This window comes from Lepidochelys kempii, chromosome 1 (genome assembly GCF_965140285.1).
Source record: "Lepidochelys kempii isolate rLepKem1 chromosome 1, rLepKem1.hap1, whole genome shotgun sequence".
In the NCBI taxonomy this organism is placed as follows: domain Eukaryota; kingdom Metazoa; phylum Chordata; order Testudines; family Cheloniidae; genus Lepidochelys; species Lepidochelys kempii.
The window spans coordinates 83,491,841-83,636,019 of NC_136380.1; the positions used below are offsets into that span (position 1 = coordinate 83,491,841).

Sequence of the window (144,179 nt, forward strand, 5' to 3'; positions counted from 1 at the left end):
CCGACCACCACCACCCGCCTTCTCCTCTTGGGAGTGGTGGTCGTGGAACTCCCAACCTCAGGACATCGCATCTCATGCCTTCCAACCAGCGGAGTCTCCTTCTGCTTTCTCGCCCCAGACATATCATCTGGTCCACTCTCCGCAACGATACCTGTGGAGAGAACATGAAAGCGGTTAGTTACCTGTGTCTGTGTTACTGGAACCTGGACATTCTGCTTACCTCTTCTGGAGGTCACATGTTGCCAAGCTTCTTCACTGGCCTCTTGGCTTCTCTGAGCAACCTGCTCTATATCTGTAGAGCTTTGTGCCCCTAGAAGCCTATCCTGAGTTTTGTCCAGGAAATCCTCAGTTTCCTGTATTGCACGCAGGGTTGTTATCTGTTGCTTCAGACCTTCAATCTTCTCTTCCAATATGGAGACCAGCTTGCACTTTGTACAGACAAAGTCGCTTCTGTCCTGTGGAAGAAAGACAAACATGGCACATCCAGTGCAGGTCACAACAGCTGAACCCCGACCCCTTCCATATCACCTTCCTACTACGAGCTTCCTCAGAGCAGTTTGCAAGACATAAGCGTCACTGGGCTCACTCCAGGCGAACTCCCAGGCAAACTCCTGCTGTGAGCTGCTCTGCTGTCCCCGCTGCTCAGCTGGTTCGCAAAGCTCTGGCTATTTTTAAACAGCCAGGCTTCCCTGTTGCAAACAGACACCCTACTGCCCGCCCCCTGCAGGCTAGCAGCCAATCAGACACTCACTCAGGCTCTCACACTGCCCCCCAGGATACTTCCTCAGCAAGCAAACAAACACAGACTCGGATACTTACCAGTCCCAGGCAAACTCCTGCTGTGAGCTGCTCTGCTGTCCCCGCTGCTCAGCTGGTTCTCCGCCGCTCAGCTGGTTCGCGAAGCTCTGGCTATTTTTAAAACATCTGTGATCTCAGTGGTGGTGGGATAATGACACATCTCCCCAACAACAACAATCAGATTGGATCGATCACTCCATCTTCCTGGACATGTACGTAACAAGGTTGGGTGAGACCGGAGAGATTTGTCGATTTTTTTTTTTCCATGCATCACCAGGTCCATAACTTGGGACAATACTGGGTCAAAGAGAGTTGCTTTCTTTATACATCCATCACTGCTACTCCAGTACTCTACTTGTTCAAATTAAAAAAAAAAATCCTTCTGGGCAATATCTTGATGTTTGACTGGCAAATGCAACCTTGAGAGACCATCTGCATTACCATGCAGAGTGGATTTCCGATATTTGATTTCATATGTGTGCATGGAAAGCAACAATGCCTAACGTTGCATACGATTAGCCACTAATGGAAGAATACCTGTGTGGGGTCCAAAAATTGAAGTCAGCGGTCGATGGTCTGTGAGAAGAGTAAACTTCCGTCTGAACAGGTACTGATGAAACTTAAGAAAACCATTCCCAATACCTCACATTCGATTTGGGCATAGTTAGTTTCTGCTTTGCTTGGAGTGCGTGAAGAAAAAGCAATAGGTCTCTCTTCTTGCGATGTGTGACACAACCGCTTCCATTACATAAGGGGAGGCATCGCAGGCCAACTGTAGGTAAGGATGGATCAAAGTGCATCAGAACTTCAGAATTTAGCAATGCACCTTAGCTTTGTTAAATGCAACATCACAGGCTTCAGTCCACTTCCAGGCCTTGTTCTGCCCAAGGAGTTCATGAAGTGATTTTAGCAGTGTGGCTAACTGTGAGATGAACTTTCCATAATAGTTCAATAGTCCTAGCAATGAGCGAAGCTGGCTAACATTTTGAGGAGGGGGAGCCTCCACAATAGCCTTAACTTTTGCAGGGGTCTTACGAAGACCTGTAGCATCAATGATGTATCCCAAATGTTCAACAGAGGGCTGAAAGAATTCACACTTGTCTTTACGGACTCGTAGGCCATACTCTTCCAGTCTTTGTAGGGTAGCCTCTAAATTCTTTAGGTGATCTTCCTGATTCCTTCCAGTGACCAGGATGTTGTCCAGATAGCACTGGACTCCTGGCAAGTCACACAAGATCTAGTCCATAGCCCTCTGGAACAAGGCAGGTGCAGACATTATTCCAAAGGGTAGGTGACAGTATCGATAAAGACCTTTATGCGTCACAATAGTCAACAGCTCTTGGGACTTTTCATCGACGTGCATCTGTAAATACGCTTGACTCAGATCAACCTTACTGAACTTTTGTCCCCCAGCCAGGCCCACAAAGAAGTCATGGATGCGGGGAAGTGAGTATTGCTCTGCACACAACACCAGGTTGACGGTAACTTTAAAATCACCGCAAATCCATAGGGAGCCATCTTTCTTCACTATTGGAATGATGGGAATTGCCCATGGGCTATGGGTAACTGGTATTAGGACTCCATTTGTGACCAGGCAGTCCAGGTCCACTTCAACTTTTGGCCTGATGGCATATGGCACAGTTCTGGATTTCAGATATTTTGGTTGACTGTCAGGTTTAATGTTCAATGTGACAGTGATTACCTTCATACTTCCCAGATCCTCTCCAAAAACAGCAGCATGTTTCCTTTGTATAGCGGTCAGGCTGGTTTCTTCTTCAGTCATTAGGTGCACTTCTGCCCAGTTTAGCTGGATCTTCCTAAGCCAAGACCTACCCATTAAGGCTGAATAATTACCTCTCACCACAAACAGTGGCAATTTAGGAGCCTTTCCATTGAGCTCCTTAACATCAATAGTGCCCAATATGGGCACAGCTTCTCCCATATATGTCTTCAGAACAGTTTTTGTTGCCTGAAGCAGAAGATGCTGTAGCTTTTCTTTATGCACAATCCTGGAGACCAGCGAGACGGCTGCACCAGTGTCCAGTTCCATGCATATAGGTTTGCCATCCAACAACAGGGTTACCCAGTATTCATTGCCAAAGACAAAATGTGGAGTGGCTCTTCCTCTTGTTCATCCTGGGTCTGCTCTAGGGTATGCAGATTTCCCTTTTTGGTCAGCCAGACAACAGGCCTCTTTTTCCTTTGTTTACAGGCACACTCAATGTGTCCCTTTTTGCCACAGGGTCGACACACCAGGTCCTTACACCAGCATTCTGATGAATGGTGACCTGGCTTACCACAGCGGTAACATTCCTGACTCCACACAGTTTTGTGGGTAGGTTCTTCTGACACCTTATGCACTCTAGGGGATGCACTGATGGATTGTGCCTCCTTTGTTGCCAGTTCCATGGAGACTGCAATATCAACAGCCTTCTGTAAGGTAAGCTGTGCCTCTGTCAATAGGTGCTTCTGTATAGCTTCACTGTGCAGGCCACACCCTAACCTGTTACGTAGGGCATAATTTAATATCTCCTTAAATTTACAGTGTTCCACAAGCCTTTTCAAAGTTGCTACAAATTGTACAACTGTTTCGTCGTCTTTTTGGTCTCTTTTGTGGAACCTATATCTTTCAGCATTTACCAATGGTTTTGGAGAAAAATGGGACCCCATGATTTCCACAATGTCACTGTAAAATTTGGTCTCGGGCTTAACAGGGTGTAGTAAGCTGCATAGCAGGGAGTAGGTCTTAGCCCCTACAACACTTAAGAATATTGGCACCTTCTTCTCTTCTGTAATGTCACTTGCAACAACAAAACGTTCAGTGTATATACGTGCCGTTGCACTACAGTCTCCTCAAAAGGTTCCAGTAGCCCTGTAAGTGTAGCCATGGTTTTAGTTTCAGTTTGCACAGTCAATGCAAACAAGCCAGTTCTCACCCCCTTCCAACAGCAAAAAGTTTGGTTTTTTGTACCTTGACTTCTTCTACCTTCTGTTGCTGGGGCAGCACAGGAATCCCACCCTTGTCGCCACTTTGTTGTATCCTTGGGGGCAGCAGTTTTAGAAAGAAATCACTTGAGACAGAGCTATGAACCTTAAAAGCAGCCATTTATTGCCACACATTGAACTGATCAAACCAGCCAAAACTGGCTGGGCTATCCCCTAATAATCGAACTCAGTTGCCAGAGCAACAAGATTCTATTACCATGACAACCAAATACACAACAAAATTTGGTTGTCTGAGCAATTGGCTGAACAAGAAGTAGGACTGAGTGTAGGCTCTAAAATTTTACATTGTTTTATTTTTGAATGCAGTTTTTTGGTACATAAGTCTACATTTGTAAGTTCAACTTTCATGATAAAGAGATTGTACTCAGTAGTTGTATTGGGTGAATTGAAAAATACTTTTTTTTACAGTGCTAATACTTATAATCAAAAATAAATATAAAGTGAGCACTGTACACTTTGTATTCTGTGTTGTAATTGAAATAATTATATTTGAAAATGTAGAAAACGTCCACAAATATTTTAAATAAATGGTATTCTATTAAAAAAATCATGATTAATCGCACTGTTACTCACTTGACAGGCTTACAAAAGAGTTAGAAAAAATGTCAAAAGCCAAGTTCAGATGCAATTTTCAAAACATCAGTTTAAAACTCCTCTTCTGTTTTTTATTTTTAAAATCAAACATCCCAGAAGAATCCTATGCTGGGGTAAGATGTAAAAGTTATAAATGTCTGGAACAGTGCTTTCTTTTAGAGAAGTTAAGGGAAACAAATCAACCCTATAATGGGAAGCTCGCTCTGATCTTCTCCATGGAGTGGCTATTGACATTCCATAATAAATTTAAACTACATATAAAATTAACCACAATATTTTAAAATATAAATACCCACCAAGTTAGTCTGATATCTTCCAGCCCAGATAAGAATTAAAGTTAGTTTAAGTTTGGTTGAAAAAATGTGTTGTAAAGAAAGGCCCTGATCAGCAAGTAGAAAGAAGGCCTTGAAAATAAGTGATGAGGCCAGAAGAAATGAATTGGGGATGATGTCTGGTTCAAAGAATAACTAATGAAATAAGGGGAAGTTTCTAAAAAAAAAAAAAAGGCCTTTGACTAATAGGGGTGACTGCAGATTTTCAATAAGACAAAAATTTTTATCTTTCTTAAAAGGAACCAACATGGATCTTCCCACCCCACAGACCAGTGTTATCTCCTATATGAAGCCAGGTGCAATAAAAAAGATGTTGGCCAGAAACAGGGAGGGGAAGAAATAAGGAGGAAAGGCATTGGGAAGAAAGGAGGTTGTAAATCTTATCTGGATTAAGACTAGAAATAAGGGTGAACCGTTTCAAATTGGTTTTTAGTTGAAGACAGTAATGGCAATTATATCTCTTTTTTTTTTTTTAAAGAGTATAAAAATTAAACTCTTAAAGAGCTCATTGTTAATACCTGCTTGAGTATGTTGGAGCTGACCAATATGGGTCTAAGTACCACTGCGTTTAGCCGTTTGTAAGTATCTTGATCAAATGTTTATAGATGTTTTTTGTTACTGTTTGGATGTAGTAAATTGCTTATTAGTTAAGGCACGTTTACAGCAATTGCATAAAATACCATTTGGATTTAATAAATAAATTTATGGTTAAATTGGTGTTTGATTTCTTGTATTAATAATTTCAAACATTAATAATTCCAACCATGTTAAATTTCCCATTAGAACACGTAAAACTCCTTTCCATAAAGCATGCTTCTAATGGCACAGAGGCAGGAGATATTGAACCTTAAACCTAAACTGAATAGCCCTTCCCTGTGACATTTGGTAGTGTAGTTCAGTGATTTGACAGTCAAATCACTAAACTCAAAACACTAGTCTGTATACACTATTCATAAAGCCAATAACATGACCTTTAGTACTAAATCTTTCTCTTAGGCTAGAGTAGTTAAACACAGAAATCCTCGTTACGCATGGAAGTCAAGAGGAAGGAGAAGAACATCCTGATAGGAAAATAAGCTCATTAGCCAATTTCTAAACTATACTCTAGTCTCAACTTCATTTTCATGCTGTTAAGGCCCCTGATGAATGACAAAGTTCCTGAATGAGGACTACCACAAACAATAGAATAGGTGGTAATAACTTGATGTGACAATGTAAGAGGAATTTATTTATGCACAGGTTCTTGGCCTGGAGATCACGATCACCCTCCATTTTCATTATGGCTGGATGGGAAAATTGTTTCAAAATATCTTCTGTTCTAACGTGCAGTCGTCATAGTATGGAAAAAGTTGAGAACTACTGCTTTATGGTGAGATTTTTTTTTTTTAAAGGCATGAAGGGCAGATATGGCCTTGATTAAGACTCAATGGTAGTTGGGTATCTGTCCTTTTGTGTCTTTGCCCATGTCTACACTACCACTTATGTTGGCAAAATTTGTTGCTCGGGTGGGCAGGGGGTGTTTGGAAAAAAAACACCCCCCCTGAGCAACATAAGTTTCGTCGGCATAAGTGGTAGTGTGCACAGTGCTATATCAGCAGGAGAGCTTCTCCTGCTGGCATAGCTATCGCCGCTCATTGCAGGGTGGCTTATTATGTTGACAGGAGAGCTCGTCAGCATAGAATGGCTACATGAGAGATCTTACAGCGGTGCAGCTGCATTGATACAGCTGTGCTGCTGTAAGATCTCTAGTGTAGACATAGCCTGTGAAAATCTCCCACTTAAAATATTAACATGGGCACCAAGTATTCGTGAGAGACAGTCCCTATTATTTTTCAACTCTGTCCCTCTATAGAGTCTTTAGACCAGTGCATAATACTAGAATTAAAAGGGAAGTCCCTATTTTTCTCCACTAATGTCCCAATATCTAACTTTCCAATTTGGTAGTTACGAATTTAGCTTTCCATAATTCAAGTTTAATGATTAAGGTCAGCAAGTGGCTGTAATTAAAAACAATGATTTTATGCAACTGGGCCTACACCATAAAAATTAATCATATTTGCCCAGGTCAGTCCAACATGTTTTCTCCACAACTGATATTAGAAATGGTTCTCGGTTGACATGGTCAAGGTGAATGCATGCGGGTATGTGCAAGAGAAATCTTTTCTCTACAAGAGGGAAAAGGCTTAATTTTCCATTGTTTCACACTTTGTGTAGTCATTTACCCCTGTGGGAAAAGGTGTTTGAATGTGGTAGGTAGCATCTGTGAATGGAAAATTCTGTTAGGATGGTGTTGTACAGGTGTGAATGACTACACAAGATCCAGGAGCCCATCTGCATGAGATATAGGGGTGTGAAAAAATGGTGAGTGCTGAGCACCCACTGTCAGCCCCCCTATTAGCTTTCCCTGACCCCCTCCCAATGCCTCCCACCTGCACGATCAGCTGTTTTGTGGCATGCAGGAGGCTCTAGGGCGGAGGAGCGAGGATGCAGCCATGCTTGGGAGAGGGGGCGGAACTGGGAGTGAAGAGGCTGGGCGGGGGTGGGAAGAGGGGTGGGGTCTTGGGGGGAGGGGAGTGAGGGGCAGGACCTGGGGCAGAGCTGTGGCTCAAGTACTCCTCAGCACTTTAGAAAGTCAGCACCCGTGAAAAGTAGGGTTGCCACCTCTGAGGTTCCAAAAAATAGGACATCCATGCTGCTCCTGAGCCCATAAAACTGGACAGCTGGCAGTATGTACTGAGTACCTTTACAGATTTTACAGGACATCTCTTCCCCCTCCTCCCCAAAGCCTTGGAAAAGGTAGCAACCCTAGTTAAGAAGGGGGTGCCACATGGGTGTGACTGTTATGAAAAGGACTGGGGATGGCTGGGCTATAGGATGAGTCTCGGCATGCCATGCCGCATGACTCACAGTGCAGCACACGTATTTGCAACCTTGCCAACTCTAGCCATGACCGTCACAATAACTGGTGTCTTTCTTAAAGCCCCAGCACCCGTACGTGAACATCTCAGCTTTCATTTTTCTAAAAAAGGTATGCCCTCATGATTGCAGGAAATAAAAATTCAAGCAATCCCAGTATAAACCAAAGGCTCAGAAACCACAAAGCAAGTGTGTGTGTGACAGAGGGCTGGGTTTGTGTGTATATAGGCCACTGATGTATGTGAATAGGGTGACCAGATGTCCTGATTTTATAGGGACAGTCCCATTTTGGGAGCTTTTTCTTATATAGGCTCCTATTACCCCCTGCTGTCCTGATTTTTCACACTTGCTGTCTGGTCACCCTGTATGTGAAGGGTACAGATGTGTACATGTAGGGAGCTGGGCTGAGAAGCACAGTAAGGAGCTGGTCTGTGTGCCTGTGACACAGGTGTGTGTGTGTAAAGGGCTGGGCTGTGAGGGGCACTGATGTATGCATCTGTGTGGAGGGGGCTGGCCTCTGCAAGGGGCAGAGGGCTGTGTGTGCTTGAACAGGCGTGTGTAGGGAGCTGGCCTAAGGCCCAGCATTGTGTGTGTGACAGGGGGGAACAGGGGTGTGTAGGGGACGGGGAGGGACACAGGGTGGGTGTGAGGGGCAGAGGTGTGTTGCTTTCAGAGTAGGTGGTGTGTAACACAGGAGGCCGGGGCCGACGTGCGTCCTTCCCCGCCCCCCTTTATTGTGTGCGTCACGGAGGGGGGTGGCGGCGCTCTCACCGCCGTGCTCCTCCGCAGGGAAGTGGCTGTCGCGCCCCGCCCCCGGAAGGCGGGTGGGGCGGTGGTGACGGAGCGAGGGGGCCGGCTCCGCTTGAGAGGCAGCCGCAGCCGGAGGGGGAAGGCAGGGCCCGGCCGCAGGGAACCAGGGCGGTAGCCGCGAGGCGAGAGCGGGCGAGGAGGAGCCGGGTTGGGCCGCGCCGCCGCTCTGTCCCCGCGGGCGGCCGGGATGGATCACCACCAGCCCGCCAGCCGCTACCAAGTGGTGAGTGAGCGGCCCGGCTCCTTCCGCCGCGGCCCAGGCGGCTCTGCGGGGCCGGCGCGGGGGGCGGGGGGAGCTCGCAGCGGCCACTTCCCCGGCTGCGGGGCCTGTGGCCGGAGCCGGGGAACTCGGCCCCTGCCCGAGCCTCTCTCTGCCCCGGGTGTGGAGGGACGTGGAGCTCCCGCCCCATGCTGGGAGCCGGCCGGGCGGGGTGGGGGAGCCGGCCCCGTGGGGGTGCCTGTCGCGGCGGAGCCGGCCTGGGTCAGTGTCGTTGATGTGCTGTCTGGCGGCCGGGGCGCTGCCGCGGGACGCGGCGAGGGGCGCCGGGGAGCCCGGCTTGTTGGGGGCGCTGTATGGGGCTCCGGGGGTGGGTAATCCGCAGCTTCCGCGAGGGTGGGGCCGCTCGGAGACCTCAGCGGAGCGGCTCCGCAGCGCTTAACCTTGATCCCCTCTCGTGCCCCGGCGGCCGAGTGCTTGGCACGTAGGTCGTCCTCGCCCAACTGAGCTGGGCCACCCTCCCCCTGGCTCCTGAACGGCCTCGATTTTGGAGACTTGGGAGGGTGGCTCCAGTGCTTCTGAAAGTTAAACTGCAGGCCGATGTCTCCAACCGTTGCTCGACAAAAGTTTATCCAAAGGGGGAGTGAATGTCAGATTAGTGATTTATTTTTACATCTGCCTGGCGTTGAAAACATGGAAGGGGAATGAAGAGGGATGGGGGAATTTCAACAGAGGCCTTGCATTTTGATCAACCTCGTTTATGAAAAGGAGAGAGGGTTGCTGGTAGAGCATTCTTCATATGGGCCTTTTCCTTTTGAAATGCCCCATTGCTCCAGGGTCTGAAATAGGCTTAATCTTCTCAGCATACTGTAATCTGAACAGAATTGGCAGAGGGCGGAAGTTGTTGAAAGTGTAATTCGTGTGGTAGGAGTTTGAAGTTGTACTATTCATTTGATAGATCTGCGTATGAATAAGGTGCCCCGATTTTTGGATGAGTCTCCTTTTGGGTGGAGTTTCTATGAGAGAAATTGAACTATGTCTTGTTTATTTCCAATAGCTCACGGCATAAATTATCTGAAAATGACTACATGAAGGTTAAGTAAATGAATTTTGTAATTATAGCAATATTTGCTATTAACTTCATTAAACTTTTTTACATTAAAAGAGTGTGCACTGAACTTGGATTAGGTCACAGTGAGAATAGCATGCTTAATTTGTAGTATATACTAACGAGATTATTTTGATAGTGCTATTGTAGTGTCCTAGGAAGAACCATGACTGTTTCAGTCATATTTTATCCTGTTCATCAGCACGCAGACCTGACACTATCAACTGGATTCTCATACAATTGTGTATATACTGTAATGGCTCCAAAGGGTGGAAGAACCAAAACTGTTTTAGATTCACTGTACAATATTCGCACCTTGCCATGAAAGCACATTATCTTATTTTTAAGATGGTAATAGGCTTTTCTAATACTTGGTTTTGTGAGCCTCCCACTCCTATTGGTAAGCTCATTAAATCCAACCAGTACCATAACTGCCTTTGTGTGTATTTTTTTTTTCCTGGTATGTGAATAGTAAACATGGATTTCTTTTCTTTTCTCCCTCTCTAACTCTGAGCTGTTTTCTCCCCCACCTTTCCTCTTGCTGTGACTCCAGGATACCTTTTCTGATAAATACATTGGGATGATGAATTAATTCTGCTACTATTGTTGATTGAATAATTAATACTTATGTGGCTTTCGAGGACGTAGATCATCAACTCCCTGTAAAAAGTTTTTCAAAAAGATCATTTTTGTTCAGTCTAATGAACATTACGTTAAATTTTTAAGTCAACACACACTGTTCTGTGTAAGAACTTTGACTCCAACCATTTCCTTGCTTTATTTCTTTGACAGAAGAATTGATTGAAGATTCAAAATATTAAAAGAACAAAACTTTCTCCACCGTTTTTGGATAAAAATACAAATATATTTAAAAATGTTAAAAAATGCAGCTTTTTAATGGTTGTATTTGCAAATGTATCGGGAGGGTGAGATTTGCAAACCAAGTCCCATAAGTAGATCAGAGTGTTATGTAACTTTCTCTCCTATGTTTGGGAGTAGCAGTCGTGTTAGTCTGTATCCGCAAAAAGAACAGGGGTACTTGTGACATCTTAGAGACTACACATTTATTAGACCATAAGCTTTCGTGGACTACAGCTCACTTCGTTGGATGCATAGAATGGAAAATATAGTAAGAAGATAGGTGTGGGTGTGGGTGTAATTATATATAATATACACACACATATACAGATAAGTTGCCAGACAAACTGTGAGAGGCTAGTTAGTTAAGATGAGCTATTATCAGCAGGAGAAAGAAACTTTTGTAGTGATAATCAAGATGGCCCATTTAGACAGTTCACAAGAAGGTGTGAGGATACTTAACTTAGGGAAATAGATTCAATATGTGTAATGACCCAGCCACTCCAAGTCTCTATTCAGATCCCCAACCTGAAGCAAATACTCTCCAGCAACCACAGAACAAAAACACTAACCCAGGAACCTGTCCTTGCAACAAAGCCCGATGCCAACTCTGTCCACATATTTATTCAAGTGACACCATCATAGGACCTAATCACATTAGCCACGCCATCAGGGGCTCGTTCACCCGCACATCTACCAATGTGATATATGCCGTCATGTGCCAGCAATGCCCCTCTGCCATGTACATTGGCCAAACCAGACAGACTAAGCAAAAGAATAAATGGACACAAATCTGACATCAGGAATCATAACATTCTAAAACCGGTCGGAGAACACTACAACCTCTCTGGCCACTCAGTAAAAGATTTAAGGGTGGCAATTTTGCAACAGAAAAGCTTCAAAAACAGACTCCAAGGAGAAACTGCTGAGCTTGAATTAATATGCAAACTAGATACCATTAACTTGGGTTTGAATAGAGACTGTGAGTGGCTGGGTCATTACACATATTGAATCTATTTCTATAAGTTAAGTATCCTCACACCTTCTTGTCAACTGTCTAAATGGGCCATCTTGATAATCGCTACAAAAGTGTTTTTTCTCCTGCTGATAATAGCTCATCTTAACTAACTAGCCTCTCACAGTTTGTATGGAAACTTCCAATTTATCTGTGTGTGTGTGTGTGTGTGTGTTCTTACTATATGTTCCATTCTATGCATCCGATGAAGTGGGCTGTAGCCCACAAAAGCTTATGCTCTAATAAGTTTGTAAGTCTCTAAGGTGCCACAAAAAGAAAAGGAGTATTTGTGGCACCTTAGAGACTAACCAATTTATTTGAGCATAAGCTTACGTGAGCTACAGCTCACTTCATCGGATGCAAACTGTGGAAAATACAGAAGATGTTTTTATACACACAGACCATGAAAAAGTGTTTCTCTCCCCGCACCCCACTCTCCTGCTGATAATAGCTTATCTAAAGTGATCACTCTTCTTACAATGTGTATGATAATCAAGGTGGGCCATTTCCAGCACAAATCCAGGGTTTAATAAGAATGTCTGAGGAACAGTGGGGGGGAAAGGAATAAGCAAGGGGAAATAGGTTACTTTTTATAATGAATCAACCATTCCCAGTCTCTATTCAAACCTAAGTTAATTGTATCCAATTTGCAAATTAATTCCAATTCAGCAGTCTCTCGTTGGAGTCTGTTTTCAAAGGTTTTTTTTTTTTTTTGAAGGGTAGTTACTTTAAGATCAGAAATCGAGTGACCAGAGAGATTGAAGTGTTCTCCAACTGGTTTATGAATGTTATAATTCTTGACATCTGATTTGTGTCCATTTATTCTTTTACGTAGAGACTGTCCAGTTTGCCCAATGTACATGGCAGAGGGGCGTTTCTGGCACATGATGGCATATATCACATTGGTAGATGTGCAGGTGAACGAGCCTCTGATAGTGTGGCTGATGTTTTTAGGCCCTGTGATGGTGTCGCCTGAATGATATGTGGGCACAGTTGGCAACGGGCTTTGTTGCAAGGATAGGTTCCTGGGTTAGTGGTTCTGTTGTGTGGTGTGTGGTTGCTGGTGAGTATTCGCTTCAGGTTGCGGGGCTGTCCGTAGGCAAGGACTGGCCTGTGTCCCAGGATTTGAGAGAGTGATGGGTCATCCTTCAGGATAGGTTGTAGATCCTTGATAATGCGTTGGAGGGGTTTTAGTTGGGGGCTAAAGGTGACGGCTAGTGGCGTTCTGTTATTTTCTTTGTTAGGCCTGTCCTGTAGTAGGTGACTTCTGGGAAGTCTTCTGGTTCTATCAATCTGTTTCTTCACTTCTGCAGGTGGGTATTGTAGTTGTAAGAATGCTTGATAGAAATCTTGTAGGTGTTTGTCTCTGTCTGAGGAGTTGGAGCAAATGCGGTTGTATCGCAGAGCTTGGCTGTAGACAATGGATCGTGTGATGTGGTCAGGCTGAAAGCTGGAGGCATGTAGGTAGGAATAGCGGTCAGTAGGTTTCCGGTATAGGGTGGTGTTTATATGGCCATCGTTTATTAGCACTGTAGTGTTCAGGAAGTGGATCTCTTGTGTGGACTGGTCCAGGCTGAGGTTGATGGTGGGATGGAAATTGTTGAAATCATGGTGGAATTCCTCAAGGGCTTCTTTTCCATGGGTCCAGATGATGAAGATGTCATCAATATAGTGCAAGTAGAGTAGGGGTGTTGGGGACGAGAGCTGAGGAAGCGTTGTTCTAAGTCAGCCATAAAAATGTTGGCATACTGTGGGGCCATGCGGGTACCCATAGCAGTGCCGCTGATCTGAAGGTATACATTGTCCCCAAATGTAAAATAGTTATGGGTAAGGACAAAGTCACAAAGTTCAGCCACCAGGTTAGCCGTGACATTATCGGGGATAGTGTTCTTGACGGCTTGTAGTCCATCTTTGTGTGGAATGTTGGTGTAGAGGGCTTCTACATCCATAGTGGCCAGGATGGTGTTATCAGGAAGATCACCGATGGATTGTAGTTTCCTCAGGAAGTCAGTGGTGTCTCGAAGGTAGTTGGGAGTGCTGGTAGCGCAGGGCCTGAGGAGGGAATCTACATACCAACAGGAGAGTGGGTTTTTGGTGGGGGGGGAAGAAAACCTGGATTTGTGCTGGAAATGGCCCACTTTGATTATCATACACATTGTAAGGAGAGTGATCACTTTAGATAAGCTATTACCAGCAGGAGAGTGGGGTGGGGGGAGAGAACCATTTTTTCATGGTCTGTGTGTATAAGAACATCTTCTGTATTTTCCACAGTATGCATCCGATGAAGTGAGCTGTAGCTCACAAAAGCTTATGCTCAAATAAATTGGTTAGTCTCTAAGGTGCCACAAGTACTCCTTTTCTTTTTGCGAATACAGACTAACACGGCTGCTACTCTGAAACCTAGTGGAATTGTAACAGCAGAGAGACATTTCTTCAGTTTTCCCCCAACTTCTCATTTGTATGATCGTTTCCTTCTTTAATTTGGATACTATTATCCAGGTGTCTCATTGTTTGAAGTTTTTTTATTCAAGTATGTCTGCAGAAAAATGTTTTTTGTTTTTGTTTTTATTTTTTTAATGACATTTTGGTCCCTATTGCAGAAGAACAGTAGAAATAGAGTAGTTAACTGCAAATATATAGAAACTAGAGCTGTCAAGCAGTTAAAAAAATTAATTGCACGATTTAAAAAATTAATGGCATGATTAAACCATAATAGAATATCATTTAAATATTTCTGGATGTTTTCTACATTTTTTAAATATATTGATTTCAGTTACAACACAGAATACGAAATGTACAGGGCTCACTTTTTATATTTTTGATTGCAAGTATTTGCACTGTAAAAAATCTAAAGAAATAGTATTTTTTCAATTCACATAATACAAGTATTGTAGTGCAATCTCTTTATCATGAAAGTTGAACTTACAAATGTAGAATTATATAAAAAAAACCGCCTTCAAAAATAAAACAATGTGAAACATTAGACTCTGCAAGTCCACTCAGTGGGACATAAGTGCTTAAGTCTCTTGAGGAATCTTTAAAAATTTTACCCATAGTACTTGACTAAGTAAGGTCTTTGATTATCTTTGGGCAAGCAATGTTTTTTCACTACTGAAGAGTTGCCATCAGATCCAGAACAAGGTTATTGTGGGACCCAAGGCAAAGTAACGTGGTTCATTCTGTCTTCCTCTTCAGCTATAAGTAAATTGACCATGTTCATGTACAGTTACACCCCCCTACCTGCCCATGAGCACCCCTTAGTTATTATGAGGTTCAGTGGTCCCTGATGAGCATGCCTTCCCACTTGCAACACAGAGTGGGAAGCCAGGAGATTTAACCAAAGCAGAACCCTCTATTAGGAAAGTTCCATTTAGCTTATAAAACCTGTTGCAATCTGCCATCTCGGAGTCACATAAAACCATGTGTGGGAATTAGGGATGATGCTCTGCCTGCTAGGTCATGTGTGTGGGATGTCAGGCTCTAAGTACGGGATGCTATGCAGGGTGTAGGCTACTGATGATGGCTGTGTTTTACCCTAGTGGTAGACACATTCATTACTCTCTACATTTTCTAAATAACTTACCTATATTGATGAAAGTCATTGAATAAATGTAAGATCACTGTTCTGCAAGGTACATGCATCTGAACCTCTTAATGTTACAGTAGAGAGAGGTGTGATTTAGAAAACCTAACACCGTCCATAGTGCATTAAAAGATTAAAAAATGTCATTCTTTCGCTTTGCATGCAGTTGATATCGATCTAAACAAACTTTTTTTCCAACTTCTTCACATGCTAAATTTTCTCGGTCATCTTTTCCATTCCGTGAAATTGTGCATCTTTCTGTATCATTACAGTATGTTAAGTGCTTGTAGGGTTTTTGGTTTCTAAAACATGCTTCCAGTGCAAACTCTGGCTATATTTGCAACTAATTAAAATACCACATGTTAGAAATAATAAAATACATCAACGTTAGTTCAGCTTCTTCAGTTGTCAGCGTGCAGACACTGAAATGAAAGTGAACCTACTCAAGAAACTCGGGAGAAGGCTTAGTCAAGTCTCCTCTTCTTTGCCTCCCTCACCCCAGCACCTCATGGCACTGAGCCTAAAATTTGAGTGCCAGAGAAAGATATTGGCTTTCCATTTTTATTGCTTTATTTTAGAGAGACAGACAGACACACTGAGGTTGTTTTTACATTAGCAATTTTGATCCTGTCAGTCTTGGAGACCCTTCTGATGGCTGGTATAACTGAATAGATCAAACTAATTATATAATGATATTCCACTGGTTTTTTTTTTCCATTGACGCAGTTGTGATACAGTAGATACAAGGTGTTGCTGCAAACAAGCCAGAGCAACCACTGCTTACAAGCAACATTTCTCCTGGAAAGCTTTTCCCTACTGTTTCTTTGTGAGTTCTTGACATCCCCTCTCCTCCCTAGGAGCAACAGCCACTTAAGAGCAACATAATGAAAGGACACTGATATGTTGCTACTCTTGAGTGTCTGCTGTACCGTAAATTGAAGATAGTGGTTTGCTTTTAAACGCGTGTTTAAAAACAATGAAACATTGTCACATCCCAGTGACAACCTTTACTGTCTTCATTGTAATGCCTAAGATAGTCAGTCATACTGACATTTTTAATGAGTGTAAATCCACTGTCCATTGAAGGTGAAATTTTCTTCAGTGCAGTGGACTTGTGCAAGACTGTTGTCCCCCTTAAGTTTCATGTTGTATAGCACTGAAGAACTAATGCAGTGAGATGAGTTGTACCCTCAAAGAACAGGCCTCTTTCATACTAGCTCAGTCTGGAATTTAGTACTGTACTAAAAACTGAAATACCTAGAGTACCTTTTTAAAAATGAGAAAATTAGTTGGTGTAACCATGAATGGACAATACTTTCAGCTGCAAGTAAAAGCGTCTTTTTTGTTTAATGGCCTGAGTAGGTACATTTTTTGTTTTGAGAAACTTTAATCAGTTTTTTACCCCACAATTGAAAAAGACCCTCTCATTAGTGCATGGAGGAAGATAGCTATCAAATTTCCTCTTGATATAACCTCAGATGGGGCAGAGGGTGCTGTTTTAAATCTTTTTTAAAATATAAACAGCAGATTCTGTTTGACCTGCTGTTTAACTTTTGGATAATTTCATCTGTAAGCTAAAATTTAAAGTACGTTTTTATATGCATGGTAAACTTATTAGTTTATATTCTTGACGTAATGCATGTCTTAGCTTGACCATGTACACCTGACAGATCAGGCAAATGGAGTGGTACACTTCTACTTTGACTAATCCAGTAAATTGAGCAATATAAACCAAGAAGCAAAATAATTCTGAGTTCCTCCACTGTTCTGGGTTTCTCACCTTCATGTTCCCCAAAATTTTTATTATGAAATGCAAGTGCTCATTGACCTCCAGTTCCTTTTTGAATCACCAGTCTGTTCAATAACGAGCCAATGTATGCCTTGGGTCATTGTGAAAGATAAGGTCCACTACTTTCTAATGATTGCATTATACCTTATTTTTGGTGGTATCGTAGTGCCTAGAAGTCCCAGTCATAGACCGGGATCCCTTGTGCTGGATGTACAAATGCAGAACAAAAAGACAGTTCCTGTCCCAAAGAGCTTACAATCTAATATGTCACAATCAGGTATGAATGCACCTAAAAGAATAACACCAGCGATAATTGTGAAAGGCTTGAATTCTTCTTCTTCCAAATTATTTTCTGGTGATTAAGTATTCTTAATACTGACTGGCAAACCCGTTGGCTAAAAATGATAAAGTGTAACATTGTGACATACCATATATTTTCTCAATTATTAGTATCTTTTCAAAGGTGATGGTTCTATGCAGGATGGATTTGATTTAAATCACTAGTCAGGAAGACTTAATTTAATCATAGATTTCTACATAAAAGTGCATTCTTGTTGGTTGGTATAACCTTAACGCACATTCTTCACAACTCAGAGATGTAGGTTTCGTTTTCAGAAGGTACACACTATGCATTTTTAAAGTGATTTATTTTGAAAACTTTTCAGATTAGTTTTACAGCTATATCAGAAAATGAATGATTAGTTATTTCATTTACCAAAGGTAATTGACACAGTTCACCTTCCAATTACTTCATAAATATCTATCTCCAATTCAACAGGTTAATCATTAATATTTGGAGGATTTTCTTGTCATGTTGTATTAGGAGAACATCACCAGACAGACATTTAAATTGTTCTATTTAATTGAAACAACAATGTTATGTATTCTGGATTTTTTTCTTCAACAGCAAATATATAATTTAACAAAACAAGCATTTGAATTTAGTTAAACATTCAAGTTTTTTAACAAAAACCTGATTTTAAAATTAACTAAAATAGTTAATTGAAATATTAAAAAAAAAAAATTAAATAGACTATGTCAGCCAGGTCAACATGAGAAACTTAAAATATTGGGTTCTGTAGCTAACTCAGTTGTCTTCACCTTCATTTTCCTGTTTGTTCTGGAAAAGAAAAACAAGCTTTCCTGCTTTTTCGGTTCCCAAATGATTTCTCCATTTGGAATGAATTAGTCCAAAGAAAGAAAATATTCTTTCTACACCAGCAGAAGAAGCTACTGCTGTTAAAAGTGAGATTATCTCTTCAACAGTCTCTGAATCCAAGTTCCGAAGTGACTTCCACCAGTTCACTGGTGTGACTTTCCCAATTCCATGATGAGATATCTTTGAGCTTTAATGATCTTATTTCAGAGTAACAGCCGTGTTAGTCTGTATTCGCAAAAAGAAAAGGAGTACTTGTGGCACCTTAGAGACTTGGCACCTTAGAGACTAACCAATTTATTTGAGCATGAGCTTTCGTGAGCTACAGCTCACTTCATCCGATGAAGTTTGCAATCTTCAGTGCTTGAAACAAATTTCATTTCTTTTATCATCTTATAAGTAAGATGGTTAATTAAGGTACTCTAACATTTTTATTATTGGCTCATTTTATTATCCTTTTATTTTTAACTCCTTTAATAGAAATTTACATTAGAAGTATTCATGGATTGTGTGTCAAAGCAAAGAATCTTATATACAGAGCATGAATGACACCTCCAGTTAAGGTTGCACAAGCTTTTCCATTTTAATGGATGACTTTTAGCTGCTTAAACTTTGTCACTATTCTACCCTTGGGGCTAAAATTTAGCAGATATGTTCTTATTCCTGGGGGGGGTGTGGTCTTTTATTTATGCAAAATCAGATGTTTTTGATGATGAAAAATTATTTTCCCAGTTTAAAAAATCAACAATATTTTTATACCAGCTTTAGGTGATAGATTTGAAATTTGGCGAGGAGACAGTTCTTAGGTTGTGGCAGAATCTTTTGAATAATCTAAGACCTCACCACAACCTGCACTTAGTGTGAAGCAGTCTTTTCTCTGTCTGCTGTGGATCAGCTCGCTGAAACCACCAGCCTCTGGCAGCACAAAGTTCTACTTTTCAGGCTCACTCTTTCTGTACTGGTAGCGATAGGCACGCACCAACCCCCGCGTTGTCGCAGTATTCTATACAGTGTCCAGTCCCTTGTCCCCTGAACACTCACAGAATTACCAGGCCTGCTATTCTCAAAGTAACAATATACACCAGCTTGTAAGATTCTCCCCATGACCAGCACTTTGCTTACCACAACAGCACTTAGGTATATTTGTAGGGAAAACAAGAATAAGTTTTGTTATCAGAGAGAGTCAAACAATAGTAAGTAAGAATATTGAAAATAAATGATTATATATAAAAATAAAATCATAACTTGATTTCTAGAGACTAAATTTAACACCTTTTGACACGAGAATAACTTAATATCACACAGTTCTCTTCCTTGTTTTCAACCAAGCCTGGTTCAGATCCCTTTTTCATGAAGCAAAAGTACTACCCCCCCGCCCAGCCCGTCCCGCCAAGTGAAGGGTTCCAGCATGTTGTCTTGCCTCCAGAAACTCAAGCAAACTTTTGGAGTGCACCCACCAGATAGGATTTTCTCTCCATGCTATTTTTTTCCCTTCCTTTTTGATTCTTTTGAAGTCTCCACAATTCTTCTTTTGCATTCAGTTCAGGTTTGTAATGCGAGACCTGTTGTGAATGAGTCAATATTCAGTTTGCATGTACATTTCTTGTCTGATAGAACCTGTTTGGCACCTTTGGTGACTAATACCTTGAAACAGACTTTAAGATCATATTTTCAGTGTATATATAGATAATTCCTTACATAGTATCTGTACATACATTTCACAATAATATGAATAACCAGTGACACACTGGATTTCATTTGAGACTTCACATGACATTGTTTGGTGAACCTGAATGTACAAACCAAAATCAGAAGATTGCTGTAACCCCTTTGCCAGTTGGCAATAAGGTTCTTGGGACATGTGTGCATGTGCAGAGCCCACCATAGGAAGTTCATGGGCAGACCTGTGCATTTCTCTGTGCTGAGTGAAAGAGGCACCACTAGTATTGAGACTTGCATTTATGCCTTACATAAAGAGAGAGCATTGAGAGAACAAATCTAGGGAAAATGATTCTGCTCAGCTGCTTTCCCCACTAAAATGGCATGGAGGTAAGAAACTGCAATTGCAGCAGTATAAGGAAAGGTGTTCTCCTGGCTCAGAGCTTAGATCATGAGTTACAAAGGTAACTAGGTTTAATAAGGCCTGAATGCTCACAGCCCATATTTAGCAAGGCCTCACACCTCTAAAACAAATATTATCTGATCTACACTTTGCAGATGAATAACTGAGGATAGAGGTGGCCCAAGGTTAAAGGAAGTTTTTGTGAGAATTGAGATTAGACCTGGGGTTTCTGATGTGGTAGTTCCAAGTCTGCTCCATTATGCCCCCATATAGCAAACAAAAAAAAGATTGCATCTCTATGCATGGCCTTGATATCTGAAAGATGTGGCGGCTACTTTGTGCTCTCTGTTGTAAGGCACTTAAATCCTCAATTGAAAAAACACAATGTAAATTCAAACTGACATTAACTCTGTATTTTCCAGATTTGGTGGGGGGGAAACCAGGGACTGAGGATAAGAATTTAAAAAAATAAAGGTCTAAAGTTAGGCCCTTAAGTGAGATTTTTAGAAATGCCTAAGTCGTTTAGGTGTGCAAGTTCCAATGATTTTCTGACAAGATAATTAGGAGTTTCACAACCTACCCCTAAATCTGTACTGATCTTAAACAAGAAGTAAGACTGAGTGGACTTATAGGCTCGCAAGTTTTAGGTTGTTTTGTTTTTGAATACCATTATTTTTTTGTACATAATTGTACATTCGTAAGTTCAACTTTCATGATAGAGATTGCATTACATTACTTGTATTAAGTGAACTGAAAAATACTATTGTTTTTTACAGTGCAAGTATTTGTAATAAAAAATATAAAGAGCACTGTACACTTTGTATTCTGTTGTAATTGAAATCATTCCAAAATATATGTAGAAAACATTCCAAAATATATAAATAAATGGTATTCTGTTGTTGTTTAACAGCGTGCTTAAGTGCAATTAATTTTTTTAATCGCTTGACAGCCCTAGTTTTGACAGTTTAAGAAATTTTTTTGGAGCAATAATACTCTTCTGAAAGTTCCTGAGCTTAATTGACCAAGTTGATCTTTTTTCCCAGCCTGTTACATTTATTGAAAGCTGTCCTTTTTTTGGATCCACGTCAAGCTCTAAAACATTCAACTGACTTCCTATAGTTGGGTGTCATTCCAAGTTGAGTTAGGGCTGTATAGTTACACAATTTCACTTTCTGCAACATTGAAGACATGACAGTTGCACATTTTTGATGAAGAGAAGGCCTTTAAAGTTTCTTGATCTTGTAGTAGTTGTAAAGCAGTGTTTTCTCTCTCAAGTTTTAATAAAGAAAACATTGTTTCCTGACTAAAATCTTCACAAACGACAGAAGAGACCATATCTGATCCATTTGCATTTAATATGGAAAAAGTAGTGCTTTTTCAGTTTTCTGGTAAAGAGTTGTTACATCTGGTGACTCTTGCAGATGCAATCTCTCTAATGTATTTTTCTCCAAATGTCTTGAATGGTGGGCTCACTGTAGCTTTGTGTACTCTAATCCTGTAGTTCTTAGTATAAAATTAAGAAATTGGTGAGTATTTCAAAGGTCTCTAATATGCTCTTTAGTGTCTCAACACTTTTTTTTCTAAACTAACGTTATGGAATGTGGAATCAGTTCTTGAATATAATTTAATATTTTTAAACAAAGCCTTTTTTTTGAACTTATAGAATGGTCGAGTGAGATGTGGCTTTTAAAGTTAACATCGCAAACATTTATTGCATAGGCATTACAAAAGTTATCTCCATTAGTCTGTGTACTCCTAGCATTACTGATTATCACAGTTCCCAGGCTAACTGCACCTCTGACTGCTTTTGGTCTCCTTGAGTGCACCTCCTCAGGCTGGATAGAATCATGAGATTTCTCAGGATAGAATCATGAAATTTCTCCCACTCTTGTACTGGGTTCTGGGTGTAGCCCTCTGGGTATCAGTTGTGATTACCTTGACTGGTCTGATGTTGGCCCAGCACCTAAAATCTGTTGCCTCTGGCAGCAATGACAGTGGTAACTAGTGACCAAACAGCCTTCCTAAAGTAAAATATTATTTACTTGGAACAAAACTATCTCTGTGAAAACATTTTAATACAATAAACATTCTACGTGCATGCTTGCTTCTTTCTAAGGCTTACCATTCCCTGGAACTGGGGAAGGCTCAGGCTAGTTTACACTTCTGCAGGACATGTGGCTGTCTGAGGTCACTGACAACTTCCTAGCCAGCTCCTGGCAATCACCCCGCCTCTTGTCAGAGGGCTTTTAGCTGTTCAGTATCCTCTTGATCTCCAGGCTACCAGCCTGGAAATATTAAGACTTGTTTATTTGCTGGAGATAAAATATAGGATTGTGGAAGTTGGTAGTTTCACCCGTTGTCTTCCAAGTGTGTGCTGCAACAGTCTTATCTTACAGGTTTCAGAGTGGTAGCCGTGTTAATCTGTATCAGCAAAAATAATGAGGAGTCCTTGTGGCACCTTATGCACAAATAAATTTGTTAGTCTCTAAGTTTTTGTGGGTTAGAATCCACTTCATCAGATGCATGGAGTGAAAATACATGAAAGAATAGGTTCTAACCCACGAAAGCTTATGCCCAAATAAATGTTAGTCTCCACGGTGCCACAAGGACTCCTCATTATTCTTGTCTGAGGAGCAATTGATTTGCCTCCCTAAACAGTCCCCATTGCATTCAAGCATTATAGGTGAATAATAAACATATTGGGGCAGTAGAATAAGTTAGTCTATTTCAGTAACTAGGTTACAGATCTGATTTTAGACTATTTAAAAGCATCTCCATGTCATCACACTTCATTTCAGATTTATTTTGAGGAGGAGTCTCATCTTTGACTCACTGTTAGATATAATTATTCTGATCTAGGAAAGGGCTGTACTTTGTACAGGTCACACCAGACTCGCAAAGCTACATGCAATGTAACTGCAGTCAACTACCTATTACTGATAGGGATTGAGCCAAGAAACACAGGTAATTGAATGGTGGAAGCTAATTCAGTTTGCCTTTTTTCCTTTAAGCAATAGCTTTATACAGTTATTTCTGTGTACATCAGCAAGCATACACAAAGCAGCTTCAGGAAGGTATCTTTTCTATAAGTAGTTTTCATTTCTAAGTTAGCATGTTAAATAATAGAATTTAAGATTTAAATGTTACAAATTTGCATGTGATTTAAGCTAATATATATGCACATCAAATTTAAAAGTAATAAAAGTACATTTTTATCACATATGTAATTTACATCTAATGTCTACCTTATTACTCTGTATACTGAAACTATAAAAATAGTGCCTCCTCCCTGTTAGTTTGGGTATGCAAAGATTAGCAAAAAGTTGAGCTGTGTGCATGCATGTATGAAGTGTTCTTATATATCATTGGTTCTCAACCTGTGGCCCGCGGGCCACTTGCAGCCCAATTAGCACACAGCTGCAGTCCATGTGACCTCATGGACATACAAGTAGTGTTTATATATATTGTGTGGATGCCGCTCATGTAACACAGTGAGAGCTGCATATGCAGTCCACAATGGTAAATAGGTTGAGAACCACTATTATATATGAACACACATGACCGCAGTAAGCTGGAGTTGGGAGTAGCAGGAAGTTCTGCTCAGGGAACCCAACCTTCAGACAGCAAAGATGATCCATTGAAGAGCATAAGGAGGATTTGTTTACAAATGTCTAAGGCTGTGTGTCTGTCATGAAGGTCACGGAAGTAACAGATTCCATGACTTCTGCAGGGGCTGGTGCTGGCTCAGGGGCCGCCTGAGCTGGGCAGGCTCTGGGCCAGCAGCAGCAGTTCGGGTGTGTGGGAGGGGGCTCAGTGCTAGAGCTGGGGGTTGGAGTGTGGGGCGTGAGGGCTCTGGCTGGGGGTGTGGGCTTTGGGGTGGGGCTGGGGATGAGGGGTTTGGGGTGTGGCAGGGGTCCTGGGACCACAGGGTTGAGGTGTGTGTGTGTGCGTGTGTGTGTGTGCAGCGGGGGGAAGATGAGGGCTCTGGCTCAGGGTGTGGGCTCTGGGGTGCAGGCTGCCCAGGGGCTGCTGTGGGGAGAGAGGACTCCACCTAGCCCCCTCTCATTGCAGCAGCCCGGGGCTGGGGGGGAGGTGCATCTGTGCAGTCTTTGATAGACTGCTATATGGCTGTGCAGCTTAGAGGGAACTGGGGAGAAGAGGGGAGTTGGCTTCTTACGTGGAGACCGATGCTGGAGACTACAGATCCCAATATTTTGTATTTCTCTGGGACTAACAGGTCTAATCTTCTGGTTCGTTTGGAGTGCGGTAAAACATTCAATACATATGTTTGAGTAGATGAACGTGAAGGCATGTGAGGGGACATGTGGAATAGAGAGAGTCTATAACAAGTTAAAAAGTGAAGTGTTGAGAGATTTGAGAGTGAAAAGTGGAGGGAAAAAATAGCTCCAAAGTAGACAATACAGGAAGATGGGGGTGGTGGGGGGTGGGAGGGGCAAGACAGAGAAAGAAAAGAAGAAAGAGATTCTAAGGAGAAGAGAGGGGGAGAGATTCCAAGATCTGTTTCAGGAAAGAAGGGAATAGAGGAGTTAAGCCAGGATGGAAAAGGGAGGATAACAAAGATGAGAAATAAGTTACACTTTTAAGTTAATAAATTAGAAGTTTGACAGCATTAAATACAGTATACAACAGTGATTCTCAAATTTTTGTACTGGTGACCCCTTTCACATAGCAAGCCTCTGAGTGCAACCCCCCTTTCTTATATAAAAAAGTGTTTTTTAATTTGTAACACCATTGTAAATGCTGGAAGCAAAGCGGGATTTGGGGTGTACATCTCACAACCATCCTATGTAACAACCTTGTGACCCCCTGAGAGGTCCCAACCCCCAGTTTGAGAACCCCTGAAGAAATGGTGCACAATTTTATTCCTTTAAATTACAAGGGTCTTGACTGCTTAGATATTTTGCATCCTGGCCAGTAGGCACAGTTCTTGGGCCAACTAGGAGAGTCAGGTAAATTTCCAGACCTTGGTAATGCATACAAATGATGGGAAATCCTTAATAGGTTCTAAATTGGGCTGGCTAGAAACACACGCATTCTGTTTTTGTGAAAAACTTTGAAATTTTTACATTTGTTTCCATTCTGATGAAATTTTTGAGAGCTTGAGCCACTCTAGAATAGCCAGTAGCCTGTGCTTAAAGCTGTCATTTGGGAAGTGGAGGACTCAATTCCAGGTCCCTGCTCCAAATGCATGGAAGAGGCTGTAATGTACATGTACAGACTTACACATTTTAAAATGTTCATGAAATTCTAAAATAATGAACCAACTTTAATCAAACTTGGATTCTTCCTCCATCCTATGAGGAATATGAAATCAAATTTGACATCGACATCATCCCTCATTGTCTTAAGCAAAAGGTCACCTAGAAGATGTGGAAAAAAGTCTCCTGTGTATTTTTCCCACCATCTCTGGCTTCTGTAACTCAAATTATTTAAAATGTTTTGCTAGAACTGGATAAATATTTCACTTTTTGGCTGAGATCAGACACTGGAAACTTTCAGCCCAAATTAATTCTTTCAAAATTGTTTTTAGTCCAAAGTATCTGTGTTCCCCAGTCTTAAACTACCATATCCCCCTGATTATACAAAAGTTTTGTCCCCTTCCCCCCCACCAAGATGCTTGATTTTACAAAAGTTTTGTTGTAATAGCCTAAGAAAAACTTTGAACCCCAGCACAATAAAGATGCTTATTGGCAAACATATTTAATTCTTAATGTGGAACTCCTGCATCTAAAATGAGTTGGTATTAAGAATCATTTTTCTTAATTTTATCCAGATTTTCTGCCTGTCAAAGGCATATGCTCTCATTGAGTTCCGACTAGGTGATGAATTTTGTGTTAACTGGCAAACATAAAATGCTTTTTTTTTTAAAGTGAGCTTGTTTTTAACTGCAAACTTTTATTTGCAGCGTAACTCTACTTGATCTTGCACAAACTTACCAGAAATATTTCTTCAGACAGATTAAAATATGAGAAGCTTTAGCACAAACAACCTTTTTTAATATAAATGATTAAAAAGAGTGGTTTACTGTTTGACTCCGACAGATTTATTGATTATATGGTCATTGGAATGAATTTGCAGTAAGGAATAGTTTTGGTCTGACAATTATATTTTATAATTTCCTGCTGGATATCTAGCAACATATTGGTGATTGATACTTGAAAATTGGATTTTTGGTGCAATCCAGAGTTAACATTGGCTAACTATAATGCTTAGGGAAGAGACATTCTGAGTAAAGTGAAGGAGAAAAAAGGGAACAGTTAGAAAAGAGGAAAAAATAATGGTAACTAAAGATATTTGCCCTTGTCATTCAGACTAGAAATATTGTTTTCTGAAAAGCCATTTTGAATGTTGATATGCAGAAGTATTTGTGGGGAGGGATAAGTAACCTTAAGGGTGGTAGGAAAGGAATGTGTACATGACCTTTACTTCTAAATATTGACTTTTTCTCTTCTCCCCTCCTCCCCACTTCTATGGATGGATAAAGCCTGATATAAATTTAGTTGTTAGACGCACAGACATTGGAGTCTCCTTATTTGGCTATGTTTGAAATTTATTTTAATGGTCTCTGTCCCTATCTAAATGCTAATACATCCTGTGGATTTTAAGGACAGTGCATCACAATGTGACACCTGTTTGTGTGCAATTTACTTAATGGAAGTCTAATTTCAGCAGGAAAGCTTTTGTTGCAACATACTTTCAACCATATTCAATCAAATATCCCTTTGGAGTCTATAGAAAGGTTTCCATGGTACCTAATACTTACTTAGCTGACACACAGCTGTGGAATACCAGCACTGGCTTTCTGTTCTGTTTCCTTGCTTGTGTAGACATTGAACCTATGATGGTATAATGGTACTGGCTACTACTGATACTTCTCTGATGGAGGGTATCTAAAAAACAAAAAAAACGAACTATCAGTGCAGGCATACCAAATCCAGATACATGTTATGGCAAATACTTGTAGAATGATGGGGGAGGGGATCGGGGGAAACTTGCATCAACCATTTGAAGCTAGTAATTCTGCTCCCAGAACTAAAAGATTGTGTATCAGTTTTATGCATTTTGATACGCTTTGCAACTTTTTATTTAGTAATCATTTTGTTGCAGGATACATATGGACAAAGCAGTGAATGCACCACATTGGCAGGAGCCGATGTGCTTTTGTGAGGGTTTTTTCTGTACTTTTTGAAATGCTTTAGCTATAGAATATCTCTTTGATCAGTGTATTAGTAGGGAATTAATGCTTTGGAAAGGTCCAAGACCAACATCCCTGGATAGTGAATGGTTCTGTTTGGTAACAGAACAACTATGAGAATATAGGATTTGCCATAGTAGACTGGGGGTGTCTAACAGTAGACAGTACTAGATGTTTCAGAAGGAAGTGCATTGGACAGTTATGAAATAAACTGTCAAGGGGGGAGGGTTCTTCCTAACTCCTGTCCATCAGGGATTGTCTACGCTACAGCTGGAAGGGTGTTTCCCAGCATGGGTAGACAGACATGCTAGCTCTGCTCCAACTAGTATGCTGAGTACAGCATTGTGGCCATAGTGATACAAGCGGCAGCTCAGGTGAGCCATCTGGGTACAAACTCCCCCAATGTTATGGGTATGTACTTAAATAGTTAGCTGATGCTGCTGTGACCACGCTGCTATTTTTAGCACACTAGCTTGAGTGTGTCTGTCTGCTCATGCTGGGAAGTCAGTCCCAGTTTTTGTGTAGATGTACCCATAGTGCTTGAAACCATGAAGCTGAAGGATTTGTCTGTGTTGGGTGATACCATAGTAAAAGGAGGCAGTGCTTGATGGGAGGTAAGAATCTAAGTCCCTGTCAAGTTCTTATGGGAGTCCACAAGGAAGACGGCAGGACAGATGAACCCAGTTCTGTAGTTGCTGGTCTGGTTGATGTTGGCAGCTGTTGCTGTGGAGCTTCATGGATTTCAAGGCCAGAAGGGAGAATTATGATCATCTGCTCTAACCTCCTGTATAACACAGGCCATAGAACTGCCTGAATTACTTCCGATTTGAACTAAAATATGTCTCTAGAAAACAAATCCATTCTTGACTTAAAAGTGGCCAGTGATAGAGAATCGGTAAATTGTTTGTGGTTAACTGTCCTCACTGTTAAAAATGTACACCTTATTTCTAGTCTCAATTTATGTAGCTTCAACTTCCAGCTATTAGATCTTATTAAACCTTTGTCTGCTAGACCAAAGATCCCAAAAAGACTCTCGGAAAGACTGTTTTGTGGTGACTGTCTTGAAAGAGAATTATTTCTTATAAAGCGTTTCCTATGTGAAGGTCATTGGTACTGGTATATGGCACAGTATCCCTTAGGATAAAATTTATCTAGTGTAATAGGATATTTTATTTGTAATTGTTTGTATTTAGTAGTTCATTATGGCCCAAATGCACCAACAGATGGCCAATCCAATTTTAAGCCACTACTCCATGAGATTAGAAAAGGTGGTAAAATACAACATTACATTATGACTACAGCAAAATGTTTGAAATCGCATAAGCAGCAGATAGTTTGAGGAAAGGGTTGACAAGTGACAACCACATCCTGTATGGCTGCATGATTTGTTATGAAGATAGCCAAAGTATGTTAACTGACTGGAAACCAATAAATGTCAATGATGGAAATTCATCTCTGTAGTAACTACCAGCTCTAGTGAAGTAACAACAGGGATGAACTGGGCCGTATGTGTCACAGGATATGTCCAATTCTTTTGTGTAGTTACTTTGCATTTTTGGCTGTCATGGGATGTAACTGTGCTTAAAGAGATCTGCAAAATATCACCCCTATCTCAACAAGTTGAGAATTTGACATATTTGAATGAGATCCTTATTCAACTGCGTTGTTGTTCTTTCAGCAATCAGTCAGCATTACAACAGAGGAGAGGCAGACTCAGCTTACGCAAGTAATGAGATTTATGCAAAACACACAAAACCTTCTGAAGGTAAAATGAAAGTTACAGACAGTATACGATATAGATTTTTGGTTTGAATTTAGATTTAGAAATATAATGGGGGTGGGGGGAAGCAGGCCACCTGCAGCCAGCCATTTCCTTTTCTTCCTTCACCCCCCCGCACTCTGAAGACTTTTGCAGGAGTAAGCAGATGCCATATTGTGTGTTCAATGTTATATTTGAAGTCATAAAGCATTTGACATCACATCTGGTTGCTGTGGAAATGATGTGTCACAAGTAGAAAATGAGTACTTCAGTTAGGGAATAAACGATAGAAGGAGATGTGGTGTTGTCTTTTTGAAGGCACATGGTTATGGTAATCAGAAGTGAAGTGTGAGAATCGCAGGTAATGGTTCTATCATGAATTTTGTATATAGTGCCTTTCATCCTAAAAGATCGAAAAGAACAGAATGAATTGCAGATTCTGCCACTGAAAACAGCCTGTCCTGGAATTGAGTATGGCTGATAATTTTAAGTTGTCTGAAGTACAAATTCTTTATAACGTAACTTATAATTTTTCAGAAAAAAGAAACTATTCTATATGTAAACATTGTGTGATAGAAATGAATGATTTGGACTGTTTTGTTCTCCAGTGATCTCCATATGTCTCTGAACCTTTGATTTCAGAAGAATCATTTATACCTAACTCAAGATCAGTTTAGAAATCCAAAGTATTTAGTTCATGTAACATGACCATTGATGCCTCCTGAGCATGCAGCGTGTGGCAGCTTTGATAGGGGGATGGGAAATCAGGCAGCATATAGTCATGCATAAACAATTCAAGGGGAATCTAAACCCGCTAATAGAGGCATGCTCTGCTTTAACAGTAAATCTTTGTACAGTCGGCACGCTATCTTGATAAGTGTGTGACCTGCCATAGAATGTCAGTTAACTGCTGTCAAGCAGATTGTTTTGTACTGGAGACGGCAAACTGAATTAAGGTTAGGAAAACAAAAAGATATTCTATTATCTGCTGCCTTTAACTAACAGAAGATTGTAGACATGAAAAAAGGAATATACCACTGTTCGAAACCTGTACTTAAAATGCACTGGTAACTGAGAGTGTTCTTCAAGTTGGTCAGTTAGTCTTAGGAGACTCCTTGACACACAATGGTTAGCACAGAAAGTCTTCATAACTGCTTGGCAGCAATTCGCTTGTTATGATGGCAAAAATAAACAAAATCTGTTTCCTCTTAATGGAATGGCATAAATCAGATTACTGTTTTAAAGCAGTATTCCAATGTATTTTTTTGAAAATGTTACTATTAAATGTCAACTTCTCAGAATGTAGTGACTTAGCTGACAGAGCAATTGATATACCATGTCAGATCATTTAGTCCAGGAGGATACTGTGTCTGCCAATGATAGCATCATGTGCTTCAGAGAAGGCCCAACAAATCCTGTGGTCAAGGATCATGGGAAAACCTGTAGACTTCTTCCTAATCCTCAACAGTTAATGATTGGTTCATGTCTTGGAACATGGGGGCGGGTGTAGTTATATCCCTTCTGATTTTTCTGTCTAGTATAACTGGCTGATCTTTTTAATCATACTAAGCTCTGGTCTCCATCATATCTTGTGGCAATGAGTTCCATTGGCATTGCTTATTTAAGTGTTGCCTTATATAACTTGTTTTTCAATTTCCTAGAATGACCCCTTGTTTTTGTAATACAAGAGAAGTTAAATGTGTTGAATGAGACAAGAATTATTTTGTGTACCTCCTATTATGCTTCCTCACTACACTGAACGGCTGCAGTCTTTTTTCAATCTCTTCATATGGGAGTTTTTCCTTGTCTCCTTTGCCACCTTTCTTTGGATCTCTTCTGTTTTTGTTCCTTTTTGAGATAGGGTAGACAGAACTGCAGAGAGTATTCCAAATGAAGGTGTACAATCAGCTTCTATAAAACATATTTCCTGTATTCCCCATCCCTATTCCTCATGCATCCCAACACTTGAGCTGTCTCCAATAAAACACCCAAATGTTTCTTCTGAAGAGTTATAGTTAATTCAGAACCCCGCCATTTGCATTAGTGCAGTCTGTTTTTTTTGTTCCACTTTGCCTTGATAGTCCTGATTGACTTTTATGCCTAAATTGTTGGGTCGTCCTGAAGTTCTGTAGAGTTTTCTGTAGTCTTCACTAAGCTAAATAATTTTGTGTCATCTGTGTATTTTTCACATTAATGTTCATTCATCCACTTGTCTGGATCAGTAATAAGATACTACTGGTCCCGGAATATATCCTTGTGGTACCCCAGTATTAACCCTTTGTCATAATGAAAGTTGATCACTTATTCCTACTGATTTTCTGTTTTACCCACTTCCTAATTCATGATATTTTTACTTGTCATCTGATGCATACATAGTTCCTTGAGTAACATCTTGTGCGGGATTCTTAACCAAGACTTTTTTGAAAGTCCAAATAAACTATATTTGATCTGCTATTTTGTGAAACATTTAAAGATTTCTAATGGATCATAGAGAAACGTTTTTTCTTTACAGAAACCATGCTATCTTGTCCTAAAAATCATTTTTCTCAAGGTGTTTTATAATTACTTGGTAACTGTCTTTTCAAACAACGTATCTGCAATGGAACTAAGTTTTATTGGTCTGTAATTCCCACAATATCTCCTAGTACCTTTTGAAAAAAAGATAGGCACTGGAACAATATTTACAACTTTTCAGTCCTCTCTGGCATATTAGGTGATCTGTTTTATTTTTAAAGTTCCTCCACATGTTCGCTGTCTGTTTGCGGACTTTGTTATCCCTCACCAAATTTATTCAACAATCTCCTCTTTGGCATACCAGTCTCCAATAGCACTTTATCTTTCTTAATCAGAGTAAGATTGAGATAGGTATCTCACCAATATCTCTTACAGTGAAGGTTGATGTAAAGAAATAATTTATCTTTATCTTTATCTTCCTTAATTCAGTTAATCCAAAGAAACCACTAGTCGTCTTATGCTTAATTTCATATGTTTTATCTTTTTAGCTTTTTGCTCTTCAAATCTTTTAGCCCTCCTAATACCAGTACTTCCTCCTTGCCATAGTTTTGTGCTCTTTTCTGTTGAATTTGTTAGATTGGATTTTCGTTTTCTGAAGGATATTTGTTTTTGGCTCAAATAACCGCAAGGATTTTCTCTACTTAAGGGTGTTAGTACAGCATCATGGCCAAATAAGGTTTTGTTTTGTTTTTTGTTTTGTTTTTCCTTTTAAATCCGTATACTTGCCTACCCAAATTCTTCTCCTATAGATCATGTTTACTTGTATACTTCACTGTAAAATAGCTCTAAAACACAAAGTTTAAAAAATAAACCCTGCAATACCATAACTGATTACTGTAAATGTATGTGGGAAAGAGATTATTGGTAGAGGCAGGGGCTTTAATATAGGCTGTCGCAGAATTTGAGTTGAGAAGACCATAAAACAGAATACGCATGGCTTCAAATAATGAGATAAACCGAATAGGGCAGCGGTTCTCAAACTTGGGGTCGGGAGCCCTCAGGAGCCGCGAGCTGTCAGCCTCCACCGCAAACCCCACTTTGCCTCCAGCATTTATATTGGTGTTTAAATATATAAGTGTTCTTAATTTATACGGGGGTCACACTCAGAGGCTTGCTATGTGAAAGGGGTCACCAGTACAAAAGTTTGAGAATCCCTGGAATAGGGTGTTTTTGGCATGTAGGCCACATCGGGGTTCCGAAACTGTATGGAGGGCCGGGTGTAGTGTATTAAATTGCTCCCTGAGGAATGTGCTACTTATGGTGTACTACTTACAGCTGCAGGTCCTGGTGCTCTGAGCGGCACGGTAAGGGGGTGGGGAGCGGGAGGGTTGGATAAGGGGCAGAGGGTTCTGGGGGGCAGTCGGGACAGGGAACAGGGGCAGTTGGATAGGTGTGGGAATCCCGGGGGGCCTGTCGGGGATGGGGTGTAGATAGGGGTCGGGGCAGTCTGGGGACAGGGAGTAGGGAGGGTTGGATAGGGGGTGGGGTCCAGGTTGGGGTGGGGGGTCCTGGGAGGAGGCAGTCAGAGGACAGGGAGCGGGGTGGGGGGGTTGGATGGGTTGGGGGTTCTGAGGGGAGCAGTCAGGGGGCAGGAAGTGGGAGGGGCGGATGGGGGTGGAGGGCCAGGGTGTTTGGGGAGGTGTGGTGTATTAAATTGCTCCCCATAAGAATGTGATGCTTACTGTGTACTACTTACTGCTGCCAGTCCTGGTGCTTAGTAAGTAGCACATTCCTATGGGGAGCAATTTAATACACTACACCCTGGTGGCTCTTGCAACCATGCTGGTGCTGCATAGCAGGAGCTCACAGCCCCACTGCCCACAGTACAGCTGGCATGGCAAGCTGAGGCTGTGGGGGAGGGGCAGGGGGCTAGCCTCCCAAGCCGGGAGCTCGAGGGCCGGGCAGGACAGTCCCATGGGCTGGATGTGGCCCACGGGCCATAGTTTGCCCACTTGTGGTTTAGAATCTTCAATGCTCTTTTAAGAAAACACTTTGCACTTTAGTGAAGCCCATTTTAAGCATCAGAAATCAGTTTGATAGCAGAGGAGGTTTTAAAATAGAATGGAATTGTACTGAACACTTTGATGTGCTTTTGAAGTGATTGCTTAAGAAAGGTTGCTGTTAGAAGTACTTGGATAAAGTCTCTTGTGTCTATTAAATCTTAACTGTTGGGTATATTAGCTTAGTCCCTGAATTTATTAGCAGAAGTTTTAAATTATTCCACTAACCTAAAAATAGTGCTAAATTTCTATTCTTTGGTAACATCTGAAGAGGTTAATGTCAATAACTTGTACTTGTACATAAAGTATTCCCTGAATGTGTTTTGAAATTTTTGTGTTGGCGGGTTTTTTTTAAGCTTCACAATGAAGATGATCCTCCAGAGTCAACTGTTGAAGAGCCATCCACTTCGACAGAGACTGCACAAAATTCTCAACCAGCAGCTTTATCTGAAGCAGATGTTTCTCCTCCACCTTATTGTAGTATTGCTGTAGAAGCAGCTGCAGCCTCAGGTATTTTCCCTTTATTATATAACAGCTCTAGGTAGTATTACTGTTGGAGAAGTACAAAGATCATGAGTCAGCTACTGATTTGGGGGCGTATGATGCAAACTCCCTCCCCCCTCCCCCCCCGCTTACTGTTATCTGATTAAAGGTGACCCACAGATGTATGTTTCTCTTTTTTGTGTGAGTTTTAACCAAAACCCAGGCAACTTTTTAGAATTGTGCTGACTGCCCAAATTACCAGACTCTGCAAGTAGCAAATTATTAGCTCAAGATAGTCCTTCTTTTTTTTTTTTTTTTTTGAAGTTCTGTGTACTTTAATTCCACAGTCCTTCTTTGGCTCTTATTCAGAATAGTCCGCGGGTGTGTAGGATCAAGGCCACAGTGCATACATTTCCCATGTGACTACCATGAATAAATGTTCACGCATATGAAGTATTTGCAAGAGAAGCACCTCTGCTGGCATCATTTAATCAGCTGCAGAATCCTGTTATATGCTGATGGGAAGCCAAGTACTAGACACTTGTTAATATTGCTTGGTTTTGCAATGTATTAATAATTTGTGCATTTGGTATATAAATAAAATGTCATAAAACGAAATTTGTTGTTCACGTTACTTTTTCAAAAGCAATACTTTACATACTAAATTGGCAAAATTGAGCCATTCCAAGAACAAGCAATTGTCTTGCCTCAGTAGACCAGCTGCAGTTTGCAACAGCGCTCTGCAGTTGATGAGATGTGACATGACCAGGATAGGCCTCAGTTCATTTTTTTTTTTTAAACACTAAGAACCTGAAACTCTTCTTTTAGGATGTTTCTTTGCACCCTTCTCTCACCCACTCATATGCAAATTATTGTATCTGATGAATGCTTGCATTTGCTTTTCAGCAGAATGTAATCTTAGTTCCAAACCTCTTCGCCCTTTTGCAGTATCTAGGTCAAACTTTAAATTAACTAGTTTTGAGTTGCAGCAGTAGGCATCTTTAAATTGTGATTCACTCTTTCCTGTTCATTAAAAAATAAAATAAACGAAAAAACTTCTCACAATGTCTGTAAGCACTTATAGGTCAAGTTGCTCTAGAACAAAGAGACTGAAATTTATGACTGGACAGTTTAAATGTCACCAGGCTTGCTGTTACTTTAGTGTGCGTTTTTTAAGATTGCTGTAGTCTATTGTTCTTGTTGATATTTTTCTGGGATACAAAACATGAATCTCATTTTTTGTTTTTAACAGAAACACCTAATGAATTTTACCCTGTACCACCTCCATATAGTGTAGCTACCTCTCTTCCTACTTATGATGAAGCAGAGAAAGCCAAAGCTGCAGCAATGGCAGCTGCTGCAGCAGAAGCTGCCCAAAGAGTAAGTGAAATATCTCTGTAAAAATCTTTTGGAGAATCTGTAAACGAAGTTGATTTTGATAATGTACAGTACTCTAAAGTAGTGTTTAAAAAGCATTTAGGCCCACACTTCAACCTTTTTTTAATAATCATTGTTATCAAGTGATGTCTTTTGGATGCTAAATAGCTTTTAAAATTTAGTTAGATATTTGCAAGACATTCTGAAGATGTGAAGTGCTATAGAACTGTAGAGCATTTCTTTGAAGTACAGCTGTTTGCTAAACACTTTAAAAAGCCACATTCTTGGTTAGATTTTGACTCTATAGCTAGTACATATCTGGAGGGAGGGGAAGATGCAGATTCACTGAGTTAACAATTCCAATTCCTGGGATAGTGCTGTGATATTATGAATGATTTCTGTTAGTAGCAAAGAGGTAACTTAAGTCACAGAAGTATGTTGCTTTTTATTGCTGACAAAAAATAGATAAATTGAAACAAATATTTTTGATCTTTTTAGAGTGTTAAGGGTAATAATGTTGCCCTGGCAACCTTAATTATGGTATTTCCTAACTTTTGAGTGCTTGACTTTTCAACCTTACTGTTTTTTCATGTTGCGTTTTTTGTGTGTAATATTGGTATATGTGTGGTATTCCGCCCTCTCCACCCCCAAGTTTCCCCTCGCTAATTCATTCCTTTTGAAAGTGTAGAGTTTAAATGTCTAATGAAAACCGGGAAAGTGCAGTTAGAATCTAAGTGACATTTTAAAAGTCATTTAAGTGAAAACAGAATATTTAAAATAATTAAATGGTTTGTTTGTCTGTAATAACGTTCTCTTAACACTGTTCTTTAGTTCTTTTGTCTTATGTTTGTTTTACATGCTTAGCACGGCCAGTTTAGGGAGTCTAGGAGTCTGTTTGATGAAATATTCCTCAGTCCACCAGAGGTATGGTACAGTTCTATTTAGTTGAGACATTGCTGTGAATTTTCCTGCTGGTAAATAATGATGGGTTCCCTTACCCACTTCAGAATTATCTTATTGAAGTCTCAGAATTGTTGCATCTGCTAAATACGTGCCATTTTAGAATCTATATTTGAATTCTGCTAATATGTACGTCAACCCTTTTTTCAGGGGATTATAAATCCAATTAAAAAAAAATATTGTGAAAACCATTTGCGTTTGTATAGAACTGCACCAGCTAACTGTCAAACGGGTTCCTTAAGAATCAGCTTTCTTAATTGACTGACCAGTTTTTCTCAGGGTAGACCCTACCTTCCAGGTTTCAGGTACAAGAAAGTTATAAACCCCTGAAAAACATTCACAATGGAGCTGATGGTAAAACCTTATTCATAGTGGCAATAAGAGGTGCCACTAAAATTGAAGATGCTGGAAAGTTAGTGCCTTTTTGTGTAGAGGATATGCTATCGTATTCGTGATACTTATCCAGATAGTTAATGTATTTTTACCTCCTTAAATGTTGCAATCCTTTAGTTCTGGTCTTAGAAACCAAATCAGTTGTATAGGCACAAGTATATCATAAGATCTGTAACAGTTACAAAAAATGTGTATGAATCTTTCGGGCGGCATAATCCACTATATGAACTGTACAATAAAAGGGGTTAAGTGAATTAAAGCTTTTGTTTAGAGCGCAAAAGACATCAGGAGTTTACAGTTGGGAAGCAGAGACATGTCTTTAATTTTTATAGAATGTTGTTGAATCAACATTATGCGTTCATAGCAGTTTCCACGTATTTGAAAAAAAAAATTTATGAAAAGATATTAAGCAATAATTGGGATTCAGTTCAGGTCACCACATGACCAAAAAATTAAATTCAGAGACCCCATTAAAAACACCAGTAAGAGGCTGGGGGTATTTACTTTTGCAGAAAGACTGAAACATCTAAAACAAAACTATACAAACCAAGATTTTATGTCCAGGGCAAACCTGTATTAGTGGAGGCATGACTACTGGCCTGAAAGGTGTCTTCAATCTGTCATTTCTATGATTATAAAACCTTATGCTGCCAGATGGCTTGTATAATCTGGGGTTACTTAAATTTTACATGCAGCTATAACATCTTGTTCTAAGATTAGTATAAAAGTGCCCAATTGCATTATTTTCAAGGTTATCAGAATTTAATATGAAAATGTTATGACACTGTTAGTACAGCCTGCTCTTGAATTGCACTATTCATACAATAAGAGCCCTCAAATTTTACAAAATAGATGAAAATTATTAGAATTATGTCAATTTCTGCACTCGGATTCCCCAGGAAAGATCTTGATTTCAGTGTGTAGCTTTCCATTCATATGTGGGACCTAGACATGTAAAGATAACAGAAATCTGAGTTTATAATGCTTTCATGGATCTACACAGAACTTTATCATTTAATTAAGATAAGAGGGAAGGTCCTCTCATGGATTGGTAACTGGTTAAAAGACAGGAAACAAAGGGTAGGAATAAATGGTCAGTTTTCAGAATGGAGAGAGTCAAATAGTAGTGTCCCACAGGGGTCTGTACTGGGACCAGTCCTATTCAACAGAATCATAAATGACCTGGAAAAAGGGGTAAACAGTGAAGTGGCAAAATTTGCAGATAATGCAAAACTACTCAAAATAATGAAGTCCCCGGCAGACTGCGAAGAGCTACAAAAGGATCTCTCAAAACTAGGTGACTGGGAAACAAAACGGCAGATAAAACTCATTGTTTATAAAGGAAAAGTAATTCACATTGGAAAACAGAATCCCAACTATACATATAAAATGGTGGGTCTAAATTAGCTGTTATCACTCAAGAAAGATACCTTGGAGTCATTGTGAATAGTTCTCTGAAAACATCCACTCAGTGTGCAGGGCAGTCAAAAAAGCTAACGGAATGTTGGGCATCATTAAGAAAGGGATAGATATTAAGATAGAAAATATCATATTGCCTTTATATAAATCCATGGTACATCCACATCTTGACTACTGCATGCAGATGTGGTTGCCTGATCTCAAAGATATATTGTAATTGGAAAAGTTTCAGAAAAGAGCAACCAAAATGATTAGGGGTATGGATTGGCTTGCGTATTAGGAGAGAGTAATGAAACTGGGACTTTTCAGCTTGGAAACGAGATGGCTAAGGGGGATATGATGGAGGTCTACAAAATCATGACTGGTGTGAAGAAAGTAAATAATGAAATGTTACTTACTCCTTCTCATAACATAAGAACTAGGGGTCACCAAATGAAATTAATTGGCAGCAGGTTTAAAACAAACAAAAGGAAGTATTTCTTCACACAACGCACAGTCAACCTGTAAAACTTTTTGCCAAAGGATGTTGTGAAGGCCAAGACTATAACAGGGTTCAAAAAAGAACTAGATAACTTTATGAATGATAGGTCCATCAATGGCTATTAGCCAGGATGGGCAGGGATGGTGTTCCTAGCCTGTTTGCCAGAAGCTGGGAATCAGCGACAAGGAATAGATCACCTCTGATTACCTGTTCCGTTCATTTCCTCTGGGGCATCTGACATTGGCCATTGTCGGAAGACAGGATACTGGGCTAGATGGATCTTTGGTCTGACCCGGTATGGCTGTTCTTATGTTTGTATATAAAAATATTAGCAAATACTTTTTGCTGTTCAAAAAGTTGTAATGCATCTGTGACGGGTTGGATCACAGAAACCCCCTTGAGAATTGCTATCTGATGTGCTGGGACTGCCTCTGAGCCCGTTTTCCCTAGCAGCTTGAGACTTGAGAACCCTGCCTGGTTCAACCCAGACACGCTAGCCTGCTACAAACACAGACCCAGGTCTCCCACAAGTTGCAGGCTAAACTGAAAACAGCTTAAGAAGTGTTCCTGTCTCCAACACTCACGTACCCAGCTCCCAAAGTGTCCAAACCCCCAATAAATCAGTTTTTTACCCTGTATAAAGTTTATAAAGGGTAAACTCATAAATTGTTTGCCCTGTATAACAGTGATATAGAGAGCGATGCACAGCTGTTGGTGTCCGTGCTCTCCCCCTCCCCGCCCCCTCAGGTATTTAATACATACTCTGGGTTAATTAATAAGTAAAATGTGATTTTTATTAAATACAAAAAGTAGGATTTAAGTGGTTCCAGGTAATAACAGACAGAACAAAGTGAATTACCAAGCAAAATAAAATAAAACCCACAAATCTAAACTTAGTACTGTAGAAAATGACTACAGATGAACATCTCTGAGGGTGAGATTTCCAAGAAGTTTCTTTTACTGACTAGCCTCCTTCTAGTCTGGGTCCAGCAATCACTCACATCCCTGTGGTTACTGTCCTTTGTTCCAGTTTCTTCCAGGTAGCCTCTCCACCCCCAAAAGATCTATTGAGCCAGCTGAAGACAAAATGGAGGGGTCTCCCAGGGGCTTAAATAGACTTTCTCTTGTGGATGGAGACCCCTTCCTCTCTCCTATCCAGAATTCAGCTCCAAGATGGAGTTTTGGAGTCACCTGGGCAAGTCACATGTCTATGCATGACTGAGTTCCTCACTAGCCAGGCTACATTCCTGGGAAAGTTTAGATGTGGATTGGCGTCTCCAAGTTCATTCTTAGCTTAAGTGTTTCTTGATTGGGCACTTACTGAGAATAGTCTTTTCTCAGGAAACTGACCAACTGCTTCACTGAGGCTACTTAAAATTAAACAAGTACATAGCCAGTATTCATAACTTCAAGTACAAAAATAATGCATGCATACAAATAGAATGAATATATTCAGTAGCTCATAACCTTTACAGAGATGTTGTGTGGCATATGTAGCATAACTGGAATGTGTTTTATGTCGTATATACATTCATAAGAATATTCCCATAAAGCGTTATGGGGTGCAGCATCGCAACATCTATGTAGATACACCATGGTGCACTATGGTTAAATAATGAAGAATGTGATTCTCTTTCCACCTTTTCAAAAAATAAATAACTAAAGCAACATTAAAAGAAAAGGAATACCTGTGGCACCTTAGAGACTAACCAATTTATTTGAGCATAAGCTTTCGTGAACTACAGCTCACTTCATCGGATGCATGCAGTGGAAAATACAGTGGGGAGATTTTATGTACACAGACAACATGAAACAATGGGTGTTGCCATGCACACTATAAGGAGAGTGATCAGGTAAGGTGAGCTATTACCAGCAGGAGAGGGAAAAAAACTTTTTGTAGTGATAATCAAGGTTGGCCATTTCCAGCAGTTGACAAGAACATGTGAGGAATAGTGAGGGGTCGGGGGAATAAACACGGGGAAATAGTTTTGCTTTGTGTAATGACATATCCACTCCCAGTCTTTATTCAAGCCTAATTTAATGGTGTCCAGTTTGCAAATTAATTCCAATTCAGCAGTCTCTTGTTGGAGTCTGTTTTTGAAGTTTTTTTGTTGAAGAATTGCCATATTTAGTTCTGTAATCAAGTGACCAGAGAGATTGAAACGTTCTCCAACTGGTTTTATAATTCTTGACGTCTGATTTGGGTAACATTTTTGATTGAAATAAAGAAGAATTCTATTTTGTGCCATCAAAGACTGAGAAAGTAAACTTTGGCACATGAATTTGAGAAATGTGCACATTGTATGAAAACTTTTATGTAATGTAACTTCAATAACATGACTTTTTTTTTTTTTTTTAAAGCTATATCAGCAGTTGGGCTAAACGTTCAACGCTATATAGGTGCCGAAAGATGCACACAGGCCCCTAGGGCTTGTGCCTAAATGGTGAGCCTATTTGGCATTTACAGAGATGCTACATTCTGCCTAAGTTCTCTAGGGTGCCTAATTTTCCAAGCTATGTTTTCAAAGCAGAGTGATTTTTCTGCGCCGAGGGGTTTTTTTTACCATGAATTTTAAAAAATGGCTTTGGGCACTTAGTGGCCATTAGGAGGCCATTGAAGTGAGCTGTAGCTCACGAAAGCTCATACTCAAATTGGTTAGTCTCTAAGGTGCCACAAGTACTCCTTTTCTTTTTAGTGGCCATTGTGCACGTTGAAGACTACCACCTTTTGCAAATGTGTCCCAGTTGTCTGTCCTTCCTTTTTGTAATAAAACTTACCGGGTAAAAATGAGTGCACCCAACCCTCTGTTAACAGGAGATGCATTAGTCAGATGTCTCATCTATAGATCACATAATGTTAATTTAAAACACTTTTAAAAAAAAAAAGTGTGTTTTAGATATCATGGAAGATACAAAGCAAAGGTTAGAACAGCATCCGGGAAGTATTTTTGATCACAGAATATCAGGGTTGGAAGGGACCTCAAGAGGTCATCTAGTCCAACCCCCTGCTCAAAGCAGCACCAATTCCCAACTAAATCATCCCAGCCGGGGCTTTGTCAAGCCTGATCTTAAAAACTTCAAAGGAAGGAGATCATACCCTCTGAAATATTACTTCATTTGTAAAATTGATAAGTTTATATTTTGCTGTAGATAAGAACAGTAAATAAGCAAATTAATTTTGCTAGTTTGGTATTAATGTCTGTTTTCCCCTTAATGTAGATGAACTAAAATAATATTCGGGCTGATGGGTGGGGGGAGAGACTCTTTAAGAAGCTACAGGAATTTATATTTTCTCTCCTGACCATTATGCTATTTTCAGCTAGAGGAAGCTTGTCTTGCCACTGTTAAACAACTGCATCATTATTTTTAGCTTTGCATCACTTTTTATTCACTTAGCCTTAAGTACAAATCTTAAATACTCATTTTCAAACCTTCTATTAAAATTCCTCTAACCAGATAATACAGATTTCACGTGTATGGACAAGAATTTTATTGTGTGAAAGTTGCTGTTTCTAGTTTAGCATTTGAGATTGGACCTGGAATAAGATCAAATAACAGTGAAAGGGTCAGTGTTTGGGTGCCCAAAGTTACATGAAGTGACTTTAAAATATGTATATTTTCTGTACTTTAAAGAGGACTGTTGTGTACTGTTCTTTTATTCAGTTACAACTTTGCAGTTTTGCCATGTACATTAATAATTATCAAATTAAATGAATATTTTTTTCTTACTGTATCATTACACCTACAGTTCTAAGACATATGCCAAACTGTGTATACATTTTATCTCTTATCAAAATCAAAGATTGAGAAGAGACATTTAAATCATTAAAACAAAGCAAGGATTAGGGATTTCAGTGTTTTAACATGAATTTTGTGGATCATTATCTTGTAGGTGTCTCCTTGTATGTGACTTGACTTCTTAAAGAAGTTAGAAAATAAACTGACAGGTTTCAGAGTAGCAGCTGTGTTAGTCTATATCCGCAAAAAGAAAGTTTAGCTTCTTAAGAAACTAGGTACTTCACTGTGTGCTATATTAAACTGATTTTTCTTTTTCCAGGTACTTAAATTTAGAAGCTTAAAAGATGGAACTTACCTTAGTTTAGCTACTTTGGTAGTGTAAAATGTTCTGTCAGTTGTCCCCCTTCTATCCCAACAACTGAAAACTATATGAAGATTTCACTTTAAAAAGATGAATTAAAATAGTTTCTTGCTTCTAGTATATAAATAAATATCTTAATACGTATTATGTCTTAGATTTTTGTAGGTCACACAACCTGTACAAATACAAACTTATTGCTAGTGCTGGGATCTGAGGCTTCCAATAGACCCTTAAAATCCAGTCTTCTGCGGTATTTAAATGTGATTGAACTGTCGTTACATAAAAACTGTTTGGAAATAAGGAGCTAAAATGGTGGTCACAGCTATGGGAATTATTTTAAAATGTCTCTACAGTAGACATCCTTGTGTATGGTTTATAAAGTATGTTGTGATGAAAGATGACATTTTACTTAAACAAAAAACAACACCAACAAACAAAACCAGAAACCTCAGTGAATTTTGTGGTTCTGAAAATGTGGTGATCCCTTGAACTTTAGTAAGTCAAGGATTTCTAATATGGTAAATATTAGTCAACATACAGAATGTGAATTCCGTGGCAACTTAGTGATATCCTCTCAAGTTGGAAGAAAATAATTACGTGATATATGAGGATAAATGGCACAAACAGTGAAAATGGATATTAGCTATTATGTCTACATATTTGGTTGACAAGTACACTGAAATTATTTTCTTCTGTTTATAGTGAGTACATGAATAGGGTATGTTAAAATACATTGGGCTAAATTCATCCATGGTATAACTTAACTACTGAAGACAGTGGAATTACATTGAGGATGGATTTTTTTTCTGCTCGGTGTTGAACATAATTTTTTGTCTCAAATAATGGTCTGTAGCTCAATTTAAATTGAATATTATTATTTCCTATGTACATGTTCCAGTTTCTTTCTCCAAAGTTCATTTGAGTTTCACTGATAACTGGGCTTTATCATAGTAAAACAATAAACTTCATTTTTCTGTAGCTTAATAGATTTAATAGTATTTTGTTCTTTTGAGGTTCATTTATGTAGATCTGTCAACAAATGGCAGTCTGACGTTTTTAAAAACACAATTAACAGTTTAAATCTACAAGACAATGCATAAGCCTAAAGTTAACTTTCCTTCACTAAAACTTCTCCAACCTATAAATCCAGGAAGAAGAATATCCACCTCGGGATGACTTCAGTGATGCAGATCAACTTAGAGTTGGCAATGATGGCATCTTCATGTTGGCATTTTTCAGTGAGTTATTTTTACATCCCAGATCTTTGAGGTGTATAATTTAGATTTCCATTGGAACAGCAGACTATGAAAGATAGCCACAGTAAACTGCATGAACACACTGTAACAAATGGAATCTTTTTACTTATATACAGATGTAAAACAGTACCTGTTACTCAGAAAAAGCAAGTATGTTGTGTTTTTTTCAGTCACTTCTGAGAATGGTGTTAAAACTAACTTACACCTATCGCAGATAGGTCTGAACAAATCCTCAGTTGATAACCTCAGAAATATCAAGATTATATGGTGGACCGCATCATAAAGTTCTAACAGCTGCAGAACTGCTAACTTGAATTAAAAAATCTGGATGGCAGAAATGTGATTAATTACTCTTCTTAAAAGATCTGGAGGATGGCGTGGATTGCACCCTCAGCAAGTTTGCAGATGACACTAAACTGGGAGGAGAGGTAGATATGCTGGAGGGCAGGGATAGGATACAGAGGGCCCGAGACAAATTAGAGGATTGGGACAAAAGAAATCTGATGAGGTTCAACAAGGAGAAGTGCAGAATCCTGCGCTTAGGACGGAAGAATCCCATGCACCGCTATAGACTAGGGACCGAATGGCTTGGCAGCAGTTCTGCAGAGAAGGACCTAGGGGTTACAGTGGACGAGAAGCTGGATATGAGTCAACGCCGTTCCCTTGTTGCCAAAAAGGCCAATGGCATTTTGGGATGTATAAGTAGGGGCATTGCCAGCAGATCAAGGGACGTGATTGTTCCCCTCTATTTGACATTGGTGAGGCCTCATCTGGAGTACTGTGTCCAATTTTGGGCCCCACAGTACAAGAAGGATGTAGAAAAATTGGAAAACATCCAGTGGAGGGCAACAAAAATGATTAGGGGACTGGAACACATGATTTATGAGGAGAGGCTGAGGGAACTGGGATTGTTTAGTCTGCGGAAGAGGAGAATGAGGGGGGATTTGATAGCTGCTTTCAACTACCTGAGAGGGGGTTCCAAAGAGGATGGATCGAGACTGTTGTCAGTGGTAGCAGATGACAGAAAGAGGAGTGATGGTCTCAAGTTGCAGTGGGGGAGGTTTAGGTTGGATATTAGGAAAAACTTTTTCACTAGGAGGGTGGTGAAACAATGGAATGCGTTACCTAGGGAGGTGGTGGAATCTCCTTTCTTAGAAGTTTTTAAGGTCAGGCTTGACAAAGCCCTGTCTGGGATGATTTAGTTGGGAATTGGCCCTGCTTTGAACAGGGGGTTGGACAAGATGACCTCCTGAGGTCCCTTCAAACCCTGATATTCTATGATTCTATCTGAAAATCTACCTGTAATACACTTATATGGGCGACCTACTGGATTAAATAGCTATGGAGGGATTTGTTCAGACCTACATAGTATTAATTTTTTTCAGGTTGAACTAACTTAGGTATGTAAAATATAACTTTTTAAATTACAATAAATCAGTTTAATAACGTAAAGCACTCTGCCTCCAGATAATCTTTGGATTGCCACCAACACTGCCTTAGCACTTACATTCACTGAAACTGTGTGCTGTGCACCATTTCTTTTCTATCAGATATACAGTAAAAGCTTTATCTGGCATGTTATGGGAATGGGGGTGCTGGTAAGTGGAAAAATTCCAGTTAACTAGGAGGGAGGGAGGTTGGATGTGGGAGGGGGAACGGGAGCGGGTGCAGGGTGTTGGATCCGGGTGGTGCTTACCTTGGGCAGCTCCCCGTAAGCAGCAACCTGTCCCTGCTGCTCCTAGGTCAGAGGCATGGCTAGGCGGCTCTGTGACTGCTTCTGCCTGCAGGCACCACCCCCAAACTCCCACTGGCTGTGGTTCCCAGCCAATGGGAGCTGCGGCGCCAGCGCTTGGGTTTAAACACCAACCCGAAGAAGGAAATGATTTAAAGTTCTGCAAGTGGTTATGTTAAAGAGGAATGGGGTGAAATAACGAAAGGGGTACTTCAGCATGGAAATAAAAACCAAACACTTTCCAGAAGGTGAGATCTGTAGGAGCTTGGAGGATTGTCCCCATTCCTTGGGGTACAGTAACTCCTCACTTAACATTGTCCTGGTTAATGTCGTTTTGTTGTTACATTGCTGATCTATTAGGGAACAAGCTCGTTTAAAGTTGCACAATGCTGCCTGCTTTGTCCACTGCTTGCAGAATTCTCTGGAAGAGCAGCCCCTCCTGGTGGGGATTAGATCCAGAGGGGGCCAGCAGCCCCTCCCCCCACCTGCTCCCCTAAATTCCCTGTAAGGTATGTGGCTTGGCAGCTGCCCAGCAGCAGTTCAGCTGTCCCTCTTTCCGCTGTGCTGCTCCTGCCCTGCCCTCTGCCTTGGAGCTGTTCCCGGGAGCTTCCTGCTTGCTGGGGGAGGGGTGCTGATATCAGGATGTCCCCCCTGCTCCTGCCCCCCCACTCCATACCCCCTCTCCACAAACCAGAGGAGGGGGACAGAGCTCAGGGACAGAAAGGAGGGAGCTTGCTCGAAGCTGTTGCTGCCTATCTGAACTGGCTGATCTGCTTAAAAGAGCAACATACTTGAAGTGGGGTCAGCATACTTAAAGGAGCAATGCACATCTTTCTTTCTCTCTCTCTCTCATATGCATGCGCCCCCCAGCACTTTGGAAAGTCAGCACCTGTGCAGCCTTGCACGTGCTGTCAGAAGGAGGGAGTGGATAGCATGGGCTTATCATCATGTTCAGTTTTTGCAGGGAAGTGTTTGCAGCTACTGCCCTGCATCTGTTGTGTTTCCTCCCTCCTGCCTCAGTCCATGCTGCCTTGTAGACTGTGAGGCTACATTAACAGCAGCATATTAACCCTTGAGGGCTCAGCCGAGTGCTAGTTCATCATTTAGCAGTAAAGCATTCCCTGGGAAATAGTCCACATTCTTACTTCACCACCTCAATTAAGCATTACAATCATTCATTGCTGTGTACAGTATTAAACTGTTCGTTTAAAACGTATACTGTATATGTATATAATGTCTTTTGTCTGGTGAAAAAAATTTCCCTGGAACTAACCCCCCTATTTAAATTAATTCTTATGGGGAAATTGGATTCACTTAACATGATTTCGCATAAAGTCGCATTTTTCAGGAACATAACTATGTTAAGTGAGGAGTTACTGTATGTAAAACTAGATAATTCTGACTTATTCCCTACAGTACATTTTCTTGTGGCTTGCCCTAACAGGGACATAACTCATTTTCTGTTGCTATGTCTACACTGCACATCGCTGGCAGTGGTATGTAGGGTATGTTTTGGTACACACCACAGTGAAAAGTAGGTAGTGTCCACACTGCACTGTGGAGCTACATGCTTCTGTGAAAGGCCCTGGCAAGGGGTGGTAGCAAGGAAAGGCTTGGCAGTGGGGAGCTGTTTGAGCAGAGGGGAAACTACACTGCTAAAAATAGTGTTGATGTGGAGACGCTGCTTGAGCAAGTAGGGTTCAGATGTGTCCTTACCTGCCCTGCTATTGGTAGGGTTTGTGTAGTGCATGTGCTCTTCACGCTGCTGAAAGGAGTGTGCGGTGTAGACAGACCTTATGACTGACTGTAGTTTCCAGCATTAAGTTGTGATTTTTGAAACCAAAGATCCCCTAAAACCAGACTTTCTGCTTTTAGTTTTAGTTGTGTAAAACAGCAAAGGGATCATTCATTATCTACGCTTGTTTTAGCCCAGCTGAGCGAGAACCAAACATAAGCTTTTACTGTCAAGCTAGTGTTCAGAATCAGTTTATGATCTGTAGCTACCATCTAGTGGTAAAATTCTAAATTGCATTGAAAGTCATGTTTTCAAGCCATCTAGTGGCCATGTCTGTATTTTACAAATGGGGCGGGGGGGGGGGAACCTCAGTGCTAGTACCAAAAAAAAGTCATTTTATCTAGAGTTGTATACGAGCAAACATGTTTCCTCGTAGAAATATCAATACAGCATGCGCTGGAAATGATACATTGTAGGAGTAATACAGTGATTCATAAAAATTACAGTAGAATGAAAAGTAAATACATCTTTCATAGAAGCTGCTGACGTTAGCTGCCTTTGCTTCATGTAAAAAATGAGACATGGGCATTCAGTAGCATCTTATTTTAATGCTGTAAAATATTTGTTTCAGAAGTGTTATAGCTGAACAGAAAATCTGGACATATTTTAAATGATTAAAAGTAAAAAATATTGAACATAACTTTTTTTTTCTTCATCCAAAATATATAGCAAAATTATATGCATCTCTAGCTGAGCCCTTTTTAGGATCACATCTTAATGTAGACTGGTTATAATAATTTTAGGAGTTGATATCAAGAGTAGCAGATTCTCTTCATATCCCATTCGAAGGATCACAGGAGACTCAGCACAAATTGCTGGGTGTTTTTCACACGCCATCTTCAGCACAAGTAGCCCTTCCAGTAAACCAAGTTTTGTTAGATACTGCCAAGACAATTTGGTAGACAGCCCCCCCACCCCCACCCCCCCAATACTGACTCCCTGAACAGCTGAGAGAACAGACACAGTACTACATTAGTCTGAACCACTAGCCATATCTTCCCATTCTGTCCCAAATTCCTTAGCTGTGGATTCAGCAAATGACTACAACAGGCAACACCATTCGCAAGCTGTCCCAAATGATAAAGATCAAAAGTGCAAAGACTTCGGTTGCAAAAGTTAGTTGTCTGCCACCCTGCAATACAAAATTGCTAATTGCCAGGCGATTTTGACAAAACATAACCACATTAACTATTCAAAATTTAATTCCTTTATTGAACACCACCTGCAAGAGCAGAGGGAACATCTTCAGGCTCTCATGACAGTGGGACAGCTTCTTGCAAGGACATCTTTGTGAGCGTCTCTTGGTTCTGCGACACAGCAGCCTACTCTGACTTCACAGCTGTAGTTCTGTGTCCAGTGTTGTGGCTGCAGTCTTCAAGATTTCCACATGAAGTCTAAAACACTGTAGAGGACCTCCCTTGTTGTGGTCATAACTTACTCGAGTCCACACTGATTCCCTGCATTTGTTGAAGGACTGTAGGGCCACCCTTTGATTGATGGGCATATATAAGCCTGTAAGCAAGGAGATTTAGTTTGGTTTCAGACAGCTCAGTTTCCCATCTCTACCATAGGGTGCTGGAGCCACCTAAAAAGAAATCTAGAATGTAGAGGTGAAAGTTCTCAATCATTGCACCTGAATTGATGTAACAGCCTTCATCTACAAAGTTTTCATTCTGACCACAAACATCTCCGTTACCCAGATCTGATGCTGTACATCCCTGCCCCCTCAATCCTCTCACTTTTGGGGATAATCAAATTACCTCCAGCAAATTGATTTTGGAGGTTATAACATCCATTTTTCAGGACCACTATCAGTATAGGCTCCTCTCTTGTATTCTCAACTGTCCCCACACAGCTTTGCCGTGGGGAGTAATATTCTTCTTTGAGTGCTTGCATGTGTCCATTCCAGTGTAGGGGGGTGTGTGTTCCTAGCATAGTTGCGGGAAATTTTTCCCTGAGTGGTATCCTTTTGGGTCTGCTCTAGCACCCCCTGGTGTCGCACACTCAGTGTCTGTATAAAGAGCCCTGCTGAGCCCACTCCTTCAGTTCCTTCTTACTGCCCATAATGGTTGCTGGCACCCTCACTGCTTAGGCAATTCTTCTCTTAGTGTATTTTTCTGTCAATTTTAGTGTAAATAGTTATTGTAGTTTTTAGTAAATAGTGTAGTTTTAGGAGTTCTATATACTTTTGGGCTTTTTGGGCTCCTCCGCTCTTAGATGGTAGAGTTGTCCGCTGTCCCGGTGCCGAGGCTTGCCTCGGTCACTGGGGTTCAAGCCTTGCGCGTCATGTGATAAGTCTATGCTTTTGAGCGACCTGCACTTGACCTGCCTCAAGTGCTTAGAGGAAGCTCATAGGAAAGGTCACTGCCACATTTGCAAGAATTTCAAGCCCTGGACCCAGAAGGACTGAGTTGCTCAATTTTGAAGGTCCTCCTCTTGGAGGCAGCCTTAAGACTGGCCTCGGAGCTGTGCTTGGAGTTGGCACCAAGTGCCTTGACCTCTGTGCAGAGCGCTCCTCCATAATCCTGTGTCTCCTGGCATTGATCATCTTTCCCAGTGCCCTAGAAAAAACGTGTTCAGTAGTCCTCCCTGATCCCTATTCAAAGCATAGAGTTCACGGGGGAGGGCAGTACTTGACTCGGTGCAAGCAAGGGCTCTACTTCTGGACAAATAGTTCCTCTTGATTGTGTCCCTGATCAGATCTCTCCAGGGTCATTGGATGATGACTGTGCAGAAGTGCCCGAGTCCCATAGGTTACATGGAGTCATGCACATACATAGTGCAACATGCAAGACTCAGACCTCTACAAGCCACAGTCTGTTTCCCCTCTCGCCATCACCTGGACTCTGTGCTCATGGTTCTGGTACAGGTCCTCGAGTTGCTGACATGGTGGCTGTACAGCCACATGGTATGTGCTGGTGTACCCTTCTCAAAACCCCAGCCATCCTTGTTGCTGGTATGTGACCCATCAGCCTTCGGCTGGAGAGCCCACATGGGGTTCATCAGATCTCTAGGTCTTTGGACTCCAAGAAGAGCTCTTCCTGCACATCAATGTCAGGGAGTTCAGGGCCTGCCAGGCATTTCTACCCCACCTGTCACACACATCTGTTTCGATCCTCACGGACAATATGACTGCTATGTTCTACAAAAACAGGCAGAGCATCGTGTGCGTTCTCTCCCCCCCACTCCCAACCAGGAAGCAATAAGCCCGTGGGAGCTCTGTACCAGTCACTCTATCAATCTAGGGGTATCTTACTTTCCCAGGACTCAGCCTGCTGATGCAGTCTGCTAGCTGGTTCTTTCTCCTCTCACCACGAGTGGTCTGTCTAGACACTGAGGGACATCTTTCAAGGGGAGGGGAGGGGAGGGTTCTTTGATGCACTTTATTGCATGAGTCCAAATCAGCCCATGGGTCACTGCCAATTCATGCCTGCAGCTCCTCAGGTGTATGGCAACATGAGTCTTTGTCACAGTACATACCTGTTTACATTTACTCTGCTTTCAGGATAGTTTATATCCTTAACAGAGACACTCTGAACAAGTTGCTCTCTATTCCCAGCCACGTGCTAATTTCTCTCAACTAGTGGAAGAATCCCAACAAGGTATGCTCAGGAGTTCCCTTCATCCATCGCCCTCCTGCTTTCACAATAGTTTTGGATGCATCACTCCTAGGATAGGGAGCTCATCTACAGGACCACACTGTCCAGGGCACGTGGTCCACCAAGGAGTTTTCCCTACATCTCAACTCTCTGGAGCTCAAGCCAGTAAGATGCTTTCACCATTTCTTCTCTAGTACAGATAATGGGATTTTTTGGCACAGTTCTGGACTCAACAACAGCCAGAGCTTTCCTACAATACAAAGCTTCATTCTAGACTTAAAGGGTCATCCGCTCACCGCAGTGAGAAACTGTTCAAGGGTACTCAGTAACCTGTCAGTGTGCACTTAGGTAGTCCAATACACTGGACTGCATTTCAGACCTCTGCAAGGCTGGTTGGCTGAGGTGCATTCATCAATGAGGCACCACAGAGACATGTTAGTGCACATACCAAATTGGATTCTATCCACCTTACATTGGAGGATGGATCTGGCCCATGTCTACGAGGAATTTCCCTTTGTCCTGTCTCAGATATCTTTTACCTTAGTCACAGATGGCTCCGACCTGGGATGGGGAGCTCACTTGGGATCCCTGCAGATGCAAGGTTTCTGGTCTCTCCCAGACTTCTGTCTCTCAACTCTCTCTGATTAGTTTGCATGGCATTCCTTCTGTGCTTTAGTGGAAGGGACATGTTGATGCTGACTGACAATACCATGGTCATATTTTATGTAAACAGATGGTGGGATTTCCAGTCCTCATTACTTTGTCTCAGAGTTATTCTGCTTTGTCTTTCATGTCTTCAACTCAATTGTTCATTGCATTTGCAGACAGAATGCAGGCCAGACCTTTTTCCACTCAATGGATTTCTTCTTTGATATCCAGTTGAACTTGTCTGTGTTACCGGTAGGCTAACCTGAATCTGCCAGCTAGCATTGGGTCAATCAGCTAGGTCCCAAGCAACCTCTGTGGCTTTTCTGGCCAGCGAAGCGGCAATTGGTCGTCATGTCATGTTTTGGCTTTCACTACACTATCTCTCAACGACCTAGAAATGATGTTAAATTTGGACAAATGGTTCTCCAGTCCCTGTTTAAAATAGACTGTCAGCCCACTTCCTGTTGGGATTGCTTGTGAGCAGCTCCTTATAGTGGAATGGACATGTTCAGTCACTCAAAGAAGAAACTGTTACTAACCTTTCTGAAACTGTTTTTTGAGATGTGTTGCATATGTCCATTCTACAACCTGCCCTCCTTCCCCTTTCTATCAGAGTCTTCCACTAGAAAGGAACTGGGGCGGGGGGCGTTAGAGATGGCTGCACCCTTGGTGGCTTGTGCACCGAGCTCAGGCATAAGAGAGTGCTCGAGCCACCCTAACTGGTATCGCTAAAGGAAAAACTTCCTGAGAACTGTGAATTGGATTGTGCACACACTTGCAGTGGAATGGACATGTGTAACACATCTCGAAGAACAACTGTTGTGGGAGGGTGAGTAACTCTTTTGTTTTTTTTTCAAGGGAAACCTGTCTGATCTGTTTCTTTACCATTTCTCCAACCCTGCTGAAGTTGCTTAGGAAGATTGTTGTCCTAATTTGGGCCCCTACATTGTTTAGTAGTAATGAGAAGGAGTGGTTGGGAATCAGAATAATGGTGTATTTTCATGTGATTATTTCTCCGTGAGCAATTCTGTAAAGTCTCTTCATACAGCAACGATTTTTGTATAGGATACTGAAGTATACACAGAAGAGTAAAATGAAACAACTTCATGAAAAATTGCTGATATCCCTTTTCTCTTTTGACTGCCAGATGTGATCCCTTGATATTTTTAGCCTGGGCCTTGGCTCATAGGTTAATGCATCACTATTTAATCTAAACATATGGCCCACCTCCTGTGTAAATGTATACTAATGTAATATTTCAAAGAAAGATGCAGATACAAACGGCAATCTTAACCCATTGCCCTGTGTTGGGATATTTTTACATATAAATCTTTTACATCTTTTTTTGTGAGAATCTTCTCAGGATGGTTCAGTATTATCTACTACAATTTCATAAGCCTGGGTTTGGAACTAAGCGTGACTATATCATATGTTCAATAGGCAGTAGAGTGGAGTATCTTTTAGTTTTCATTCTGAAATCCAAAGACTTCGGTAAATGTTAATTTTGTAGGAGCTTTTAGTGGAAGTTCTAGTTGTTACTTATCTATTTGTTCTAAAGATAAAAAGATCTACCATTCAAAAATTTAAACAATATCAAAAGTTAATGTATACACCTGCCAAGTATCAACTCCTGGATGTAAATACTGGAATAATATATTTGTATGTATTAACAGTGGGCATGCCAGCATGTGAATTGGCTAAATGAAAACCTTAAATGTCAGATATGCAGGAAGGCAGCTTTAGATTTGCTTCAGCTCTTCAGTGTTGAATGAAGCACAGGTACATGGTAGTGATGCATCATACTTCTTGAAGGCTTCTGCTCTTGGTTAAGGTTTCAAGAACAAACTGGATTCCAGTGTTGTCATTGCAAGTAAATTCAAAAATGTTTAATTCTGAGAGCGTGACTTTAATGAAAGCTAAGAAATTGATCAAATATGACCGGCAATCTGTACTTAACTTTAATGTTACAGAGGGGTGTCTGCAGGAGTGAGGGATATATATCTGCAAGTTCAGAGGATATTAACATGCAGCTATGTCTTGAAGTTAGCTGAGTGCTGCCTTGCCACTTGCTATTTGGGTAATTCAGCAAATTACTCTGAAGTCTAATGGTGTTCTTACCCTACTTACAGACAAGTTTTAAACATTAATACAAATTTTTTTCTTTGAACCTTTTTTTATAGTGCAAGTTTAGTAGACAATTAGACCTTTAATGTTTTTTTTTTCGTGTTTTATAAATAACTAAAAACTATTTTTGGGGAAAATGGCTTTAAAACTGCTGCAGAGACCTTAGCTAAAGTAATAGTTTTAAGGCCTGGAGAGAACCCAGATCATCTAATCTGACTTCCTGTATATCACAGGCCACCAAAACCATCCTGAACCCTCTCACTAAACACAACAAACAAAACTAGACCAAAGTGTTACAGCTCAAAAGAGACTAAAATATTGTATGCCCAATGAAGAGACTAGGAGGGACCACGGTGCACCAGTGCCTGAGCTCCCTGCGATGGCAGGAATTAATTGAGATATACCCAGATGATCGGAATAAACAATCCAAATTCCATGCTACAAGAAGAAGGTGAAAACCCTCCAAGGTCACTGCCAGTCCTGCATATGGTGATCAGCTAGACCCTGAACATGTGGGCAAGAACCAGTCAGCTAAGCCCAAGCGGTGTGAGGGTGGGGGAAAAGAACTGGCATCACTTCAGAGCACTCATCCATTCTGTAGAGTGTCCTGTCTCCACCTGTTGCAAGCTCTGATCCCTCAGAGCAAGGAGACTAAAACAGAATATACTGGCAGTGGGGATAGGAATCTCTTCCTTACCCTGCAGCTGACTGGCTGAAGCCCTGAAGCACAAGATTTTGGCACCGCTGAACCCTGTGCCACGTTCTCACAAGCAACCCAGTGATATGACCTTGCTCATAAATTTGTTCATCTCTCTTAAAAGTAATTACGTTGTTTGTCCCCACAGCTTCTAGTGGAAGGCTGTTCCAAATCACATTTGCCTCTTTTGCAGCTGCATCCCATTGGTGGCTCAACATCCTATGATCGACCAATACCCCCAATCTCTACTCCATTATTTCCAAATGATGAGCCCCCACTCGTAGCAGAAATTATTAGGCACTAAGTGCATAATCTTGCACTTTATGCTATTGAATTTCAATCCATTTCTGTTACTCCCATCTTCATGGTCATCCACTTTCTGTCTAATATTTTGATACTGCTCCGTATCGACAATGCTTCCCAACTTTGTACCATCAGCAAATTTCATTAGGACATTCCAACTTTGTGACAATAATAAAAATATTAAATCACATTGGTCCTTGAGGAACTCTGCTAGTAACTTCCCTCCAGTCGGATGGTTTACCTTTTAGCACAACCTTTGCCTTCTCTTTAAGCAGTAACTTACCCAGCTTTACTGTTCTTTTACTAAACCCCATTTTTCTAATTTAATTAATAATTTCCCATACGGTACTGTCAAATTCTTCACTGAAGTCCAAGTATTTTGAATCTGCTATATTTCTCTCTCAAAATTTAAAAAAAAAATCAGTTTTACCTTCTCAGAGGTACTCTCTACTTTCAGGAAACTAATGTTGCATTACATCTGCTCTTCCATTTGCCTCCATGAAGTTTTTTCTTTTCATCATTTGTTTAAAGCTTTGCATACTACTGAGGTCAGACTAACAGGTCTGTAACTCTCTGGATGACTCTTTCTGCCTTTCTTAAATATAGATACAAGGTTAGTTCAGTATGACTGGAGAATAACTAACCCCAAGTAGATAGAATTTATTTAAAATCCTTGCTAATGAACTAGCAATCTCGTGCCAGTTTTTTCAATATTCTGGGTTGAAAAATATTAGGTGTCTCCTGTTCCATCCCGTCCCATCTCCACTCCCAAACCCGGATTTGAGTGCATTAAACTTTTTGAGTTTTTCTTCTACCTCAAATGTGGTAATTTCCATTTCTATACACATGTTGCCATCAGCCGTCTTGCCTTCATATCCATGTTCCATCTTATAATTATTGAAAACAGAGGCAATATATTTATTTTTAAACTCTTCCCTGTCCACAGTGCACAGCAGCCTAGCCATATCCATCCTTCCTTTTTATTTATATAACAATCTTACTTTTGTTACTTCATTTTAATTTCTTTGACAAGAGCTAAGTCAACTTGACTTTTGGCAGTTCTTACTTCATTCATACATTTTCTAAGCTCCATGATGTAGCTTTCTTGGCTGATTGGTCCCTTTTTTTTCCATTCCCTAAAGGCTTTCTGCTGACTCCTGATAACTTTTTTGAGGTGATTATTCATCCAGTTGGGTCTGGAGACTTTCCCTACAAGTTTTTTTCCCCCAACTTGGGGTACAAATTTCAGATTGTAACAATAATTCTTCAAGTTGTGTATCCCGATGGGTGCTCCACAATTTGCCCTCCTCCCCTCTATTTGGGGGTTCTCATTTGTCACTCTCTGGTAGAGAAGGAACTGATGGGGGTTAGCCTAGGCATGCTGGCTAGCCTTGTAGCGCAGCACAAAGACAGCGCATGCGCGGGCCCAACAGACACTGCTACTGAAGTTCTCCAATCAGTAGCATAGGGACGCAAATGCACCTACAGTGGAGTACCCATAGGGACACGCATCAAAGAACCATCGTTCCTGCACAACATGAGTAACTTCATCTGAGTAAGAGGGGCAGGGGGAACCCCGGTCTGTGGCCTTCCTTGTTTTCTACTAAGTTTTTATGTACTACTTTTTTTTTTCTTCAACCTTTTTCTCCCTTTCATTTTCAGTGGCTGATCTGTCTCCTTATTTCAACTGTCATAGTATCCCTACCATTTCTGTATTACTGTAAAATTTGTCCATCCAATATTCATAAAGCCAGTATGCATTTCTTTATAAATCATGACTTTTGGATTATGTATACTCATCTGAATATGAATCCAGAAATCATTTTCGAAGTAGACTTTGGGCCTTCAATACAAGCTCCTGAATATGCACTAAAGGTATAAATATTTATAAGTGTTCTGCAGTTGTATATCACTTAATCTCACTTCTTGTGTTGTACTCTAGAAGTGTTATTGCCATTTAGATTGTGCTTGTGTATATTCTTTTAAAGCTTAACATTTAAGTGCTTGATATTACTCTTGGTTCTTTAAGTAGTTAATGTTTTTGCAGTTCAAATCATTGAATTGTTTTTTAATTTTTAGTTTTCTTTGATATATTAGATTTGTCTTCAAAATGTGACCCTAAACGTAGACAAAAGTTAAGTTGTGTCAAAGCTGTTCTAAAGATGTGAGGGATAATCATACCACTAATGCTTGCAAATCTTACTCTTGCTTGATTCTCTCAAAATCTATATTAGAGAGAGCGACTACATTATGTGATTACATTTGTTATGAATTTTTAGGAGCTTCTGAGCCTCAGTTTCTCAGAGCAACAGCCAAACTTTTTTAAAGAGCAAAAGCCGAGTTTTATTGTTAGTATTGATAAATATAAGTTCCAGCTTCTTCTCGGCCATTGAGTCTAATGACAGCTTCGCCACCAGAATCCATCTCACTTCTCTCTTCTGTCAATTTTGATGATGATGAGATTTGAGCGTGTGCAGTTTTTAAAACAAACAAAACCCCAAAACCACAACCCTACCAATCAAAACACTAAACCCACAATTCTCCCCCTGGGAAGAGGATATGAGAGAGAGAATAAATATGTATCAGATTTTGTTAATCTGGTCATTTAGTGTACTGCTGAGAGAGACGCAGATGGTGGTGGGGGCAGTATAACGACCTGTGCCGGACAGAATGGAAAGGGTAGAGTGCCTTTGGCACTGAAAATATTAATGGTATTTTAACTGCGTAGACTTTCTTTGAGACTTAGGATTTTTTTTTAACCTTCTGCATCCTCTGTTGCATGCAGTTCTTCAGAGCGAAGTTATCCTGTTTCCCCCGCTCTTAAGGCTTACAACACAGAAGGCCATGTCTTAAGGACACAGAAGGCCATGTTTGATCCAAATAGGATCATAATAGGAGGTGGCAAAAAAGTGTCTTCATAATTTTTCTTGAGTGCCAGAGATGTTACTTGTAAGGGTTTTTTTAAATGTGGCAACTTATGTTGCTGACTCTGAGTTCTTACGGTATATTCAGCTGTTTCAATACTGAGTGAAGTGGTAATGTTTTTGGCAGATCCTAGATGGACAGTCCTGGAGACTGAAATCTCTCCATGGTACGGTACAGTACAGTATGAGCAGCAGCAGTGACAGCTGCTCTGGAATAGGCTTCAATTGTATTTTGGAACAATCCTTCTACTGAAAGCAAAGAATCTAGAACTCCTTTTTGTCCCTTACACAGTGGTGCCTGCTAGCCCCACAAGATGGTGTATTGTATACAGAGGACCAAAGAGGGGCTGCATTGCAGCCTGTCTCCAGGTTGGCAGAGGGTAGAGTAATTCCATCCTCCCGTCAACTTAATTCTGTGCACAAATCCTTTTTGTGCAAGACAGTTGGGAGGTACAACCCTAGAGGGTAACTAAACTGTAAGTGAGAAACAGCATGGGCTTTATATAGCACTAGTAATGCCAGACAAACTTACTCTTTTTTTAAAATCAAACTACAGAATTATTGGAAGAAAGGCAACAGATGTTGCTGAATTTCAGAAATCCATCTTATATCTTTCTTTAAAATTTCATATTAGCTGGGGTCTGGGAGGAATGTCATTTAGAAATGAAAGCTGGCAAGAAGTAAAGACTACAAAGGTAAAAAGAAAATTGCACTTAGTCAGTAAATGTATGCTGAACACTGTCTCTAATCAGGAGAGGGCTTTGGGTGCAGAAATAGGTTTGGTGGGTTTTTTTTTTAACTTACAAGTTTTTAAAGGGTAATCATGTACATTGAAAACTGTTTCCACAGCCTTGTTATAAGCTTGGTAAAGACTTGAGGGCTTTCAGGACAAATTTCTGGCTTGAATTCAATTTCATTTCATGTGTGCGCTTCACATATAAAGTAAACAAAATGTAATGATAGATACAGGTTCCACTATAGTAGATAGCAAGAGTGCTTTATATAATAAAATTAAGGTCCCCCCCCCCACTCATTGGTATGCTTGGGAGATTCTTTAACCTTGATGCATGTTTGATAAAATAACTTTGGATTTCTGTCATTTTCCCCTCAGATATTTAGGCGGTTCTATATCACAAAGAAATTTTGTCATACTTAATTTTCACTTGAATTTTCCCAAGTGAGTGCAGAGAAGTTTGTAATAGCTTGAAAGTAAACTCTATATTTTGAAGTAAAACATCCACAACTTAGTGGGTTTTTTTTTGTCAAACTATAAAAATCTCTACAGGAAAAATACACTTCTTTAGACCATTTAAAAAAAAATGCTTTTAAGAATTCCAGGATGTACTGATATCTAGCTCTATTGTACCATACTATAGAAGTGCTATTTATTATTTATTGTTAACTATTGAGTGAAAGCGTCTGCACTTAATATCAAATAATTTGCTGTCTGAATAATTCCTCCCATTGAAAAACCTATTATTTTCAAGAATGAGTAATAAAGTAAAAGGGCTTTGATCAATGTAGTTGTAAGAGTGGGTGTCAAAAGTATTTATTTATTTTATTTTGTAAAGCACCTTTCATGTTTCACAATTCTGAGTACAAATTGCAGCAAACTAATGAGATTGACTGCAGAAGTGATACAGTGCTAAAATGAATGGCACCAGCCTATAAAGAAAGCAGGATATAAGTGCATTAGTTAGAGAGTAGCTGGATTAACTGAAACAGGGGGTGGTCTGTATTGTAGAGTTACTTGATTTTTCAGTGAGAGCACCCAGCGCAGGAACACATGGGCAATGTTCCTGAAGCCCAAGGCCTTGTGAGAAGGAGCATACAGCAGCTGCTCTATCAACTTTTGCCTGTCTGTCTCGATACTGTCATGGACCCACTACTGTACTTTGATGTGCCAAAGAGAGCAGTGCGACTGGCAGGCAAGGAGGTGTCAATAGGGCCTGTTGTGCTGGTGGGGAGAGCTGGTCCCTTGACAGTGGGGCCTGGCATATGTCTGGTCAGTACCCACAACAGGCACTCCCATTGCACAGCATAATGGGGCAGCCGTATTTCTCATTGTCCAGCACATGGCCCAGACCTGCTCTTCTAGCTGTATCCCTTTATTGCCCTGGGGGGGTTCTGTGGGGAAGAGTCACCCTGATGTGCTTTTACACTATCCTGCCAATAAAGTTACTGCAGTTGTAACTTACATCTGTGTCAGCAAATACTTGAAAGAATTGTCTTTAACAAAGATAGCACCTGCGACTCAGCTTTGCCTTGTGACCATGCCCTGTTCAGGGCAGAATCCTCCTTTCCTGTTGTCCCTATGCAGGAGGTTGATTTAACCCTTGCAGGACAAGAGCCAGTGTTGCCGCTGAATCTGTTTGAGAGGAGGAGGAGCAAATATTAAGGGGGGACTGGAGAGGGAAAGGGGCACAGACTGTCCACCCAGGTACATGCCCAAGGGGGTAGGCAGGTTTGTATTTGGGCAAATAGCTTATGCTGCACCATCCGCACTGTTCTTTTTCACACACAATCTCGAGCAGAGGTTGCATGTATCTGTCTACCCAGGCTGGGAAATTATGCTCCCAGCTGCAGTGTAGCCAGTATCTTTTGATCTCTTCAGTTTCCCACTGTCTCGTCTACTCCAGAACTCTTCAAGCTTTCTTCTCCTACTTCTCTCTCCAAACTGTTCTGGTCCCTCTAAAAAAAGAAAAAGGCACAAAGCTTCCAGTTATTCCCCTGCTTGAAGACCAGTTTATTGAGAATTCTTGCACTTTGTCCATCATGTACAAGCTGATGTCAGTACAGACATTATCATTCTCACTTGCTGACTGCTGCTAAAAATGTTAAAGGCCAATCATTGAGAACTTCTATGAAGAATGAGGTTGGTCTGTTAGTGAGAGCAGTATGAAAACTTTGGTTGACTTCCCATGAAAATAAGAGATATTTTGAAAATGTATCCCATTTACCTGAATAATATATTGCAGATTGTATTATACCACCAGGTCCTGGTATCAGATTTCATTGACACCAAATCATGGTCATCAGAGTCCTGTTCTTGTAATATGTCAGCCTCCCAATAGATTAGCAAAATAAATATATTTTTTTTTTATCCAGACTAGGCAAATCTCTGCATAGAATCAGTCAAGTGTTTGTTATTGCATTTTCCTTATGGTTAATCTTGCTACGCTTTTCGTAGTTCTAAGACAAATGTATCACTTCATGTATTTATCCAATTCATAGTGCTTATTTGATGTTCATTCCTGTGGTTCTGTAGCTTCCAGTCAGAATTCTGTGGCAGTTATAACACTTTTTTTTAAAAGAGGGAATCTACTTTTATTTGGTTTTCTTCTCTGTTTAAAATAGCTGGCTGATGGATGTTAGCTAGTGTACTTTCTAAGGTTTATATACCATTAGGAATACCTACATTTCTGAAGGATACTATTTTTATCTGAAATACCAATAGGGATCTCTAATCTTGTGAATATACTTGCTTATTAGTTCATTAAAGTAAATTAGTTATATTTATTTTATATGGCTAAACAAGAGTCTGTCACTAACACAACTACTGTTTCTCTTGGTCTTAGTGGCATTTATTTTCAACTGGATTGGATTTTGTTTATCCTTCTGTATAACTAACACCATAGCAGGAAGGTATGGTGCAATCTGTGGATTTGGCCTATCGCTGATCAAATGGATTCTCATTGTACGGGTAAGGTTCTTGATGCACATATTGTTCCTGTGTCTCTGTGGAATGAAACTAGAAAAATGATTCATGGTGTCTAGTTTCTTTAAAATACTTTTTAAACTGGTGTATTGACTTTTATTAGATGTTCTAATATTTTAAGTTAATGAAATATTTACTAAAGTGGAAATTGCAATGTTTTATCAGTGAACTTGCTTGTTTTTATTCCTTTAACAGCTTTTACTGTCTTCTAATATGTAGATTCTTGAATGTTACTTTTTATCTGCTGTAATATTTGATTTTTGGGTGTGTGTGTGTAAAGGTGCATAATAAACTTAGGTTCTTATCTGCCATCAAATCTATCAGTACAAGAGCCTATGTAGAATATAATAGAGGACTTTTAAAAATGGTTCAGGGCCTCCTTTGACCTTTTGGGAGGTGAAGGCATCTTAAGGCTCTGTCCCCTTTCTGAATAGCTCCATTTCTGTGACATTCCCCAAATCTATCAACACAGTGACTCCACCAGCAGACCTTTGTTTTCCCAGTAGGATGCTTGCTTATACGTCTGTCTTTTTAGATTTCCCCCAGGGATTATGTATATTAGAAGAAAATAGACTAAGAGGAGACAATATGGTGAAGTATAGAAAATAATGAATAATAAAGAGGAGATAATATAAGAACAAGAAGGCGTTAAATGAAACTGAAAAGTGGAAAATTTAAAACTAAAAAGAGAAACACTTCTTGAAAAAAAAAAAAAAACTATGGAACTCATTACCACAGTCTGCTGTTGAAGCCAAGAATTTGTCAAGATTTGAAAAGGATTTGGACATATATATGGATAACAAGAATATCTAGAGTGATTCTGGAATACAGTATCCAGTTCTATTGTCAACATTTTAAAAAGGATTTTGAAAAATTCAAGTGTATGCAAAAAAGAGCTTCAAAAAATGATTCATGGACTGGAGAAAATGCCTTACAGTGAGAGACTTAAAGAGCTTACTCTGTTTAGTTTATCAAAAAGAAGATGAGAGGTTACTTGATTAGTGTATAAATATCTTCATGGGGAGAAAATAACACACATGAAAAGTCTTTTTAATGTAATGGGAAAAGGCATAACAAGAATCTGGAAGCTGAAGCCCCCTACAAATAATTTAAATTAGAAAAAAGGCACGTTTTTAACAGTGAGGATTATTCACCACTGGAACAAACTACCAAAGGAAATGATAGATTCTCCTTCTCTTGATGTCTTCTCTGGATGCCGTTCTAGGGGAGATGCTTTATCACGCCACAAGTTACCAGGCTCGATACAGGGTTAACTGGGAGCAATTTAATATCTGGTGATCTACAGGGCAGACTAGATGACCTAACAGTCAATTCTGGGCTTAAACTCTATGAATCTGTGAAACTGCAGCACTTCTTCAGAGGCACAGCACAGAACTTTCAGCCCAATCCAAGGAAGCTGGAGGCTAAGGTATTAAGCTATCTTTTGTGCCCTCCCAATTCTGGGCTGTTCCAGGGGCTACAGCAGCTATTGGTGTAATTCAGCCCTGGAGGATTGTCTAATTTGTGACCTCATTTGGCTGCCTTGAATCTCTGTAGCACTATGTGCTGTGGCCTCTCCCTAATATGTCCCACCCCTCCCAGCCATGCCTCTTCTCCAGTACTTGTGAGCAGCTTCTTAGAAAGACCACCTATAGCTGTTTCCTCAGTTTCTATGCCAGGGGAACTTTCTCTTGGCTGATTTGGGAGTTTGAGTCCCTTTGTGCTACTTTTGTACACTAGGTAAAAAGGACCAAAGCCAGAGGGTGGCGGTGCGGTGGTGGTGGTGGGGGGGTCAGAATCCCACCCTTGTTAGAAATTAGGAAGAGGCTCTCCTGAGATTATACAAACTAAGCTTACTATGGGGTTTCTTGCATGCAATGGTCTGTTTACTTGGTCCTGCCTCAGTGCAGGGGGCTGGATTTGTGACCTCTTAAGGTCCTTTCCTGTCTGCATTTCTGTGATTCTGTGTGTCTGAAGCAACTGATGCTAACGATCTAGGAATCCATGAGAGATCGATTTGATAACTGAAACAATTATAAAAATGTCTCCACTCCCAATTCCAACACTGACTCTTCCGTACATGAATACTTGATTTTTTATTTTTTTTAAAGAAGTTGCTTGGAGTGAGTGAATGCTGTTAGAAACAGAAACCTTTTGTAATTAACTTTAAATAAAGAATGAAAATTTTCACTCTGGGGAAAAAAAATTAATGAGGATCATAAATCAAATCATCACTGGTCTAAATTTATAGACCTCTGTTGATTTACATCAAGTGAGGATCTAAGCACATATCTTCATTTTAATATAAGTGATGTCTGAACTTAAACATTAATTAGCTACTTTACAAAATGTGCTGGAAATGACGATATAGGCAAACTCTGTGACAGTATGCATCAAGCATGCTGAGTAGCGGTAGGACAGGAAATGTACAGAAAATTATAGAACTGCTACAACACACTATTTTTGTTCGTTCTAATAATCATTAGAAAAGAGTTGAAAGTGTAGGAGTAGCAAGAGATCTGAAGTGAGCTCTGGAGGCATTTGATTAGCCTTTTTTATCAGTGAAGCATGCAGTCTGGTAAAGGAAAAGATTCCGGTCTCCAATACCATCGCACCCTACCCTCCAGCTGCCTGTTCATATTCCCACATCACAGAGAGGACAAGACTGTCTGTCTACCATGGTCACTAACAGGAACAGATGAAATGCCACTTCAAGGTTCATTTAGCTGTGTTCGGTTCACTGCTGGGAACTGAATGCTGGAGCATCGAGTTTGAAAATGAAAAGACTTTTTAATGAGTTGGGGGTCTTCATGGGACTGGTATTCTTGGCAGCGATTAACAGTTGGGGGTGTACAGAAGGTCAAAAGCTCTTCTTTTGAAGGGTCAGCAGAACATCCCCGTCTGATAAGATTAAACTAATGTGGCTTTTAGTCTTAATATCTAAAGCAGCAGGCTGCTGCAGTGTGTTTTGGATGGCAGACGTTGAAAAAGAGCTGACAGTAATTCATTATAATAGAAAATGTCAGATGATTCAAATGAGTAATATATTTTTTCACAAGAGAGCTTGGAAATTCTTTGTTTAAAAAACACAACACTGAAGCTATTTGTATATTTTACAGCTTCTCGAAAGACGTATTTGCTTATCTACTCCAGTACATTTTATATTTAAATGTGCTAGTTTCACTGTTTTTTTTCTTTTGTTCTAGATGCATTTAAAATATTAAATGTAATTTATATTGTGTGTGACTTTGGTTATTCCTTGTCTGTTCTAGTTCTCAGACTACTTTACTGGATATTTCAATGGACAGTACTGGCTTTGGTGGATATTTCTTGTACTTGGTGAGTTATAATTCAAAACGCATTTTATTTTGATGGAGAATTTCTTAAAGATGAGTTGGGTATATGTTTAAAAAAATCAAAACATTGCAATAAATACTTGAAAGCTGTATGTTTGTTTTTTCTCTATCAAAAATCTTTTGTACTTTATTTCCAAAGTCTTGGTTGCCATCCTATTCCTGTGTGAATTTCTGATTACTTTATTAATCTTCAGTTCAGAGTTGTATGCTGGAAATATTATAATTATGCAGATGTCTGTGATTTGTAATTTGTGTTTTAAAACAAAAATAAACAAAAATGACTTAAGAGTGTAGCGTTATACAATTAAAGCTATAAACTTAAATTAAAAAACACATGTTAGCTGTAGGTGTTAATTTTCAATATCTAATGACTGAATACGTACAAGTTACACATGTAAAGTTCTCAGAAGATTTTAATGGATATGACAGATACTACTATTCAAAATCAGTCTTTATTTGAGTCATGAAAGTATCCTTTTTTGCCTTTGAAATGCATATTACATTAATCATTACTCACTCAGTCAAGGGGAAAGGCGTCATGCTTTTTGATCACAGTACTTCCTTTCAATCTGTTTTTTTCTTTGAGCATGAAGCTAAACTTTTGAGAAGTTTTCATAGATTTCTAATTTTTGCTCCTCTTGTCTCTGCTTTAGTTAAATAATTATGATGTATAAACATACTACCATTGTAGCTTTTTCCTTATGTGAGAGTTCAGCCTATACCATTAATTTATTTTAATTCCTGCCATTTTCTAACTCGAGAAATGCACTAAAATGTGATGTTGCTGGATCAGTAGATGGCAGTCTTTCCTCTGAGATGTAAGGGACCTGGCAACAGTATGTTAGGGGCCTTACGCTGTTGGGCGAGATGTAGAACCCAGTTATTGACTGTTTATGATCATTAAAGATCCTTGGAACACACTAACATTTCCCCTTTTGTTTTCAGTCAGATATGAGGGGTATTCTTCACTTTTTATCCTCAACTTGCTTTTGTTCTGTTGCGGTGTACTGTTGGGGCCAGAAATCAATGGGAATCACAATTGCTGAAAACCTCGTAGCACCAGGCCTTTAAATAGCTTTCATGTTTCATCCCAGGGGTGACTGTGTTTCAGGAGTGGATGAAATGATTCCCTGCATAGATATAAAATAATTTTAAATCAAAATGTTCAAACTTGGATGCCTAAAGTAAGGATTCTTAACTCCTCTTTGCCCACCTATATAAAAGGAGGGTGCTTTTCAGAGGTTCTGTGCACCTGCAGCTCCCATTAATTTCAGTAACATCTTGTGGGTACTCAGGACCTCCAAAAAAAATAAAAATAAAAAAAAAAAAATCGGGCCACTTTTGTTTAGATGCCAGATACAAATTAAGAAGCTTAACTTCAGTCTCACAAGTTTGAAAATGTTGACCTTAATTTGTAAACTTTATAATATTTTTTGGAATCCTTTTGGGATGAAAGGTACTACCTGGCATTTAGATGTATTGAATAATTATCATTCTCACTTTCTAAAGATCGCTTTGTCAGTCCAAACGTTTGTTTATGTGTGAATATTTTAAAATTACAGTCTTTAACATCTTGGGCTATGTATTTCAGTGACAAAAATCACAGTGTCAGAATTTAACTAAGTAGAGACTTAACAGAACGTGGAAAAAAATACTCTGAGCTTGAAGGGACAGAATTATTATTTTTTTTACTACTTTAAAAAAACCACAACTTTCTGGTTGGAACACCATTTAAAGGGCATGATCTGTCCTTTTTTAAAAAAAATCCTTTTAAAAAAGGAAAAACAACTAAAAGTTTTTCTGCTGTCTTGCTTATGTTCAGAAGGATCTTTTGGACAATACTTTGAGTGGCACCATCAAACATGTTCAGGCTCACCCATCATCTCCCTTTTCTTTTTTTCATTGTTAAATGCCTACTGCATACTTACTTCCCTTTTTTAGAGCCTGAAGAGAGGGGTGCACTACCCACAAAAGAGTCAGACTGGCTGCTCGTGAAGTACTGTCAAATGCACAAAGTAAACACACTGGGGGGGGAGAAAATACTAATTTTAAAAAAAGGTGCTTTGTTTCTTAAATAAAAAAATGCACTGCTGGCTAAGTTTCCCATCTGGGAGAAATGCAGAAAGTTGATTGACCTTGGATCTGCTGCTCAATATACATGCTATGCAAAAAAGAGCTTTCATTTGTGGGTCCTTGAAAGCCACCTGGACATGGAAGCAGTTTGTGTGCATGGTTGCAGGTTCATGCAGTAGAATGCAGTCTAAACTTCTCTATTCCCACAGCTTTCAGCTTAGTCACAAAAACCTATGACTTGCTCTTAGGTAGAGCTGGGTGAAATGGTTTGGCTAAAACTTTTTTCATCAAAAAATGCCGAACCAGGTCAACTGAAATATTTCATGAATTCATGTTGATTTTGGTGAATTGTTTCACTTGAAAAAATTAAATGTTCATTGGACCAGAAAGGGTAAGTGAGAGGTTTTTTTTTAGTCCAGTTAACAAAGCACACACTTTAGGGATTGGTGGGGAGACACCAATGTTCCAGTCCCTGCTCAAATGAATATTTAATTTATACAAAGCAGAACAGCTGCAATGGGGGAGAGAAACCCACCACTCACCTGGGAGGTGGGAGACCTGGTTTCAAGTCCCTGCTCTAGAATGGGAATTTGAATCTGGATCTCCCACATCTTAGGTGAGTGCCCTGACCACTGGTTTATTAGGCATGTGGAGAGCATCTCTGTCTACTCAGTCTTGTGAATGGCACCAAAGTTCCCTTGTGAATCTAGCCCTTTGTTTCAAATTTCCTTTGTTTTTGTTTTAAAAGGTTAAAAATGCCCAGAAATGACACATTTAATTTCAGGTCAAACAAATGTTTAATTTGACCCTAAACTCCCCCATTTGCTGAAAACTCACGAAAATTTTGCTTTGGGTTGATCTGACATTAATTTTTTTCCACAAGTTTTTGGAACTGCCAATGAACCAAACAACAAGTTATTCACATAACTCTACTCTCAAAGTCAACAATCTGCAAAACTTTCCCTAGCCCCTGGCACCATTTATTGGTGGCTGGGTGAATGAGTTTAGTTTTTTAGCAGGGTGATTTCTACACAACAAAAAGCAAAAAAGAGTTCAATAGGGGAAAAAACACACAGGAAAGAAATCACAGTGAAAAGAAAACAAAAGTCCTTGGCCAGCATAGTGTGGGGGCGGGGATGAACAAAAGCAGGGCAATTACAGTAACTGTATTGGGACATAGCCTGTTGGGATACAGGGGAGGGGAGAAAGTGTGCCATTCCCATAGCAAGAAGTGGTTTTGACTAACACACAAGAAAGTTTGGGATCCACTAGTATAAACTTCAAGACAACTGTAAAATATTCAGTTCTCAGATGAGCATACAGCTCTAATTATGACCTGGTCTACACTTCAGAGTTAGGTTGATGTAAGGCAGCTTACGTCTACCTAACTCTGTAAGCATCTACACTAAAACGTAGCTCCGACTGATGTAATTCTCCCACGACACCAACTTAATAACTCCACCTCTGCGAGAGACATAGCGCTTAAATTGATGTAGTTTGTGTCAACTCAATGTCATTGTAATCACTGTGTTGCTTACATCAACTGCTCCCTTTCAGAAACACTCCGGCAATGCCCTACGCCAGCAGTTAAATTGGTGCAAACGTTCCTGGTGGGGATGTGCACCACTAACACAAGGCATAGTGTGGATGTGTAAAAGCGATGGAATTACTGCGGTGGCAGTACGTTGATGTAATTTAGGCTGACTTAATTTTATAGTGTAGACTTGCCCTATGTAAGCTTAGCTATAGTAGTGAGAAACACATACATGGGCTGGTGAAATTAATTTTTCAGTATTCTAAAAGAAGCTTGCTAATCCTAAAGGGGCACCATCATCTCAAACATAGGAGTTGCTGTGCTCGATCAGACCGAGAATCCATCTAGTCCGTTATACTGTCTCTGACAATGGCCAGCAGCATGGAAGAAAGTGCAAAATACCTCACAATAGGCAGATGGAGTATTAGTGTCCTCTTAATGCCTAAAAGTTAGAGATTATAAAACCATAAATCGTGAAGTGCGATTCTTCTACAACTACTTTTTTCCCTATTTACTATAATAATAATAATAATAATTAATAATAAATTAATACGACCTAGCTCTTAAATAGCCCTTTTCATCAGTAGATTTCAAAATGTTTTACTTACCTCCTTTATATCGTTATCCACATCTTACAGATGGGGAAATTGAAGCACAGGGAGGTAAAGTGACTTGCCCAAGGTCACCCAGCAGGGGAATAGCAGAGCTGGGAATAGAACTAAGGTTTCCTGAGTCCCATTATACTTTCTGCCCTAGTCCATATTACTAGCCTTATACTCATTGATAGTCTTTTTGTTAAAAAAAAAAAAAAAAAAAAAGTCCAGTCTGTCATTGAATTGCTAAATTGTCATCAACATCATATGAAAGTGAGTTCATTTAATTATACATTGAAACTTGAAAAATAACTTCCATTTGACCAGTTTTTGTACCTATTGTTATAAGTAACTCCCTCATCTTTCAGCTCTAATAATTTAGAGAAAGTGTGGTGTTACTTTCTAAGTGACTTACACCAAAAAAAAAGCATGTATTTACAACTAATGCTCAACAAATCTTGTGTTAATCAGTCAATACTCTGCCTCTTCTTTTAGCCAGCCAAAAAACTTCACCAGTCCAAACATCAAGCAGTCATCTACTGCCATTTATCATCTTCCTGCTAGCGCTTTTATTTTTATTTTATTTGTTTGTCTGGAAGTACCTTTATTCTCCTACATCTATATATTTCTGGTTATGTTTTAGAATTCAGATGGTCTTCTGACACAACAGCAGTTTTATTGTTCTGAGTTAGAAGCTATATTTTTTTTTAAAAAAGGAAGAAACGGAGCAATGTTGTAAAACTGTATAGCAAACATTCTTTTGTACTTCAAAAAAAATTGTTTTGTATGTTTGTTTAGTAACCTAAAACCCTGAAGTTAATTGTAAAATCTTTCCTGATGTTGGAACTATATATCTAGATACATAAATTTATATAGATATGAATGGGACAAGACACTAAAGGCTCACAACTCATGGTTGGTTTGTGGAAGATCAGGGTTATACAAATAATACTGACTTTTTCCATTATTTTAATACAGCTAATAATCTAACCTATTAATATGACTGGCTACCTTAGCACTTCTCATGATATCTATTTTAAATATTTTCAGGTCTCCTCCTGTTCTTCCGAGGATTTGTCAATTACCTTAAAGTCCGAAACATGTCTGAAAGCATGGCAGCTGCTCATAGAACAAGATTTTTCTTCTTGTATTAGAGGTAAGCAATTTTGTAAATATTTAATATTAAAACTTAAGTCTCTAGAGCAGTGGTTCTCAACCTGCAGCCTAGTCAGCACACAGCTGTACAGTAGTATTGCATGTGGACCATAATGGTAAATAGGTTGAGAACCACTGTTCTAGAGGTAAATGCTGAGCACAGAGGAGCTGAAATCAAGATTTATTTTAAGGAACTTCAGATCTTGGCCACCAAAAAAAGAATTGTGTTGTGCCATGCATTCTGAAGGTACTTTAGAAGTATGATGCTTTTTATAACGCTACATTCTGAAAGTAAAAATATTGTGTTCTTTTGAAACTAGCATTCTAAATCTAAAACCAACTTAGAAATTAAGGTGAAAATTGTTCATCTTGTATAATCAATCTGCAGCCAATCAGGATAGTCATTAGCAAATGTGAACTGATCAGTCAGATCAGTGCTTCCTCACTGGCGATCTGAATATTAAGTTTGATTGATATTGCTCTGAAGAGATAAGAAAGACAGACTAACACAGCTGCTACTCTGAAACCAGACATATATTGACTCTGTACATGACTCTTTTAAGCCAGTTGTGAGCCACGATTTTTATGATGTATCTAACAGTGTGCTCTGTATAACCTTAAGCTATCTGACTAATCTGTTTGGCACATGTCCACTTTTTTGCTTCTATAGACTTTTTATCCATTAGGTAGATCTTTTGGATTTTGCTACATAACTTAATACAGGGAGACTCGGTTGCTTTTAGCGTTACTAACCACTATCTTCATGTCCACAAGTAACTGTTGTAGCATTTTCCTTATTTCATGAGCAACTTGAAATGTTTGGTATTGGTTCTTAATCTGATTTCATTTAGAAGCTATATTTAATTTCATAAAGATGATTTTCTTAACTTTTTTTTTTTCTTCAAGATTGGCCTCAGGATCAGTATGAAGTAACCAGCAACACAATATTGGAAGTCTGGGGGGAAAAAACCAGAGACACTTAGTCTAGAAATGATGGGTCTCTTATTTAAGATGGTGACATCCACTTAGACACCTACTCATTTAAAATATGGAAAATAATTACTTATGCTATGCTTTACAGATCTTGATCAAGAAATAAATCTAAGTGAGCGAAATTGCAATGTACTGTGTGTTTACTTTGTGCCATTTTGTCAAAACTGTGCAGTAAGGTAAACTTTTAGGCTGATTTTTAAATGCCATATATTACTAAGTTAGTGGTCTCCACACTGCAGTATTTTATTCTTTTCATAGGAATAACATCTTTCATTTTCTGAGCAGTACAGTGGCCTCTACATAGTAAGGAAAAGTATAGTAAACACTGCATGAAAACATCTAGTATCTATTTTGCTAAATAATTTATGGTGATGAATAAAATACATGTGCAGGCATAAAACTTTTAAAATTCAGGGTACTAAAAATTAACTGCATACATTGTATCTGAACACAGTGGCTTTAAGGAAAACCTAAGAGAATCTGTGATGGTTTGGTCGGTGAGTCTTTCATCTGAGATGGAAATCTGGTATAGGATCAAAGATTCGGGATTTATGCAGCACCCACTAAAGTCAACTCATTGACTTCGGTGGGTGCTGGGTAGGTCCCCAGACTTCTGACCTCATCACAGTGAGGGCTATGGGGAAAAAAAGCTCTCCAGCTCTTGAAGAGACTTAATATTTGTTCCAAAGGTTTTAAGTATTAAATTGAAATAATACAGTCAAAGCAAATGCCAACAAGCATAAATGAATGAATTTTATTCATTTAATACAAGGAATAAATGCACTGAACAGAAAGTTACTTACTTGTCAATGTTAGCAGCTCTAAAATATCATGAAACATACAAATCGTTCAAGAGAAAAACTATAGAATATTTTTGAAAGTTAAGGGTTGTTTTTTTAATCCTGTCACTTTCTGTTATCCTGTTATCCTGATTTGGGGAGTAGCTACTTTTTTTTTTTTTTCCCCTTCCTCCCCCCAGCTGTAAATCTTAACTCAGTTATCAGTGTTGCTTACAGGTAATCAGTCTGAAGAACTGAAGTATGATTCTTTCTTTATCTCCAGACTGCATCAACCAGACATTCCTTTCCTTTACCAATGTGAAATTTCCAGATGATCGGTAACCCTCCAAGTAAATAGGATAGAAGACTACTAAAAACAGAAGACAAATTTGTGAAGAAAAGATACAGCTTCTAAAACGAATGACAGGGTGGTTTTTGCTTAAGTGCCAGTTCTGTTCATTCTAGTAAATATTTATATTAAGTATTGCCTTTTTGTTTTTGCACATTTGCATATGTGCTAACTAGAGGATAGGATTGAACTGAGAACAAACCATACATACAGTCTGATGATAGAGATTAAGTACAGTCAGATTGGTTAATCTGTGCTTGTTGTTTGTGAAAGATTTAAATGGTGGTTTGTCTCAGCATGTATGTACCACTGTCTTGTTGATCTGAAGTTAAATTAATAGTAAAAATGGGATATACTAAATGATTCAGATTAACCAGGTCAGGTTATAGTTAGTTTTTTATGTCATTTAGGTTCATCGAATGATTGCGCAACATACAACATTTTTGTTATAAAGTTTTTACTAAAACCTGCAGCTCCTGATTATTATAAACCTGTATTGATCAGCTTTTATCAAACTCTCTGACCAAAATATGTATTGATTTAAAAATGAAATATCCCTTCCAGCTAGCTCCTGTGTAAATAACTATGCATAGATTACTGTTTAGATTGCTTCTTAGGAATTATGTCAAAATATATTTGTAACCACAGTATTTTCTCATTCACTGTAAATTATGTTTACTCTTCATATGGACAGTATATATATACACACTATTTTTTGGCTAATTTGGATGTTAAAGTATAATTTTATTTTAGATATAATTCTAAAAGAGAGCAAAAGCTTTTAAATGTCCATCGGAACAATTTAGTTTCTTTGCAGTATGATTTGAATAACTAATTTGGGCTTGATCCTGGAAACCCATACGCATATGGAAAGTCCCATTAAAAGGGATGGCGCTACTCTCACAAGCAAGCACTGGGCCATTGAGCCCTGATTCTGCAATTAGATCCATGTAGTTGGGCCTGGGCTTCTGCATAGGTGCAATTGCAGATCAGTTCCTTGGTTTGTAACACTGATCATCTTAATTAAGAAGGTTTGTGTTTATATAAACACAATCTATTTTATTTAAATTTCTCAAAAGGGCTTTTGTAGCTGTCTTACCACGCTTGTTTAGAATAAATACTTCAGTGTTACATAAGAATGAAGCTGATGAGTACATTTTTATTGTCACTTTGGAAATAACATTTTTTTCTTCATGGGTGTTTTATTTTTTTAAGGCTCTACTAGCAAAAATAGGAAATGGGTTCTTGATTGTATTTACTTAAAAGTAGCAGTATTACTCTTTAAAATATATCATCTCTAGAAGGTGCATTCTCCTGTTCTTAAAAATACGTAACTCCCACTAATGTCTGAGACTTACGATTCTGACACAATGGGAGAATAGACCTCTTAATTCTTTACTACAACTGGAATCTCAGTTGCAACCAGTAATCGATATATTTTGCATCTTTGAAACACATTTATTTTCTTTCTCTTTTTTATTGGAGCTTTGCTTTAATACTAACATTAAAAGAATGAGATTTGTTGTCTTAACTTAGTGCTATATTTTGTATCTATACTGAATGTTTTAAAAAATGCATATGTAAACTGGTCACATTGTTCATTATTCTTAATCTTTCAAAACTACCAGAAAGGTAAATGATCATAGACTAACACTTCAGGGGAAAACTCCTCTTTCCAGCCTTTCTTGAAAAAATAAAATAAAATTCATTGTTTAATAGTTGATTTGCATTTCCCTTTGAAGTTCATCTGTTTTTTTTTCATTCATTGTCCTTATGAGAGAGAGAGAAAATAAAACATTACATTTTGTTTTGCTAATTATGATGTTTGCTTTTGGATTTTGCACCTTACATTAGAGAATTACCCATTTGCAGTATTCACGCATGTCAGTTAGCATGTAATTACATGTAAATTTCTGGCTAAATGAGTACAAATCCCAGACTCCTGTACTACTTCTTCCCTTCATTCCATGCTTTATTACTTAAAACTTACTATATTGACATTTCTTTTCACTACTTAGTACAAACATGAAAAGCATGTAATGCTGATTTCCTTTTTAAATTTACCTTGGTCACCTAGTACAGTAAATACCAATTTTCCCAAGTTAAATATCAACCTTCCAGTTCATTTCTCTGTTTACGCCAGTACATTTCACAATATTCTTTCTTCTGAATCAGGATGTTTGTTTTTTCCGGGCTAGCTTGAAAAATTTCTCCTTTGTTCTGACAAAAAGAATGGGTAGAGCTAAAGCCTACATGTTATCTAATCCTCTGTAGTTGATGTAGCACTTTAGTAGCCTGAAATATCATCAGCAGGAGGAAAGGAATTAGGACAGTATTTTCAAAGACTATGCAATCTCTTCCAGATGTGTCAAATGCTGTGTACTTTTCTTGCTATTTCCTGTGAACTTGGATAGGAGCAGCTGCCTCCATGGTTTGGAGAAATTTGGCCAGCTTTGCTTTTTGCCTTAAAGTTAGAAAACAAACTAATACGAGGTTGACTGTAAACAGTTTTTGTTTGAATGCAGAATAGAGCTTTGAAGTTTGAGGAAAAAACATTAAATTTTTAAGTAACTTGCACAAACCCTATTTATAGCTTTCTTCTTGCCTGTTTCCTTTGTCCAAGACACCAGGAATGTGGTTCAGCTAGGCCACAGTTTATTAATGCATCTGGGAAACAATCTGGCAATAACTTGCCTGATGCAGGTCATCCTTTTGTAATTTGTACCACCTGGTGAGGGCTCCCTTCACCCATCCTTCTCAACCCATTTAAGCTGGTCCCACCACTGTTGCTGGGACCCTGTACTGCCCTTCCCATGTATACAAGTTAATGAAGTGGGGGAAGAGGGGTTGAACCCTCGTTGTACCAGTCATTAGGAGCCCCAGCCCCATTCTCCACATTCTTTTGGACATGCTGTCCTCTAATCCAGTTCTGGTTTATTGAGGAACCAGACTTGTTCTGGACATCTACCAGTTTGCAAGAACATGAACTTTACGACTGACCCTAGCCACTGGATCCTGGGTTGCTGCAGGCCAATCAGGCAGTGAGGGAAGTATTCTTTCCAGGCCAAAAGCAACTAGTGTGATGCCCATTGTAAGGACCCGAAACAGCTAATCTCAAAGAGGGAAGGATGGTAGCTATTGCTCCTGACTGCAGAATGGTCCCCAAGCAGGGGAAAGGGCTTATAAAAACAAAAAAACCCACCCTCCTGGATGTATAGGAGTCAGTCGGCTTCTGATGTTCCCTTCCATGCAGCCAGTTCATTAGGAACCCCCAGATGCCCATAACGAAGCTGAGCTCCCACAAGGAGTGGAAGGGGAAGGGAGCAATCCTTAAAGGTGCACCAGTGTTTTCTTTCCCTACTGACTCAGACAGTTTCCCCACCCCTGAAGTTTGGAGTGGGGAACATTTTAGCCATATGGCATATCTATCTTGGATAATACTTAAGGTGTTCTGATAATGTAACTGCAGAAAGACCCTACTGACTGTCAACCATTTTGCTGCATTGTTTTGATATTTGTAAATGGCTGGATTGGTGTTTTTTTGTTTTCTATCAATTTCTAGCTGATTTGGTTTTAATACATATTTAAGCTAATACTAAATATGGGTAGTTAAAGTTAGTCTCGTACAGTTGAAAAGCAGACTACTTACTTAGGGGGCTACATATGTATTGGGAGCTTAATTTTAACTTAATTCTACTCCTGAAAATCTTGCCTGAGCTTTTAAGGGGGTAACCCTTCACACAACTGAACTCTGGTCCACAACCTGTTGTGTGGTTTTTTTTTTATTATTTATTGGATGTTTCTTTTGACCTGAAGTGTAACAGACTATATTACTCCACAACGTAATCTAGGAAGTTCTTGTTGCATGTTTTTGTATTTTTCACTATAGAAAGTTAAACCCTTTTAAATATATTACTCAAACACTAATATATCTATTCCTGGCTTGACACTAGTCTAACGGATCTCAGTTCTATAATACCAACAGAAAGCAGTTGTCAGCTAGCAATGTCAGGCTTGTATCTATGTAGAGATTTTCAAACATAATTTATGTGATGGTACATGGGTAGGAGTAGTATAGTGGTTGAAGTTAAACATTTTTCCACCAGTTTGATAGTTTTTACTAACATTATTGCTATTGCTTATTCTTTGTGTAGATCCTTATTTATAAAGGGAGCTCTCTCAAACCAGTGACTTTTTTGAATTAGTGGAAATTTTACATATAGCCACCATGTGGTTGCCATTCTCCACCTCCTAGAATTGATGCAGTGTTGTGTGGTCACTCACAGATGTAAGTCACTACTGGCTTGAGAATTATGGTTTGGGTGGGTTTTTCTTTGCTTCCACTGCATGGTCAACCTCATGCCTTCTGATATCACACAAGGAAGAACAATTAAACAGTGACAATGTTCTTCTCCTTTTCTGTATCTTGTGCTCTGTAACCTCTTTCTAGACTAGCAAACTAGTTACCAGTGAGATTTAAACTTTTACAAATAGCAAAGGCTGTGCAGCAGTGGTTAGTTAATATTAGGGCTGGTGATTAATCACAGGTAACTTACGCGATTAACTCAAAAGAAAATCACAAAAAAATGAATCACAGTTTTAATCACACAGTTAAACAATAGAATACCAATTGAAATTTATTAAATAGTTTGGATGTTTTTCTATATTTTCATACATTGTATTCTGTGTTGTAATTGAAATCAAAGTGTATATTTTTGATTACAAATATTTGCACTGTAAAAATGGTAAACAAAAGAAATAGTATTTTTCAATTCACCGCATACAAGTACTGTAGTGCAAACTCTTTGCCATGAAAGTGCAACTTACAAATGTAGAATTTTGTTTCACAACTGCACTCAAAAACAAAACAATGTAAAACTTCAGAGCCTACAAGTCTACTCAGTTCTACTTCTTGTTCAGCCAATCGCTAAGACAAACAAGTTTGTTTACATTTACAGGACATAATGCTATCCTCTTCTTATTTACATCACTAGAAAGTGAGACCAGGCATTTGCATGGCACTGTTGTAGCTGGCGTTGCAAGATATTTATGTGCCAGATGCACTAAAGATTCGTATGCTCCTTTGTGCTTCGGTCACCATTCCAGGGGACATATCATGCTGATGACACTATATATATTTTGCCATATATTTCATGTTATAGCAGTCTTGGATGATGAGCCAGCACATCTTCATTTTAAGAACGCTTTCACTACAGATTTGACAAAACGCAAGGAGCGTACCGGTGGAGATTTCTAAAGATAACTACAGTATTGGACCCAAGGTTTAAGAATCTGAAGTGCCTCCCAAAATCTGAGAGGGATGAGGTGTGGAGCATGCTTTCAGAGGTCTTAAAAGAGCAGCACTCCAATACAGAAACTATAAAATCCAAACCACCGAAAAAGAAAATCAACCTTCTGCTGGTGGCATCTGACTCGGGTAATGAAAATGAACATGTCAGTCCATACTGCTTTGGATTGTTATCAAGCAGAACCTGTCATCAGCATGGACTCATCCTCTGGAATGGTGGTTGAAGCATCAAGGGACATATGAATCTTTAGTGCATCTGGCATGTAAGTATCTTGCAACGCCGGCTACAACAGTGCCATGAGAAAGCCTGTTCTCACTTTTGGTGTGTAAACAAGCGGCAAATGTAAGCAAACATGTTCGTTTGAATGATTCGCTGAACAAGAAGTAGGACTGAGTGGACTTGGAGGCTCTAAAATTTTATATAGTTTTATTTTTGAGTGCTGTTTTTGTACATAATTCTACATTAGTGCAACCTTCATGATAGAGATTGCACTACAGTACTTGTATTAGTTGAATTGAAATACTATTTTATATTTTACAGTGCAAATACTAGTAATCAAAAATAAATATAAAGTGAGCACTGTACACTTCGTAATTGAAATCAATATATTTGAAAATGTAGAAAACCTCCAAAAGTACTTAAATAAATGGTATTTGTATTGTTTAATAGTGTAATTAATTGTGAATAATTTTTTAATGGCTTGACAGCCCCAGTTAATATCCATCTCTTATTTAAAATGAGAATGGACGCCTGATTAAAGAACACATTTTAAAGTATTTTTGGTTGGATATAGCAAATATAATGTAATGGGATCCGATTATCCCAACCTTATACCTCTTCTTCTATCTGCCTGTCTTTGTTGTTCGTTTTTTCTTTTTCTGTGGTCTAAAAAACTCTCTCTTGGGTGGGACTCTTAAACAAATGAGCAGTTACTCTTTGGTTCCTCATTATACATGACTACAGACGGATGTCCCTTTTGCTTGTAGTTTTGTAGATTGGTATCGTACTGTGATTTGCAAATGTCCAGATGTGGTCATAAATACAGACTGCTGCTGGCATAATTTGTTCTGTTTAAAAATAACACAGCTATAAAGCAAATTGGCACATGTACACATTCATCTGCAATACTCATTTGGCATCTCCCAGTTGCTCACTTTGTTAAATGTGCTCTCCTTCTTCCTTCTGTCTGCTGTAGTATCAGTCAGCTGCTGCTGCAGCCACTGTAGTGTTCTTGGCAGCTTCACAATCCACATTCGGAAGGGTGTATTACATTTTTCTATCAGTGGTGTCTGGGTGTTGCAGAGTTAAGTTGGCAGGCCTTTCTGGGGCATCTATTGGAAGAAGTCACTGCTTAACTATTGTAAGACTACTGATGGCAATGTCTGTGGGATCAGTCTGCAGCTAGTTTGTCTTCCAAGTTTTTTTTCTTTAAATTACTTACCTCTGCATTTGAGAATGTCTCCTGCAATTTTCTTAGAAGCTTAATGTGCAGATTTATTTTATAATCGACATCCGGGATGGGCAATAATTTTTGCAGGGGGGAAATTTGGCAAGTCGTTACGGGCCACACATTTCTACCATATTAATGGAGGGGATGCAGGGTCTGGGAGGGAATTTTGGGTGCAGGAGGGGGTTTGACCTGGGACAGGTGATTGGGGTGCAGGAGGGGGTGTGAGGTGCAGGCTCTGGCCAGGAGGTGCTCACCACAGGTGGCTCCCAGCTGTTGGTGCAGCAGGGGCTCAGGCAGGCTCCCTGCATGCCGTGGCCCCATGGTTGGGGGAGTGGCTGCGGCCAGCTGCTGCTGGCATGTCTCTGCGCACTCCTTAGGAGGAGGGGGGCAGCGGGTCTCTGTGTGCGGCCCGTGCCCACAACCACCATCCCCGCAGCTCCCATTGCCTGGTTTGTGGCCACTGTGAGGATGGATTGCTCGGGGCAGAGTCCAGGTGGATCACCCTCAACGCCGACCAGACTGGCTGGGTTCTGTCTGGCCGGGATTCACGGCACCGCTTGTCCTAAAGGAGTGAATATTGGCAGGACTGTGGTGGGCGTCGCCATTGGTCCTAGTCTCGGAGAGGGTACCACAGTCAATCACGGCATGGTCGTCGACGCAGTTCCCACTCGGACTCCCGCTCCAAGTCTCCTCCAAGACATCGCAGCCCTGGGGTCAATTGCCAGCGTTTCGCCGTTGCGGGTCTGCCCATCGAGGCCATTCACGGAGCAGCTGTTACTGCCGGTACCAGTCCTCCATGTCGAGATCGCTGTCCCTTGGCCGTCATTAGATACCAGCACCGCCGCTCCTCCCAGTCCAGAGACAGCAGCAGATCTTGCTCCAGCCTGGTCTCCATTCATAGTCAACCCGAACAGCTGGCCCCGCCGGTGTCACAGCAGGTGCAGTGGTACCGAGTGTCGTGGCCAGCCCAATGGTACCAGTGGGCACCGTGGCCTGCGGCACAGCCCCGGTGGGAGCTCGCTCTGTGGCCGAAGTTTTGGAGGCAGTCTCGGCCTCCCTCTCCAGACCCCTGAGAAAGGAAGCGGTGGGACGTGTGTCCTCAGCACTGTGCCCAGAGTCCGACCAGGAGGTGGCCTCTCTAGTGCTGGCTGACACCCAGAGCACCGCACCGGCCTCTTCACCCCGCCCAGAGGAGGCGATTGCGGGACGGAGGGGGGGGCGGGGCCGCAGGAGGACTTCAGGGCCCACCAAGAACTCTTAAAGAGGGTGACAGCAAGCCTCCATTTCCAGGCAGGGGAGATGGAGGAGCCCTCAGACTCCCTGTTTAACGTGTTGTCCCCATCGGCACCGGGTCGGGTGGCCTTGTCTTTCCATGAAGTGGTGGCTAAGCTTTCAAATACCCTGTGGCAAACACCGGCCTCATTGGTCCCCATCTTTAAAAAGGCAGAACGCATGTACTTTGTGCCCGCTAAGGGGCATGAGTACTTGTATACCCACCCAGCGCCCAAGTCCCTGGTGGTCGAGTTGGTCAACTACAGGGAACGGCAGGATCAGCCAGCCTTGACCCCAAAGAACAAAGACTCTCGGAGACTGGACTCTTTCGGAAGGAAAGTTTATTCATCTTCAAGCTTCCAGTTACGAATGGCAAACCATCAGGCCCTCTTGGGCCGGTATGAATTCAGTCCCTGCCCGAGTTTGAGGACTCCCTTCAGGAGCGCAATAGGAAGGAGTTCAAGGTGCTAGTGGAGAAAGGGGCAGCGGCTGCAAAGGCGCCCCTGCGCGCAACCTCAGATGCTGCAGACACAGCCGCATGATCCATGGCCTCTGTGGTGTCCGTGAGACGGGCGTCATGGCTCCTGCTCTCTAGGCTGTCCAACGAGGCGCAGTCTTCCATGCAGGATCTCTCATTTGACAGGAAAGCTCTGTTTGCGGAAGAAACAGATACAAGGCTGCATGGCATGAAAGACCTGCACGACCCTCTAGACTCTGGGCCTCTATGTCCTGGCTCCGGCAAACCCTAAGTTCAAGCCGCAGCAGACTCCCGCCCCAGCTGCCCTTCTGAAGTACAAGGTCGCCCATAAGAAGCAGTGGGACTATAAGAGATGCCCTCCAAGGCAATCTCAGCCTGCCTTCCAGCTTGGGTCCTCCAAGGGCAAGCAGGCGGGGACGCTCGGGGGCACCCCACCAGTCCTCATCAGGGATCCACCCCCCAATAAAGCTTCCCTTCTCCAACTGGTGGTGTGCTTTCCTCCCGGAATGGTCGCGGCTAACCTCCAACCAATGGGTCCTCAACACTATCTCCCAGAGTTGCACCCGCCAGTTTACTTCCTCAACGCCCAACCACCCCCTGCCCCCATCCCCCTTGGGGGACCCTGCGCACTAAGCTCTGCTCAAGCAGGAGATGGGGCGGCTCCTAGGTCTAGGAGCGATAGAGGTGGTGCCCGAGGAGTTTATGGGCAAGGGGTATTACTCCTGTTATTTCCTTATCCCAAAGGCTAAAGGGGGGCTCAGGCCCATCCTAGACCTCAGAGATCTGAACCAGTACATGGTGAATCTCAAGTTCCACATGGTCTCCCTGGCTTCCATCATCCCCTCCCTGGATCTCAGGGACTGGTATACTGCCCTCTATCTACAGGATGCGTACTTCCACATACACATATTCGAGGGGCACAGGCATGTCCTCAATTTCATGGTGGGACAGAATCATTACCAATTCACGATCCTCCTATTTGGTCTGTCCACTGCCCCCAGGGTGTTTATAAAATGCAGGTTGGTACTAGTGGCCTACCTCAGACGGCAGCCGGGGGATCCAGATATTTCCCTATCTGGACAATTGGCTTGTCAAGGACACCTGCCGATTGCAGGTGAGGGATCACATGGCGCTCCTTCTGTCCACTTGCACCGCCTTGGGCCTGTTGGTAAACAACACCAAGTCCATGTTAGTCCCCGTCCAACGCATAGAGTTTATCAGGGCGCTCCTGGATGCAGTGTCAACCAGGGCCTCTCTCCCGCCAGACAGATTTGAGACCCTGAAAGGTCTCATTGACTCGGTCACAAGGTTCCCAGTGACAACACCCAGGGTTTGCCTACAACTCTTAGGTAACATGTCGGCGTCCACGTACGTGGTCCATTACACCATGAAGCCCCTCCAGCTCTAGTTGGCCTCGAAGTTCTCCCAGGCTACAGACAGGATGGACAAGGTCCTCACCATGCTGGACTCTGTGATCACCTCCTTACGGTGGTGGTCCGCCCCAAACAACCTGCTCCAAGGGGTCCCATTCAGGGACAGGGCCCTGTTGTTTGAGCTGGTGTCTGATGCGTCATACGTGGGTTGGGGGGCCCATGTGAGGAACTTTCAGACCCAAGGCCTGTGGTCGGCTCAAGACCTGACCTTACATATAAACGTCAAGGAGCTCAGGGCGGTGCAGCTGATGTGTAAATGGCCTTCTGCTTGCAGCTGGAGGGCAAGGTAGTCAGGGTCCTCACAGACAACACTGCCTCAATGTTCTATATCAACAGGCAAGGTGGGGCCTGGTCCTCTGCCGCGAAGCCCTCAGGCTGTGGAACTTCTGTATAGCCTTCCAACTACTGGGCGCCCAGAACGAGAGGGCGGATCGCTTGAGCAGGGACTTTTCCTCGCAACACGAGTGGTCCTTCCACCTGGAAGTGGCCCACCAGCTCTTCTGAAGGTGGGGAACTCCCCAGGTGGACCTGTTCGTGACTCGACCAAACCGGCAATGGCCCAGTTCTGCTCCGGGGAGAGGGGCTCAGGAGGGGTGCTATCACCGATGCCTTTTTCTTGTCCTGGTCTGGCCAGCTTCTCTATGCCTGTTCCCTCTAATCAGCAGGGTCCTGGAGAAGTTAAAGACGGACAAGGCCCGGGTCCTCCTCATTGCCCTGGCGTGGCCCAGGTAGCATTGGTACAGGACCCTCACTGGCCTCGGGGTAGCTCCGTCGTGGCCGTTGCTCCCCTTCCCTCTCAGGACCAGGGCCACCTCTTCCACCCCAACCTGGCGGCTCTTCACGTCGCGATGTGGCTGCTCAGTTGTTAGGTGGAGAGGAAAGGACTTGCTCAGAGCAGGTTCAGCATGCCTTCCTCACAAGTAGATGGCCCTCCACTCTCCGTGCTTATTTGGTGAAGTGGTCCCGGTTTTCTAAGTGGGTGGCAGACCAGGGTGTCTCTCCGGTGACCGCCCCGATCCAGCTTATCCTTGATTACCTCTTCCACCTAAGGGCCCAGGGCCTGGTGCCCTCATCAGTCAAGGTGCACCTGGCAGCCATATCAGCCTTCCATCCGCCGGTGCAAAGGCGCGCAGTATTTTCCCATGCTATGACTGGCTGGTTCCTTAAGGGTTTGGACTGTCTTTTTCCATATGCTAGACCCGCGGTCCTGCAGTGGGACCTAAACCTGGTGTTGGTTCTTCTCATGGGGCCCCCGTTTGTACCACTGGCCACGTGCTCCTGGTTTCTCCTCTCATGGAAGGTGCCCTTCCTGGTTGCAATCATGTCGGCCAGGCGAGTTTCAGAGCTCAGGGCTCTGAGCTGCCTTACACGGTCTTTCATAAAGACAAGATCCAGCTCCACCCATGCCCCACTTTCCTCCTGAAGGTGATCTCCGCCTACCACATGGCTCAGGACATTTTTCTACCAGTCCTCTGCCCCAAGCTTCATGCGTCCAGTGAGGAGTGCCGTCTCCACATGCTCGATGTGCAGCGGGCTCTGGCTTTCTACCTTGAGCGGACCAAGCCGTTCAGAAAGTCCTCGCAACTGTTCTTCGCCTCAGCTGAGCGCGCTGGGCCCAGCCGATTTCCACTCAGTTGCTTTCCAATCGGATCATTTCATGTATCCATTCCTGTTATGAGCTGGCGGGTGTCCCCCTGCTACCCATTGTGAGGACACACTCGACTCGGCCGCAGGCCTCGTTGGCTGCCTCCGTGGCCCACGTCCCGATCCAGGACATTTGTAGGGCTGCCGTGTGGTCTTTGGTTCACATGTTCACCTTGCACTATGCAATCGTCTCCAAAACCAGGGATGACGCCGGGTTCAGCAGGGATGCCCTCTGTCCTGGGAACTTGTGAACTCCTACCCACCTCCAACAGATATAGCTTGGAATTACCACCCTCCTTCCCCTCTGTCGGAGTTGTCTGGCAAGAAGGAACTGAGGGTCGGGGGAGCGCGTAGTTCCCCTTATACCATGCCAGGCAGGAGCCACTCCGGGGGTCGTGGCGGGCACTTCACCCCCCGCCCTCCCACGGGTACTGCTAGGAGAAAAACTTCCAGCACTGGTGCACGTGGCAAACACGCACACCTATTGTAGAATAGACATGAGCAACACATCTCGAAGAACACCAGTTAAGGAAAAGGTAACTGTCTTTTACTAGCTAGGTAACTTTCTATTTCCCTACATTTTTGAAGTGGTGTCACTCATGCCGTTAACATGCTGGAGAGTCAAGTGTTCAAATTTGCTGATTAGAGCATCCATTCAAAGTATCTATCCATGTTTCTAAAGCTGGTGCTCAGCACTGTAACATTGTTTAACGAAGTCCATAACATTTAGACTTACTTTTTCATTTAATACATACTTTTGTAATGCTAACGTAATGCCATGGTTGAGGAATCCAAGTATAGGTGTTCAGGAAACTCACTTAAGGGACCAAATTCAGACCTGGTGGAATTACATCGGGTCTGAATTTGGCACATTGTTTCTCATGTAGTGTTAAGTTTGCCACATTACACATCCTAGATATGTTATGGCGGGGTCCCCAACATGGTACCTGTGGGCGCAGTGGCTCTTGCCGGAGAGTTGTGTGCGCCTGCAGGACACCGCGCCGCGGAAAGGCCGCTGCCGAGTGCGACCGCCGGTGAACCACCTGCTGAAATGCCGCCGAGAAGTGTTGCCATTTGTCGGCGGGATTTCGGCGGCGATGTTTCTTGCCGTTGCCGCTTCTCACCGGTATTTCAGCGGCGGGGTGTCTGGCAACTGCTACAGTCTTCTGGGAATAGGAATATGCTATTCCTACAGAAAGGTTGGAGACCACTATGTAGGGTATTGCAAACCAGATTAGTTGCTGTTTAGTTTATTTTCCACTATTTTGTACCAGAGAAGTGTGCAAAATAAATAACTAGCAATTTTGACTTGCCGGAGCCCAGCACAACAACCTTCCCTGCATTCTGGACGCTGAGGGAGGCCTCCCATTTGTTGCCCAGTAATACTCTGAGGCTCTGTATACACTAGAAAGCGTTTGCTGGTTACAGAGACAACCCAGGCCTGCGGATAGTGGGGCAGCAGAGTGAAGGCAGCTGGCTTCAGCAGTGTTACTGAGCATGCTCAGTACAAACCAAGCAGCAAATCTGGGGCACACGTGATCCCGCATGTTCCCCTACACGTTGCCTCTGCTAGTATAGATACACAAGTATAACTATATTAGCAAACTTTCCTAGTGAAAACCCAGCGTGTAGTGCCAAAAGCACTGTTTTGCTGGTATAGGTCGCGCTGGTTCCTGAATGAAATAGTAGCAAAAGGACTCTGCCAGTATAATCTCTCTAACCCAGAGCTTTTGTTCACATAGGTGTTGGGTAGGGTGTAATTCTTTTTCTTCCCCCCAACCAACATAGCTACGCTGGCAAAAGTTTTAGAGGTAGGCCAGGCCTCAGTCAGTTGTTAGCTTGACCAGTGGGAACTATGTTGCTGTACCACTGCCTCAGGCCTCTCCCAGCCCCGCCAGTTGCAATGTAATTTGCAGTGCTATATTCAACTAGAAAATCTGCAAATTATACCATAGTCCTCCTTTTCAACTTTTGCAATATTAGGTTTACATTAAATAGTGTTGCCATTTCTTATGACTGTCACAAATATCACAACCTGGTGATTTTCTTCTCAATTTCCAGAGTCTGGTGGTTACATGAGAATCTCAGGTTTGTTTGTTTTATTTTTATGTTTCTGGTCCAGTCATAGTTGTCAAGAGAAGCATGGAAACATGAAGTCTAGAGGCTTAAAAAGCAGAAGACGAATGCCCCACTTTTCCTCCTCCTTCCTCAATTTTTTTTATTTTACTTTTAAAAATTTTATGATTCGGGGGGACCTGACTAGACTTTTTTTTTTTTTTTTATTTTGAACATTTGGAGCAGGAACCATTTATTTGTTCTGTGTTTGTACAGTGCCTAGCACAGAGGTGGCCAACCTGAGCCAGAATTTACCAACGTACGTTGCCAAAGAGCCACAGTAATACGTCAGCAGCCCCTCCCATTAGCTCCACCCACCCCTGCTCCAAGCACCTCCCACCCACCGGCAGCCCTGCCCATCAGCGCCTCCCCACATCTCCCAATCAGCTGTTTTGTGGCATGCAGGAGGCTCCGGGGAGGGGGAGGAGCGAGGGCCTGGCAGGCTCAGGGGAGGGGGCGGGAAGGGGTGAAGTGGGGGCAGGGCCTGTGGCAGAGCCAGGGGTTGAGCAGAGAGCACCTCCCAGCACATGGAAGGTTAGCGCCTGTAGCTCCAGCCCTGGAGTCTGTGCCAATATAAGGAGCTGCATGTGGCTCCGGAGTCATAGGTTGGCCACTCCTGGCCTAGCATAACAGGGTCCTGGTCCATGACTGGGGCTCCGGGCTCTATGGGAATCCAACTAATGTGTGATTTGGTTGAGATAATGTTGCAGCAGATACGTCAATTTTATGAATTTCCTGACGTTTGAGTGCTTGTCTACTCCGCATTAACTTAATTTTTTTGCATTTAGTTTCCCTGAGGTTTTTCAGGGAAGAAATACTGAAGGGTGAATTTACACCTTTTCTCCTGAAGTGATGTCACTTAAATGTTTTAAAATGTGGCAGTTCTTTGAAATGTGAATGTAAAGATGGCAGGGAGGGGGGAGGGGTGTCCATATTATGAGTCTCAGTGATTTTTAAAAATCATATTTGCTCAATGATGCATTAAAAAAGAGCTTTTTTTCTAGAGTTGCCAGCCCTGCAAAACCCACCTGAGTTTCATAGATATTAAGGTCAGAAGGGACCATTATGATCATCTAGTCTGACCTCCTGCACAGCGCAGGCCACAGAATTTCACCCACCCACTCCTGCGAAAAACCTCTCACCTATGTCTGAGCTATTGAAGTCCTCGAATCGTGGTTTAAAGACCTCAAGGAGCAGAGAATCCTCCAGTAAGTGACCCATGCCCCATGCTACAGAGGAAGGCAAAAAACTTGCAGGCCCTCTTCCAATCTGCCCTGGAGGAAAATTCCTACCCGACCCCAAATATGGCGATCAGCTAAACCATGAGCATATGGGCAAGATTCACCAGCCAGATACTACAGAAAATTCTTTCCTGGGTAACTCAGATCCCACCCCATCTAACATCCCATCACAGGCCATTAGTTCTGCAACTTGAGTTCTTATCTTGCACGTCATCATTAGTAATAAAGGTTCTGCTGGCCAATGTATGCTCCCAGTTACACTTGTACAGCTCAGTTGTGTTCAAATTCTTCCCACAGTTAACACCTGTACAACCTGTTATAGTCCAAAGAACTATACTGATAATTTTGTAACTGAGGGAAGAATTCTGCCCTGCAATAGGAACTAACAATTCTGCATCATTCTCAATTGTTGAGAAACTCTTTTAATTACTTTTTATTCCTCGAGAGAGCTTTTGTTAGGGGACAGGTTGAGTGGGTGGAATCCCTAAAAATATAGGCATGTGTGACAGGTCTGCCAAATCTGAGAGTGTCTTACGAGATGCTACCTAGCATCCCTAATTCTTTTGACAATGCGGAAGAAGAAATAGAACCCAGCTATCTCACCTTTAGCTGTGCTGACTGCACCATAGAGTAAAAAGGTGCTGTTTTAAAAAAAGAATGCAACACAAAAGACAAACTTTTGTCACAAAGACCCTAATATAACTCTGAATACACATAAAGAACAGATCTCTTGAGCAGGAAGGTGTCTTTTACATAGTCACTTCTCTAAATACAAGCACACTCCAAGGTCTTAAGTAGTTAAGATTAAACTTCAGTTAAAGTGACTCAGTGCATATCTACCATTCTAGACTTCAGAAAACCTGCCTCATCTTGATAAGCTAAATAGCTTCATGAGCCTAACAGAGACAAGGATAAGGGGTTGACTTGATTAATCAGTAAAATACCTATATGGGGAACAAATAATAATGTGCTATTCCATCTATAACAGGATGGAAAGGTATAACAGGATCCAGTGGGTGGAAGCTGAATCTAGACAAATTCAGACTGGAAATAAGGTGTTCATTTTTAATAAAGTAATTAACAATTGGAAAAACTTACCAAGGGTCATGATTAGGGCCCTGCCAAATTCATGGCATGGACTGTGAAATCGGGTCTTCTGTGTACTTTTAACCTAAACTATACAGATTTAATGAGGGAGACCAGTGTTTCTCAAAGTGGGGGTCCTAACCCAAATGGGAGTTGCAAGGGGTAGGGACGTTACAATATTGCCACCATTACTTCTGCACTGCCTTCAGAGCTGGGTGGCCAGAGAGCGGCGGCTGCTGGCCAAGGGCCTAACTCTGAAGGGAGTGCACAAGTAAAGGTGACAATACCTCAACCCCGCCACAATCATCTTGCGACCCCCCCTCTCCCCCGAACCGTCTTTTGGGTCAAGACCCCTACAGTTACAACACCATGAAATTTCAGGTTTAAGTATCTGAAATCATGAAATTTACAGTTTTTAAAAATCCTATGACCATGAAATTGACCAAGATGGACCGTGAATTTGGTAGGGCTCTAGTCATGGTGGATTCTCCATCATTTGCTATTTTCAAATCAAAATTAGATGGTTTTTCTACAAGATCTGCTCTAGGAATTATTTTGGGGAAGTTCTGTGACCTATGTTCTACAAAAGTCAGAGTAGATTATCACAGTAGTCCCTTCTGGCCTTGGAAAATATGAATCTGAATTCCAGGGCACCCCAACCACAAAATGTTTCCTGATTTCAATGTGAAGATCTGGGGATTGCACTAAAAGAAGCCCACTTTCTGTCCCAAAGCATAGAAAATTTTGGCTGAGAAGGAGATCGTAACTGCAGAATAGAATCGAAGAACTCAAAATTAATGTGTGTGTTTGTTTGGAAATGATATCAACAGAAAAATCAAGTATTCTATGAACTAGAGAAACTATAAAAATGTATAATTTCTCTCTATATTGGGGTAGAGGTGCCAAAGCTCTCTTGCTTATACAGTAGGTCACCTCGTAAACCTATACTGTATTTTAAATCAGTATTTAGGTATGTTACTCTTGGTATCATAAACTTTGACGGTTGCAATATAATTTCAGTGAAACAGAATTGTAGCTAAGAGCCTTCATTTTTCAGTTTTTATTAGGGTTGCCAATCACCGTTAACACAGGCGATTAACTCAAAACAAATTAAAGCATTTTTTTTAATGAGCATTAATTGCATGCCAGGTTGCTGGGCTCCCACCTCCTCCCCTGCCCCCCACCCCCTAGCAAAGCTGCTCCAGACTGGGATCCTGCCTCCTCTGGGTGTGTGGGCGGCGGAGGCTGACCCCTCCTCCTGCCCATGTTCCTGATCATCGCTGACTCTAAGCTGGGGTTGGGGAACAGCAGGTCCTGTGTGCTGCTGCTGGCTCAGGAGCAGGGTCTCAACCTCAGTCCAAGTGTAGATGTTTTTAATATATAAGGCAACACCACCTCCCTTTTTTCCCCTTGCCTGTCCTTCCTGAGCAAGCTGTACCCTTCTATACCAGTATTCCAGTTATGTGTATTATCCCACCAAGTCTCCATGATGCCAACTATGTCATAGTTGTGTTTATTTACTAGCATTTACTAACTTGACTGTGAACCACTGATAACTACTCTGATGCTCAGATTCCACTAAGAATTTGCCATCTCATAAGACTCCTACCCAATTTTTGGACGGTATTTGTAATTAGGGCTGTCAAGCAGTTTAAAAAATTAATCGTGCGATTAATCACACTGTTTAACAATAATAGAATACCATTTATTTAAATATTTGTGTATGTTTTCTACATTTTCAAATATATTGATTTCAATTATAACACAGAATACAAAGTGTAGAGTGCTCACTTTATATTTATATTTATTACAAATATTTGCACTCTAAAAAACAAAAGAAATAGTATATTTCAATTCACCTAATACAAATACTGTAGTGCAATCTCGTTATCATGAAAGTTGAACTTACAAATTTAGAATTATGTACAAAAAATAACTGCATTCAAAAATAAAACAATGTAAAACTTTAGAGCCTGCAAATCCACTCAGTCCTACTTCAGCTAATCGCTTAGACAAACAAGTTTGGGTACAATTTGCAGGAGATAATGGTGCCTGCTTCTTGTTTACAATGTCACCTGAAAGTGAGAACAGGTGTTCGCATGGCACTGTTGTAGCTGGCAATGGAAGGTATTTACGTGCCAGATGCGCTAAAGACTCATATGTCCCTTCATGCTTCAACAACCATTCCAGAGGACATGAGTCGATGCTAATAACTGGTTCCGCTTGATAACAATCCAAAGGACTGCAGACTGACGCATGTTCATTTTCATCATCTGAGTCAGATGCCACCAGCAGAAGGTTGATTTTCTTTTTTGGTGGTTCAGGTTTTGTAGTTTCCGCATCTGAGTGTTGGTCTTTTAAGATTTCTGAAAGCATGCTCCACACCTCATCCCTCTCAGATTTTGGACGGCACTTCAGATTCTTAAACCTTTGGTCGAGTGCTGTGGCTATTTTTAGAAATCTCACATTGGTACTTTTTTTACGTTTTTGTCAAATCTGCTGTGAAAGTGTTCTTAAAAGGAACACTGGATCATCATCTGAGACTGCTATAACATGAAATATATGGCAGAATGTGGGTAAAACAGAACAGAAGACATATAGTTCTACCCCAAGGAGTTCAGTCACAGCTTTAATTAACGTGCATTATCAGCATGGAAGCATGTCCTCTGGAATGGTAGTTGAAGCATGAAGGGGTATACGAATATTTAGCATATCTGGCACATAAATACCTTGCAACGCTGGCTGCAAAAGTGTCATGTGATCTCCTGTTTTCACTTTCAGGTGACGTAAATAAGAAGCAGGCAGCAGTATCTCCCGTAAATGTAAACAAACTTGCTTCTCTTAGCAATTGGCTGAACAAGAAGCAGGACTGAGTGGACTTGCAGGCTCTAAAGTTTTACATTGTTTTGTTTTTGAGTGCAGTTATGTAACAAAAAAAATTACATTTTTAAGTTACACTTTCACGATAAAGAGATTGCACTACAGTACTTGTATGAGGTGAATTGAATAATACTGTTTCTTTTGTTTATCATTTTACAGTGCAAATATTTGTAATAAAAAATAATATAAATCGAGCACTGTACACTTTGTACTCTGTGTTGGAATAGAAATCAATATATTTGAAGATGTAGAAAAACATCCAAAAATATTTAATAAATTTCAATGGGTGTTCTGTTGTTTAATAGTGCGATTAATCACAATTAATTTTTTTAATCACAGTTAATTTTTTTGAATTAATCACATGAGTTAACTGTGATTACTTGACAGCCCTATTTGTAATATATTAATTTACCAGTTGATCACTTGCTGGATAAATTTAAGATCTAAAATGATTCAAGTCCTTGAGATGCTGCAGGTCCCTTAGATTCCTGAATTAATCTCACTGCAAAAAAAGGGCAAGGGCTCTGCCAGTGATGAGTCCTAATGTTCAGCTTGTCACACAGGGATTGCTGAATCCCAGTGAAAAAGGATTGCTCTGGAAATATTAGCAAACAGTGTATGGACAAGGTTTAGGAAGGTATGAGATGTTCTGTCTGTTACGAGTGAAACTAGTTTTTGCATGTGTTCTGGGGGACGTTTTTTAGACCCTTGTCTACTTATTGTAAATTTATTCTGTGAATTTACTCTATTGCAAGTTCAGGCAGGTAATCCTGGAGCAAGGCCATACATGCATTAAATAGGTAACAATAAAACTCTTAAACCTGTCTCTCTGAGCTACTGGGAGCCAATTCAGTGTCAAGTTGAATACAACCTGCACTAATAAGAGAGAGATTTCTTTAAGGTATTTCTTCAGATTCTTTTGTGTATTTTAATGACTAAATCTGAACATTTTAATCCTTTACGTGAAATGAGAACAAGTTTAAGGAGAATGAAGACCGAAATTACTAGTACTGTAATAAAGTATGGAGATATGTCAAGCACTACTCCACAAAGGTCAGTATGGTATGGGATCCAGGATTATAGAATATTTTAAAACCTTCGAAACCATTAAGGTTGCAAAATGCAAGTCAGGTAGCAGGAGATGCACATTGTGCAGTCTAGATTGACAGGCATTCTCGTTTAATTTACCATCAGGCCCCAAATCTTTTTCTGTAGCCTCAATTTCTAACTCGTATTCTTGGTGTAGAACTTTAGGTGGTGTAAATTTGTCATAGTCCCATTGAAGTCAATGGGGCAACACTATTACTTGGGCCTTTGTTTTGGGGAGTTTGGAGAATAACTTGTTTTGATTGTTTTCAAATTCCACTGTGAGACTATATAGCTAGTTTCACAAATTCTAAGGCCCCCATCCTGCAAACACTTACATGCATGCTTAGCTTTATACGTGCAAGTAGTTCTTCTGATGTCAGTGTGTGCACAGAGTTAAGCACAAGGGTAAGCAATTGTAGGATTGGGGCCTAATTTGTTAGGGTCATTCCTTTGTTTTTCAGGTTGCTTGATAACATTACCTTATTGGTAAGAAGCAGCATGAAGGTGACTTGTTTAATATTGTAGCCAAGTTTTACTACTTAAGGTTTCCCTAAAGAGGAACAAAAATGATTACTGAGTTGTTTGCATAAGGGTAAATAATAACTGAATGCTTACTGAGTGGCTAGATAAGTATCTGAAAGGTAATGTTTTATGTAAGCTTTGGATTCTGCCTGATGGTTGTGCCCACCCAGAAGGCTCAATAAAACCCTTTTTTCTTTACGGTTGTTCAGCTTAGAGGTGGCCTTCCTGAATTCAGCTATATAAACTTTTAATGAGTGACCTATTTGCGAAACTCTTTTCCGGATTGGCAAATAAGAGTTGATATGGAACTTCTAATGCCTTTTGTTTTGTAACCTCCCTTTCCTCTCTTTCCCTTCTGGCTGGAACATGACCAAGGCAGGAATAGCATAAAGTAAACTTAACAGCAATGAAATATAGTGCTGACAACAGCTGTCCACAGCATTTCTGCACTTTGCTCTCACTGTGCAGCAAATTAGGCACATTGTATTGATCCTGATGTTGTGTGTGCTGTCTGCTTCGGTCTATGTGGAAGTTTTTAGGCTAAAAGTAAATTGCTCTTGCTAAATGCTAGGCCCTGTGCAATTGTTGATATAACGATAAAGCAGCATTCATAGAGTACAGTGTTTTCTTTCAGTGCTCTATTCCTTTTTTTAAAAAAAGGTGGAATGACTCCTGGAACTAAAAGAGCAATGGATTTGGAGCTGGAATGTGTTCTTTAAAAGGAAAGCACTAGTGTTCATCTTGATAGGGATAACAATGTTTAAAAACAGCGTCTTTCTTTTTCTTGCTGCAAACATAGGAAACTTTTTTTACTTTGTCCGAACAAAGAAAAGGCTCTTTACCTGTGGTACTGTTTACTATACACTTACATTCTTCAGGTGTACTATATTAATTGCTTAAATGGGTATTGTGGACCATAAATTAAAAAAAAAAAAAGATTAGACTAATGGATAAAAAGTGACTTTTAAAAAATAGTTGAGTTGCCCTGGCTGCAGGCTATACAGGAAAACATGGTAGAAGTAGTTTCTTATGGAACAGCCAACATATACTATGGCACTCCAGCAAATATTGCAAGAAGAGCATCACTGCACAAGTACTTGCAATTAAGTGCTTTGATACCCTGGGTGGGAAATAGGGAAGAAGACATCCAGACTTGCCTTGAGGTTCTACTTACACAATTGAGAGTAAAGTGCCTGCTTTAACTATCCACTGAGACACTGTCTTAGTATCTAGTTTCCTCCAGTCAGCAGCCCTGTGTGTACATCAGCAGTTCAGTAAATACGATATAAAAATATTTACTCTGGGCGTATGAAATGATGATTTGCACGCACAGTTGATTGTGTCTGAATATTCCTTCAGCAGTTGACTTCAGAGACAAAATTAGATTGTTTTTGAAAGTTTGGCCCCAAAACGCCAACGTTTTGGTCACTATGTAATGCTGGGGTTTGCGTAGCTGTCACCTTGAAACTTGAGTTCAAATAGTAGTTCGGTCACATGTCAGAAAGAGTTTGCTGGTTTAGTTGTGTGCCTCTCAAAACCACTGCATAATTTGGCACCGGTCATGAATAGCTGAGATTTTGCAGGTCAAGAATCGAGGTCAATTGGCAGAGCTGTGAGGAAGCTTGCACAATACCTCCCCACAGCGTTTCTGGCTCTAGCCAGTACCAATAGTCCCTTACTTCCATGAACAAGAAATTCTGCACCCACAAATAAAAAACAAAAAACAAAATAAAGAAAACCTCAACAACTTTATAAATGTTTATATGAAACTGCAAAGCAAGATGCGGTTTATCAATCATCTGGGGATTAGAGGGGGAGAGACTCAGCCTTTTCCGTCCCTTTCTGTCCTGCTGTGTGCATGTATTTGGACTCCGGTAAGGTCTTCTGGAGCTTTGCTGTCAAAAGCCTTTGTGAAGTTCTCTGCAGGAACATGAGGTAATAGAACGGAGGTTCAGTGAGAAAATTGAGGGGACAGAGCTAGGTTTATAGAGCTGGCCCGGCAGACCCTTCTTCCATATGTTGTTAGCATTAGCTGGCTGGAGAAATTAACTGTTGCTCCCTGTCCGTATTTTGATCCAATGTAACTTGAAAACAGCTTATAATAAATGGAAAAGGTAAAATGAGGCTTTTTGTCAAGTGAGAACTGATGGCAACTTTCCAGGCTCAAAAAGTCAGAGCAAAACTTACCATGATCAGGGGCCTGTGCACTGTATGACATGATGGGACCACGTTCCGCTGCAGGAACTCCTAAATTATACAACAACATTAGTTCATCACCTTGACCTATTTTTTGTAACCATCCTCCCTCCCACAGAAGCATTCACAGATATGGCTTATAGCTGAAAACACTCATGGGACATAAAATTCCTTGATGACTTTTTGCAACAATGCTTTCTATTGTGGATGGTTCCCCACCACACCCCCCCCCAGCTGCCCCCCATTCTCCAGTGGCTCTGACTCCCCAGGAGGGAGCAGTAATGTAGTCCAGACAGAACAGCTCAGATGCTCTTTTCCCTTCATGTCAGGGAGCTTGTAGTTGGCTTCAGCAGCTCATCTTCCCAGCATCCTGGACCTCAGCAGGCCAGCCTACACTTCTGGCTTCCTCCACGCACTGGTTACGAACTGGAGACGAGAGTAGCTTTGGTTCCCCAGACCCCTACTGCCTGGCTCCATGGAACAATGCAGTGAGCACACAGTGTAATCCCTTGTGGGGAAGCTGGAGAGTGAGAGGCGGCTTCAGGCATTTCTCCATGAGAAAGGGAGATTGAAAATTAAATATTGTGAACTGGGCTGCAGCAAATTGGTGAATTCCTTGAGGTCTTGGAAAAATGCCAAGTGTCGTGGTTGTAGAATCACAGACCCAATGTGACCCTGAAGGAGCTGAGTGGAACAGTTCATATGTCGTCTAAGAGCTATTGTTTTAGGCTGTCTGCAGACACGGGCAGACATCACTGCAGCACTTTTGCACCAAGTTCATGTTTTCAAGCTTATCTCTGGCACCAGAAAGGCTAGAAAAATAATGTTGTTTTCAATGTAATCTGAGGTTCTGGAGCATAGTTCTGCAGCAAAGGGTGAATTCTGGGGACTCATGGAATGCACGAAGCCTTGAGTAGAACTCCTGTTTGCCAACAACTGGGCTCTCATTTGGTCTACATCTGCCACAAGTTAAGTAAGCATACACCACTTTGAAGCCTCAACAAAATGATGCGGACTTAGAGAAGAAGACTGAAATGTTGCACCAACCAGCACCAGTGGACTTAATAATTACTATAAACAAACTTACTCATGATTCCAGTGTGTATCTGTCTAATCTACAATTTTACTTGGCTCTCCACAGTGTAGTATCTGAACTTCTCAGGAACAAATTATCCAGTCATGTAACAACGGGCCAGGAAGTTGGTTGTTTATGCTAAAAAGTCTTTTTCATCAGACAAAAGAAATGAGCATGGATGAAGCATAATATTTGTCTCAAGATGGAGATCAAAATTTACCATGCAGACATGATGATCTTCCATGATCTGAGGAAAGTAGGACTCAGGTGGTGCCTCCCCTCCCTCAGCCATGTGGTCTTGGAGTAAAACTTCAGCAATGACCCAGCCAGTAGGACCAGATGCAGCCAAAGAAGAGACCTCTGACAGTCTGAGCACTTTCTACAGTTTTGACTGGACCCTCTCTGCCTTTTGCTGATTGACTGTTTTGCTCTAGCCCCCCTTCTGTGCCACAATGTCTTCTCAGCTTTACTCCACACCTGCCCCTTTGCCCTTTTCTGCGCTGCCCTGCCCTGCTCAGCCCCTTCCCCTCTCTATTCTTTTCATTTAGCATATCCCTTCCTAACTAGCCTCCCCACCCCAACCTAGAAATTGTGGAACAAATATGTTTGCTGCCATCACATTGAACACTCTGCTTGTACGTTTGACCCCTTCCCACACCCTTTGTGTCCATCTTGTCTATTTAGATTGACATACAGATATATTTGGGTAAGGATTCATAGCACATTGAGTGGATGTTTTCAGAGAGCTATCCACAGTGACTCCAATATCTTTCTTGAGTGGTAACCACTAATTTAGACCCCATCATTTTATATGTATAATTGGGATTATGTTTTCCAGTGTGCATTACTTTGCATTTATCAACACTGAATTCATCTGCCATTTTGTTGCCCACTTACCCTGTTTTGTGAGATCCCTTTGTAACTCTTCACAGTCTGCTTTGGACTTAAATATTGAGTATTTTTTTACTACTGAAAATTTTACTATCTCACTGTTTTACCCCTTTTTCCAGATCATTTATGAATACGCTGAACCGTACTGGTCCCAGTACAGATTCCTGGGGGACATCACTATTTACCTCTCTCCATTTTGAAAACTGACCATTAATTCCTACCCTTTGTTTCCTATCTTTTAACCAGTTATTGATCCATGGGAGGACCTTCCCTCTTATCCCATGACAGCTAACTTTGCTTAAGAGCCTTTGGTGAGGGACCTTGTCAAAAGCTTTCTGAAAATCTAAGTACACTATATCCACTGGATCCCCCTTGTCCACATGCTTGTTGACCACCTCAAAGAATTCTAGTAGTTTTGGTGAGGCATGATTTCCCTTTACAAAAACCATGTTGACTCTTCCCCAACAATCATGTTAATCTATATGTGTCTGATAATTCTGTTCTTTATTATAGTTTCAACCAATTTGACTGGTACTTAAGTTAGGTTTACCAGCCTGTAATTGCCAGGATCACTTCCAGAGACTTTTTTAAAAATTGGCATTACATTAGCTATCCTCCAGTCAGCTGGTACAGAAGCTGATTTAAATGATACCACAATTATTAGTTCTGCAAATTCACATTTGAGTTCCTTTAGAATTCTAGGGTAAATACCATCTGGTCCTGGTGACTTATAACTCTTTAATTTATCAGTTTGTTCCAAAACTTCCTCTAATGACACCTCAATCTGGGACAGTTCCTCAGATTTGTCACCTAAAAAGGGTGGCTCAGGTTTGGAAATCTCCCTCACATGTTCAGGCATGAAGACTGATGCAAAGAATTCATTTAGTTTCTCCATAATGGCCATATTGTCCTTGAGGGCTCCTTTAGCATCTCAGTCGTCCATTGCACTGGTTGTGTAGCAGGCTTCCTGGTTTTGATGTACTTTAAAAAAAAATCTGTTACTTTTTAAGTCTTTGAGTAGTTCTTCAAATTCTTTTTTGACCTTCAAAATTTTATGTTTACACTTCACTTGCTAGAGTTTATGCTCCTTTCTATTTTCCTCACTAGGATTTAACTTCCACTTTTTAAAGGATGCCTTTTTGCCTGTAACTGCTTCTTTTACTTTGTTGTTTAGCCGTGATGGCACTTTTTTGGTTCTCTTACTATGTTTTTTTAATTTGGTGTATACATTTAAATTGAGTCTCTGCTGTGGTGCCTTTAAAAAGTTTCCATGTAGCTTGTAGGGATTTCACTTTTTGGCACTGCAACTTTTAATTTCTGTTTAACTAACTCCCTCATTTTTGTATAGTTCCCCTTTCTGAAATTAAATGTTACCATGGTGGGCTGCTTTGGTGTCCTGTCCCCCGCAGGGATGTTAAATTTTATTATGTTATGATCGCTATTACCAGGTGGTATTCACCTCTTGGACCAGATCGTACGCTCCACTTGGGACTAAATCAAGAATTGCATCTCCTCTTGTGGTTCCAGGACTAGCTGCTCCAAGAAGCTGTCATTTAAGGTGTCAAGAAACTTTGTCTCTGCATCCTGTCCTGGGGTGACATACCCAGTCAGTATGTGGAGAGTTAAAATCCCCCATTATTATTATTTTTATAGCCTCTCTAATCTCCCTGAGCATTTCACAGTCACTATCACCATCCTGGGCAGGTGGATGGTAGTATATCCCTACTGCTATATTCTTATTATTCAAGTATGGAATTACTACACATAGATATTCTATGGTGCAGCTTGGTTTATTTAAGATTTTTACTTCAGTTGAGTACGCTTTCTTTCACATATAGTGCCACCCCCCCACCAGTACATCCCATTCTGTCCTTCCAATATATTTTGTACCTGGTATTACTGTGTCCCATTGATTATCTTCTTTCTGTCAAGTTTCTGTGATGCTTATTATATGTGTAACCCTTCTGCCCGTCATAGTTAGCAGCCAGGTTCAGTATCTAGGGGTTCTGTTTCAATAACACAACGCAAAACAGGCTCGAGCCCCCACCCAGTTACCTGGGTCAATTACATACCACCCCCCTGGGCGCCTCTAAGAGGCAATACTTCCCCTTTCGCAAGCACAGAGTCTGAGTGTAGCAAAAAACCCCTTTTAATAAAGGAGGGAAACAATGCGGCATTATGTTAGGGAAACACCACAACTAGGGTTCATAAACACAAACCATGAACCAGAAGACCCACCCCCAAACAGATTGGGCTATATCCTTTCCCTTTGGTTCTTGAGTCCAGCAACCCAAAAGTCACAAAGTCCCAAAAGTCCAGCGCAGCCCCAGAGTTCAAAAGTTCATCTGCAGAGTTTACCTCCCAGCCTGGGTGGAAAAGGGGGGAGGTATTGGGGTACCTTACGTGCTCCACTGCTTGTGTTGACGGCTGAATGCCCAGCCTTTCCACAGGGGTCTGCTGCAGCCTTCATCGCGAGCTGCTCCGGCAGCCATCCCAAGAGCCGCTCATCTCCAGCAGACATCCCGGTAGTCGCTCACCAATATATCTTCAGCCCCTTCCACTACTTATCAGGACTCAGTGACTTCAGCTTATAGTAGGGGAGTCTCAGTACTGATGCAATATTGGCCCAAAGTGAATTCAGCTCAGCAGCCTGTAACCAGACTCCTAATGGAATCAAAATTAGCTCTGATATTACACAGTGGAGAGGGTGAAATTGGTGTTTAGGGCCCTAAACACCACCAGATACACATACCTGTCCCCAACTTCTCTCAACTCACTGGGTTCTAGAACCCATGTCCCTTGCCTAGCAAGTGCTACTTCGTTGAGGGCAAGTCCCCTGTCATAAAATGCCAGATCCAGTTCTACTGTCCTTGATTCACATAACCAGGATGACACTTTATTACTCCTGCCCCAATAACAAAGAGACTGAGGATCCCACAGCAGCCAAAGTGACCATTTTGGCAAGCAATCCCATCATGCTAGGTGGGGTGGGTGTGCTCATGCAAACGAGATCAGCCCTTGAAGTCCTTTTCCACAGCTCACCACCAGATGTCAGGGTAGAGCTCATTCTGACTCTGCTTACATATGAATATCCTCATTTAATATGAGGCACTCTAGTTCACCCATCTTAGTATTTAGACTTCAACCATTTGTATTTTCGCACTTAAAAATGTCATTTTTTAGTTGTTTGACATTATGTGATGTAACTGAATGGGACTCTTTCATTTGACTGTTTCTCAACAGATCCTACCTGTATTTTATCATCTTCCATCCTTTCCTCCTTACTAGGATATAGAGAAACTCCATTAATAGATTCTCCCCTAAGGGATGTTTCTGTCGGAACCGTGTGCTCTTCTGCTCCTGTCAGCTTTCCCCCAGCCCTTCATTTAAAAACTGCTCTATGACTGTTTTAATTTTATGTGCCAGCAATCCAGTTGGTGTAAGTGGATCCCATCCTTCCTATATAGGCTCCCCCTTTCCCAAAAGGTTTCCCAGTTCCTAATAAACCTACATGTACCACAACACTGGCTCCTCCCCAGCACTACACATAAGTCTGTCTAGATGTCTCAAGATATCCGCAACCTTCGCACCCAGCAGGCAAGTCACCATGTGGTTTTTCTGGTCATTGCAAACCCAGCTATCTATGTTTCTAATGATCAAATCCACCATTACTATTACCATTCCTATCACCTGTCTTCCTAATAACTGGAATTTCCTCCCCCAGAGATGTATCCTTAGAGTGAGAGGATACCATGACATCATCTGGAAGGAGGGTCCCAGTTAGGGGATCATTTCCCTCTGCTCCGGTTTGATGTTGTTCTTCCCTGAGACTTTCATCCTCCTCAACAGCACAGAAGCTGTCAGATGCGGGTGGAGGGTGGGACCGTTCTGCTGTGTCCCGGAAAGTCTTATCTATGTGTATTTCTGTCACCCTTAGATCCTCCAGTTCAGCCACTCTGGTCTCCAAAGCCCGTATGCAGTCTGAGGGCCAGCAGCTCCTTACAATGAATGCACACACATGCCACCCACCCATAAGGTAGGTAATCATACATGCTGCATATTTTGTCTGGGGATAGGCTATCTATAGCGGTAATTTTCAAACTGTTTTTCTGGGGACCCAGTTGAAGAAAATTGTTGATGCCCTCAACCCAACGGAGCTGGGGATGAGGGGTTTCAGGTGTGGGAGGGGCTCAGGGCTTGGGCAGAGGGTTGGGGTGAGGGGTTCAGGGTGTGGGAGGGGTGCTGGGCTGTGGCAAGGGGTTGGGGTATGGGAGGGGGTGTGGACTTACAGCGGCTCCTGGTCTGTGGCGCAGCTGGGGTGCACCGCAGACCACGCTGCACCCCTGAAGTGGCCAGCAGTGGGTTTGGCTTCTTGGCAGAGGCACACAAGCACCACCCTGCCAGTTCCCGTCAGCCGGCAGCCAGCCAGCCAATGGGAGTGGGGAGCCGGTGCTCGGGGCGAGGGCAGCACGTGGAGCCCCATGACCCACCTGCCTAAAAGCTGGACCTCCTGCTATCCACTTCCAGGATGCAGTGCAGTGTCGGAAAAGGGAGGCACTAGCCTGCCTTAGCTGGGCAGCACCGCTGACGGGACTTTTAACATCCCAGTCAGTAGTGCTGACCAGAGCAAGGTGACCCAGAGCCTTACAAGCCACGACCCAGTAGTGGGTTGCAACCCATGGTTTGAAAAACACTGATCTATAGCAGTGCTGGGCAACCCGTGGGCCGCTTCCCACAGCTCCCATTGGCTGGGAACAGCGAACTACAGCCACTGGGAGCTCTGGCCGGCCGTGCAAATGTAAACAAACTGTCTGGCGGCCCACCAGCAGATTACCCTGATGGGCCACAGGTTGCCCACCAAGATCTATAGGAATTCATCATTATAGCTCCCTGTATGCTGGTTACCTAACCACCGCCAGTGATACAAATAGGCTGCAGTTTGCCTTCACTTATGAATTCTTTTCTATCTGAATAAAGGCTGCTTAAGTTACAAGTCCAATGCAGTGAGTGTTCCATAGAGGACTGAGGGAGATTGCATTGTTGCACAACTGTGTTTGGTCTTTGTGGTTTCTTACAGTGGGGAAAGGAGAGTTTGTTTATTGTAAGTAGCGCTTACTGGAGAAACTTCAATGGATCCACATTCCATTGAATGCCTGAGTCCGTTAAAATCAAAACACTACATTAAATCAGAACGATTTTGCTGGAATTTCATTTCAGAAGAAAACTGGGTAGGGAAACCTCTGACATTGTCTCACTTTGACATTTTTTTTAATGGGAATGTTTTAATTGTTTCTTTTTAAATGACTGTGTTTTGAGTTTTTTAAAGTTTGTATTAAAACACAAAATAAAAAAGTCAAAATGAAAATTTGTTTGAAATGTTTTTTCACAGAGAACTTAGAAATGTTAGGGTTTTGATCCAGTTCAGAATGAACCCAAATTTTGAAATCTCAATCTCAGAATCCTTCTCAAAAGAGAACTTCCATTCTCTGCACAGCTCTGAATGGAATTATTCAGGGTAGGAGCAGTCCTATGGCTGACCCAGAGCTGCAGTGACTTTGCAGCAGTGAAGAAGCTCATCTGACTGTATATAGTTTGGTTACATTGAACTACAAATGGATATTATTATTATTTGCATAGCATATAAGACCTTAGTTGTGGACTAGGACTCCATTGTGCTGGGTGCTGTCCTTGCCCCAAAGAGCTTCCAACCTAAGTATAAGATAAGAGACAACATATGGATATAGACAAACAGGGTAGTACAAGGGGGAAAAATGGAAAATGTGGTCAGCATGGTAGGATGTGGTCTCAGCATACCAGCAGTTTAGCCATTGTCAGTGTTTTTGTAGGTTTCATGGCAAAGCAGGGTTTAGAAGGACGATAATGAGTTAGTTTTGTGGGAAGCTTGTCCCAGGTGTGAGAGGCAGCATAGAAGAAAGCAGGAAGGTGTTTATTTGAAAATGTATCAAGTGGACAATATAATCTGATATCATGGGCTGATTGGAGGCAGGAGCTGACCTTTCAATACTGAATGGTAGATGATAGGTAAGGTGGGGTTAGGTCATGAAACTTCTGTTTGCCAGAAGCTGGGAATGGGGAACAGGGGATGGATCACTTGGTGATTACCTGTTCTGTTCATTCCCTGTGGGGCACCTGGCATTGGCCACTGTCGGAAGACAGGATACTGGGCTAGATGGAGCTTTGGTCTGACCCGGTATGGCTGTTCTTATGTGCTTGAAAGTGAAGAAAAGTAGCTTATGTTTGATACATTAGAGAAGAGGGAGCTAGTGGAGGGATGCAAAGAGAGGGGTGATGTGGTCAAAGTGATGGGCTTGGAAAATGATCTTTGCAGCAGTATTTTGAATGGATATAAGTGGGTCAAGACTGCATTTGTCAAGCCCAGAAAAAAGGATGTTATAGTAAATGAGATGTGAGAGTAACACTTTTGAAGGTGCCTTTGAAAATTTTATCCCAAGTCTTACTAAAGCAGTGTCTTAATCACCGGAAGCTGCTGTCTGCTGTTCTCTGCTGGAAAGCTGTTCTCTTTGAATTAAAACATGGCACTTCTACTTCATGTAAAGGGGTCAGAGCAGGGATGAGTATTTCTCTCTGTAGGCCACTCTTTCCATTTTTCTTTAATGAGTAATAAATGTTGGGAATCCAGCAGTAAATAGTAATCTAACTATGTGAAGTTATTAGTGAGATGGATAGTACAGATATTTTCCTTTCACCTGCTCCTGAAGAGCTTCTGAGTTCTTTTCTTTTCTGTTTTACTGAGAGCTATTTGACCATATAGTTTTCCCTCACCACATGACAGGCACAAGGACACAACTAATAGTTTGGTGTCAAGGGCTGTAAGATCTCCCTGCTCACACTTGTTTTCTACAGTGCTTTCTCCACTTTGTTCAGAAGCATATTCTTTCTCCATTGCATCTGAAAACAGGTTTTCCCAGAATGAGTCAGAAAGAAGATAAACTGAGGTCAAAACATACAGAGGAGAACTTCAGCCTACTCTGTGGAGCCTCTGCCTACATTGTCCCCAGGATTCCATACCATTAAGTGAAGCATTCTTGGAGGTACCTATTAACCCAATACTCTATGCCTAAGAAGTAACTCAGAAAAGGCCCATAGCAGTAGGTTGAACTGGTTCTTTGCAGCACAGAGAGGTAAGAAACAGTCTTTTCTATTCTTAACTTCTCTGTGGGGAGGTAGTACTGTTATTGGGGCCACCCTTGGCTTACATTGGTAGCCTATGGCAAGCTAGTGCTTAAGGTGATCTTAATTTGTGAACTTGTAGTATAGTATATTATGGTTGGTTTCATAGAGGGTATCAAATATTGCATAGTACTTGTGTTTTCCCATCATGCCTTCCTCTTTCCCTTAGGCCACACCTCCATTAGATTTTTTTTTTTCAGATCTTCTATAGTGGCATCACCATCTCTAGGTTTGATTTGGGGGCCCATCTTATGGTACAGGTATGGAAACATTGAGAGTAATTTAGAAATAAGCTGCACATAAGCCACAGGAAAATATGAACACAAATAATTCGTTCTGCAGCCCTCAAATGGTTGTGGAACCTGACTTTCTATATTTAGGATATTATCAATATTTTACTTTTCATCTGGGGAGAGGCTGTGTGGACCAGTGGATAAGACACCTGGGAGTAGAATACCTGGGTTTTATTCCTGGGTCTACCACTAACCTGCTGTCTGATTATGGGCAAGTCACTTCATCTTTTTCTTTTTCTGTCCTGTCTATTTAGATTGTGAGTAATTTGAGGCAAGGTGTGCCTTTTGCTAGGCTTCTGTAGAACAATGGTACCCAGATCTTGGTTGGGCCCTCTGTCACAGTTACAAGGCAGCTGTGCCTAAGTTTTCTTTGTGGTCTCTTTGAATGGATCCTCTCAGGTGTCAGGCCTCGTGCCTTTACCTCTCTTGATGTGGAATTCTCTCACTCCTAGACCGATCCCTGGACTACAGTATCCTTCAAGTATATCAATCTTGCTTACCCAGCAGATTGGACTGAGTGCAGGCACCTGCATCTCTTCCCTTTTGTGGAGTGTGGCCAGTGGTGTGTATAGTGATCAGACAGCCTTCTCAAACCAAAGTATTTGTTTATTTAACAGTAGGAACAAAGCATTTCGAGAAAAAGGATTTTAAAACAACAGTAAACACATCTGTCTTAACTAATGGCTTGTCCTTCTCTGCTGATAACCTGAGTGTTGACCGCTACAATATTGTTTTCACAAATGACATAATTTTGGCTGAGCCCAGTCTTAGGATGACCCAAGAAGCTCCAGCCCTCCAGTGAATGGCTGTCTTCCCCATTAAGCAGCCTCCTAGGCTGAGCAACCAATCAGAGCTGCTTAGAGACCAGGCTCTCTTTCCCCACTTCCGACCTCTCAGCAAGCGACCTGCAGTCATTCTCACAGGAGGGGAGGAGAGAGTTAAAGACACCGAGCAGCTCAAGGTGTTTCCACTCCCTCCTTCCCTTCCCTTCATGGGAGTAATGGGGACAAGATGATTCTGCTCTTCCCCCACTCCCTGCAGCATCCAGTCTGGGGAAGGGGCAGAGCCAGGTGCAAAGAGCCCTTGGAGGTGCCTCCTCCAGCCTGGGGAGGAGAAGAAAGGATTCTGCTGTAGCCACTCCAGGCTTAAAGGAGGCTGAAGAACCTCAGCAAGAGCAGAGGGGGAGGCTTGGGGGCTGAACTGATGGGTGCTGGGTTGGGGTCAAATTGGGGCTGCTGGAGGATTAAATTGATGAGGGGCTAAATGGAGGAGGCAGAGGTTGGATGGAGGCAGAATTAATTGCTGAGCAGGGGATGGGTAGATGTGCGGGGTTGAGAACTCCTTCAGCAGGGAACCAAAATAACCCTACCCAATACATTTGGGAGAGTGGGCATAAGTCTCTCTCCTCCCCCCACGCACACGGAGGAGTTCAAAAATACTAATAAAAATACAGTCTTTGGCAAAAAAAAAATCATGTTTTTATTAATCTCATGATTTTGGGGCCTTCAACTCATGATTTTTTATCTTGAAGTTGGCGATATAACATTGGCAATCCCAACTTCTGCCGTCACCCATGTCAGGTCTCTGCGTCTGTCTAGTTTTCCCCAAACACTCCCCCTCCCCCCACCCCTGGAGTGAGTGTTCCTTTTTAAGCCTGCCATGGTTTTTTAAAATTTCCTGTGAGTGTGGCCCTCTTCATGTCCTGGTTCAAACCAGTTTTGTAGGTTAGCTGCACAGGAGGCAAAATCTCCAAAGTTAATAGTCCTGGTATTGTCCCTTAACATCCCTCAAGTGTTTGCTGAGGGTGGCTTATTTTGAGCTATTATTTCTTTCTTGCTTGTTTTTCTTGACCACCCTCCCACCTTAAACTAAATCAATATATTCATATAGTAAAACAGCCCTATAACCAGGTCAATATGAGGTATTCACTTTCAGAGCAGCTCCACATCTGTCATAACCTCTAGGTGCTACTGTAATACAAATAATAAAGAATAATTTAGAGATGAGCCCAGGCTGCAAGATCTAGAGATTGAAAAACCCTAATTTTAAAAATGTGGATGTACTCCTAGCTGGGGAGTTCAGCCCATTGTGGAGGGTGCCCTATTCCACTAATTGCACAGCACTGAAATACAGATTTGAATACAAATCTAGGTTCACTTTGAGAAACCCTTGGAAACTTTAGAGGGAGGGAATTAGTTGTATCTGGGATTTCAGTATTACATTTGGTTATGAACGTTTTGACTCAGTCTCTTGCTGCTCTGCAATGTTTAGATGTAGCCCTCTGCAATGGTTCGTTTTGTACTTTGAATTAGTCATGAGAAGAAAAAAGTGACATTTTCCAGTGTACAGTCTTTTCATGCATTACTCTGCATCTTTTCTAACTGTTAAAATAGCTATAATGACAGAGGCGGCATCAGGCATAATAAGCTTCAAGCTGTCCAACTCAGAACTCCTTTCTCACGCGATTTCCTGCAGAGTGAGATTGTATGGATAGCCGCAAATATCTAAACATAGAGCAGTGTTTTTGAACATCCCTATTACCTTTCTGAGCTTTTGAGCCAGCTCTTTGATTTGTTCTCTCAAGCTCCTTAAAGCTACTTCTCTGCCAGTTTGGATGGTATGTAGGAGTCTGTGATGAATACATTCATTATCTAATACAAAGTGGCATAGAACACTCATGCCATGAACCCCACCACACAACTCTACCCTGTTGCAATTCTCTGATTCATGCTGCACGAGATTAATAGCATTTATGTTATTCATATATCTTGGTTGACCTTGATCTGCTAGAAACTCCCTCCTTTTTATCTCTGTCCCATACTGGGGAGGTTTTGTCCCACATTAACAATAGATCTTTTGTACTTCAAAGCACATTCCCCCCACACCCAACATGCTGAGTTTTAATTTTCCTTACATATATATCTGTTCCTTTCTCTTTCTCTCTCATAGTCTTACCTATGTTTAGCAGACTGATAATATCTCGGGAGCTGAGAGCTTTTAGTTTAGTTTTTTTTTTTAAAAAAGCATTGATGTTAACCCTTCAGAAGCTAACTGTGAAAAGAGACTTAGATCCCTTTTTCTTTTTCCACTTAAAGAAATGTGCACATCCTTTCTGAAGAAAAGAATACTTGCTGAGTTTCCTTCCGGTAGTTTTTCGGACTGTATATTATGTCAGGTAGTAAAATGTACAGTGAGGTGTATGTGTGTGGGGTGGGAGAGAATGCCATACGTATCATTTCTCATGTGGCTCCTGGGGCAAGTTACAAAACTCTGGTATGTTTGTGTGTGGTGTTTTCCACCTACACTGAGAACTGAATTATTCTCCACACTCATTCAGCTTTCACCCTCTCCCATTCCAGTATGCTATCCTCACGTCCACCACAGGCGAAACTCTCTACCCTGCACATAGAATGTGAAGCAGCTCTCACTCCAATCTGGCGCATGAGATAATAATTTGGGGACCCTCACAGGGTCTCTCCACTGCTGCTGCACCAGGAAAAGGTCCAGGCTCTGGAGGATTCCAGCAGGGCCTCAGGAGTCACTTGGGGAGGGCTGGGGGCCAGAAAGGAGAAAGAAGGTCAGATGGGATCAGTGGCTTTCTTCTTGAATGCTCAGAGGGAGATAGATAGCAGGCCTAGATAGCATAACAGTGCTGAGATTCCAGTGCAATTGCTGTTACTAGAAATAGGTAGACAGACAAACCGAGTACTGGGCCTGGTATTCGGGAGTGTGCCTTTAAGGACAGAGCTTCCCAGATTGAGAGTTTGGGCAGGACGCTGTGAAGCACTTGTTATGCCCAGCCAGCAACTTGAAACCAGAAACAGAGTAAAGCAGATCTCTTGCAAGCACATTAAGCACTGAGTAATCACTGACCACTGCAGTTGGCAGGAGCTGCTGAATGGGGACTGAGAGGGGACCGTGTTGAGTTGCATAGAATTGGACAGAAACAGACAAAGAAGGATGGGGAAGGAACAGAACAAAGGGCAGAAGTAGTGCTGGTCTTAAAGGTCAGCATATCTTCTCAGCAAGGTATCATATGACAATGAAGTACAGTGTAAACAATAAAAATTGAACATTTAGTTAAAGGCCAGATTCAACACTTGATATTTGTGTAAACCTCCCATTGTTGCCAGTGGGGGCTCAGCTTTGCATTGAAGATACTATGCAATCCTGCATGCGTACTGGCCACTGACCATAATTAAAAATGGAATGCCACTCCTTCCACTGAATGAGCTTTACACCCCTCATCTAAAGCAATTGCTGTAAAATCAGCTTTGGTTCAATTAGGAATCGTAGTTCCTGTCTCCTTTCTCTTCTCCTCCTCAGCATATGCCTGCATTTGCAGCTGTCAAAAACAAACAGGTATACTCCTGCATCCAAAAAATGTAAAATTGGCTCTAGGCATGTATCATTTCATTCTTGACCTGAAGTTATAACAAATGGGAAGATCAGCTTTCCGCTTTATTTATTTATTTCTCTGGGCCCTCTGGCTTACGATCAATGGCTCATTAATTTTTATTTCCCACATACTTTCTAAGAGGTTGGAGCTGTTAGAAGAATTATGACAATCCAGAAAGTCTGATCCTGTATATCTTGTTTTGTAAGAGATTGGCTGAAAAACAAGAACTGTTCCTAGCAATTAATACAGCTCCTGCTAGTATTTCACTGCAGTGAATAAAGGAAGTTTTGCAAATGTGCCTTGTTGTCTTCCGGTAATTTACAGTGACCAATGATTCCAAAGCAGATAGGATTTTTGATATAATTTAGGGTCATCATATTTGTTGTCCCTCAGGGCTGCCAGCATATTAACGTTAAGTGTCATCTACACTGTATCCTGTAAATTAAGTTGAAAGAGAGAGAACCCAATTCAACATACTGTTTTTTTTTTAAACATGCGTTTTAATTCTGCAAAGGAAACATGACTCTTTCTGAAAAAAATTCCTGGGTGATAACCTTATCAGTGTTAGACAAATAGTTTAACTGTGCTGTGTCTGTTAAGGGAAAACACTGTTGACTCTGGATTTGAAAACAGAGCATGTATTACTTTCACTGGATTAGAAACCCATATACGTAGGTCTTGTGGAATTGTTTTGCTTTCTGTGCATGTTCCAACTGATTGGGGAAGTGAAGGACTTCCCCTGTGAAAGACTCTGCTGACTTCATTTCTTTGTGCTTCAAGTTTCTTAGAAGATCTGTTCTTTGTTCATTTTACATTTATTTATATTTTTTTATCACACATTTGTGTCTGCTCCTTATTTTGACTGCATTTTTTTAAACTTTCTCATATTTCCACAGAGCCAGACTCTCAAATCCTTCCCCAGGGCTGGACTATTTCTTTAAGGTGCAGTTCTTCAGTAAGTTAAGTTAAGGGAGTGCAGAGGGAACTACTCGCCAGAAAGGGCCCCAAGAAGTGTGCTGATTGACTCAACCACCATCCTTCTGGGGCTCTTAAGGAGTTCTGCTACCCTCCCCCTCCTCTCCCGAGTGCGGCATGCGCTGCCCTTTGAGCCTTGCCTCAGATTGGACAAATGTTTCCTAAGTCTGTGATCCACCAAAACTCAATTCACTTTAGGCCTGATCAGTGGGTTTGGGATCAGGCCCTTTAAACCCTGTATGTCTTGGTTGAACCAGTGGCTCAGTGTGAAGAATTCCTGCAAAACTGTTCATTCTCTTGCAGTTAGACTGAATTCAGAGCCTAATTATAATACTTAGCAGTGACATAGCATCTTACATTTTCAAAGCAGTGCAAAAGCAGTAATTAAGCCTCAAAAGTCTCTGAAAGGTAGGTACATAAAATGTGTGGCCATTGATATGAGGCTGAGTCAAACAGCTCTAGTTTTGCCCAAGTTAAGAACACAAATAGGAAAAAAGAGAGCATTAAGAGAACTTATTAATATTGTCACCCATCTGCTGAATGGTAGCAAGGCACTGCAAGTTGGCTTCCCATTCAAGGAGCAATCAGGGGTACAGAGTCTGGGTCTTTGCTTAGCATAAGTTGTTTTATTTACAAATATACAACAGTCCTGGAACACAGGTGGCCCCAAAAGGGAATGCAGGCAAATCCTCCCTTTCATAACTCAGAGCCAGATACCATGCCTGGTTCCCAGGAAGAACTGAGTCTTGTTAGAGAGAGAAAGGCAGAGAGCAGACTATCTTGCTGGCTTGCAACAGCTCCCCAGAAGATTCTTCATCATCAAAACTATCAACACTAGAGGATTCCTTCCAAAACTGAACACAGCACACTAAAATAAACTTAAAGATCTATATATCACCACCATTGGTGAACCCCTTCACGCCAATATATTGTAAAACAACCAACATATTCATCTTTCTTGAATAGTTTTAAACAAAGAAAATTGAGGGGAAAATGCACATGCACATTCCATCCCAGCAAGGACAATCTAGTTTACGATCCTCTTTCCAGGACATTGCTTTTCTGAACAGCAACGGTTGTGTAATTCAGTTGGTTGGTCATTCCTTGGCATTCTCTGTTTCCAAAAGAAAAGATGGTTTATAGTATTGGTAAATGTTAAGAACTGACAGGGGATTCTAGTGTAGGAGTACTGATGTAAGTATTTTCCCAAAATTTGCTCCAGGGTACTTAGAATGGATTGTTTATAATATATTCAGCAACATTATTTCAGAAAGCAAGAATAAACATAACTGGGTGTGACAATATGTGTATCTGCAAGATGTGTATCAGAAGTGAATACTATAGACGTCTTTGGGCAGGGTTTTCAAAAGCACTTGGCTTTGGCCTAATTCTGGTCCTTTAGAAGTGAATGGTTTAGCTCCCATTGACTTCAAGAGGAGCAAAGGCAGGTCAATTCTAAGCATTCTTGAAAACTCCATCCTTTTTGTTCAATTGAAAGAGCAGAGATAGGCTGATGTCTGGAACCAGGTGCTACTAAAATAAGAATTCAGTAGGGTTAATTTTTATCTGAATCCTGACAGTGGGCCAGTTTCAAATGCAGGTCTAGCATGTGAACCAAAAGGGTGAAAAATTTATGAGAACACATTTTTTCTGATGAGATCTCCCTTATTTCTGCTTTCCCTCAGCACCCTCTTTATCCCTTGTTCCCTCATCCTCATCTTTGTTGTCTTTTGAGGGTCAGGTCCACAGCCATCTATCAACCGTCTGGGTATCTCAAGAGGTGCCCTTTCCAACTGGTTGTTCAGTTGGACTTTCCATTCAGACCTTCCCATCTCCTAATTCAAAGAAGGGCTTTCATGGGTGTCAGTAACTCCTGCATGCACTTATGGGTAGGGCTATGTTTAAGTCATGGTTTTTTTTAGTAAAAGTCATGGACAAGTCATGCGCAGTAAACAAAAATTCACTTGTGGGCAGAGGTCACAGACTAAGCCCCAAAAGAGAATTCTTCACAAAACTGAGTGAGTGAAAATGGGGGTTATAATGGAAGTCTGAATCACCACTGTGTTACTTATTATTCAGTGGAGTTACATGGCATAAAACTGGAGTAATGCATTGGTGAGCCAGGCCCTTTGAGGTGCAAACTGTAGTATTCCTTGGTGCCAGCTCTATAATATAAATCATTTAGAAAGAATGTAAAATATTTTTATAAGAAATTTGAGGAAATGAGTTGAAGTGGATCAGTTGCTATTTCCATGAAACCAAAGGATTGTATTCATTGTTGTGGTGTTTAGATGTTGCTTGTTATTATTAGAACTGGGAGCACGGGCTGTTGGGAGTCTGAAAGGACAGGAAACAGGAAGGAGGGGGGAGGAGTTGAAGAGGCTGAGGGAGAGGTACTGAGGGTGCAGCAGCAGCTTGGAAAAGAGGTTTCCACTTTAAAAAATAAAGTCCTGTTGAAGTTTGTTAGTACCTTGCCTGGCTACTACAACAGTGTGTGTATGTGTATACGTTCCTGTAGCCCTGCAACTGAGCCCTATACAACCATCTGTGATTGTGGCATGCTTTGTTTGGAATCTGGACACTGGCTGTATTTTTGTCCTTGATTTCAAATGTTGTCAGTGCTTGACTCCAAATTGCACAGGCTCTTGAGATTGCCAATATTCATTGTTTGTGACTGAAGAGTCTTATGTAACATTGATTTGGAACGTACAGTACATGGGTAGATTTGAGCTTCCCTGGTGCCTAGTCTCTGCAGTCATAGTAATTATCTGATTTATACTTACCTGGTCATAGTGATCTCGGTGAAGCCAAAATCCCTCCCAATATGACCTGTGACAAGCAGGGGGAAATTTCTTACTGCCCCAGGTGTTATTTTATTCTACCGTATTACTGTGAGCAAAAATCCCTGAAATTAAATATCCAATCATATATATAGATTATAGAATTTTCCTGCTTAAGATCTAGATATCTGAGGTTCTGTTGTGTCCAAGTTATTGTCCATTTTTTATTGAATCCAATTAAGATGGGTTCTGACAAAACTGCTTAAGCGGGAAATTTCTAACACTTTTGAGGAGGCAGGGAGCCTTTGTTAAGTATCTAACTCATCTTCAGGAGCTTCAGGAGCTCAATCCTTCACCACGGAAGTCAATGGGAGTTTTGCTATTGAATTGTATTGGAGTTGGATCAGACCCTCGCTCAATAGCATGCTTTGCAGAACACTATGAAATAGGCCTCAGCCACTTCTGTAGAAATCTGGAAATTTGGTAATGTACTATGCACTCACATGTACTGTAGGAATTGATAATTTGTAAACAGAAATCTAATCAATTGTTGCTCTTGATAGAGCGGTGAACAGTATTATAAATCTCGTATTATGTGTTTACTTTCAATTTATATTGTTAGCACTGTTTATTGCCTTTCATTAAAGCTCATTAACATGATTGGTTTAAGGGCCTGTTATGAGAAGAGAGACTAACACTAGAATGTAGAATGACCACAAAATAAACTAAAAGTGGTTGAAATCTTCTATACTCAAAAGTACTATATTTGTGTTTCCTGTGTGGGAGTATTTACTTGCGAAAGACAGGAAATTGATGATCAAACATGCAATTAACTGGAAGGGTTCTGTACATCTTGTATTAGAGCATAAATATATTGCACAAAGACTCCAGTGGTGGTTTTTTTTACTTATTCTAATATTTTCTGAGTTGCTCATATAAGTAAATTTAACACTAGGTGGTGTTGCAATATGTTATAATAAAGTTGAATAAACTGACAGGCAAATTTGGGAAAGCATTAGATTCTGTGGAATCTTTTAGGTAAACGGCTACTTCCTCATCTGTATGAGCAAATCTATCCTTTCAGAATAATTTATACCTGGGTTATTCATAGATTTTTCAGGTGATTATGATCCTTCCCGCTGACTGGCTGTGTAACACAGGCCATAGAACATCACCAATTTGTTCTTGCACCAGGCCCATGGTCTCTAAATGAGCTAGAGCACATCTTTTAGCAAAACATCCAGGCTTGACTGACACTTTTTCAATGCAGTACACTATTACTTTCATTTTAACCATTCCACTGTGTTTCAGAAGTGTTGATTATGGCACCATTCTCTTCCATTGCTGGGCATTCTAGTACCCTGGTGTATTGCTTTATGCTTCTCACAGTATGTTACAGACATGCATAGTTTTTATTTTTGCTCATTTGCCTATTTGTGCTTTGCTTCCTGCTGCTTTTCTGGACTGCACCACTGTAATCTCAGTCTTTCCCTCCTTCTGTTCAGTTGTCATTTCTATCATACCCTTTACTACCAGATAGCTTTGTATTATCAACATCTCTAGCAGATGTCTTTGTCTGACCTGTGTGCTCCTCAGCACCTGTCAGCTTTTCCCCAGGTCCTAGTCTTAGTATTCCCCCTAAAAGTTGTCAGTGTTCTGGACCAGCAGCCTGGCTCCACTATGTTTAGAACCACCCTTCTCTTTACAATGTCTTCCTATCCACACACTAGTGCCAGGTCTACATTAGAGGTTTTTGTTGGTATAACAATGTTGGTTGTGGGGGATTATTTTTGGCGGCCTTTCTGCACTGCCAAGAGCCCCAGAGTCGACACAGTTATACTAGCAAAAAAAAAAGCCTTTTGACAGTATAACTTGTTTCATTCAGGGAACTGAAATAAGCTATACCAGCAAACGAACAAAATTGCCAGTGTAAGCTGTGTCTCCACAAGAAGGGTTTGTCAGTACAGCGATATCAGCAAACCCTTTCTAATGTAGATGAGGCCCAAGACCCTGAAGTTCCCGCCGTCCAGTTGATCCTGCATGGGGATCTTGAAGGATCGAAGAAGAAATGGCTCCAGAGATCCTAGACTTAAGCCTTTCTCCTAATAATCTAAGTGTAGCTTCCATGACCTCTCTTTTATGCCTCCCTATGTCACTGGCACCAATGTGTATCATGACCACAGACTCCTTTCTAGCTGAAGCCATTGTTTCAAATATCAGTGTGATGTCAATTTAGGAAACAAGAAATACCTGAAAACATTCTTCAATACAAACTATAACCATGGGGCTAATATTTTTGTGGTCAGCATTTTAGTATACTTTTATCATTGTGTTAAATCTCACAGCATAGTTATCAGACAAACAGGAAAAGAGTAAGTATACGCTAACGCTCATTTTGGACACTCTGTATCAACAGTGGTTTAGCACATAGAATAAAACAGTATTCTATTTAAAGCTGAAGATGACTTTTCTCTTTGCACCTATTGTTGTGAAATTTCTTAAGAAAATGTTTTTCTTCTTACTCAAAAAAAGAATGCAATTAACGCAAGAAAAACTGAAAACCACTTGACCAACCAGCCTACAACAAATTCTTCTTCATGTTTGCATGTGGAAATATGACCTATGCAAGCAGATCTAGTAATTGGATTTAAATGTTAACAGGACATCTCACCATTTTTTAACAATACAATGACGTAGTACAACTGTTTGAATTAAAAGGTGTTTTGGAGCTCAGGCTCAGGCACCATTTGTGTGATTGGTGCCCATTCTGCTCCCAGTCACTTTCACAGCCACTGCAAAGAAGGGCAAGATTTTGCCCTTAGTTTTAAGACATGGAATATTTTTCTTCACACAATGACTTCATCTGGACATTGGCCCTTATTCAGCAATAAGTTGTGCATGTGGGCTTTTTTGTTTGTTTTGCTATGGTTTCTTAATGAAGTATAGAAATACATGGAAGACGTTGGAAAGGAAGGAGGCAAATACCCACATGAGTGGCACCATTGATCTACCAATGTTTTTAACCTTACTTGGATCCTACAGCCACTTCTCCATATTATTTAGCAGATGTAGAGCACATCTGTTCAGGGCCTGCAGCTGCATTGACCTTTGGATTATGACATCAAGAATGGCATTTGTACAATTAAAAATGTTATCACTCAGGGCAACCCCTGTTGCCCTCTGCCACCTTTTGGTAAATTGTGTTGTAAGAAAGGTTAAAAAAAAGTTGCTGGAACTGATTCTTTTGCTGAAATATCTAACAAGTATGTCAACTTTCTCTGATCTTGGCCATGGTAGAATATTGCTCTAGTTAACATCCTGTGCTTTAACTCACTGTCTGAGATCCTCTTTCCTGCAGTGTGTTTTCTTCATCAGTTTGTATTTCTGCCAGTCAGTGTCACAAAGCACTTCCTGTTTCATCCCCACTTGACAAGGTTAAGCCATGCTGATGATCTGCAGTTGTGTGCAGCTTCATTTTTCATAGATTATTTCTGATAACCATAACATGAACTCTGGAGTATGTGTTAGGAACTGAAAACAGGCCAAGTGTTTTGTATTAGTCTGTATTCCCACATTCACCAATTCTCTAAGGGATGAAACTCAACCAATGACATGTATGAGAAAAAAGGATCAAGGCTAAAAACAATTTTCTCCCCTCTAGTTTACATTAAACAAAATCAAAAGCACAAAGAGCCTTATTCTCTTTTCACTCACATTGGTTTCACACTGGTAAAACTCCACTGAATTCAATAAAGCTACTCTTGATTTACACCAGTCTAACTGGGAGGAGAGTCAGGCCCAATACTGCAGCCATCTGTGGTATGAAAGCAAATTTATATACAATAGATCAATCTTTTTTTAAAAAAAAACAACAAACGTTTATTTAGTCTTCCTATCTTTACACATTTGTACAGACACTGGGAAATCAGATTAATGGAATCTTTAACCCCCAAAATAAACCATTGATACTATTTATACATGATTGCCTTTGAATATAGTAATGACTGCAACACAGAAGAGTATGCATGGTGCTAAATTGTTAATTTTAAAACTATAATAGACACAAAGCATAAGTGCATAAGATTTAAAAATACAGCTGTACATAACAAAGCCCTTTCTTATCTCCAGTTAGCATTTTCTGTATAGCTGGTTTCTTTGCATTATACAGCCCTTATTTCTGTTGACAAAAAAGGGACTTGAAACCACAGTGGTTCTTTAAACAAAGTGGAAAAACTATTTTTGTGATGATCATTAACTGTGTTTGTTCCCTACAATGCACATCCCTCTTGCAGAGCCACATTAACAATTCTGCATCACTTGGCTTTCAGGTGGATTTCCTGTGGCCCATTTTTGGCTGTGCACACAGTCAATTAGTGTATATTAGTAACATCTTTTAAAAATCAACAGCCTCTATAATCCAGAAGCATACGTTAACCTGTGTTTTGTGGGAATTTTGATTTTCTTGGCATGTAGCCTATTGCTAGCAGTGGTCTATTCCAAGATGGGGAGTGCCAAAGAATTGGACATAATCAAGGGTGGTTGGCTGTCAGGGAAAAAAAAGAAAAATATCATGATGTTCTTTGTGCCGTTTAAGCACGGGAAAGGAGATGGAAGGCCATTGGATTTCCCTGGGTGATGGGGAGTCCCGATCTGGCTGCTAGTTGTCTGTGCCATCTCCTCGTGCAGTCCCTTGGTGCAAGAAATGTGTTAGGGTATGAATGCAGTGCTACCAAACCATCTCCCCACTTCAACTATGCCAAGCATTGAATGGTTTCAGCTGAGAATCTAGCCTAGTATTTGAATTAATATTAGGTTGCATAGCATGGCTATTATGAGAGAAATCCAATTAATATAATTTATATTGCAATAAAAAGTGATTCCCATTTTTTGTCATGTGACAAGCATACAAACGTAGGTCGAATGAATGTGTAGAAAGAGGCTGAAATGCATTTTTGCAAGCAGCAGTAAACATTTGTGCCAGAATGTTTTGGATTTCTCAAAGAAGTTAATCTGAACAGAGGCAAGTGAGATATCTGGCACTGGCAAAGTGAATGTTGTTTAAGCCACACTTTGATGATGTAGGATAAAAAGTTACCACAGCCAGAAATACAATAAAAGCAAGAACATCTGAGAGACTGGAGTCAGGGCTAATGTTCAAGTGCTGCAGTAATGGCTTTCAGGCTTTTCCTGCCAATTGTTTTGGCCATCAGAGACGGGACTGAAAATCTTCTACATGCTCCAAACATTTTAGAGAAGGACAAAGAATCAGGAAGATTTAATTTATTAGGGGAGATTTCTACCATTGTATCTGTGCCTGTGGAGTCAAGCCTGCTTCCATTACTGTCAGTGGCAAAACTCGAGTGGATTACAAAGGGAGCAGGATGGGGCCCTACATGGATACTTCTTACATTTTAAGCCTGTATTTTCAAAAGGGTTTAATGATTTTGGGTGCCTCAAGTTTTGGGTGCCAGACTTGAGACACCTTACAATTTCCTGATTTGTAGAAAGCGCTGAACAACTGCCTTCTGAAAATCTGCCCCTTTAAAGTGTCACAGTTAGATGCCCTAAAATGGCAGTGCCCCAAATCATTAGTCACCTTATAAAATGTAGGCCTAATTAGTGAATGTAATGCTCTGGAAAGAAACTAGCTCGATGGCCATGATGACTGAATTCTTCTATTTATTTACAGAACAGGTACAGCATTGGCAAGGTCAATAAACACTTCATCGTTCTGCTCTGCTATTGCATATCAACCTTCTTCAGAAAGGACAATCTGTGTGGGAAAGGGGGTATTTCAGTCTCCATATTCATTCAGTTCTTGAGTCCTCTGCTGAAAATACCAGCAAAGATGCTAATCAGTATCCAACGTGACAGTAGTAGTTTACTGATGGGAACACCTGTGAGCTGATTCTGCTCACACATAAGTTTTTCACCATTGTAACTCCAGTGATCCCAGGAGATCCATTCCTGATTTAGGCTGGTGTAAATCAGATCAGTATCAGGCCCCTTGTGGAATCAAGCCTTCCATGGACCTGCTGCCACTTCCATGCATTTTCTTTCAAACTTTCATTTTATTCCTGTTCAATTTAAATAGCAAGCTCTTTGGGGCAGGTACAATGTTTAAATATGTGTTTGTAATGTGACCTAAGTAATAAGTAATGCCCTATTCAGTAGGATCTGTACATAAATTCTCAATTTATTTCACATAAGCATGCAGATGGCAAGCATTTTTTTTCCTAGGGCCTAGTGTTTTCTATGATTTCTGTGGCTGTGGATTTGATGCTAGTGATCACGTCACAGTTATGGACTTTTTGATTTTCATGGATATCAGGCTAGTCTTTGTACATGTTATGTGAAAACACATTAGCCCAGTTCTGCTGTTACGCTTGCGATACCCGATTGATTCCAGTTCCAGCCTTGATTGCCCGTGCACGTGATAACCAGCTACCTGTCCGTTTGAAACTACTTGTGCCTTGCTGTAGCTGCCTACCAAGTTCATTGATATTGTGTCTCAATGTACGTCCAAACAGCCTGATCCTTCATGCAGGTGACAGATGGGGAGGGCATCTTTCACATCATGCTTGCTCCTCTCACACATTTACTTTGGTTAGAGTCAGATGCAGAGGATGCTATGGTTTTGTCATTATTCGGGCTGATTCAATCCACTTGACTTTTCAAGATATTGAACATTTTTCACTTACGTTATGAGTAAACTAAGGAGTGAAAGTTCATTCTGCTTGGAGGCACCAGCAGAAATGCTCAGGGTAGAAATTTTATCAATGCTGATTAGCTGAATCTGAGCTCTGCTCTAAACCCCAGGTTACACTATGTGGTGATAAACGGCTAATCCTTCTCCAGCCATTTCTGTTATCCAGTTTGAGCTTTTGGAAGTATCCCAATAAAGTGGAAATTACTTCCTATTCAGTAAATTTCAGGGTGTGGATTCTTGGCCATGTCTTTCATTTAACCTAACACCTACATAAGTGTGTCTTGTTTAAGAGGCTTTGACTGTAATTACAAATGGTAAGGGTGCCTCAGTAGTTCCGTGCTTCAAAACCAGCTGTCTATCCGGAAAGTGGCTTTTATCATTGTTTGTTATTTGTACAGTACCAACAGTCTGATGGGCTCCTTAAAAGCAAGTTTCTTCCTGCCCTGAAGAGTTTGCAGTCCAACTAGATAGTGCAGGAGAGAGAAGAGCCACAGATTCACTACTTAGCAAACTCATCACTCTACCCTCTGCTCACCTTGGGCTGCTCAGCAAAGTCATGGCTGAAATAAGATAGTGGCCAAAGAGCGAAGGAAACTGAAGGGGCGAAGGTAGAAAGGACAGAAGCGTATTGGGCAGGAAGAATGAGGCAGAGCCATTGCTGTGATAGGTGAGAGGCAGGATGGACGGTGAACAACAGTCAAGGGCAATAAAGTAAATGAGAGCACTGCATCCAGATCTGAGTGAATGAAGATTCCAGGTGGCTGTGAAGGCCCCTCCCGGTGGCTGCTGCTGTCACGCCCCATGTGGAGGTGGAAGGGCTGCCACTGTGCCTGGTGGCTAAATTTGACCCTTAGCACGTCATGGTAGCTGTATGCAGCAGAGCGTGGCCCTCAGTCTACGAAAAGGACATGATTGCCAAACAACCTACTGCCCCAGAAAAGCTTTAAAATGCATAAGGCTGAAATGAAGCATAAAAACAACTAACAAATACATTGCTGATTACCACAGCGGTCTCTACTTTTGATTCTTTTTATTTTTTTAGGGGAGTGAAAAATATATTCTAAAAAATAAGGTCACTGAGAGAAGCTTTCTTTGGCAAAAAAGAAAAAGCATTTTAAAAGCAGCAGGAGACCAAATACCAAGGCAGCTCTTGGACAGCAGTTACTATGGTAATCGTAACACAGAACTTTCCTTAGGTGCATACAGGACATTTTGGGTGTAAGGGGACTGTTGCCCCCTTACTAACATTCAGTGGGGGTGTTTTAATTGCTAGCTCCCAGTACTAAAAAGGGGGAAGGGTTGATGGGGAATCAGGACCCTGAGACTGACAGCCCCCAGGAACAATGGGGAGAGGCCAATGTTCCAGGTCAGCCTGAATGACAGGGCGGGCAGACTAATCAGAGAGCCAGGAGGCCAGGGAGGTCCAGTCCTCCGTGTGAGCTGGATTTGCCCGGGTCAGACAGGGTGGGGCCAAGCTAAGGAGAAAGCAGGGGCCCAAGCTAAGCTGGGGAGCGGAGCTGTGCCAGATCCAGAGAGAGCAGACCCTGTCCTGGGAGCAGAGCTGCAGCCCCAAAGCCAGAGGCACAGCCCAGAGAGAGCAGACTTGCCCTGGGAGCAGAGCTGCAGCAACCAGAGCCAGAGGGGCCAGAAAAGCAGCCCAGGAAGCAGGTCAGTGCTGGGAGGAGAGTCACAGAAGCAGCCTGCAGAGCAGACCTGTCCTGGGAGCAGAGCTGTAGCAACCAGAGGCAGAGGGGCCAAGGGAGCAGCCCAGGGAGCTGGAGGCAGAGCAGCAGCAGCAGTGTAGAGACAGAGTGGTGGAGCTGGGTGCGGTGAGTGAGGGGGACCCTGGGCAGCGGGCCCAGCACAGGGAGACACCTCAGCCAAGGGGCTCTGCAGGCCAGGCTTGGATCCTAACCCCGACAGGGCGGGGGCGACACTGGGAAGAAGGGTCCTACCACTTAGAGCCTGAGAGCATGTGGCCACCACCAGAGCAAGTGTCCAACCCACAGCATCCCTGCAGCCCAGCCAGGGCCTGAGAAGGTGGCCTGGGACTTACAAGGAACAGATTGTGAACTGCCCTGACATTCCAGAGACACTGTTTGTGATGTTCCCTGCCACAGAGCGGGGTGATGTGTTTCCTTTAACCTTTCCCATTTTTCCTTATTCTTTTTAAAATTAATTGTTGATTAAATAACTTGCATTTGCTTTAACTTGTATGTAATGGTCAGTGGGTCAGAGAAGTGCCCAGTGCAGAGAGAGTACCCTGGAGTGGGGACACCCTAGCCCCTGTTCTAGGTGACCACAGCAGGGTTGGGGGTCGAGCCCCCCAGGAATCCTGGGCCCAGCCTTGTCAGGGTTACGAGGACTCTGCCAGACAGGAGAGTGGAAGGGGAGCCCTCATGGGCAGGGAGGACTCTGGGTAAAGGAGGTGGGAGCAAGGACTCAGATCCTTTTGCTAGTCCACTTCACCGGGGTAGTGCAGAAGCCAGGAAAGTTCCCCACAATAGCGGGACTATTCCCCCGCTTACATGGGTATAAGTGTGCAGGTCATAGGGTGGAGAACAGCTTGTGTTTTGGGGAAATTTTCAAAACCTTGAAATAATGGAAGATCTGTCCCTTTAAGGGACAATACAGTCAACGATCTCCCTCCGCAACGTAGAACATGGAACAAAAAGCATGTGGACACTTACACAAAAGGGGGGAGGGGTTGGAGAGGTTGTTTTAAGAAAATATTTGGCACTGCTTTCTCAGATGATATATGAAGCAGAGGCTGAATTTTTAAAACACGATACTCAGAGACATTGAAAAATAGTACTCGTTTTCTAACTGCTGCCCAGTAGCAAGGTTCCATCTTAGGTGCTTGGAGAGCAGTGCCATGGTCTCTGAGAGTCCCACATCTTTAATGTATCTAACCTCACACCCCTCCTGTGAGGCAAGGACATACTGTCCTCCACGTTTTACAACTGGGGTGCTGAAACACAGAGGGGCGAAGTGACTTGCCCAAATTCACACAGGAAATTTGTGTCAGATCAGGACCCCAGGCCTTGGCCACTAACCTAACCACTGGACCATCCTCCTTCTCTATTACAGACATAGAGGTTAGAAGACATTAACTAAATTTTTATTTTAAATGTGCTTTATTTCTAAATCTGGGGTTCTGTTAGTACTGTGGTGAACTCACCAATAGGTGATTCTTTTGTGACTGAGCCCTGAATGAGCTAATACGCAAACTTAACTCTGAGAAAGGGCTCCTGGGACTCACCTTGCATGTCATTAATGACTGTCCTTAAAAATGAAGAACAGAATTTAAGGCCATAAGGGGGCCAGCAGATCATCCTGTCTGACCTGCATATCACAGGCCAACACCCCGCAACCAACCCACACGCTAAACCAAACAGCTGAAATTACACCGAAGTAGTAGAACTCTCAACAGGCTAAGCTAAGGTGTATTGCTGTAGCAAAGCTTTTAGTGTTTTTGGGGGACTCTGGAAGGGTTTTGTGTCATTGTTCGGAAAGTAATCAGAAATAGATCAATGACAACTGTAACCATATGGGCTGTGAGTAGGGGCTGCTACAGAAGTACTGTTATTTAATGATGGCTACTATGTATGCAACCTTGAAACAGACTATTGGGACCTAAATAAAGTCCATTCTGCTATTGATTAAATCTGTCTGAATTATTCCCTATAGAGACCATTCTGATGAACCAATATTTATTGCACTAGCAAAGTATTTTGAAATTAGGAAAGAGCTGCATTTAGGGTTAAACATTGAATTCAATGACTAAGCTAATTTTGAAACCAGTTGCTTTGACCGGGGCTTAGGCTCCATGCTTATTGGAAGAGTGGTCTAGATTAAAGAGAGAAATCAGTGGTTTTAATCGTGGATTTTTTAAAAAATAATTAAGAGATGACAAATATAGTGGGACAAGGAAGCCTACCTGCCCTTAGCTGAACCTGCATAGCAGGGAAAGAAAGGCCTCCCACAGGCCTGAACACCTTGTCTTTTTCCCTCTATTAAACATGGATGTAGTTAAAGGTTTTTGAGGTTTTTTTTAATTGTGAATAAAAGTGAATAAGACATAAACTGTCCTCTGGAGTTAAGTGTCAGTTGCTACTTTAGCTACTGGACTATGCCATAGAATGCATAGAAAAGCAGCATGGCCTACTGAAGTGGTCCCAAAACTTTTTACCTCACACTCCCCATTACCCCTCTCCACACCCTCTCCACACACTCTGACTTCAATAGCTCAGACATAGGTGAGGTTTTTCGCAGGAGTGGGTAGGTGAGATACTGTGGCCGGCGTTGTGCAGGAGGTCAGACTAGATGATCATAATGGTCCCTTCTGACCTTAGTATCTATGAATCTATTAAAAAGAGAGGGCCAAAATTCTCCTCCCTATGTGCCAAAGCAGTAAAGCTATGGAACTGGTGTGTAGTCAATCACATTCTCATTTCAGCCTCTTCACTTCCAGGCATACGGAATATCATGGCCTATGATCTGAGCAGACATTCTCTGGACAGCTCTCTGGACAAGTGGGACTGAACCTTTAAATCCTCAGACAGATATTCCTGATGTGGGGGGTTTTCATGACTGCCATCAACAGGAAAAGCAAAGGGTTCTGTTTGAGAGGAGGTCTGGGTCCTCAGTCCTTGGGAGAAGCCTTTCTCATCCCTTGGACCAGGAGCCTTCTGTATGCATATCCTCTGACACCACTGATTTTGTTTTGAACAAGATCAAATAATTCAGAGCCAAGCTCATTCTAGTGGTACCAACTTGGCTGAGGCAGGTCTGGTACCCTTACCTGATTCACCTTTTTGCTTGTCCAGCAAAGCAGCTCCTGCCTATTCCCCATCTGCTGTCCCAGGATTCCAGTTTGTCTCTCCACACTGACATGGCCATCCTCTGACTCTGAGCATGGCTCCTTGATGGTTCTTGGGAATAGAGGATTCCTGTTCATCAGAAGTAAAACAAACCTTATTAATCAGCAGAAAGATCTCTATTAAAATATTTACCTTCAGAAATGGAAGGGATTTCACCATTGCTGTTCTCAGCATCAGTTTTCACCTGTTCATTTTCCCCTCTCAGCTGTTCTTGATTACCAGTTGGTAATCAGGTCTTTCTGTGAGTTAAATCAGAGTTCACTTGGTGGCTATTACAGCCTTTCATTCCCCTATACAGGTATTTTCAGTTTGTTCTCATCCCACAACAGCAAGATTCATCAAGGGTGTTAGGATATAGATATTCAGGCCTGTCTGTAAAGGCCTATACTCTAAGAATTTAAGTGTATTCTTATCACTTGGCTAGTTATAGAGGTACAAAAGAGAATCAAAATCACTGTCTGCCGGTGTAAGGGCCTTCTCTTACTGTGACAGACTGAGGCCCTGTTCTTAGGCTAAGGCCTTTGGCTAAGCAACAGAGGCAGCCATAAGCTGGGAAGCGAATGGTCACATCCTCACATTCCAAACTAGTCACATTGAAAGAAGGTGCTATTGGGCTGTTAGGAATACGATCCTGTCCTGATAGTGCCTATCACCTCCAGAGAAAGGGAAGTGCCTAGAAAATGTAAAAGGAAACTTAGTTTGATAGCATCCTGTCTGGCAAGAACTCACTTATCAATAGCTGGGATGTGAAATCCTCACTTCTGTATTGTTTTGTCATTATAGTTCCCACTTTGCTATTGTTTGTCTGTATAATCTCTGTCTGGTTCTGTGATTGTTTCTGTCTGCTGTATAATTAATTTTGCTGGGTGTAAACTAATTAAGGTGGTGGGATATAATTGGGTACATAATCATGTTACAATATGTTAGGATTGGCTAGTTAAATTTCAGGAACATGATTGGTTAAGGTATAGCAAAGCAGAACTCAAGTTTTACTATATAGTCTGCAGATAATCAAGGAAGTAGGGGGGTGGAGGAAATGGAAACAGGGAATGGGGGTAAGGAAATTGGAATCCTGTTTGGCTAAGGGCAGGAATGGGAACAGGGACACAGGTGTAAGGCTCTGTGGTGTCAGAGCTGGGAAGGAGGATACTGAGGAAGGAAACTGGAATCATGCTTGCTGGAAGTTTACCCCAGTAAACATCGAATTGTTTGCACCTTTGGACTTCGGGTATCGTTGCTCTCTGTTCATGCGAGAAGGACCAGGGAAGTGAGTGGGTGAAAGAATAAGCCCCCTAACAAAGGGTTTGGGTAACTTTTTCCCCCCACAAATGAGTGAGCTACTCCGATATGGGATCTGAACATGGTCCTTAATGGTCCTATGAAACCTCCCTTTGAGCTATTAGCTATGTACTCTGTTGCATTTATCTGTGAAAAGCATTTTTAGTGGCTATCAGCTCTTCCTGCAGTGAATCAGATCCAGTGGTCCAGGGAGAAACTAAGGGTCTTGTACTAGTCTTGTTCTGTGCATGCCATTTCTATCAGCAGGATTCTGTGCACAGATCAGTCGAAATGTATGATCTTAATGTCATAAAGGGGCACTTACTTCTACACTTAAGTATTTTATCGTATTGGATCTCTTTCTATCTGAAAGAAGGAAAGCCGTCTAGTACAAAGTTAAAGGAATTAAAGATATCATCCAAATTTTCAAACAGGCCAGACTTGAGGTCATTACTCACTTCTTCAAGTAAAAGTGCTCTTGGTCTTGGGGAATGGGAGACTTGCCAGAGGAAGGATAGAGTGAGGGGTGGAGGATGAGGCCCTTTTACATTACACTAGCTCTGTTTGTAAAATGGGATGGCTTGTGTTTGTTGTACTTAAATTAGAACTGTGCGAAAGGACGGGTACTTTTAGTGAAAAATGTCTCTCTTCCTAAACAGGAGGTTTCATGCCTCCTGGCATTCTGCGTGTTTTGTGATATTTCAGGGCAGTGGCTATTGTTCAAGTTAAAAAGTCACTTTTAGGCAAAATGGGCTTGTGAAACAGGCTATGAGCTGCAGAAGTGGCAAGTAAAACTGGGATGTAAGCAACCTTTGCCACCTCTTTTTGGAGACGAGAGACAGAGTAACATCCTATATACATGGTTTTTTTTTAATGGAAGGGTCATATAGGAGGAGGGGGCGGAGAACAGCAGGGGAGGAAAGGTATACATAAAGCCATAGAGGAGGTAAAGGAATACTTTACCTTGGATGAGGAACAGACCTTGCAATGTTTTACTAAATGCACTGTACGAAGGCCGGAGGTGAGCCCTTAGCCTGAGTCAGGCATAGGAACTACAGCAATGGGCATATGCTTTAAGACCCTTCCCAGAAACGAGAGGTTGAACTTTTCTTTCCCTCTTTAGGATGTGGAGAACATTCCTTTGTGAAGCCTACATAATTAATACAATTCAATTCCAGTAAAAATTGAGAGGCGTATGAAAGAACACTGCATGCTGTAAATTTTCTTCATCGTGTGACCTTGACATGTTTCATTGTTCTATTTAAAACCTTTTTTAATCATCCAGTTCTCTAGAGGAATAGTTATGGTTTTACACAACACTCCTACGTTGGCTCTTCAGCGATTATTGAGAAAATCCTGTGAAATACTATAGTAGAGAACCATTATATGGGTTAGTTATAGTATAACGACTATTGTATATATTTGCTAGCTTACTGTTCCTTCATAACTTTGATACTTTTCATAATTAGTGGACCATGATGTTCTTTTGAGGAATGTCCCTGGGGAAAGCAGATACTTTTAGAGGCAACCGTCAGCAATGATAGTTCAACTCGTTCAAAACCAGTTCACCACCATGTTTAAAATAGGAAACTGTAGTTCTGTGGAATTAATAAAGGAATTGTATAGCAACACAGCCCAAAAATGGTACTGCTCCATTTATCCAGTTTTGCAACCATAATAGCAACCAATTATTAATTATATTATGGTAGCATCTGCAGGTCCCAATCGATATCAGAGACCTTTTGTTTTGGATGCTATGAAAATATTTCTGTAGTATTTTAATGTTAATTTAGTAATGTAGGAGTATTAACTGTATCATAAAGCTCTCAGTCCTTCTTGTGACCATGTATGATGCCTAACAACTTTATCTCTTGTTGAAGTCAGATTGCTCAGTGGTTTATAATAATCTGAAAGACAGCCAGGCCTTTCCCCGTTCCCCACTACTGGAGTAGCTCAGGCATACCCTACATGGCTAAACTTCTCATCCACTGTCCTGAAGAGCCAGCCTACTCTGCTCCACAAGCCCTAAGATCCCACTTACTGGTCTGAGGGTAAATTTATATTGGAACCCAGCTCTCAGGTCTAGCCGTCTAAAACTGGAAACCACCTCTCTGCAACTAGCTGCTGGGGATCTAACATATAACAGAAAAACAAAACAAGTTTGTTAACAAACGCTGGCTTCTTCTCCCAAGACCTTTTCCTTGTCTTCAGTGACAGACTGCCCAGTCATATGCCCCTTATGGCTGGAACACCCTTCCTGAACTGTTTTGCAAGGTTCCTTCCCCCTCCACATTTAAGTTCCTCATTATATTCCACTTCTGCCACAACATCTACATAAAACTAGCCAACAGTGGAGAAAGTCAGAAAACATATAACTAACAAAGAGTCTCAAGCCCATCTCTCTCCTCCTTTTCAGCTCAGCTAAGAGATATGCTTTAATTTTTTTCTCTTATTAAATCTCTTGTATGTTCCCCTCTCTTTCTTGTGGTCCTGTGTTGTTTTTTAATTTCTTCCATGCTGTTGCAGTAGGGCTCAGTGATGATGAAAGAACACCCGGGCATTACAGTAATGTGCTCCAGTATTATCTTTAGAAGTGCCATCTTGCATAGACTGGACCAGGCCCTCTTAGAGGTCCAGAGAGGCCCGGGCCACTTCTATCTTTTGAAGCCCCTAGCCATAATACAAATAAAAAATGACGACACATGGTCTAATCTTGTGCCATCAGAACCGACGTATTTTTATTAATATTTATGAACATATTTTACTCTTTAATATGACAATCTATATCCTTTAACAAAAAAAATTGTCTTTTACAGATCACATCTCTTATTTGCTTAAAATTGCAGCTCTAAGCTGAGAGTGTGTCACATTTTGGTCCGATAGGGATGCACATAAAAATAAGATGCGAAACTTATCAAATGCCAAAAAGTTAACGAAGCGTCTAAATTTGAGACCCCCTTTGAGCTTGAGGCCCAGGCCAAATGCCCTTCCCCCCCCGATTGGCCCTGGACTGGACCATGATGTTCATTTGAGGAATGCCCCTGAGCAAAGCAGATATTTTTAGAGGCAACTGCCAGCAATGAGTGGTTCAGAACCAATTCACCACCATGTTTAAAATAATCAACATCTTCCTCTTTCACCCTGTGGTTCCACGGTAGTTTTGTCTTATACATGCTTTAGATTAGTCAGTAGCAGCTGCATATATTTGATCAGACTCAGCTGAATTCTGTCAGGCTGGCATTGAATTTTACAGCCCCCTCTTCTTTATGAATACAAATATTCTAACATTAGAATTTTCTAAATTACATTGCTGAGATTGACCAGCATGAGAATTTTGCTACTGCACAGATTGAATAAGTGCCTTTCCTACAAAGCGCATACCATTTCAATTCCCATTTAAGTCATCAAATTGGAAATGTGATACATTCAGTTAATCTTCCACAGGCAATTTCAGATATTATAGATCCACTTATATCTTGTGATGAATTACTTCAGTGTTTGGCAAATACTAAATAACATTTTTTGTTGACGTGGAAGTGTGACCTGCAGGCTGCAGCTGGTTCCAGTGTTTGTTACTGTTTGTGTCCAACCCGTCTGTCTCTTCTTCTCTGTTCTCCCTTTCTTGAAGCACAGCTGGTTTATGTCTGTCACAAGCAATGGAAGGACATTTCCGAGCTGGAAATTACTGAAAGGATCCAGTGCTGATGGCTTTTGGAGCTGCCAATCCAGACAGCAGCTTTTGGCTCCTGCTGAGTACAGTATGTCTGCAGTTTGACCATTTATCTCACTTTTTACATACTTGAGTTGAAAAAAAAAAAAAAGGATTGTGCAAACACTCACAGCTCATTCCCTCACACCTCTTCCTCCCCACCCTCTCCTTATCAAGTATTGCAGCAGCACTAAAATGTGTCAAATAAGCTGAATGAAGCTGTCTAGTTTTGAGATATTAACAGGGAATTACATCATGGTTAAAATGTATGACTTTGAAATTATCATTGGCTAATGATTATGTGAAAAAACAATAAAACTCTCCCAACCACAATGGGCAATGCCAGACTAAATTACAGTTAAATGCTTTAGGCCCAAATTTGCAAACTTAGGTGCCTGAAGATGGGCATCTAAAGCCAATTAGGCATTTGAGTATGTGAACTGATGTTCAGAGGTGCTGAGCTTAAGGTGCTTAAGAGCAGCTGGTGATCAGCTCATCTGTGGGGGAAGGGGGGAAATATCAGACCATGTATTTAGATGCCTAAATATGGATTTAGGTGCCTAACTTCAGGCATCCAGCTTAGAAAATGTTGGCCTTCAGACTATCTGGGGCTAAAGGAGAGTACCTCCAGCATCTAAGCGGCAAGGAAAAAGTGAAATATATATTCCAGGATTTTGCTGCTGGGTGTAGAAGAAGAAGAGATCAGAATTAACAACAGGGAGGCAACGTCTCCACACCAAGTACATTCTGTTTATCTTGGCCTATCGCAGATAGTTCTACAGAGGCAGCACACCCTGCTTCCATTGGTTCAGTAGAAGGTCAGGAATTTTTGAACCAGACTGTAGTGAGATTGAAGGAGATCTGCTAAAATAAATGCTGTTACTGTTTGTTCTACCTTTTTTTATTAAATTTTAAATTGCTTCTTAACGTTCCTTCGGCTTAAAGAGCCCTTGTTTGTCTGCCCAGTCATATAAAACAAGAGTAATCTTGGCTGTTTAATCTCTATGATATAGTTCTTTATGCATTCTTCTCATTCTCAGTCTCTCCCATGCCCTTTGTTAAAGCCACTTCAGCTTCAACCAGTTGTTCCTCTCCATCACAGTCTTCGTTTCTTCTCTCTCTGCCACTACGGTTATTCAGTAAAAGTATGTTTATACAAGGAGGAATGCTATCTTCCTGCCCTGGTCATTTTAGCTCACCTGTTGGTCAAAACCATTCACATCCGCCTGCTTCTCAGACGCCATGGAGACTGCATGTAAAGCTGAAATGAGGTGACAAAAACATCATAAAAAGGTCTGTTTGCTTCAAGTCAGATATTGAGGAACTCCTGATATGTAGCCACCAGGTAAGTGGAAGTAAACATCCTTCTGACTATACAGGATAAAGAAAGCTCACAATAATGTCTCTTGTTTCTTATCTTTAGTCTTCAATGAGGTGTCACCAGATGTCAGGAACTGGAATGAGCTTCACCCTCCTCCACCTCCCGCCCCTTTTCACTGGCATATTATACCAGCTCAACTGATATATCAACTGAGTAAAGGTGTAGCATATGTCATGTTTGACACAGATGAAATATCCATTTATAATTTCTTTAATCAATGCTTTCTTTCTCTTCTACTGATAGGCCGTGGAGATAGTCAAAACAACTGCTATGTTTTGCAGAAGCAGTGGGAACTAAACCAGCCTACTTACACCACCACATACCTCTTCGAGTTGCTGTTCAGATAGACATGTAAATAGTGTGACATAATATTTGTAAATACAGAGAAAGAATGATGAAAGTTCTAGTCCACCGATGTCTACTATACCATGGACTAGTGTATAGATATCAGGTAGGACTGTACTGAAGATCCCAGTAAGGAAGGAATAGTTTAGCTCACGTTAAGTACTAAAATAATGGAAAGACTCATTCACGAATTAACTATTTGCAGATGTACAGAGAAACATTTGGGAATAATTTGATTAATATTGTTTGCTCAGTGCTGCTGCAGGACAAACAATGGGAGAGAAATTATTTGAATAATTTGACAATTGATGGAAACAACCAGTCTATTTACTATTTATCCTAAAGCATGTTTTTACTGAATAGAAAAGCTCTCTAAAGCCTGGATCTTATAACTGGATATTTGTGGGTGTGCTTAGCCCATGCAGAGCCAACTGGGCTTCATGCAAGTGCAAGGGTCTGTCCATGTGGATTCAATTGCAGGGTCAGGCCTTGGCCTCCCTCAGTGTCTGAGCAAGCGGGATTGCTTGCTTCATGATATACGTGTGGGACTTTTGCAGAGAAGACTGAGGCTCAGTTAATGCAGTGTTGAGGGCAATATAGATAAAAAGTTAGTATTTTTATCTTATATCTACCCCAGCTGCATACAGGTTGTAAGTAAAATTGTCAATAATTTTAATGTTCTGTGCCATAGAACCCACACAAACCTGGTAGAATATCAACCATCCTTTGAAATGATCAACCAGGGAGAATTCCTCTGACATGCAGATATTTACTTCCAACTGCCACTGAGACCTTAGCTATAGCATATCGCCAGCAGCAAGGCAGCAGCATCCGACCCCTCCCCAGGCTCTCCCTCAATTAAACTGGAGACTCCGCCTCTTATTTCCTGTTCTCCCCTCTGCTTCCAGTGCAAGGGGCAGGCCCGGCCTGGCTCTATCCATCAGGGGCATGATTCCTCCCTGTTTGTGTCAAAGAGAAGCCCTTCAGCCTCACTACAAACTCCTTTCTCTTATCAACTCAGCTAATTATTATTGCGATCTCCTTAGCAGGGAAAGAGGTGTGCAGTGGTTGAGGACTTTATTCCTTTACTATGTAAGGGGACTGTTGCCTGCTTACTAACATTCAGTGGGGGTGTTTTGGTTGGCTAGCTCCCAGAACGAAAAGGGGGAAGGGTCGATGGGGAATCAGGACCCTGAGACTGACAGCCCCCAGGAACAATGGGGAGAGGCCAATGCTCCAGGTCAGCCTGAATGACAGGGTGGGCAGGCTAATCAGGGAGTCGGGAGGTCCCGTCCTCCATGGGAGCTGGACTTGCCTGGGTCAGACAGAGTGGGGCCGAGCTAAGGAGAAAGCAGGGGCCTGAGCTGAGCTGAGCTGGGTAGCAGAGCTGTGCCAGATCCAGAGAGAGCAGACCCTGTCCTAGGAGCAGAGCTGCAGCCCCAAAGCCAGAGGCACAGCCCAGAGAGAGCAGACTTGCCCTGGGAGCAGAGCTGCAGCAACCAGAGCCAGAGGGGCCAGAAAAGTAGCCCACGAAGCAGGTCAGTGCTGGGAGCAGAGTCACAGGAGCAGCCTGCAGAGCAGACCTGTCCTGGGAGCAGAGCTGTAGCAACCAGAGGCAGAGGGGCCAAAGGAGCAGCCCAGGGAGCTGGAGGCAGAGCAGCAGCAGCAGTGCAGAGACAGAGTGGTGGAGCTGGGTGCGGTGAGTGAGGGGGACCCTGGGCAGCGGGCCCAGCACAGGGAGACACCTCAGCCAAGGGGCTCTGCAGGCCAGGCTTGGATCCTAACCCCGACAGGGCGGGGGCGACACTGGGAAGACGTGTCCTACCACTTAGAGCCTGAGAGCGTGTGGCCACCACCAGAGCAAGTGTCCAACCCACAGCATCCCTGCAGCCCAGCCAGGGCCTGAGAAGAAGGCCTGGGACTTACAAGGAACAGATTGTGAACTGCCCTGACATTCCAGAGACACTGTTTGTGATGTTCCCTGCCACAGAGCGGGGTGATGTGTTTCCTTTAACCTTTCCCATTTTTCCTTATTCTTTTTAAAATTAATTGTTGATTAAATAACTTGCATTTGCTTTAACTTGTATGTAATGGTCAGTGGGTCAGAGAAGTGCCCAGTGCAGAGAGAGTAACTCGGAGTGGGGACACCCTAGCCCCTGTCCTAGGTGACCACAGCAGGGTTGGGGGTCAAGCCCCCCAGGAATCCTGGGCCCAGCCTTGTCAGGGTTATGAGGACTCTGCCAGACAGGAGAGTGGAAGGGGAGTCCTCATGGGCAGGGAGGACTCTGGGTAAAGGAGGTGGGAGCAAGGACTCAGATCCTTTTGCTAGCCCACTTCACCGAGGTAGTGCAGAAGCCAGGAAAGTTCCCCACAATAGCGGGACTATTCCCCCTAGCTTACAAATAGGTAATCATTTAAGATAGGGTAACAACATAATGTAGCTATGTAGGTTTTGGCAGATTTGTTGTACAGAACACTTGTTCTTTGGATAGCTCTGTTTCCTTAATAGATATTTGCTAAAGTAGACTCTGAGGTATGGAAATAAAAACTTCATTATGATGCGTTGTAGGGTTATGTAAACTTAGATTTATGTTTGTCTCACTTGCTTTTAATGCATTTGTGCTACTTTCTCAAGAATTAACCCTAGAATGGATTTTTTGATGACTTTCATTAAACACTTCTTACGTCTAGAGTTAAAAAGGAGAAAATCAGGGCAAATATACCTATTCAGCCAAGTAATTCCTGACCACCAGAAGTCCTATACTTCAGTATTCAAAAATTCAGATGAAAATATTGGACAAAGGAGTAATTTCTTCCCTGCATTTATAATTTTTTTTAAAAAAAGCAACACATATGGTGTAAATTACAGCCTTATAGTACCTACCATCACAAAGTCTTTAAAAACTGTATGCCTGTTTTTGCTCTCATTTACACTTCTAAGATAATCAGTTTCTATATCACTCTCTTTTCTTTGACCTAATTCTGAAATAGTTACCCCAGCAATGGAGCATAACTCACTGTTGTAATAACAAGAGGAGAGTCTGGAATCCAATGCAGGGGTCCAAATTGTGGGGAAGGTGCTGACATGGTAGGAGAAGCCGATGGGGAAGATAGACTTGTGAGGTACAGTGCAGGAATCAATGTGACCAGAGAAGGGACGTTGGTGGTAATCAAGGTAAGACATGACCAAGCGGATGGACCAGAATTTGGTGGTAGGGATGGGAAGTATGAAATATGGAGATCTTACAGAGACAAGCCAACAGAATTTAACAACCAAGAGCAGGGACTAGAGAGCCTTTGTTTACCAGAAACTGGGAATGGGCGACAGAGGATGGATGACTTAATGATTACCTGCTCTGTTCATTCCCTCTGGGGCACCTGGCATTGGCCACTGTTGGAAAACAGGATATTGGGCTAGATGGACCTTTGGTCTGACCCAGTATAGACAATCTTATGTTCTTATGGCCCCTGAAACATGGACTGAGCTGTATCAACCCCTGCCTCTGGCGGAATATACAGAAGCTGCCACTTGGCGAATATTCTGAGGAGCTGCTACCCTGTGAATACCCTGAGGAGCTGCTGGAACTGTTGACTGCAGAGTACCCTGAAGAACCTGAGAGCCCATGAGTGGCAAAACCCTACGACCAGGTAGGGGTAGGAAGTAGCCCAGGGAAACCAGACATTAGTCCGGTTGTGTTTGCTGAAGTCATGGTCAGCGTGTTTTGGCAGGATCCCTGCTGACCCAGTGGCAGGATTCCCCACCACTGTTAGGGCCTAGGCTGGGACATGGTGGAGTAGGGTGGGCTCGGGTGCCCTTACCTCCTCCTGCCAACCCCACTCCTGGGATTGCAGCCTCACCTTAGGACAGACAGCCTGCATTTCTTTGGTGTCTGCCCCCACGAGGGAGTTGGGCCACCAACTGCTTTGCTCATTCCTAGCCAGGGAGCTGGGCCAAAGACTGTTTGCTGTTGGCCCCAGCCAGGGAGCTGAGCCAAAGACTGCCTCTGCTCTGTCCCAGCCAGAGGGCTTGAGCCTGACTGGTGGGTATTGCTTGGCCCCTCCCAGAGGGCTGAGCCTGATGGTGTTTGTGGCCCACCACAGCCAGAAGGCTGGCTACGGACTCTACTGACTTACAGTGCCAATCCCCTGTTGATCGGCTCTCAGCTGTTAGGTGGCGTAGTGAGGCATCGTGGCCTCCCTCCGACGCAGACAGGGAGGAACTATTCCAAGTCACTACAGAGCTGTTAGAATAAATCTTTTTTAATTTACGCCAAACCACAACAGGTGGATTAACCCTGTGGGGCGCCTTGGAAGAATCCATTTGTTAACACACGAGATTGTGCATTAGATTTTTTTTCTGCTGTGTTAAGTGATAGTGGTATAAGCAGATACAAACAGCAGATGTCACACAGATTACTACATTCAGGGCTGAAACCAAGTCTCTGAATGTTGCAGTGGCATTCAGGACACGAATCTGACAAAAGTCTCTGACAGTCAAGAAAGAACTTTTAAGAAAAAATAGTAACTAAAATGTAACTTCTTTGGCTTATTTCATTTTACTGCTATAGATGAGACTTGCATCTTTTGAGAAACTGAGTCACAAAAAGTAAGATGTTTCATATGACAAGTGTTGTCTCCAAGAATGACTACTAGCAAGTTCTCGGGCAGGTAAAAAAAAAAAGGGTAATTGTTAGAGGTGGACTTGGGCAGCTGTGTTTTGGTTTTGAAAAGCTTCAGTCATATCGGTCAACAAGTCATGACTTTCTCTTCTGATCAGTGTTTTAGAGACATAGGGAATTGTAATGTTTCTTCTACTCCCTTATGATATCAGGTTAAATAAAAGTCTTTTTTCTCCCTTTTAATAATTCTTCCCCCACATCTAGGAGGAATAAATTAACATGCAAAGCCTGGGCTCAGAGCTACAAATCTCCATACCATATAAGACCACAGTGTAAACCAACCCCCATCATTGTCAAACTAGCCAAAGGGCATGGAATTAACAGGTTCTTTGGAATTGCTAAGATTACCATTTGTATTTGTTGCAGGTGTTGCAGGTGCAGGTGAAAACTCAGGGGCAAGGAGGGGTAGATATAAGAATAAAGGCCAGTGAGCAAGTGAACTGGAAATGAAGGTGGAGGGGGAAATAATGGTTGGGTCTACATGGGGCATCCTTTCTATCGCCACAGTTTGGATCAAGGTCAAACTGAAGACTCACCCACATCTCAGAGTCATCTGTGTACATATTATACACAGATAGTGATTAAACTGAGGGGAATTAAAGTCAAGGGTTGTGAGCTGCTCAAAATACCACAAATTTACTGTTATGCATATTGTTCTTTAAAATGTATGGAGGGGGGAGGATTACTCACCTGGTGATTTCATCTAATTTTGTGAATATTCAAAGATAGGGTGGTGAATCTGTACATAAAAGCAGACATTTCTGTGTGCTTTCATTTGCTGGCACACCTTCAACTAACATTCCACTTTACCAAACACCATTTTAAATTAATTTCTTTCATTTCCTTTTCTCTTTTCCTTTCTTTCTACCTTAGTTTTTCTTTCTTCCCTCATTTGTGTTCTCACTCTTCCCCATGGTCTTTCACGAGAACCCCTCCTTCTCTTCAGTCTTTGCTGCTTCCTCTTTGCATCCTAACCATTTCCATCAGGCTTTGCCTTCTGCATCTTCCCAGTCTCCATCTTCCTCCTGTTCTCATTTCTAAATTACTCAATTATATTTGTATCTCGTGCCAATCTCTACTTTGCCTCCTCACACCCATTATTCGTTTTCTACCACATCAGGATAGAATTCCTTTTCTCTTTCTACCTGGCCCTATTTGACTTGTATACATCCAACACTCCATACCTGCATTGTGCAGGAACAGTTCCTAAATGTTGTTTAAAGGAGATAATCATGGTCTTGGGGGACGCATGGGGACAATGGGAATGTGGATTCACCTCAGAGTTCCCACAGAGGTGTTCTTGACTCTGCACTTGAAATCTTAAGTCACAGTCATAGAATCATAGAATCATAGAATATCAGGGTTGGAAGGGACCCCAGAAGGTCATCTAGTCCAACCCCTTGCTCGAAGCAGGACCAATTCCCAGTTAAATCATCCCAGCCAGGGCTTTGTCAAGCCTGACCTTAAAAACCTCTAAGGAAGGAGATTCTACCACCTCCCTAGGTAACGCATTCCAGTGTTTCACCACCCTCTTAGTGAAAAAGTTTTTCCTAATATCCAATCTAAACCTCCCCCACTGCAACTTGAGACCATTACTCCTCGTTCTGTCATCTGCTACCATTGAGAACAGTCTAGAGCCATCCTCTTTGGAACCCCCTTTCAGGTAGTTGAAAGCAGCTATCAAATCCCCCCTCATTCTTCTCTTCTGCAGGCTAAACAATCCCAGCTCCCTCAGCCTCTCCTCATAAGTCATGTGTTCTAGACCCCTAATCATTTTTGTTGCCCTTCGCTGGACTCTCTCCAGTTTATCCACATCCTTCTTGTAGTGTGGGGCCCAAAACTGGACACAGTACTCCAGATGAGGCCTCACCAATGTCTCTCATTTAAAAATGGTTTCTGGACACAGCACTAGCAGGTGAATGCACCAGTGAAAAAGGAGCTGCAGTTGAGTTATTGGGTAGCAAAACCAGATGGTGTGCCACATGGGAGCACTGACTGACCATTCTCATCAGCACAAGGGTGCTTGTGGTGGTACAAGAGAGAGCACGAGAGGAGTGGGATGCTGAGTGCAGGGAGGTGAAGACCCAGTGGAGGGTGGAAGTTAGTTCTTAGAGAACTAGGCCTGCTACAGCTCTTCATATCCCTTTCAGAGATAAGAATGTTTTTTTTTCCCCTTATAAAATGTTACCTTTGAAAAGATTTGTTTTATTTATTTAGAGATGTTTCCGTGGCTGGCACTAACCTGTTGTCTGAGCATCTCAAAAAGATTTACCCTCCCATCATCTTTCTGGGGTACATTAAAGTGTTATCCAGGGACACAGAGAGATTCTGGGTCTGATCCTGTACAGTGCCTCCAGGAAGGGCAACACAGATGATACAGCTCAGGCATAGGGGAGGTGAAGGTAGCTACCACTGCATCCTCCAGATTGCTGCTCCATGAGGTCAAAATGGCCACCATGTTAAGATGGAGCAGATAAGGGCTGCTGTAATATCTGACAGACACATCAAGCTGTATATGGGCTATACTACTGCCCAGAAATCTCATAGATCATGCTCCACTGGCTTTCCTACTCCTAGCCCTCAGCTACAGCCCAGCATTCCCTCCACACCACCATAAATGGCCCGACCCTGTGCCAGAGGAGTTCTCCTGTGGTCTTCCCGTGGCACGTGACCAGTGGTGTATAAGGGCCTGGACTAGGGGAGGAGCAAAATCTGTCATTTTATGAGTTGTCCATGGTCACACAGGGAGTCTGTATGAGAGTCAGGAATAGAGCCCAGCCCCCCACCCCTCCCATTCTACTGCCTTAGCCAGAAGACCGTATTTCCATTTTTCAGAGAAAAACCTTGTTGTCCAATTCAATTAAATATCACATTGTATTTAACTGCAGTTATTTTGCTGATGTGTTTTTGTACTAACTCAGAAAAAGAAAGGGAGGAGGAGTTGTGATTTGTAATTTGCATGACGAATGCTCCCAATCAATAGATAAAATGTAACATATGCTGTGGTTAGCAACCAAGGAATCCTCTGGAATTACAAGTTAAGTTTAGGCAGGATATTTTCACAGCATACAAAAAAATAAATGATAACACAGATTTTTGTGGTGCAATGTTATAAAAACTATTATCTGCCAGAAAAAGAGAAACAACATTTCTGAAGCACTCTCAGCTATTATGGCAGTTCAAGAAGTTATCTCATGGTGTCTTTCCACAGTGACATCCTGGGAGAATGCACTGAAGTTCAGATGCTTTAAAATAGAAAAACTTCATCTCCAAAATACATATGAATGTAACCTCTGCTCCTTGAAGTCTTTAAACCACGATTTGAAGACTTCAGTAGCTCAGTCATAGGTGAGAGGTTTTTTGCAGGAGTGGGTGGGTGAGATTCTGTGGCCTGCGTTGTGCAGAAGGTCGGACTAGATGATCATAATGGTCCCTTCTGACCTTAGTATCTATGAATCTATGAATAAGTCGAATAAATTTTTGATAAAACAGGTGAGTAGTGAAAAGGCTATTTGAAAATGAGGGCTTTTTCAGTACTTTTGGGGAGACAAAGAAAAATATTAGTAATACATCAGAACTATGGAGCTTAGGTTTAAGCATATCTGTAACTTTGGGTGCATAATGAGTCCCATTGAGTTATGCAAGTGTTTAACTCTTTTTGTGGGATTAGGGCTTACAATACATGTGTAACACATTCTGTATAATCTGGAAGATCATAAATGTGCTCTTATGTGTTGAGAAAAATATATACACTTACAATAGCTGATCTGCTGCAGGAAGAAAATAAAGCTATTGCTTAGTTACTTACTAATGTTTGTGCATCTTTTGAGCTTCCTTATTTTCAAGAAGGATGAGAGGACACAAAGGTGTCTTCTTACTGAGGTTCTTATTTGTAGAGCTGTCCTCCTCTTCATGGAGGATTTTGATATTTTGAAATTTGGTTGTGCTCTGGTTTGGATTGGAACACCCCCACTTCCAAGTTTCATAATTCTCTATGAAAGGGAATGGAATCCTGGCTCAGGTAGTGCTTCTGGTTGACTGCCCCAGAGCTGTGGCCCCGGGAAGCCCTGGGGTCCTGAGCTCAGGTGCTGTCCACTTAACAGGCTGCCCTGGAGTTGTGGATCTTAGAAGCAAGACCAAGAGATAACTGATAGCTCTCACTTCCCTACAAGCTGAGCTGGATGAGTCCGATATAGTGGAAGGGTACTACAGTCACATCTGTGGTGATGGGAAGATCTTCCTGGCTCCCGTTCTCAGGGATTCCAGGGAGGTCTTAACTACAAATGAGGTCCTTTGCTTTGAAGGCAATGAACTTTTAAATTCTGAGATGGATGAGGCTCTCCATTTGTTAAAGGATGCCAGGGCAACTCTGCATTCTTTGGATCTGTTTCTCAGCCACAAGAAGTATGCACGTGAGACCACAACATTCCTCCAGGCAGCTGGCCAGTACTATTATGAGCCTCAAATAACCTCGGAGCTGCCAAGAAAGAAGCAATGGTGACCCTCCACATCTTCTGCTATTGCATGATCTCTGTCTTCCACCAGGCAGGAGGTTTGATGACAAGAGCCTGACAGAACCTCTTGTGACATCCTTCCTTTCTACCACCAATCCTCTGGCAACAACCTCTTTTAATTCTGGGAAGCCTGGACTTGAATCACCTCTGATCAGTGCATTCTGGGAAATGTCGAAAAGGGATATTCTACCCTATTGCAATCCCTTCCCACCTTCCCCATTGCTTTTTCAGGGACCCCTTTCATGAGATATTGTTGAAACAAGAAGTCAACTCCCTTTTACAATTTGGAGCAATGGAGGAACTGCCCTTAAAGTTCAGTGGCAGTGGGTTTTTATTCCAACTATTGTTTCATTGCATAGAAAAAAGGGAGTAGGCATCCCTTTCTGGACCTTTGGTACCTCAGTAAATTCATCCATCATCTCAAAATCAGGATGGTGACTCATGATAACTTCTACAACCTGGAGCAGTGGAGGAGGTGGTGCCTTTAGAGTTAAGAACAAGAAATGCCAAGTGTTTTGCTCCAGAGAGTGCTTGGTGGTGCAGGCTCCCTGTCAGATGCCTTTCTCATGCCTTAGTCACCAGGGCTGAGGTATGCCATCCCCTCTGTTCCCCAAGATACTGAGGGTCCTCAATAAACAGAGGCAAGATGCTACATTGATGATTATGACAGCCCCGGCATGAACCAGGGAGTTCAGGTATTTGGATCCAGTGAACTTCTCAATGCAGCCCCAGATCACTTCGCTTGATCTGCCTGACAGAGTCTCACATTACAATCACAAATCAAGCATCCTTACATCTAAAACTTGGATGCTGACTGGATGATGTCCACCAAAAGAAGCTGTTCAGCTGAAGTTCAGAACGTTCTGTTCTGAAACAGGAAAGTCTCAACTAGACTGACTTATAAAACTGCATGGAAAAGGTTTTTTATTTTGAGCATCTCAACATCAGCTGTCTCCCTTGACATCACCTGTTTCAGCCATATTGGACTATTACTGGCTCTGAAACAACCTTGACTTTTGTTAAGTTCCATAAAGGTCCATCTAGGAGCAATATGTGTACATCACTCTCCTAACCAGGGCCACACTGTACTTTCAGAGCCTACAGTAGCAAGTTCCTTAAGGGCCTAACACATTTTTATGCCCCAGTTTGGGAGCCCCCTCCCTTTTTGGGACCTCAGTACAGTATTAACAGGATTGATGGGTTCCCCATTTGAGCTCTTAGTAACCTGTCCCCTATACCATCTATCAGTATAAACTGCCTTTTTAATAGCCATTACATCAGCCTGAAGGATAGAGCAGATTCAGGCCCTCATAATAGGTCCCCCTTATGCAGTGTTTCATAGGACAGGATTTCCCTCAGGCCTCACCCCAAGTTGCTGGCCTAAGTTGTTTGAATTCTGTATGGACCAATTTATTAATCTCCCAGTTTTCTTCCCCACACCTCAGTCAACCTGTGGAGAAGCTAAACTTCACACACTTGATTTAGTGAGAGTATTGTCTCATTACTTGAACAGGACAAAATTATTCAGGGACACACCTAAACTGTTTGTGGCCTTTGCTGATAGAGTTAAGGTGAGGCAATACTCTCACATAGATTATCAAAATGTGTCTTCATGTGCATAAGAACATGGAATGAGCTAGCCAGGTTTAACCCACCTAGCCATATTCCACTAGTGCTCAGGCAGCCTGTACCTGAGAATGTCCAGTTTGGAGAATGTCCCTGTACCTGAAATTTGTAGGGCAGCAGTGTGGAGTTCTGGCCTCATGTTTCCAAGACACTGTTCTTTAGCTCATTTTGGTAGGGCTGTCTGCAGTCATTATGACATTAAGCAGGAATCCAAGATCCCACCTCCAAGAGGACAGAAAACTGCTTGTTAGTTGCCAAAAGCCGAATCCATGTGGACAGTCATTTGAAGAAGAAAGAATGGTTACTTGTCCTAAGTAACTGAGGCTCTTTGAGATATATTGTCCACATGGATTCCATGGCCAGCCCTTGTTCTCTGCTACTACTGTGTCCTACTCCTCTGGGATTCTGTATTCATGCAGGAACTGAGTGATAGTTGGGCCCATCCTACCCTTTCTGTCCTTGGGTGGCAGCAGCAAAGACATGTGGGCACAGCTGCAGCCCCAGTTGACACTTACGGCTAAAAGAATCCAGTCTTGTTCTTTTTGTACGTCTCTGGGAGGTCTTGGGATATGGTACACAGTTCTTGACACCTCCAAATGTAAAAAAAATCAATATATTCTGTCCATCTACTAAGTGGATTAGATGTCATGGGCTCTAAAGAAAGATTGAGGGAATGTAAAATGTACAGTTTAAGGAACAGAAGACTAAAGAGGGACTTTTGAGAAAATGACAGAGAGAGAAGAATGATTTATAGTGATTAAGGATGAAAATTTAAACTAGATCTTATAATGAAGTTGCAATGGAATATTTCAGCCTGCTGAAGGTACTGTAAAGATAAACTAATGTTGAGAACAAGATCAATGCTTCATGAGCGCATTGAATTTTAACTTGGTTCATATTTTGTTGTCTCTGGAAGCCAAGGCTTCAGAGCAGTGGTGGGGAACCTGCAGTCCATGGGCTGCATGTGACTCGTCAGGGTAATCCACTGGCAGGCTGCGAGACCGTTTGTTTACATTGACTGTCCGCAGGCATAGTCGCCCATGGCTGCAGTTCGCCGTTCCCAACTACTGGGAGCTGCGGGCAGCTGTGCCTGTGGACAGTCAATGTAAACAAACGGTCTCGCAGCCCCCCAGCAGATTACCCTGACGGGCCATGTGCGGCCCACGGGCCACAGGTTGCCCACCACTGCTTCAGAGGGACAGAGTGATGTAGAAAGGAAGAGTAGGAGTTTGGATTGTGCCCTTAAAGGACACTTCAGAGTAGAGATTAATGCAGCCTAATGTAGCTCATATGCCTTGGTGCCTGCAAATAAGTCCCTAATACTTTACATAATTGAAACCAATAGTAGCTACCATAGTAACATCTGTCAGAAGTTTCCTATGCTGTGCTACTTTGGGAATAGTAATATTCAAGATGTCGGTATTTGAATAATCCATAGCCACAAATGATTACACATTTACATCGCCACTAGCAGAAACTCCCACAAAATGTAAAATGAAAAAAAAACCTCACAACTTTCTGCTCCAAAAGAAAGCAAGCCTTCGTCACCCAAGCTAGAGAAGGAAGATTCTCTGTAGCTCCAATATTTAGACTTATATCCTCTTTTCTCACCAACCAATAGAGGGCAGCATTAGCACAGTCACTTGAATAGGTCTAATTCCAGCCAGCAAGGAGGAGGGGGGAACTCAGACACACAATCATTACATTTCTTCAAAGATCGATTGAACTGTATAAATGCCTGGTGCATCTGTTTATCTATGAAAAACACCAGATCTTGCTGAACCTTTTGGGCCAGTCTCTGCTTTAAAGTGCTTTCCCCTCCCTTGAGCTTAGTAGGGAAGGAAGGGAAGTGTGGATTGAAAACACTTCTGAAGATTTCATTTTTTTAAATTATTCTGAATCCCCCCAACCCTCCCAACTATTTGCTGAGAGCTAAAATAGCATATTTAAGTCCCTTTTGGAAAGAGGAGGGGAGATTTCTCCATTTACTTTAATTAAAGTTCTTCACTAGCTTCCCCCCACCCCCTTGAGTTTGGAAGCTTGGCCGGCTTTATGGGTTTTTTTGTTTTGCTATTTTTTTTATTTTATTTTCCCATGCTTTCAAAGCTGTTCTGTTTAGGCAATCAAATGTAATCCAACCAC

The 144,179-nt window shown here is 41.6% G+C and overlaps 1 protein-coding gene across 5 annotated transcripts; it reads left to right on the forward strand.

Annotated features, from left to right (window-relative positions):
• The first annotated feature begins 8,430 nt into the window (after nt 1-8,430).
• NDFIP2 (Nedd4 family interacting protein 2) lies at nt 8,431-74,389 on the forward strand. 5 transcript variants are annotated; one of them, XR_012159337.2, is made up of 11 exons: nt 8,431-8,679; nt 29,139-29,225; nt 34,090-34,243; nt 35,469-35,596; nt 36,458-36,517; nt 44,096-44,183; nt 61,602-61,726; nt 65,014-65,080; nt 70,348-70,453; nt 71,359-71,557; nt 72,508-74,389. XR_012159337.2 is itself a non-coding variant. In XM_073347439.2 (10 exons), exons 1-9 carry the CDS (start codon nt 8,644-8,646, stop codon nt 70,449-70,451), a joined length of 849 nt encoding a protein of 282 aa, XP_073203540.1. In that variant the 5' UTR covers nt 8,431-8,643; the 3' UTR covers nt 70,452-70,453; nt 72,462-74,389. The 5 variants fall into 5 exon arrangements, 4 of the variants coding, with proteins under 4 accessions (XP_073203540.1, XP_073203529.1, XP_073203552.1 ...); XM_073347439.2 differs by lacking the exon at nt 71,359-71,557 and having other exon boundaries at nt 72,462-74,389; XM_073347428.2 differs by lacking the exon at nt 71,359-71,557 and having other exon boundaries at nt 8,434-8,679.
• The last annotated feature ends 69,790 nt before the right edge of the window (nt 74,390-144,179 follow it).

Coding starts and splice junctions, on each gene's coding strand:
- NDFIP2 (XM_073347439.2), top strand. CDS start 8,644: ATGGATCACCACCAGCCCGCCAGCCGCTACCAAGTG. Junction 35,597..36,457: donor CAGCAGAAGCTGCCCAAAGA/GTAAGTGAAATA, acceptor TTACATGCTTAG/CACGGCCAGTTTAGGGAGTC. Junction 44,184..61,601: donor CTTCATGTTGGCATTTTTCA/GTGAGTTATTTT, acceptor TCTTGGTCTTAG/TGGCATTTATTTTCAACTGG.